The 122972-nt window shown below is 56.8% G+C and overlaps 2 protein-coding genes across 2 annotated transcripts; one reads left to right on the top strand and one right to left on the bottom strand.

The window, feature by feature from the left end:
* Positions 1 to 45204: 45204 nt before the first annotated feature.
* YIPF6 (Yip1 domain family member 6) lies at positions 45205 to 52077 on the bottom strand. The gene is made up of 7 exons (XM_086619577.1): positions 52031 to 52077; positions 51009 to 51137; positions 50410 to 50488; positions 49959 to 50001; positions 47332 to 47457; positions 47074 to 47231; positions 45205 to 46513 (listed from the first exon to the last, which is right to left on the bottom strand). The coding sequence occupies exons 1-7, from the start codon at positions 52067 to 52069 to the stop codon at positions 46395 to 46397; spliced, it is 693 nt and encodes a 230-aa protein (XP_086475703.1). The 5' UTR covers positions 52070 to 52077; the 3' UTR covers positions 45205 to 46394.
* A 707-nt stretch (positions 52078 to 52784) lies between these two features.
* On the top strand, positions 52785 to 111445 carry OPHN1 (oligophrenin 1). Its single transcript, XM_086619958.1, has 24 exons — positions 52785 to 52939; positions 72415 to 72510; positions 76628 to 76689; positions 78235 to 78306; positions 83932 to 84033; positions 85019 to 85129; positions 85879 to 85983; positions 86942 to 87071; positions 88382 to 88482; positions 90567 to 90658; positions 90783 to 90861; positions 91989 to 92022; positions 93711 to 93773; positions 94424 to 94498; positions 96837 to 96921; positions 97231 to 97289; positions 98754 to 98859; positions 100581 to 100740; positions 104868 to 105015; positions 106316 to 106615; positions 109059 to 109224; positions 110276 to 110326; positions 110785 to 110835; positions 111209 to 111445. Exons 1-23 carry the CDS (start codon positions 52786 to 52788, stop codon positions 110825 to 110827), a joined length of 2394 nt encoding a protein of 797 aa, XP_086476084.1. The 5' UTR covers position 52785; the 3' UTR covers positions 110828 to 110835; positions 111209 to 111445.
* The last annotated feature ends 11527 nt before the right edge of the window (positions 111446 to 122972 follow it).

Raw genomic sequence — 122972 nt, 5'->3', positions numbered from 1 at the left:
TGGCACTGCCATCGGCACCGCCGCGCTCACGGGGCTCCCAGCCAAGGAACCCTGTTACACCTGGGACCCCTTCCCTCGCCCCGCAGCATAAAGCCAAAGCAAACTGACTCACTACAAAGGAATCTCTGACAAGAAAAAAGGTCATTTTCCAGCCTTTCCCATCTCCCCCCAGAGCGTTTGCTGGCTGAATCCTTCCACGGGGTGAGCACCCAACGCTGGGACACGAGCGGCCTCACCATGCCACGGCAGAAGCTGGTAATCCCGGCTGCGTACGGTGGAAACCGCGGATTAAACGCAGAGAAAAGCATCTGCACGACCACCGGCCTCCGCGAGCCCCCACCCCGGCACCGCGCACCCGAGGCCAGAGGGCTCCCGGCCAAAGCCCTTCCCCGGCAGTCAGCTGGAGAGCTCCGATTTTTCCATGCAGCCGACTGCATCGAGCTAACACAATCCACCCTCCTTGATGGAGCCACCCAGTTTCTCCTTAGAAGCAAAACAGCGGGGCTGGGAGCAGCAGGGAGCCGAGAAAGCCAGAGCAGCACGCACGGGATGCCCGCTCCAGCCAGGTGGGTTGCAGCTTTCAATTGCAACTGGAAAAATTAGGCACTGAGAGGATGCTCAAACACGAAACTTCCGGCAGCGTTGCATTTTGACGGCACCAGGCTCTGGAAGCGAGATCAACTGGGAGTGCACGGCACTGCCCTGCGGCAAGCCGGGAGAGAGGATAGCAATGGAGACCCCCAAAAGCCCCTTTCCCATCCCATCAGCCGTTGACGAGTCAAACCGCCGATCTCAAAGCTCAGCCGAGGGCTTCTCTTGGCCGGCTGGCTGCCAGCCGCCGGAGCTGCAGCCAGGGACCGCCAGTGTGTGCCAACGCAGCCGTTCCCGCTGCAGGAGACAGGCGGGCTGGGCAAACTGAAAGCAAAGACTGATCCATCATAAATTTCCCATTCCCACAAGGTACCAAAGAGGACTAAAAGCTTTGGAAGAAGACAGTTCAGGGACAAGACCAGGAGCACCCGCTCTCCAAATACACACACTTACTTGCCTAATTTGCTACAGGTTGACGGTCTGTGCCGAACCCGCGGGAGCTCCCCCTTGCCCTGGCACCGCTCCTTCCCTCCATGCAGGCAGGACTCGCCCAGGCTCTTCAGGCACACTGAAGCCGAGGGAAACAGCACGGTCCAAGTGAGAAGCTCTGCTTGACACGGGATTAGTCTCCGTAATGAAAAGCACATTCTCTGCAACGGCACTTCCTCGAGTCGGTGCTTTTGGCACCGACAGTTACAGAACGAGCTGTGAGATCCCCTCGCCAGGCAGGACCTGGCAGGGCAGATCCTCGGTGCAAAGCATGGAAGGGGACAGCGGAGAGGAGCCGGCTGGTAAACACATCCGTGAGCAAACCTTGGGAAGCAGCGGGACAAAACCACCGCACGCGTGACGGCGAGGGCGCCCAGCTGACGACGGCGATCGCCTCGCCGACGCGGAGCGGCTCCATGGCCCATCCGAGTCACCAGCGACCATGTGTAAAATTTCCACCACGGCAGGAGGAGTCAAAAGCCGCTTCCAAATGTGATCTCACACCCCAGCGATGCGGGGAAGCACCGGGCCTCCGAGACAGCCGCGCCGCTGCCCTTCGGCGCGCGCTCACGCGCGGTGCCGTGGCTGCTGCCCCGTCCGGCTCATGGCACGCGCTCCGCTCCAGCTGTGCAGGGACCCCACGGAGCTATTCCCACATGGTTCATGAAATCCCTGAGCCGAGAGGTCTCCATCCTCTTGGGACTGAAGGCGAGCGCTCCCCTTGCAAAGAGAGGAGCACTAAAAGCCAGCAGTGGATTTAGCCAACCGATAACAAATAATAACCGTGTTTTGCAGCAAAAAAGACCTTTCCGTGCACACCTGTCCGCAGGCACCAAGCCCGGCCGACACTGCAGGCATGTGCTGGCCGTGGAGGATGGCGGTGGCCGAGGTCGGCTCTCCGCAGGGGACATGCCGCCCACACCCATGCCAGCACTGGGACCAGCTCCCAGCTGGGGCGAGGTGTGCGGGAGGCACAGGCGGGTGCCACGCGGGTGTCCTGCTCACCATGACGCCCTCCCCCTCAGCACAGGGACTTGGGCCCAGTGCTCCTCCTCTTCCAGCACTATCCCCGTCCGGACCTTCCTGTCGCTAACGCTACCACAGCGCCGCAGAAGGAAACCAGACTGCAATTCCCAGCTGCAGTGAAAGAGCAGCAGCTGCCTCCCGTGTTCCCAGCCAGCCCACGGGTGGAGGTGGGAGAGGAGAGCTAGCTTTGCTGGCTCCAAAGCCACGGGAGAGGCAGCCAGGCATCCCCTCGGCCAGAGCCAACTGAAACGCTGCCCAGAAGAGGGTCCCTGAACCACCAGCTCCTTCTGGGGCACAGAGAAGGTCTCAGTGCCACTGTCCCCTTCGCCCATGGGAAAAAGGGGGAGCTGGCACAGCCCATCCCAGGGCTCCCTGTGTGCCCGGGGTCCCTCTGAAGCCCGGCTGCAGGGTGACCAGAGGAGGGCTGAGTGTTTGCCAGACACACCCCGATGCCGCTGATAACACGCTGGTTTGATCCAAGTCAAACTCTCCATGAGGTCACGCCGTGGGCTTCAACACCAGGTCATTTCTCACCTTGTGGCTGATTCCCAGAGGGAACCACGACAGGGGTCCCATCCCCTTCCGAGGGACACCGCACTGCAGAACATCCCACCCACCCGCAGCCGCTTCCTTACACCTGGTAGGAAAGACAGAAGGGGCCAGCACGGAGGCAGGGCACCCACCCGCGGACCGGCAGCGACACGAGCACAGCTAACGAGCCCGTAATCATCACAAAAACGTGGAGGTCAGAGGGAAACCTTAGGGCAAGGGTGGAACCAGGTAACATGGACCTGAGGTTTATAGAGGTCACCTGAGCCAAACAGGCGCCCACGACCCTTCCTCTCTCTTTTTTCCGCTCTCTCCCCCCAGAAGGGGATGGTGTTGGGGCTGAAGTCCGAGCTCAAGGCTGCCTTCTCCTTACGAAGCTAACGGGAGCCATGGAGAGAGCCGGCCAAGGGGCTTTTTGTGAGAAGTAGCTTTAAAGGATGTCACAGTTTTGCAAAGAGACAAAGGAACATTTCAAAAAAATATAGAAGTCTCCTTGCCAGGAATGTGGGGAATGTCAGGGAATATTACAAAACAGGATGCAAAAGCTGGCCTCAAGCGATGTTATAGACTCATATGCCGGCCTGGCAGTCAAGACGCCGGATCCCGATGGAAGACGAACCACGGAATGGCATACTTGGCTTTACTTGCCCCGGTGCCATCCGCCCGCCTCCCACCAGAGAAGCCTGCACAGCCCCCTGTGCCGCTCAGCCCCGCGCCCCCTTCCCCGAGGCACCCCTACCCACACCCCCACATAGTCCAAGACTCCTTACGTGTAACAAAGGATTTTCTGGGGAGCTGAAGGAAGCAAATCCTTGTGGGACACGGCCAAGGAGCCTGTTCATGCTACGGCAGATGGAGGACCCGAGGATGCATAGAGGGAACTGGACTGGTCCGTATCCAAACGACAGTCCTGAACGCCAGACCTTTGCCGTGAGCAATAGGAAACGCTTCCCAGGGATGGTTAAAACGACTCTCTTCAGTTCTGGTAACTCACCCAGCACCTCCCGGCCTGCCAGGGGTTTACTGGCGCATGTGCTCCCACCCCCCGGCACAGCCGTGACGCCGAGCGCGCCGGAGCTGGTGCTGGGGCTGCGGACAGCGAGGTCAGAAGCAGAGGAAGAGCTGCCCGGGGTCAGGCCAAGGAGGAGCCCGCGGGGGAGCACAGCAGGAAGCCCCAACTCAACACACCGACCCTTTGCAGCAGCAGCATTAGCAAACAGACCAGTTCCTGGCAAAGCAGCGCCGTTTGGCAGGAACGGGCATGTTTTTCCCAGCTTCCCTTCCATGTGAAAGCCCCTGTGTAAGTAAAAGATTTGTCACAGCCAGACCCGCTCCGGGTTTCCTTGCCTGGCTGAGCGTTGCCCCGACAGCACAACGGTCCGGCTTGTGCTCGCGGCCAGGCGCAGCGAGGAGGGGTTTGCTGCTACTGCGAGACCAAATCAAGGCTGTCCGGGTCTCCTTGGCTTGCTTCCAAGCAGGAAGAGCCCTCGCAGGGCTGGAAGCCCATATGGCCGTGGGATGCAGGTGAGGGACCTCGGCAGCATCGTCCCCCTCCCCGTGCCCCAGAGGGTCTGCCCACCCTCGGACCCCCCAGGCCACCTCAGTCCCGTACGCAGGTGCTTTGCACGGCGGTATTTTGCAGGTGTAAACGTGCCTGGCAGCCACCCTTGCATCCCTCAGAACAGCTTTAAAGCCTTGGTACCTTCTCAGAGCACTTCTCAGCCTCACCAGTGCGCAGTCATTCTCCGGTTGGCATTTCCGAGGAAACCTTTATCTCTGAAAACTTCTACCTTGGAGCTGCAGGCTGACGTCATTTGTGGTAAATCGATCAGCCCGCATCCTTCCAAACCTCAGCCGTGTCTATTTTTGTGAGTCGCTAAGTTTTGACTCGCACGCCCTTGTTTTCTGCAGGGACCCAACACCCTTCCCTAACACTCAGCTTTCGAAGTGGTGAGAAAATCAAGCGCTGAGCCGCCTCGGAACGCCAGGCTGGGAAAACCTCTGTTCCCGTCCCTTCGGGAAGGGCTGGCCCGGCACGCCAGCCGTCCTGCTCAACCTCGGTATCTTCGGGGCCACGCAGCTCCAGCCACCGCGGCCACTCGCTATCCGGCCCCGTCCGACACAGCCTCTATCTTGCTTCTGTCCGACAAAACACAAGCTGCAGTGCGCGGCTGCTCGCCTGATGCTCGGCTGAGCAAGCTACAGCCGCACGCACCAACGGGCACACTCCAAGGCCCTGCCAGGCTCGCAGGCTGGCACACATGCAGTGATGCTGGCCCATGAGCGCTGCACTGAGTGCGCCCTTCCTACCTGCGCTCCTGGAGAGAGGTGTGGGATACGGCATCTCATCCCACTTCCACTGCAAAACCCACCTGTGCCCATCCCCACGCTGGGACCCGCGGCTGGCACTGCAGAGGGATGCCCAGGACCACTCAGCGCGGTGGCACTGGGCTCCCTCTGCAGCCCCTGGCCACGCTCCCAGAAAGTGGCACACACCATTCCTCGCTCCAGCGGAGGCGGCTGGGGCTGAGCAGAACCCCCTCCTGTCCTTTCCTTTTCCTCCACGCAGCCTACAACCTTCCCCCCTCACTGTTTTTGCCCTGAGCAAGGACTGACACACACGAATACCGGCTCAGACTGCCCACCAAAACAGCCCCGCTGAAAGGTGATGTTGCTCCAGGTCTCAGCACAGCCACCAGCCCACCCTGCCAGAGGACCCCATCCCAAAGGAGGTAGGACCAGTGCAGGGTCTCCTGCCCTCTGACACAACCCTGATGCTGATTTACTCCACCAGCACCATCAGACAGGTCGAGCTGGAATTACCTGCGCTCATCTTCCCTTACTCGCCCTCCTTTCCAAGCCCTGCCTGCCGTTACTGTCTTCCCCTCCGGACAATGAGTTGCTACTGGATAAATTACAGGTGCCAACCAGCTGGGCCAGAGGGATAACAAGGCAGTACCCAGGAGGCGCTGGCAGCCGCCCTGCGGCAGGCAGGGCATCCCCCACCGGCTGCCCAGCAGCTCTGCACAGGGGCAGGTCCGTGGCACCGATCCACCAACCCAGCTGGGCAGGGGAGCTCTGGCAGCGGCCGTGCATGCAGGAGCCGACTGGCAGCCCGCAGTTCCTCCTGCCCGCAGTCAGCACAGCCCTACCCACCACCAGCCCCAGGCAAAGCTGGAGATGGGCAGAGGGGAGCAGCTTGCCTTAGAAAACGGGGAAAGCTGTGCCAAAGCCCCCAGTGGATCACTCGATACCCCGATGGGCTCAGGAGTCCGGCCGAGACTCACGAGTGCCCCAATAACCCGCGAAGCACGGACTTGCACAAGGCTGAGCTATATTTATCCGCGCTATCTCCGTGCTGCCAGGAGCCACCCGCACACGCAGTGGCTGTTCAAGGAGCGGCACGTACCAGCGGGCAGCAGGGAACTTCCCCAGGCGAAGCACGTGGGCAGGCGGCCGGCTCTGCCAGCGCAGCCAGCCAGAAGCCCAGGGATGCCCGAGATCTCCGTGTTCATTCGCAGCACGGAGATCGGGATCGCAGAGGCGTCGGGTCCCACGAGGCAGAACCCCATGCCGACCCGGAGCCGGGTGCTCGGGGAGGGCTGGCCCTGCCAAGACAGATGTTCCGAATTCACCGTGTTTTCCTCCTCTTTATGGAGACAAAAGATAAAATGTCAGTGAACCTTATCAATTACTAATCTTTGAGACTTCTGACCTCATCACCCTCTGCCTTCTCTGACGGCTGCGGCCAAAGAAACAGAGACGTGGGCTCCTTTCCCAGGACCTCAGCCCACCCCCCCGGAAGGAGAGGTGCCAGCCCAAAGCACGGCTCTGCGGGTGGGCAGCGGCCGGGGCTGCCGCGGCCGCGCGAAGCGCTCGCTCGGGGTTTGCAGGAAGGAAAAACGTCAAACCTTCCGGCAGCGCTTCTGCAGAACCTAATTAATGAGCAAACATCTGCGGCTTCCCATCCCGTAAAGAACATTCACAAAAACACGCTCCATTCATGCAAAAAAGGAAAAGAAATTATTAATTTTAAAAACCCCTCATTTCTCCAGCAGGTGGGAAAGCTGCGGAGGACGAGTGCCGGGGAGGCAGGCACCGCCGGCGCGCGCCGCGGCGGCAGCAGGACGGCGGTGCCCGAGCTCCAGCGACAGCGTGACCCCCACCACGGCTTCCTGCGCCGGAGGAAGAGGTCTGGGGCGCACCCAGCTCCTCTCGGAACAGGCGCTGCCCACAGAGACAGGCGATCCACCGAAACCCGCTGCCAGCCAGGTCCCCGCCTGCGCCCCCCTCCCCGCTGCCCAGCGCCCTCCGGCCGCAGCAGCCTGCCAGAGCTGCAGCCCACGGGCTGCTCTCTTGCAAGTCCAAGGTCACGGGCAACAGCAGCCACGTGCCCAGGGAACGGAGCACAAGGCACCAAAGCTTTGCCTTATCAGCAAGCCCGGACTTTCCTCTTTCTTGACCACTTCTTCAATCCCACGCCACGCGTCCTGCCACCACCACAGGGACCTTGCCAGCTGTCTGGGGACCGATCAGGGAGGACAGGACGGGGACCGATGCAGGCACCTCACCCATCTCTTTGAACCTGCATGCCAGAGCAGGAGTGTGCCTTCCACTGGGCATGAACACACCCTCACCCAAGCCCTTCAGCTGCAAGAGGACCCCTCCCCAGTAACTTCCCAGCTTCATCTCAGCATCACCCATGGCGGTGAGGCACCCAGAGGGGAGCAGCAGAAGAGCAGAGGACCATGCCGACCAGGATTCTCTTGCACCGGTGGCCAAGAGTAGACAGCCAAGGAAGAGCACCAGACCAGGACCTGCAGCTCTTCCTCCCCAGAAGCTCTGCCAGGGCTCTGTGGCGTGGAGCTCCCGGGGCCCTGGCACCCACGGAGGGACCAGATGGTCTGGGGAGACACGTCGGCCACCCAGCACGGCCACCACTGGCCACTCCACAACCAGGGAGCCCAAAATGGGCAGGATGAAAAGGCACGCGCCCCTCTGATGGCAGGCGTCCTCGCTCAGGACGTCCTCTCTGTGCTGTCTCGTCTCCATTTCAACAGCGGGCATCAGTCACAGCCCCACAGTCTGAACCCCGTGCAAATCTTCGGGGTCCCACCAGCAAATATCAGCAAGGTGGATGTTTGGAGCACCTTGGCTTGGGGTGTGTTGAAGCAGAAGCAGCACCAACTGGCCCCTCCAGACAAGTCTTGTTGGAAGAGTGGACGTGTGCTGGAAAATCCGAGCATCCCTTGCTGGAGCAGTGGCTGGCAGGGCCAGCACACACTGCGGGCACACTTCCTCGTTAACCCCTGCACAGAGGCGGCCTCCAGCAAGCCTCCCAAACGTTCTTGGCGGATGTCTACAGAACACCAGTGTTTCCAGTTCAGCCTTTTCACGTTGTGTCACAGCCAGTAGCTTTTCATGGCTGAGACCACCGCTCCCGAGGTTGCCAGAGCTGAGCGACGCTACCAGTGGCCCCATGTCTACCGGGCCAGGAGCCAACGCCAAACAATGAAAACCATTTACAGAGCAGGAAGCTGCATCTGCTGGATGAAACGCTATCTTCAAACAAGACGTGTTTGGATAACTCCAGTTTCATAACTCGCCTCTTCCGATGTTAGGAAATCACAGTAATAAAAAGAAAACAAAATGGGGGAGCAGAAACTTGGCATGGGGAACAATGGGAGAATTGCGTGAAGCACAGCGCTGCCATGGAGGGGAGCCCAGCCTGCTGCGTTTCAGCCGCGGGCAGCGGGGTGCGGGTGCCAAGGACCGTGCACAAGAGTAAACGTCTGATCAAACATCAAGGGGAAAAGAGTTAACTCTGCGCTACAGACATCACGAGTGCAGTAAATTTTGATGATCTTACGTATTACTGTGCTTACTTGCTCCATTATTTTTTGTAATGGAAATCAAAGCCATCTCAGGGAAGGAACAGAATTAGAAGTGGTCAACAACGAGCCTCAGAATTTGGGGTCCAGCAGGACTTATCTTCATCATCTGAAAGGCGATGGAAGGGATGGCCTTAAAGGGTGGAAGAGGATGACAGGTCACCTTTCCTTGGCATTGATCGCTCCTCGGGCAGAGACAGCTATTTTCTGGTGTTGGCAGTGGTGAATTATGGTGAAGACAAACCTGCCTGCTCCACAAATTCCTAACGCTAACCTAAAAACCCTACAGATATCAGAGAAGGACTTAACGGTGCCTCAGCAGGTCACTCCTCAGCAGGGAGAAGCAATGAGAGGGAAGACAAACACGGCAGCTCCTCAGCTCCAGGCCCACGGCAGCTGCTCTGACCCAGTTCAACAAGCAGCGGGGCTGGCACCGGTCGCTTCCCCAGATCACGCTCCCCGGCCGGGGGCAGCTTCATTTCCCGTGCACGCGGCTCCTCTCGGAGGGCTTTTGCAGCCGAAGGAAGAAACAGCCCTCACTCTGCGTCACGCTGCAAGCTGCGGGGGAGCAGCCAGCCCGTGCCAGGCAGATCACCCTGCATGGTGTGGCATGGCACAGCATGGCGTGGCACCCATGAGGACAGCTGGAGCAGATGGCATGGCATGGCATGGCACCCATGAGGACAGTCGGAGCAGATGGCATGGCATGGCACGGCATGGCACCCATGAGGACAGCCAGAGCAGATAATCCCGCTGCACTGTAGTGCACCCACTCGGCCACCTGCTCTGTGCAGCCCCCTGGGCTGGGTGCTGGCCCCCAGCTCCAAAACGTGCCGGGGGGGGGATTCCAACGGCAGGGCTTGGTAACGGGATTTTGCTGCTATTTTTAAACACGAAGCTTTAATGTAAACCAGGCCTGGCTGCTCCGACAGCTCCACGCCGCCCTGTTTGCTCCGACCCACGGGTGCAGGCGGGTGTTCCGGGTCCCCAGCGCCCCGCGCACACCGGCTTGGCAGCGCTGCCGGGGGCCGGGACACGCAGGACCCCGCTGCCCACCCGGCTGCGACAGCCGTGGGGCCGCGGCTGCTGCTCCTGCGCTGCCGCCTCCAACAATTTAGGACGAGGGGCCAAAAGCTGAGGTCACCCGCCGGGGCCGCCGGACCCCTCCCCAGCACCCACCTCCTCTCCCCACCCTCCCCAGTCCAAATATAAACGTGCGCGCAGGAAATGCCTTAAAGAAAAGGCACCTCCCTGAGCCCTGAAGAATGCCCAGAAAATAAACTGTCTCTGGACATGAAGGAAATGGCTTTTTTTTTTTTTTAAAAATCACACTGCAAAGCAGCTTTAACCCTTTCAGTCCCTGCTGCAAACAGTCACCCACACGCCTCACTGTTTCGAGGCGTCTGCGCTCCGGAGGAGCGACGCCAGAGGAGTCTCCTGCCAGAGGTCCCTGTGTCCCTGCACCATCACCGGGTCTTGCGCAAAAGGGGTCCAAAACCCGTAATCCACATGCAAACTCTCTTCCTGCCAAGGAGAGCACCGGACCCTCAGAGCGGGCTCACAGCCCGGGACCACCCTGAGCTGCAGGTAAACGCGGGCTCTGCTCCCAAAGCCGCCGGGCGGAGGAGGAACCCGCATTACTCGAGGTCCCGCATCGCCCCACGCAGCTGGGGAGGATGAGGATGGGGGGCTGCACCTGTGCCTCCCCCTCGCACCCCGAGCCTCTCTCCAAGAGCCCCCCCGTGGGGCGCGGTGGTCCCGTCTCACCCACGAGGCTCGCTGAGGAGCTGAGCAGTGCCATTCTGCAGCTGGAAATGCTGCTCCAGAGGGCAGGGACCGGGTTCCTCCGTGGAAATGGCCATTGGAAAGCAGCAGCGAGAAAGGCAAAGCGGCGCGTGCCAGGCCAGCTCTCCCCCGGCAGTGCCAGCCCCCAGACCCAGCCGCTCCCGGGCACGGCACCACATCTGCGACATATGCAGGCTTAGGAAGTACAAGTGCTCTTCTCATACCAACATCCCTACACAAAACACAAGACAGAAAAAATAGAGAAGCAGGAGGAATCCAGGAGATCCGGTAGGCAGAGGGGCAGCTGTCCCAAAGCTGTCGGTCAAGGAGGCTCCAAGCACGGGGAGAAGAGAGCTCGCCCTCCCTGGGCCCTCCCGGGGACCCGAGGCAGCACCGCAGCAGACAGAGCATCTGGCATCCCGGGAGAGCCCTCTGACCAACACATTGGCACAGGCACCGCTGAGGGCACCGGGCTCTGCCAAGGCAGCTGGAGAGGAACGGTAACGGGGCAGGACCAACTCGGTGGCAGGATTTGGGAGCATCCCCCTGCGCTCACAGGTCACAAACTGTTTCCAGAGGAGGCAACTCTCTGTTATCCCTCTTCTGCAGAGGGGAAGCAGAGGCAAAGCCCTCCCGAAGCGGAGCGAGGAGCAAAGCCCAGAGCACAGCCCAGCTCCCGGCATCCGCAAAATCGCTTCCCTCGTCACCGGACCGCAACGCCTCCCTAAACGCGCCCCTTAAAAAATGTATACTCAGGGCTTTATGTCTCAGATGCACAAAGTAGTTTGATACAATTCAGCTGCTGCTGCAAAATGCCTAAAATACTTGTTGCTTTTTTTTTTTTTTTTTGAACAGCGGCAGCACTGGAAAAGTCGTGCTGCAGAGGTGTGTGCGGGCCCTGGGCGTGGGAAAGGGAAGCAGCGGGGTCAGCTTCCACTTGGCTGGAAAGCGACTGCCCATCCGCAGCACAAGCCAAGGGTTCAGCAGGAGATCCCACCCGTCTCCCGAGAAGGGACTCTTCCTGCTCAGCCCGTGTTTTGCCTCGTCTGTGGAGGATCCTGGCGTGAACAGCCCCGGTCCCTGCAGGAGAGCCCCACTGCAACGTCCTACAGCAGCACTTGTAAGTCATTTGTTTGGACTTCAGCTTCATTGCTGCAGCCACTTGTCACACCACCAGTCCCATTACCCACCGAGCCAGCGCTCAGTCCCCCATATGCTGGGGAGGCTCCCTGGGCTGGAGGGGATGGGAGAGGGCTGAGGGGAGCCAGGCACAGCAATTGGCACCCTGGCACATAGCAGGTGCTGATGACCTGTCTTCTCATGTACACAATCTCAGGTGCCTCTAAGTCCTTCAAACCTTTTTTTTCTTTAGAAGCTCATTTTTAACTGGGGGAGAACTACTCCTTCCTAAATTCTTGTTGCTCCAGAGACACCACCAGAGCTCCCAGGACTTCTTCCCAGGAGAAATCACATCGATGCAGCTCGTGCCCATCCCCAGCCACGAAGGCCGGTGCTGGCCTGTGCCCGGGAGGGTCCCACCGGTGGCTCTCACCAGGGAACAGCCTCCGCGGGAGGTTTGCTGGGGATGGCACATGGCAGCTGTGGGGCAACACTCCACCTGGGAAAACAGCGCTGGAACACCGGCCTCGAGTGCCCAGTGCCCAGCTCTTGCCCAGCACCACTGATGAAAGGTCAAGCACGCCCTGAGTCACGGCTGAGCATCACCATCGCGAAGTGCGTGATGCCACTGCTGCCCGTGGCCATCCCCGGTTTTGCTGGGAGTGCCCCCCAGCCGCCCCTCACCAGCCTCCCCGAGCAAACCTCCGCCTGCAGCCCAGTTTCCAGCGGGCAGCCTGCTGGGGGGGGTCTTCATTTGACCTCATCCCCCCAAAACAGGAGGTAGCCAGTGGCTGGAGCACCCGGTGAGCGTTTTGTTGCCGTTCCTAGAAGGAACAGGGAGAGAGCGGGACTCCTGCGTGCCGCAGCAGACAGAAGGGCATCCAGAGACCGAACGTGTGCCCTTGACAGCAGCAAAAACATTCTTGTAAAACTCATGGGGGGAAAGAGAGGGAGAACAGGAACGCCATCAAGTACCTTTGCAAATAAATTGTACTTGAGCAGCGCATCCCCTCCCGCTGCCACCCACACGGGCAGCGCTGGCCGCAGAGCCCAGCACACGTTCCCGCCACGTTCCTTAGACGGGGCGATAACGGCGGTGCCCCTGCCAGCTCTGCGCCCTGGCGTCGCGGCTGGCTCCCCACGGCACCGGGAGCCCGCGAGCAGCCCAGAAGGCGCAGGCTCCCTGCGGGCCCCGTGCACACATGTTGCAGTCAGATGCTTTTCGCTCCCGGATAAGGGGCAGGAAATCCCCCGGCACACCCGGGCTCTGGCGCTGGGCCCCTCGGGTTCAGTGGCGTGCCGTCCCGGGAGGGGCCGCCGAGCTCCTGCTCCCAATTAAGCAACGGGAGGCCCCAGCCTTGGCTGCGGGGTCCATGGAAATCCAGATGTTCACCCTGTGACCACGCTGCCCTCCAGCCCATGCTGGCAGCCGGCTGTCCCAGGAGTTACCCTGACCACCTCGTCAGCCTGGGCACTCTCGTCACATTGGATAGTTGGGGGGCAAAGAAACAGCAGAGCACCAGCACACCCCACCGCAGGCTTGCCCGCCCCTGCAGCACCCCGGGCTGTGACACCGCACGCCTCCCGCCCGGGTCCCCCCGAGGCAGGCAATCGGTGCTGGACGAGGCTGAGCAGGGACCCCCCAACTCTGCTGCTGTGGGGCTCAGCCCCCACTGCTGCCCCCCCTCCTGCTCTCGCCCCACACTGCGGTCAGCGGAGCCGAGGCTGACGTTACACCCATCCCGATGGCCCCCCCGAGCTCCCGCTGCCTTCCCTGCGCCGAGCGCAGCAATCGCAGCAGCAGCAGCGCGTGTTTTCCCGCTGGCGGAGCTCCCAAACCCGCACAACCCCCCCGACCCAGCTCAGAGAGACTCTGCCAGGGCCCAGCCTGCACCTCGGCGGCTGCATCTCGCAACCACGAGGTGTGACACCAAACAGCGGGTTTTGGAACCGCCGAGCTCCCCCTGACCGGCGGCACCAATCTGTGATGCAGACTAGGATGTCCCAGTGGGACCTGGGAGATGGGCACTGGGGAAGCCACTGGAGGGGACGGCGGAGCTCGGCCACGGGACAGCACAAGGAACTCAAGCTGCCAACGCGCCTCTGCGCAGCGGGATGCCAAACGGCTGAGCCGCCCCGGGGAAGGTGCCCCGAGCCGCTGCGCCGGTTAATGCCCGTTCCCAGGGTTAACGTTTACTCTGCCTGTAACTGGCACTGGGTGACAAGTGCCCTTTTCTGATAAGGGATCCCTCAACCGGCTCGACAAACAGCTCTGCCACTGCGTAAGCATGCCCACGTGGCACGGGGACCCTGTCGATTATTAACTGGGCAGCGGAGAGAAGAGCAGCGGGCTGGCGAGACAGCCACCCACCGGCGTCACGGCCGAGCAACCAGAGACGGGGCTGGACACCCGGGACCCAGCGGGAGCCGCATCCCACGGGTTCAGGGTTGGCATCCAGGGTGACCCCTGGGGGAGCACGGGGCAGAGGAGGGACAAGCAGGGAGTGGGGCAGCGCGAGGCTGGCACGGCTCCCGCTGCCAGCAGCCCCTCGTGCAGAACCGTGCGAATAACGCGCCGAATCGAGCAGAAAGCAAACGGACGATGAAAACCCGTGAGCCATCATTTCCTTCAAAAATGAATTTCTTGCTGGAAATGTAGGAGAAGACCCTGTCCCTTTAAATTTCTGCGCCCAGCCCCGGTGGCCTGGAACAGTTAATATAATTATCCGGAGGTGACTTTCCGAAGGGCTCGCACAAGAAGGGTTATTGTGGCTCAATCATTAACCGGGCGGGAGACCCCCGGCCTTGCTGGAATGCAGCTGCGCGCGGCCGCCACCGCTGCCGGTGCTCTCCGGAGCGCGCGGGAGCTTGGCACGGAGGTTAACGGATGGCATCTCCACGCCAGCCCTGGCCGCCAGCCCCAAGGAGGCTCCGGTCGCTTTCCAGCACGGCCTTTCTTCCAGCACTAAACCCAAGGGAACACCTCCTTCAGGCTTCCCCGCGGGGCTGGCAGAGCGTGCGGAGGAGGCCAAGCTGAGAAAGAAGAAGACCCGACTCCATGCAGATGTCCCTGCTGCCTCGTGAGCCTCAGCTCCCACCTCTGCTTGCCCCGACAGCCCCCACAGTTTGGGGGGCTGCTGTTCCAGGCAGCTCATCTCCCATGGGAGTGCCGCTGCTGCAGCAGGACTGGCAGGGGCATGGCGTGGGACGGGAAGCTTGGCAAGAGCAATGGCACCCCAGCCTTTGCAGCCCCTAAAAGCCTTTTACACCCCCAACACCCAGCTCAGCTTCCGTCCCTGGGCTCTGGCAACACGTTTTACCAAATCTGGTGGGCAGAGGGATGGAGCAACCAGTCTTTTATCAGGCTGGCGGAGATGGGAGGAGATACCTGTGTTACGGGATGCATCCATGAGCCCCGGAGCAGGGCAGAGGTCCCGCTGTCCCGCAGGACCCTCCCCAGCTCCCCACGCAGCCGGGAGGCATTTCCTGCCTCTGCATCCCCGCTGCCGGCACGCTGCCTGTAGTCGAAGGAATAAACTCTCACATACCTCTGAATGCAAAAGCCCTTCTGAAAGCACACAAAGTGCAAACACGAGCCTGCCAACCCCTGCAACGGGCAAACTGTTTCGGGCTGCTCAAGGAATGAACAGTTCTAAGGACAGAGACCGGTTTCTCCTCTCTACTGGGTGATGATTTAGCTGGTTCCCCAGGAGAACAGCAACCTCCGCTACGCCCTCAGGGGAAGGGCAACCTTTCTTTCCCCTACTTGACTTCAATTGACTTTGAGAACGTCCAAACCTTTTTGAAATTAGTACAGAAACCAAGGGGAAGTACTGAAGTGCCCTTAGGCAGAACCCTATTTTGTTCACTTACGAAACTGAACTGCTGGCAGCCTGTCCCGTGCATACGCTCAGGTTTGGACATTTGAGGCAACGCAGACAAGGAATGCTCAACGAAGCACGACTGGATTTATTCAGCCAGTCTTTCATTAGAAAAGTATTCCTCAGAGAAAGCACAAGTACACGATGTGAACGTGTGCACCTCCTCAGAAGCCAGGTTTGATACCTGTACTGGGACTTGATGTTTTGTCGCACAAGGAAATTACTGACGAGCTTTCGGCGTAAGGGTGGGAGGTAATTTTTTTCCCAATGAGAACAGAGAGAGGCTGACGGGGTTTGAGCTGTGCCACGCTCTCTGCAGGGAGCAGGCCCCCTGGCACAAGCGTGCAGAGAGTGGCGTGGGGCTGCTGCGCCTGCTCCTGCAGCATGGCTACCCCTCTTAACCGTGTTTCAGTTAAAATGTAAACAGAAAAAAGCGTATTCATTGATAAGAATTCAAGTATGCACATGGAAAAGAATGCAGACCTCTGCCAACGGCATCACGATACGCGCTCTGACATCCTGCAACTGCACGAGGGGCTTTAAGAGGGTCCTCCGCCCTCTGCACCGAGGAGCCGTTCCAAAACACGAACCACCAAACCACCGCACAAAGGGCTGGGGTTTGTCAGCCGCGATCAAACCGCCGCCCACCGCGGCAGCACGCTCCCACCGATTACTGCCCGCGCGCAACGTGACAGACGACGCACGCGCAGCAAACCCACCCGTTTCCACCAAACACAAAGGTCTCAGAAGAGACGATCGACTGGAAACACGTGCCCACAGCACCGAAAGGCGGAACAGGGAGTCCAGCCTGCTCCCACCACAGCGCAAGGGCCTGATCTGAAGCCTCGTGACGTCAACCCAGTTCTTCCATGAACTCACTGGCTCCCTGGATCAGATGGCAAACCTGTGCTTTTCCAGCCAGCAGTTTAATCATCAGCAATCCCAGATAGACGAGGGGTGAAGAGGAGCCTCAAGGAACTCCGGGCAGCCCAAAATCCGCAGCCAGCGCATTCGCATCCCCCCGTTAGTTCAGCGAAGGCTCTGCTGGCAGCGACCCGGCTGGCAGAAGGAGCCTGGCAGCCTCCTGCGCCAAACCCGGTGACTGCCATGGAAGCAGCGTGCCCACCCTCGCCCCACGCTGCTGTGACTCAGCCCGGGAACGACAGGGATCCAGTAACAGCTCCAGTGTGGCAGGAAACGCGCACCAGCGCCAACTTCTCCTCCTCCCGGCTCCAGCAACGGCCGCCTCGTACCGGCACCGCGTCCGTCCACCCGCCCGCACCCGAACAACCGGGAACCCACCCGAGAGCACAGCGTGGCTGCTGCTGGAAGCTGCTCCATCGGGTCCCGGGGCTGAGCACCGGCCCCGGGGCCGCGCGGAGCAGATTACCGGACGCCGCCTCCCGAAATCCGCCTCCCCCCCCGCAGGCGCGGAGCCCGGGGAACCGCGGGTTTCTGATTTACCTTCAGCCTGTGCTGCGCCCCGTCCAACCGCGCTTCCCGCGGACGGGAACTGCCGGCGAGCGGAGAGGAAGAGGAGGAGGACGGAGGGATTGGGGGGTGGGTCCCTCGGCCCCGCCGCGGGCAGCGGGCGGGCACGGGCTGGTGCCAGCCGCGGCTCCGGCTGTTGTCGGTGTGAGCGCGGCCGCGGCAGGTGCGAGGCTGCGGCGAGGGGCCCCGCCGGCTCCGCCCGCCGCCCCCGGGGCCCGCCCGCCGCCCGCCCCGCTCCCCCGGCACCGCCGCCCGCCCAGCGCCCCGGGCTCGCCCCGTCCCTGCCCTGCGCTGCCCCCGGCCCCCTCGCCGGTCAGCCGTCTCCCTCCCTCCGCTTCCAGACCGGCGGCAGCAACTGCAGGCCCGTCCTGGCCCCGGCTGCGCTGGCAGCGTGCGGGGCTGGGGGCTGGTGGTCCCGGGACAGGGACACCAAACAGCTGCGACCTCCCCGCCGGGCTGAGCACCCGTGAGGGTCCCTCAGGCTGCTCCGTCCCAAAGACGAGCCCCAGGACAGCTTCTGGATGGACGCCCGGCTGTCCACAGCTCTCCCTGCCCATCAAACCAAGCAAGAGGGCAAAAGAAGGGATGCTCCGGAGGGACTTGTTCCCCCAAAACCCCCCCCCTCACGCTGCAGGGGATGTTCTTGCTCAGTAGTGACTCCTCCGACAGCACAAGGTGAGGAAGATCCCTCCCCCAGCACACACGTGTCACCCCAGACCCATGTCATGTGTGATGGGACCAGCCTCAGACTATTTGCAAGAGGGTGAAGAAGAAAATGGGGGATAGGGTGTGGAACAGAGGGCTAGGAGGAAAAAAACAGTGTTTAAGGTAGACTCGAAAGAGCAATTTGTTCCTGGGAAAGGGGAAACAAAAGGGCTGGAAGTCAAGAAGCACCAGCCTGAGCGTGGAAGGAGAAGAGAGGAGGCAGGGTGAGACACAGATGCCGGGACAATGGGCAAGAGGCTTGACTGTGAACAAGGGGCACAGATGAGCACACAAGGAGAGACAGGTGGTGATGCAAGTTGTGTGGGATGGCCAGAAAAGCAGGAGAGACCAGGTACATTGTAGGGATGCCACAAACATGCTTTTCTCTTGAATTTAGTGGTGGGAGTTGGAGGGTTGCTCAAGCACTCTAACACGTGAGGATCAGGGGAAAAAAACAACAGTTTTTTTCCATTGTTTTCATAGTCTGAGAGGCTTTTGATGCACATCTCCTTCCTTCCTTCCTTCCTTCCCCAGCCCCAAGCTCCTGACCCTCCTCCCACCAGCCTCCTGACTGCCTCTGCTCCCCCGCTGCAGCCCCTTGCCCAGCTGCGCGTGCACCGCAGCCCTCGCCCCTGGAGGGAAGGGGCTCTCAGCAACACGCTGCTCAATGAGGCCCTTGTTGACTTGAAAGTCTTCATACAGCTTTGTGTGAGGGAGCCTCCCACCACCCGGGAACTGGAGGGTGGGCAGGGGGTCCAAATGCTGCTGCTGCTGGAGGGCACGCAGCCGGTGCCATCCCTGCCGTCAGCCACCACGAAGGGGACGGCGGTTGATCTGCACTGGGGGAGATCAGTGGAAGGTAACTAAAACACGGAGTGATGGAGGCTGCGAGCACCCCGCTACAGAGCCGCAGGCAGAGGAGGGGTGAGAAGGGGAGTCGGGGTATCAGGAACCCAGCCAAGCCTTGACCCCCAGAGGTACCAACATCCACAAGGCACCGCTCCGCAGGAGCTGGGGAGGGCGACAGAAAGGGATGGAGGGGGAGCAGAACCTCTGGAAACAGACAATAGGTGCAAAGCCTCAGGGTGCTGACCACCAGGCCAGCACCTCGAGGTGCAGCCAGGATGGATATTTCCCTCTGGCCATGTAAGTGGATAAATGATGGAGGCAGAAGGACATGGCACCATTCCCAGCACAGGGAGCACGGCCGGGGAAGGGCAGAGCTCAGAACGCTTTGTGCGCCATGGGCTCACCTGGGGCTCGGCTCTCACCTGGCGCTGCAGTGGGCCAGAGCCAGGCACCAGCACCCAGGCAGCCCCAGTGGCACAGTGACAGCCAGAGCGCTCGGCTCGGAGGATTTCAAGCATTTTCCACTCATTTCCTCATGCAAAGTGGGATCAGGGAGGGTGTGGGGGCAGAGGCAGGAAATCTCCCGGAGACGCTGAGCTACAAACAGGCGGCAGAGAAGGCAGGACCAAAGCAGCGGGTGCCACGCGGACCCCGCGGGCACGCAACTGACTCGCTCGCGCCGGGAAGCCGAGGCCGCTCTGCCGGGGCGGCTGCTGGGAGGAGCAGAAATCGCGCATACCGCGCGCTCCCCCCGCGCCGCCCCATGAATGGGCCGCATTCACGCCCCGCGATATTAATAGTTCCCAGCGTATTGCCGAGGAATGACGGAGCGCCGCGGGCTCGCCTCCGGGCCGCCCTGCCGCCAGCACAAGGCACCCAGTGTGCACACGCGTGTGCTCGCACCGAGCACCCAGCAAAGGGGTTGGCACTGCCCGCAGAGGAGCTGCCAAGCAGAGGGACAAGGGACAGAACAGCCTGGAGCACGCTGCCCTCCCAGGCAGGGCAGGGAAGAACTGAGGCTGCTGGCCATGGCACACCCGGGGGGGCTGGAGGTGCCCAGCCCAGCTCCCAGATAACCCCCACCAGCACGGGAGGAAGGACTGGGCAGGGTGGCCCAAAGGGCATTGCTGAGAAGGGATAGGAAAAAATCCAACAAAGGCCCTTTTGGGCTAGCTGAATACTAGGAAAAAACGTCCGGAAGGGTGAACAGGCTGAGGAGCTGTCTCCTCCTCCTCCTCCCAGCAGGGAACGTGGGGGCCACCCACTCGCTTGGACACCCAGACCTAAACCCTTGAGAGCTCCAGTAACAGGGTCAAAGGAATAACCTTGGCCAGGCCCTTAGAGGAGACCGTAAGGGGGACCTCAGAATTGCTGTGTGTACCCGTACCCCAACGCACCCCGAGCTCGGCCAGCGAACGGGGCTGCGCCTGCGGAGCCGCCTCAGCCGCACGCACCCAGGGGCGGCCGGGCTGAGTCCGGACCCCACCTGGAACACGCAGCACGCAGGTGCCCAGCACATGCCACAGACCTGGGGTCAAGCCGGTTTTGGGTGAGCCATTTGTGCTGCCCACGCTCAAATCCCTTCCTCGCTCTGGGCAAGGTCCAGCGGGATAATTGGCCAGGCCACAGCGCAGCTACAGATGAAGACTCGTTTTGCGGGACAGATTACACCGAGACGCACGCTGAACGCTGCTGCCGGGGCCGGGAAGCTCAGACAACACCAGTGTGGAAAAAGATCCATTATTTGGCGTTGGGCTGGATCCACATATCCCCTGATCAAACACTCCCCAGCGCCGTGAGGACAGAGCACCTCCAGATGCCGAGGGCACCCCACGCTCGTGCCTTATCCTGCCCAGCCGGGGGGAAAAGGGGGGCTTCCACCCCGGGGTGCTTCCCCAGGCTCCATCAGGAAACTCAGGAAGAGCTGACAAGAACCAGCGAGGGCCCCCGGAGCCCCTCTCCGCTCCGCTCCAGCATCTGAGCGGGTGGCACCAGACGTGCAGCCCTGCGAGGGATCAGCCCCGGGGCGGGGGGCACAGGCGGGTCCGTTACCGGTAACCAGCCGTTGTCACCGGAGCACTCAGAGCCCCCGCACCGGGCACCGGCGGCGCCTCCACGCGGGACCCCCGACGGCAGCAGCGCAGGAAGCGGCGCCCTCTGCTGGCCACAGCACGCCACACCCCCCGCCAAGCGAAAGCATCCCGAAAAAAAAAAAACCTCAAACCAAGCAAATGACCTAAAGAAGGGAAAAACCCCGACACGAATCCATGGGAAAAGCACCTTTGCTCCAGCTGAGCACCCGTCGGGAAAGGCAAGCCCACCCTCCCACAGGGAACACGCCCCGCGCAGCCCCGACTCGGCCATCACCTGCTTCTCCCAACAGCCAAAGCAAACAGGAAAATAAAAAGTTAAAATTTTCTTTCAGGTGTATAAATACAAACCAACCACAGAAATGAACAAACCAGGAGCGGGTGTCCTGGGGTGAATTTATTCCCGAGCAAATGCTCGAGGGACTCTTGCTCTGCAATGCCACTATTGTCCATGTTTCATAATTTTCTGTGGCTGCAGATGGAGAGCAGAAGCCCACGACCTTTTCACATGAACCGGCTTAATCCGGATGTAACCCCAGGGCAGAGCTGGGCCCAGCCTGCACTGGCCGCCCTCTCCCACCTTGGGGTGCCCGATTTATTCCTCTGTCCAGCCACCCAACGCAGACGTCGCTTTTCTCAGTCCCCAGCTATAAAAGCAGCCACCAAACCACCGCCACCACGGCCCTTCAGACCATGGGTCCCAGTGAAACGCCCCCCAGGAGCCCCAGACCCAGCAGAGCAGCCCCCCCACACAGGTCAGTGCCAGGGGTCTTGCCACGGCAGCGCGGGTGGCTTTGTGCCCTCGCAGAGCACATGGATCCATGCGGATCTAGGGGGGGGTACCAGGGTGGTATTCATAAATGGCCATAAACCCCACTTAGCATCAAGGCCCCAGTACCAGCAAGCGGGACCCAGAAACCGCCTTCGTCCCGTCCACCTTGGCCCCGCTCAGCCCCGCTGCATCCCTCCTGCCAGGGGTCAGACTCAACCGCAGCGGGCCAAGGAGGAGGAAGAGGAGGCACGTGCCAAGAGTCAGCCCTGGTCGCTCGCCAGATGGCTTCCAGGGCCACGGGGATGCTCCAGCACCGCTCCCGGCACAGGGTCGGCACCAGTGTGAAGCAAGCAAGCTGGCTCCAGCCAAGAGCAGGAGGAGGATGGCTTCAATATCCTTGTTTACGAGAGGAAAATCAGGGGAAAGAAGTTAACTGGGACACACAAAATGGCAGATGGAGCCGGTGCCGCCAGCTGCACAAGTACAGCAGGCAGGATTGCACCGACACTGAATTCCCCAGCTTGCATGGGAGGAGGGCAAGAGGGAGGAAAAGAGAAACCCGGAGACGCACACACAACAGCATCATTCATGGGAGCCGATTTTGTGCAACAAGGGTCCTGTGTCTGGCCCAGAGCTCTAGGCAATTAAAACAGCAGCCACGGATCTCAGAGAAACAGCAGGAATTTATCTGAGGAATCCGGATTACGTGGCCACTGCTGGACCAGAGCATACAGCCTCCAGCTCCTGGAAGGCAAACACGTTGGCGAGCAACGAGAAGCAGCAACCAGCTCAATTACCCCAACTGTTCCTGCTTCGCCCACTCACGCCGGAGCCTCCTCCGGTTACATCGAGGGGGGATTGCTGCTGCTGGTTCTCCCTCCCTGCAAACCGTACCACCGAGGGGATGGTGAAGAACCAGGTCCCCCCATCCACACGTGGGCTCTGCCATGGCAGGCAGAGAGGAGCAGCCTGGCAGAGGAGACGGCGTTGTGTTTGCGATCGGGGGTCACGGGCGATGCCAACCACTGCACGTCTGCTACAGGGGGTGCTACAAACCGGAACGGTTTGTTGTTCCAGAGATAACGGGGGTGGTTTGCAAGGCTAAGAAAGTGGTTTTCCATCCTGGTCCAGCCTCGGGAAGCAGGTACAGGGTTTACCAAGACAAGTGAAAAGAGACAAGACACTGATTAATCTCTTGGAAATCTTACCAGCACATCCGGCTTCTGGGAGCAGCGATGGACCCTCTGGGAGGCCCTCGGAGAGGATTTGCAGCTGTGCTCCCAGCTCCTGTGCGCATCATCCCAAAACAACCTCCTGCCCGCTCTGTCCTCTGCCCCATTGGGCCAACAGCCCCAGCCACAACCCACCCCAGCGTGCCACATCACCAGCACGGGGTCCGGCAGCAGGAGCTCTTTAGAAAACCGCATTTTCTCCTCACCTACGACAAACTAAGCTGACCTCCCCATCCTTGAGGGATAATCCGTGTCCACCCAACGTGTTTTAGGCCACTCCCAAAGGGATCATTTAACAGCAGGAGGAACGAGTCTCCAACAAAGTCTCAGGGCAGGTACAAGATTTAATTCTTCACTGAGCAACGCAGCTGACTGAGAAACCGAGCCACAGCAGTTCCTCTTTCACACAACCCAAAATAAATTGCTTTCAAGATTGTTATCCACATGCCCTTATCACAGTCATCTTTAAAAGCCACATCAAACCAGTTTTTGCAATAGAGTTTCAAACAAAGAAAAATTCTGTAAGCAACTTAACAGCCTTAATAAAAAGACTGATACAAGCATCATTATCACATACAAAAGAATGCCTTTTTTTTTTGATGAAAAGCGCAGGGTTCTTTTCTCCTGACAGCCCCTCGGGCAAGTGATCTGCTTTACCAGTCAGCTCAGAACAGGCACCCCTCGCCTTGGGGACCCCTGGCTCCTCACCCACCAGGAGAGGGGCTCAGAGCAAAGTCCCCCCACGGCTCCCAGTGTCTTCATCCTGCCCCACGTTTTCAGTAGAGATGACAGAGAGCGAGGGCCACCGCGACACCGAGACATGCCCGCTCTGGCACCCTGAGCACACAGAAATACAGCTCCCAGCAGGGGCTGGCAAACAGAGCAGGGTTAGTACCTGTGACACCGAAGTGACAAGGCTCAAGGCTCTACCTTGTACAAACATCCTTACGAGCCACTATAAGCACAACAAACCTCACCAGCACTGCCATTTTCCTCGGGGACATCGGCAGACACGACCTGTCCCTTCTGCCGTTCCAGGAACATCCATATGAGCCCGCTCAGATACAGTGGGCAGCACAGACGCCAGGCCAGAACATCACCAAATTTGCACCATTTTAGATGGGAAGGAAAGCAGAACCCCAGACCCCCTCAGCCCACGTTTTCAGGCTGCGCTCTGCCCTTCGCATCCCACCTGTGCTGACTCTCACGAAGCCCACCTCCCACCGGCGGCCTCGTCCCAGCGCCCCCAGCCCTTCCCATCATCTAGATGCATCCACTGCTATTTCCTCAGGACCCCCCCCAGCCCTGCACCCCCGGCCCGGGCTGAACCCCCCCCAGCAGACAGCGAGGCTGCTCTCCCCCGCCCCTTCCCGCACGCTGAGATGTGGAGCGAGGGAGAGGAGCCGGGGGGGCTGCGGCGGCGCTGGGGCTGTTTTCCCTACGGAAGCCCCGACTCCAGCGGCTCCGCAGCCCCGGGGCTCCCGGGGCTCCCGCGGCTCCCGCTGCCCGTCCTCACCCGCCCGCCGCTCACCTGCTCGCCCGCGTCGGCCCCACCAGCACGGAGCCGCGGGCCCAGAGACCGCCGGGAGCCCCGGTGCGGCGGCGACCCGGCCCGGGGTCTGCCCATCGCTGCGCTCCGCGGCGCAAAGGGCGAGCGGCGGCGGCTCCTCCCCCGCCGGCGGCCGGGATGCCCCGGGCCGGGGCCGGACCCCGCCGCTCCCGCGCCGCCCGCTCCCCTTCCGCTTATTCCCCCCGCCCCCGACGGCGACTCACCAGCAGTCTCTCCGGCAGAGGAAGCCGCTCGCCCCGGGGAGGGCTCCGGTTCTCTTCGCGCCTCCCGGCGCTGCGCGGCGGCCGCTCCCCCGCTGCCCCCCGGGGCCCGCGGCCCTTGGCCGGGAGGGAGCGCGAACCTGCTCCGCTCCTGCCGGCATCACGCCCGGTGTCAAGGTCACTGTCAGGATGACTCACGTGTTGCCACGTTTCATCTGCATCCACCTAAAACTGCGTCATCAACGGCGCGGTCCCGCACAGCATCCCTGGTCCTGGGAACGCTCGCACTCCTGCCTCTGCTCCCGAGGGAGCCGGGAGGCAAAGCACGGCGGGCGTTTCAGGCGGGATTCAGAGCCTCTTCATTAAGAAGAGAAGAAATTAACCTGATGGGACTGGCCTGCAAACACTTCACACCTTTTTTTTTCTCCCCATCTGACCTCTCGGGCTTTGAAAAGAAAACCACGCAGCGTTTCACAACGCGCCCACGAAGGCCGAGTTCGCTGGCACAGCCCGGAGCCGCCTCCCTTTACAGCCAAGTCCCTCCAGGAGCACGGACGGGTCATTTCCGACACAGGAAATGTCACCTTTCGTTGCATTTTTAACACAGCTTACATGCCCAAGCTGTTACCAAAGAAAAAAACTCTGTACAGCCAAACTTTTCAGTTTTCAATTTATTTTCTCATTTTAATTTCAGGGAAGTAACCAGACTCAAAACTTCCCTCTTGATCCTTTTGGGCTCATGCAAACCACCCAGAGGACGCAGAGCTAACTGTACTTTTCTTGCCCACAATTTCTTTCCAGTCTGTCTCAATCGCTCCTTAACTGCCATGGGAAAAACTTGGTGACATTCTGGGCACAAGGCAGCTAAAGGGGCCTTTTCCCAGCTCATCCGCTGCCCTTCCCCAGCGCCCGCAGCCCAGCCCGCCCGAGGAAATACCCTCTCTCTATCCAAGGCTCTTCCTTTCTGGCCTTCAAAGGAAATCACCCAATCCGTGATAGGATCCTGCTGTTTGGAGGGGGGAATCTGCATTTTGTTAGCTACAGGAAACAGAAAAACTTCCAGACCCTGAAACTAAAGCCGCAGAAGAACGGAGGGGATGAGCTGGGGGATGGGAATCAGTTACTGCAGCAGTCGCTGGGTTTCAGAGTTACAGAAATTTTTATAGGCAGAAGGGGAACAGGGACAAGAAATGGCTTCATTTCACGGGCTGGAGGGGCCTCCTGCCTCTGACAAATAGTTTCCCCACGACCAGTTATTGGAAAAACTGAAGCATGGCCAAGTTGGGTTTGATTTTCTTTTAAAGTATTTTTTCTCATTTCACGTTTTCGGCTCGTTTCCCAGGAGCCAGTCACGGCAGCACAAGCGCTCAGCAGCCTGCCCGTCGTCTGGGGGTGCAGGGGGTGGAAGTGGGGGGCTGACCCAGCAGCCTTTGTGGTTTTGCCCAAAAAGCAAAAAGGTGACAGGAGAACAAACCAAAAGCATTTAAAATTTCTGTAGGTCAAGATATTAACAGGAGTCCTTCGCACGCCCACACCACAAAGCATTTTACACTACCCAGGGATCATCTCCCAGTGACAGCAGAGCACCCACGAGCGAGGTCATGGAGGCCATAACAGAGGGAAAATGAGAATATTTCAGAAACAACTCTCCTCCTTCATGAAAAACAACCAAAAGAGCAGCAGAGCCCATCCGAGCGGGGCTGGGCAGTGCTGCTCCCAGGCCAGCACCAGCGGCTCCCACCTGGGCTCCCAGGGGCTACGCAGCTCTGGGGAGGGACCTGGAGTTGCTCGGGGACTGCGGTGGGTGTTTCAGCATGATTCAGCAGCCGAGCCTGAGGATGACCCCGGGGGCGGGCAGGGAAGAGGAAGGAGCAACGCAGATGCCCTTTCATCACATGTCATGCCAAACCCTCTAATAATCACATTCAGTTCAGCTTTTCTACTTCCCACCTCTTCATCAGGATCCTGACCCCTGACCACATTCTCCACCATGTAACAGGCAGCAATTTCACAAGGAGTTTCAGAAATCCCCAGAAACATCCAGCATCCCACCCCACCCCACCCCACCCCACGCCTTCAAGCCTCGAGTCTCCTCCACTCTCCCCCATTGCATTGATGCTGCAGCCAGAGCGCGGCCCCGGCGCCGGTCCCAGTGTGCCTGCGTGTCCCGGCACGGCCACGCATCCGTCCTGCCAGCACCCCCCGGTCTCCCTCCCTTTCAACCCGTCCAGGCAATGACAGAAACCCAGATCCTGGTCCCCATCTTCTCCCAAAAAAACAGGGCACCGAACGTGCGGGCACACGCCAGGCGAGAAACGAAGGGCTCGTGCTCAGGCTACACACCGACAGAACCAGCGCAAGAGATTTTGGTGTGAAGAGAGAAGAAGAATAACTCAGCTGTGACAACATATCAACAACAGCTAAATTTAGCGGGTTATTTCTGGAGATCCAGATGCTGGGTAAATACAACCTTATTATTTCATGCAGGGGCAAAAGTTCAGCAGAGTCCCTCGTGCTCCTTTTCTCTGTTATTCCGCCACATCCAGGTGCTGCAGCCCGCTCCTGAAGCACGGCACTGCCGCCAGCGCCGGGCTGTGCCAGGGGAAGCCGCCAGCCAGGCCCCGTCCCCTGGCACTCAGACGAGGCCACTGCCCAATGCCCAATGCTCCTGATCCCACTTTTGGAGAGATCCGACGCTGCTGTCGGCAGGAGCTTTTCGGGGGATGCAGATTTCGCATGCGCGGCTGCTGTGCGAGCCTTTCCTTCCTAATTGTCCAGAACAATACACGGGAAGTGGATGCCAGAAGGAAGTGGAGGGGTAGGAAATCCATGGAAACCCGGCCCCGGCTGGGACCGCTCCAGCAGGACGGCTCGGGGCCGCGCAGCCTGGGGCTGCCGCAGGAGGGGTCCCACGGGGCAGCGCGAGGTGGGGTCCTGCTGCTGGGTGGGTGGGACGGTGGGGACACGGGGCACCCGCTCACACCGCACCAACGATGGCTGGCTGCAGAGGTGGGGGAGAGGGCTCTCCCTCTGGGTAGCACACTGCACAGTTGGGCCTGTTTTATCCCAAAATTCAAAGTTTGGGGTTTTTTTCCTTTGATTAAATAGTCTGAGAGACGGGCTGTACCCCGCCCAGGGAGGCGGTTACTGGTGATGACTGTTCGCCGGCTTCCTCAGCGCTCGCTGCCGGTGTCGGGGACACCCCGCGGGGTCCCGTGTGCTCCTGCTGAACTGTCACCTCCAAGCAGGCAGATGAAATCCAAGTTGTTTTCCACCATCACTGCTGGGGGAGCTGAGCGCGGCGCATCCGGCTCTTTCAGTGGCAGTGGGAAGCAGCAGCGGCTCCGTGCAGCTGGCGTTCAGGGAAGGGGCTGCGGCAGCACGGACGGTGCCCGGAAGCTGGGCATGGGTCCAGCTGTGCCTCAGGAAGCGGCTCAGGGAGTTTGCCAGGTGTGGTGGGACAGAAGGGCGGCTGCAGGGGGAACCAGGGGCAGGCTGCGGGAAGCGATGGAAAAGCCGGGAGAGGCCTGTTCCCAACAGCTACCGGGATAAATGCGGAACCAATTCCATCCACCCTGCCTCATGCTGTTGTCTCAAGAGCCGAGGTCCTCTCGGCGCCCACCCCGAAGAGATCAAAAAAGCATCAGAGAAGGGGATGGTGTCTCCTGGGACCGCATCTCAACGTTTCCTTAAGTGACCCCCGTTTGTCAGAGCAGCTTCTGGGACAACCAGCCAAGAGCACAGCAAGTGACTGCACCGGCCTCTTCTCAGAGCTTCAAATATCCCAGCGAAGGGTATGATCCCATGTGGGCTCACTCCACATCCAGCGTCGTTCATGGAAGGGAGACAAACCCTTTAGTGTAAAACCACACGGCTGCTCACGTCCGCGAGGGCTCCTGCTCCTCCTGCCCCAGAGCCCTACGTGCGCCTGGCACCGTGGCGGCCGAGCATCCCTCCCGCACCGGGAGCTCGTCAGGCTGGGACACGGACACGTGGCTGGGAAGGTGGGAACTGGGACTGTCGCGAACGCAGCTGAGCCTTCACCAGGAGAGACTTGGATTTTACAGGCAGTTTTAACCAAGGGGGAAGAACCCCTATAAACACTCTTCGCCCCCAAATCCTCGCCATGGATGTGATCTGTAGGAGTCTTCTCTGCCCCTTCCCTTGCACAGGGATCTCCATCCCTGTTTAACAAGCTCTTGATATTCCCGTTGTTAATCTATCTCGTGAAAGGGCGAGAGAGACCACCCAGGATTACCCCCGGAGCTCCGATCACAAAGCCCCTTTTGTTGCGCAGAGCTTTCCTGTGCTCCTGGGCTCTCGTGCCGGCCGGGCTCAGAGCCCACCTAACCCTTACGTGGATGAAAACCAAGAGGCCGGGTCCTTGCCCTCCAGTTAGGGGAACCGCTCGGAGACCCCCGGGTACATCCCACAGGCTCCCTGCAAGGCAGCAATTCCCTTCCCACAGTGCCAGGGGCTCCGGCCGGCAGCGCGGGCAGCACTGCTTCTCCCACCTTTGCTGCCGAGAGCCGGCGTCTGGGGGGCACCTGTTTTGGGCTCCGTGCCCAAAGCGGAGGAGCCCACGCTGGGCAGAGGAGCACCTCAGGGTGCCTCCGCTTCCAGAGCTACAGACCACGAGCTGGCTGTGGGAGCAGGCCAGGGTTACCTCTGGAGGTGTCGCAGAGCAAAGAGCCTCCGTTAGACCAACTAATGAAATTATAAAGTGCAGGACCTCCACCCATCTCCACCTCCACAGCCCGCAAGCCCTGTCCCCATTCCTGGTCCCCATCCCCACAGGTGCACACCTCCTCCTCCTGCAGACCACCACCAGTATCCGGCCTTCCCAGCACCCGTGAGACCCCCATGGCAGGGTGGTCCTGACCCCCAGCCTCCCCCCTGCCTTTGCAGAGGGACAGTTGAGGCAGAAGAAGCCCATGGACACGTGCACAGTGACCACAGATCAGCCCGGAGCTGCACCACGATTCCCTCCCACCGCCCGTCGCTGGTGAGGCACCGCAATGGCACAAAGCAGAGGAGGGGCTGGGCACATCATGGGGGTTCCCTCCTGCACTGCTGGGGCTCGGCGGTACCCTGGCTGGCACTGCCTCACGCCGGTTGCCTTTGCTATCCCTTTGAAAAATAACAGTTTGGGGGGAGAATCATACTGCTGGCAGAAGAAACCAGAAGCCCAGCAAGAGGACGGTCCTCTTCTTGTAACCCCTGCCCACTGCACAACAAGGGCATTCCCACCCCGAAAAAACATTGTCACAGCTTACCTGCATCTTTTTTATCTTCTAGCAATGTGAAACTCTGCAAAAAGAAAGAAAAAAAGAACATAAATTGTTTTATCTTTCCGATTTTCATGTTCACGGACTCCCCCCACTCGCCTTTAGGCTTGGTCCCCACTCCAGCCTCCTCTCTGCCAGGACTGCAGCTGGGAGCAGCAGCGCCTGCTCTGGCTCTGAGGACAAGCAGAGCTCTAGCCAAAGGCTTGTCCCGAGGGCATCAGCCTCATGGCTTCAAAACACCAAACGCAGCCCAGAGCACTGGGCAAAGGCGTTGTGCCCAGCATGTGCCCATCACCATGGCTCCAGGCCTGCTGGAAGCCATCAGAGGAGGAGCAGCAGCTGGGATCAGGAGCTCTGCATCCATGCAGAGCTCTGAGCGTGCAGACCTTTGAAGGTCCCTTCCAGCCCTAACCATTCTATGATTCTATGACTCTGTGCCGCAGTGACACCTGTGTGCCACCCACACACCGTGCACCGCGCGCCGCATCCGGGTCCGCTCCCATGCTGGGGCTGGGTCTGGCTCTGCATGGCACTGGGGAAGCCTCGGCGGGACAGAGCCTCGCTCCAGTGAAGGAGGCACCGGGCTGGGGTCCCCCGAGCGCGTCGCGCGGTTCCTGGGCAGCTGCACAGGTGGCAGAGGAGATGTCTGTGTTTTAATCGCATCAGCAGGTCTGGGAGCAGAGCGCACAGTGGTGTCTGCAGGCACAGGACGCCAACGATAAAGAAAAGGGGAAAAAAATAAAAATCCAAAGCTGAAAGCAGGTTGGGCTTTCATTCCCTGAGCCACAGGCACAGCACCCGGGGTGGGGAAGGGGCCACCAGTACCCCAGCACCACGCACAGGGGCTGCCACTTGCCTGGAGCTAGACTGCTGCAAGAAGGAAGCCAAGGGAGATGGGATTTACAGATGGCAGAGCCTCACCAGCATGTGGATGACAGCGATTTGCACAGAGGTGGAGGAGCAGGAGGGTCCTGGTGCTGCCCAGGACCCCAGGACCCTCCCCAGGCCCCTCTCCGGGTGCAGACGTGCCCCTCCAGCACAGCTGCAGCCTCGCGGAGCGGGGCGGAGGTGGCGGCAGGGATCGCTGCAGGAATGCAGCGCGCTGCTGAGCCGGCCTTTCCCACGGGCCACCCGGGACCCCTCTTCCTGCCGGGGCAGCACGGCTGGGGCTGACCGGGGGTGATGGTCTTAACCATCGCCCCGCTGCCGGGCTTCCAAGTGTAAAGGGCAGCTATCCCACGTCAAATATCTTCTGCAGCCTGCAGTTGCCTGGAGTTTCCCTTGTCGCAGGCCCCCGCGCAGGTCCCTGGCCATGACACCGCAGCGCCGGTGGTGGCAGTGGGAGGAAGAGCCCCGGGACCGAAGGACAAACTCACTCCCAGACCCATGAACGACTCTCGCCCGCGCTCAGTCCCCGCGCTGCTGCGGGCATCCTGCAAAGGCGCTTTCTAAGCAAGAAGCAGGTACAAATATCAGCTTAATCAGTAAAACCAGAGGGTTCAGATGGGGAAGTATCCTCAGACAGGGAGGGGGACTAGGAATGTGTCAGGGTGGGGAGAAGCCACACATGGTGCCCAGGGCCACAGCCAGAGGAGCAGCTGCAGCTGAGGGGGCAGGGAGAGCAAGGGCAGGAGCCATCCCACGGCTCCCAGCAGCTCGCCACCTCCTCCCAGCCACTCACACCACTGGGGCCACTGGACCCTTCGTCAAGCTCAGGGTGACAGGCTGAAGCCAGCAGTTTTCTGACTGTTTTCCACTTTGCTGAAGTCCGCGGGCACCAGGAGCCCAGCGCCGCCAGGCTGGGGCTCTTTGGGAGCTGGAGCTCTGCGAGGGGGGATGCAGGACCCGGTCCCCATCTCTGCGCTGCCACGAGCACGATGGCCATGACAACACGCAGCTCGCAGGGATGAGGAGGGTTAACCAGGGCTCGCTAAGCTCTCTGGAGACAGCAGGGACAAGACAGCTACTAATAGTATTAATGAATTTCACAAATGTCGTTTTTAGACTCAACTATTTTAAGCTTTGCACTGGAACCCCGGGGGAGCAGCGTGCATTCCACAGCCAGCGCACCACGGCAGATCCACTCACTTGTCACAGCCCGGCGTACAGCGCCAGCTGGAAAGGGATTTTAGTGCTTTTTCCAATCTGAAGCTCCTGAAATCCACACTAACAGTACCTCCAAAACCTACCCGGCACCTACCTCTGCGCTGCACAGGCTGTGATACGATAAATCCAACGGAACAAACCGGGGCAGTCAGAGGGAGGGAGCTGCACGTAATTAAGGTGACATATGAGGAATTAAACCCAAAAGAAAAATTCCAGATGCCACGAGAACCACTGCTGCAGGAAATTAAAAACTCAGGGCCTCTGGTCTCAGTGTTCCTTTGTCACCCCGCTCGCAGCTGCCCCGTCCCTCCAGGTCGGCAAAGCCGGGCACGGTCTCGCTGCTGCGCCGGGAGCCCGTTTGCAGGGGTACCCCCAGCCCCCCGCCGGCCACACCGCCTGAGCTGTGCCCAGCAGGACCCAGCTCAGTGTGCGCAGACCGTGCCCGGGGGGTTGGCAGCGTGGGCACACACGGAGCCCCGCAACGACTGCGCTGTAACCCCCGGTGCTGCACCCGCACGCCCGCAGCACCCTGCCTGCCCCGGGGCTGCCAGCTCTGGGTACCGTCGCTGACGGGGCGCACTGACCAGCACAGCCGCATACGGCCCATCCCTTCCGCGTGCATGTGGGGTGCGGGCACGACGTGCCCCCCGAGCAGACAGCAGGCACCGTGCACAAGCCCCAGCCTCACTACCGCCGCTCCCCGCCACCCCTTCGGCAGCTTCTCCTGAAATTCGGGTGGTGTCAGGAAGACGGACACGGTTACACCGACGCTTCCTTACCTTGGCTCTTCTGAAGCAAGCCCAGAAAAAATCCAGCAGTGGCATGATGGGCTGGGCGGGTGGGGGGAAGGCACAGAGCCCCCTTAGACCGTGGCTCTGCCCCCGGCCCCAGGGGGGGCCCAGCCTGGCACCCCCATGGCCGCGGAGCCCGGGTGCAGGCAGGAGCTGGCGCAGGCAGGCGGGCAGGGAGGAGGCAGCGCTGCCCGCGGGGGCGGGCCAGCGATTCAAACCCTGCACCGTTACTCCGTTGGTTGCGAACGGGCTTGGACGGCGATCGGAATTCCCTGAAGATTGCGAGTTTTAAACAGCTCCAGGCTTCGCTTCCTGCCTCGGACGCGCCGAGCAGCGCTCTGCTCCGGGGCAGCAGGAAGGAGCGAGGGGAAAGAACCACCCCCCGAGCAGAAAAAAATGGGAGTTTCGCTGTCAAAGGCACATGTAGGACGTTGGAAACCCAAACCCCAGGAGGTTTTGGTTTTCACTCCAGCCCCTGCTCCAGCTCCCCAGCAGCGGTCACAGGCGCGCTCCAAAGGGCTCCCGGTGCCGTCCGCGCCGTACCCACACACTCATGTTGTCGTCCCCGGATGCCCCCACTGCCATCTCCAGCCTCCACGCACAGCGGTGCAGCCAGGCTCACTGCGGGCAGGGCGGGCAGCGGGCACCGCTGGGCATGCGGGCAGGGAGGAAAACGCCAGGAAAACACCCGCTGGTCATCAGAGGTGGCGCAGCTGTTCTCCTCGACTCTATTCCCAGCTCCTTATCTTCCTTCTGCAAACGTTTGTGCAAGCTTAGCCTTTGTCCACGAGAAGGACTGTAACAAAAGGCAACCTGCAAATGTTGATGCCAGCCATGCGGTGCCCAGGCCTCCAGGAGAGAAGCCTTCTTGCAGGCACATAAAAATACCCCACCAACCCGTGATTTATGCAATTATTTCAGAATAAGCAACAGCGAGTTGATGGGCAGCAGCGTCTGGGCTGAGCCACGCTCCCACAGGACACAGGCTGGATGCCCAGCGAGCCAGTGGCACCGCTCCTGCCTGCCCACTGCCCACCCAGGCTGGCGTCGGGCTCCACGTGCCCCAGGGAATGATCCTGCCCACGCACAGCCCCAGGGCCCACGCGCTGACGCGTGCTGGTGCGCGGGAGCGCGGCTGTGCTCCCCCAGGACAAGGCGCCGTTTGTAGCGCAGTGGCCAAATGGCAACCAAGGCGGACAAGGACACGGCGCTGGGGCCCCTCGAAGCAGGACTGGCACCTCGGCACACCCCCTGCCTGTCCTGGGGCCACCTTCCCCGCTTTGCCCTGCCTGTCACCAGTGCCCTTCAGACAGCGTGGATGCGGGTACTGGCACAGCCTCGGGATGGGGAAGAGCGTCAAGGAGAGGAAGAGAGGAGCGAGTAAAGCAGTAGCAGGCCATGGCTGGCAGGAGCCAGGTCGGTGGGAGCGCAAGCACAGGACATCCCATAGTGTGTGGCAGCTCCTCCCGGTCATGGCCACCACTGCTGCCAAGCCAAAGGGGCTCAGATCCCAAATCTCCGTTACAGCAGGATCAGTGCCAACCTCACTGGTGCTGTCCACAGCACGGCAGAGGGAGCAGTGCCAGCTGGGGGAAGCAGGAGCAGGGGGTGAGGCAAGGAGAGGAGCACGGAAGACTGTGACGCAGCAGAAATAGAGAAGCTGCACGTGCCTGGAGAAGATGGCGTTGGCACAGCCACCCCTGTAGCATCCCGCAGCCCTGACTCATACCCAGGCCCCCGGATCTGCAGCGCTGCCCCGGCAGCACCCGCATGGTTCCAGTGGCACCGGCACGATTCCAGTGGCACCAGCATGGCCCCAGCAGTAGCACGCGGGTGGCGACAGTCCCGGCGCCGGCTCCAGCTGCCTCCTTCCATCTCCCCCTCGCTCATTCCTCAGTGGCATTCTGGCAGCGCTCCCAGGCTTGGCACCAGCCGTGCCTCCTCCACCATGTCCCCTGCGTTACTGGGCCAGCGCAGCGGGGCTGGGGGCACCGAGGCACAGCGTAAGCTTTGTGTATCGGCCTCTTTCCTCCTCCTTTAAGCACCCGGGGCTGGGAGGACAGCCTCACCTCTGTGGGACGCTTCCCGGGGTCACCATTCCGAGCCAGCGTTTTGCCCGTAGGAGGGTGCACGCAGAAGTCAAAGCTGGATGCTGCTGCCTGAGAGCCAGCTGCCCCCCGTAACCCACTCACTGCTGCCTCAGGGGCCAGTTTTTGTTCCAAAGACTTCCAAATACTCCCCACGGTGGATGAAGGCAACTGGGACAGGTGCCCGTTTCCAGACGTCCCCATCCCGCTGACTGGGTACTGCGGCCATAGCACTGAGGCTGCCAGGGGACCACCGCCGCGGCAGAGCCGCTGATCGGCAGCTGCCCGTTCCCGGCAGCACGTCAGGGGCGAACAGACATCTGAGAGGTGACCACGACAGACCGGCACAGGTGGCTCTGTCCTGCCAAAACCAGGAAAGTCCTTGTGGAAAGGGGGCGGCCCCACAGCTCTAACCATAACCGTACCAGCCCAGCAGAAAGGCTTTGCCAGAGAAACGACCCCGCCAGCACCTCGCTTCGCTGCTTGCTCCGGCAGCCTTAAGTCCTTCTCCCCCTTCCTCAAAAAGCCGAAAACCCAAGTTAGTGCAAACAGAAGAAAGCTGTCTCCTTCCCGCGGCCTGGGAGACAAACCACAGAGGCTTCTGCAGACTTGTGTAGCTTCTTCCTATCCAGTCATCCCAAAAGCATTCCAGTAATTTTAAATCTGGGATCCTTCTTCAGCATACCAGGGTGCCACCCTCGGTAAGAACAGGTCCTGGGGACTGGTTGCCCTCTCTGCAAAGTGGCCAAAGCCTGTACACCCCAAAGTGGGTCTTTCTGCCAAGTGATGCCAGGACACAGGCTCCACCGCTGCACTGGTCTCTTCCCCACATTTCTAACATACCTGCTCCACAGACACCTACAGGACAGGCGAAAGCCATCTCCATCGGTTCTCTCTCGATATGTATGCGTCACTGCCACCTTCCGATTCACGTGAGAGCCCAGTTCATTTTAAAAGGTTGATGCTAAGGAAAACTCCACACTGTACAGGTTCGCCGAGAGCTCTCCACGTGGTGGATGCCAGCCCTGCCCCGTCCACTGCCCACACCGCCAGAGTTGGGATGCGCACCAGGATGGGATGCTCACCGATCGGACCCTGCACTGCCACAGACATCCTGCTTTCTCTGCAAGTCATGGGACAGGGCCGGAATTTGGGAGGTCAGGTACAGCCTCTTCTCACAACAGATCATCTCCCAGAGGATCCCCTGTCGCCTCGCACAGGCCTGCGGCCAGGAGCTATTCCTGTCCCATCGAGCCATTGCTGCCACGGCTGTTGCTCAACAGACCCCAGCACAGCGTCAATAACAGCGAAAGGCTGGTGGCCCACCCGGCCACCTCCTCGCCAGCCCACCCGGCCACCTCCTTGCCGGCGAGAGAAGTCGCCATCGCCGCTGGTACCACTCCCGAGGGCTGGCCCCGCTCCTGTGGGACAACGCGGGGTGTCTGCAGAGGCGTGAGCCGGGGGCAAGCGGCAGGAGTGAGCCGTGGCCACTGGCACGCAGTGATTTTCCACTTGCTGCTGCGTGCAGGCATCTCGCCGAGGTCGGGAAGGAGCCGCTCCCGCAGAGCGGGCGGTTGGCCCATTAGCACAGCGGGAACAGTGACCCTTTTCTTTTCATAACGCCGAACTGCCAGGCGGGCGCGGACGGGGCAGGGCTGGCAGCGCCGGGCAGGGGCTGCAACAGAAGGGGTGGAGAGGGCATAAAACCCGCTGCCCGCGGGAAGCGGCACCAGGGAGGCTGCGGAGACCGCGCCGTTCCACAGACAGGGCTGAGCCCCTCCCGCGCCGGACTGGACCACCCCTCCCTGCCCCAGGTGAGGGGCTGCGGGGGCTGTGCCCGGGAAGGGCTGGCACATGGCACCCCTCGGGCTGCGGTGCCGTCCCCAGCACAGACCTCAGCGCTGGGGACCAGCCGAGAGGCCAACAGCCTCTGCTGGCCTTGGTGCCCCGCTCTTGAAGAGGCACCAGGCACCACAATGGCTGGACCACCAGAAGCCCACTGAGATACGTGAACACCAAAGAGCAGAAGACATTCCCTGGCTTCCCGCGGTCCCACGGCCGCCCCACGCCGCTGGTGAGGCAGCGAGCATCCTGCCCTGCCACTGCTGTTCCCTTAACGAGCTCCTCATTAAAAATAATCCTGATGTGGATGCTCCAGTCTCCAATGGTGCATTCAGGAACATGAGAAAACCACTAAGATCTGTAAAAGTCTAAACTCTTTGGGTTTGATTCTGAAAACAATCCATTCAAGCAGCAGTCGTGTCGTCACTCGGACCAGTACCTAATTTTGTCACTCATAACAGGGCTCCCAGCCTTTGCTGCTCAACCACACATCGCCAAACGTGCCGCTGGCGGTGGCCCCGGCTCGCACCGGACACCTGGCACCGCAGGAAAGCCTCCCCCTCTGACCCGCAATTAGGCAATTGCTTAATCCCTGCGAGCCAGATCCTGCGGCAAAAGGGGATGCTCCAGCGAGCAGAGCAGCACCCATGACCTTTCCGGGGCCGCAGGCGGACGCGGTCCGTCCCGCGGCAATGGAGCAGCCAGCTGCTCCCGCGAGCATCCATCCCCTTGGCACGTCCCTTGCCGAAGGCTGAGGGCGAGGAGTGGGACGTCACCCTCTGCCAGCGCTCATGGCACCTGCATCCTGCTGATGCCTCACCCTGCGACCCCAGGTCTGTTTTCCTGCCCTGGACACACTGAACTCCCTCGGACGACTCGAGCGAGCCGAGGGCCCCTGGCCTCATCCACGGCTGCAAGAAGCCCCCTGCCCTCCCCTGCCCCCTCCAAGGTCCTGGCAAAGGCGGAATCTGTGCGTTTCCCCACAAAGGATGGTCTGGTTTGTAAACACCGGTGAATGTATTTACAAACACCGATTTATTTAGTATACACACAGAAGCCAGACAAACTTTTCAGATGACTAGTCCTCACAGACTCACAAATCTCCCCAGTTTCCCTAAACGAGAGATGACATCACATAGTCAATGATGGGTTTGTGGAATTTCTGATGCAGAAGCTGGGGAGTGCTCCTGCCCCGTTCCCTGGGACTTCTGTGGATCTATAAGCCTCCAGCTGTCAGCCAGAAACCTTGAAGACTTCAACAGCAGGAGGTTTGCACCAGTAAAACCCATTAACATGGAAACATCAGCCTTGTTAACATTTTGAGATACTATAGATAAGTTACAGAAATTTCAAACAGACACAAGTGATACAGAAAGAAAATGGCTTTTTTTGAGACCTCTACACCTAACTGATCTTAACTCTAGTTATATTCAAGCACCTAAGAGTACGTGGCTGGGAAGAGGCTACAGAGATTCCCACACAAGGCAGAACTCCGGCAAAAACCCGCTGCTATGCCATAGTTTCCAAATAGGCATCTTGAAGATAAAAAGAAATACAATGCAGGCTGCATTTTTACTTATAAGAGTGGTGTGAGCAGAATGCTCACAAGGCAGCTTTCCCTTCCCCACGGGAATGTTACTGAGCTGCTGGAGCCTGGCTGGGACGTTAATCCTCTGCCCCCAAAGGCAGGCGCCAGGCCGGCACAAGGAATTGCGAGCATCTCTTATTCTTAGCCAGAGCGGGGAGGCTCCTCCGGCAAATGTATAGGAAAAGCAAAGGGCTGTGCTATTAACAGCCAGAGGACGGCCCGGGGCACGCCAGGCTCTGTCCCAGGGGCTGGATGGGGGGGACAGCCTGAGCACCCGTGTCCCCGCACCAGCTCAGGCCCAGAAAGGCAGCTGATTTAGCAGGGGCTGCCCAGGAGCCCTTCCCCTGCACAGGAGCCCCTCCTGCCCCCGAGCCACACGGGCAGGGCTGGCATCACGCGAGGGGCACCAGCACACACGTGTGCACACAAGCACACATGGCCAGCAGCCGGCCGGGTGCAAGGGACACGCTCCTGGCAGTGCCCGGCTACCTGCCCCAACAGCCAACGTGCCCGGCAGCTAAAAAAAAACAGTCACAGACAACAGAAATGCATCTGTCTTTCCGGCTTGCACAATTAAATGCCATTTAATAAACTAGATTCGGCTGCTCACACGTTGTCGCACATGTTTCTGGCAACAGCTGTTGTCTGGGGAAGATCCCATCCCTATTTCTGGCCAAGGTTTGGGATTGATTAACCAGGCAGGGATCTCTGTGGGTGCAGTGCTCTGCTCCCTGCAAGGAGGGCAGGTCTCTGCAAGTTTAACCCTGCGTGGCAAATTCACCCACAGCCCCCTCTCGCTCGCGTAGGGTTGGGCCATCCACGTACCAAGCTTTCCACATCCCGAATTCAGAGACAAACCCTGTCCATCCCAGCTTCTCGCGCAGAACGTGGTGCCAGGGACATGGCAGCTCCACTCACGGGATGCTGCTCCCATGACACAGCACCGTTGCTTCCACCCAGTGCAGAGCCAGGAGTGAAATTCCCCAGTGGATCCAAGCATCAACGCGCGCATCCCCGGAGCACTGCAAAGGTTTCTGCAAGGCAGCCTGTGCCCACTTTGGGCTCGCTGGGCTCTGCCATCACGCCCCAGCACTCCGGGGTCTCCGGACTGCCACCACGAGCAAAGGGCTGCCTGGCCAAGCAAGTCTCCTCACAAAAGTACCGAGGACCACAGCCCAGAGCCCGGGCACGCTCCCAGGTTACCCTCGATAGCCCAGGTTTGCTGCAGCAGCTGCAGGGGCTGAGCTGACCTTGCAGGCACCCCGAGAGCAAAACACGGAAGCTGAGAGGGGTCCCAGGGCAGAGGCGGTGGGTCCGGCGAGTGCGGAGCAGTCAGCAGCAGCGTGGGCACGTGTGGGCAGCTGCACGGTGCTCTTCCCGCTCAGGAGCATCGCAGAAGACATTTAAAACAAACCAGCAGGCAACAGCCGCAGGGACAAGGCTCGTGCGATGGCTCCGGGAGCCCCTGCGCACAGACATGGCAGCTCTGCGGGCTCTGGAGCCCGTCAGCCCTTTGCAACCGAATTTATCAGGGAGCCAGAGGCTCCCAGGGTAATGACGTTCTTCAGGGGCTTAAAAGAGGGGACAGAGATCTCACCGGGACCCTGCAGGGCCCAAGGCTGTCAGAGGGTACGGCGGCTGCGTGCACTGGCTTTGAACTGCGCTTGGCTGGCCTGAAGCAGGAGTTAAGGGTATAGGGAAGACACAGACACTCGACATCTGCCGGAGCATCCCAGCCTCAGGATCAGGCGGACACCTCAAGGGTGCAGGTAACGGGGCGCAGGTGATGGGCACCCACAGTCACCACGCTCTGAAGTGCCTCGGTTCTGGACATGAGTCTGCCTGAAAGACAGATACACTTACCAGCCAGCTGGGCTGTGTCTTCATTTCCCCAGGTGACGGGGAGAAGGCATTATCCTCATCTTCCTCCCAGTCTGGGGTGTCGTGGTCTCTCCCCAGGTCTGCCCGGAGCAGCTCGAGGTGCCGCACTGGCTGTGCTCCACTCTGCTCGAGCACGTGCCCGTGCTTGGTCTGAAGAAGTTCATCGAAGGCCAACACTCCACCGCTGCTGGAAAATTCATTCTTGCTTGTAGCACCCTCCCTGTGCCTGGCACGATCCTCCGCGAGGCTGGTAAACCTTGGGCGGTGCCCGCGGGTTCTCCTGGGGAAAGATCCACCCAGGGAGGGCGAGGAGCCGTCAGCCGTCGATGCGTAGTCAGGCTCGGCCTCGGGACTGCGCTCGCTGCTCCTCCGACAGAAGAAGCCGTAGCCACCTTCCTCCCGGCCCGAGGAGCACAAGGTCAGCAGCTCGTCCCGCCGGCCTGGAGACGCAGGTGGCTTTGCTGGGTGTTCCACGCTCCTCATCTCCACTGGCCATGGGCAGAAACCGCTGCCCGACGAAGGGAAAACTGGCAATGCAAAAACGTAACTTCTTAGCAAGAACCACCCAGAAAGGGACATTTATTTTGCTTTTCCTCATTTTCCTTTCCATTCCGTTCGACTGGAAAGGGACGTAATGGTCCTTTACTCCAGTATGTCCATGCTTTACTCACTGGAGCATGCAGACCCTGCACCAGTCCTTTCCGGTGCAGCACGCTGTGAAGCTCGGGCAGCCCAACTTGCAGCCAGGTCAGCAGGTGCTTTAAAATGCCTCCTACACTGAAGAACAGCAATTAGCAACAGCCACCTGTTCCGTAGCAGTTCCCTGCGTGTTGTCCACTACCACACCTCCTGCAAAAGATGCTGTCTGCTCAATCGTGCTGGGGCCATTGCTCAGCCTGTCCCCACCCTTTCTCGCGTTCTTCATTTCTCTCTTAAAATAGAGAACCCCTTCTACCCTGTTAGAGGGAGCCCACGTTTCACGCTCTGCTCTTCCCACTGCAGCAACGCAGCACTGGGGGCAGAGATGGGGTTTGCAGGGGGCTCGTTGAGACACGTTTCTCCCGGGAGCAGCCTGAAGGTTTGTTTCAAGCCGGTGCAGCACAGAAGGTGACGTCTCTGCTGTCCCAGGAGGAGCCAGGACCATGCCTTCTGCACGTGCAGGAGTTCAGCTGAGAGCAATGGCCATAACTCCGGCTCCTCCCGCCTGGGCACGGGCACAGCAGCAGCACTGGGAGAGCTGGTCCTGGCTGCTGCCCGCCCACACCCGCCTCGCTGTCCCCACAGCTCCTATTGGCATTCAGCTCCCTCGCTTCGGCCCATGGCACAAACAGCAGCTTATCAGACAGAGAGTGCGGCGAGAGCCCGACGTGCCGAGGTGCCAGGCACCGGGAGGCTGCGACACGCCGAACAAAACCGTCCCTGTTCGCTTTGCTGCACGAGCAAATGGCTTTGAGCTCTGAAACGCAGGCAGAGGGTGGCAAGGTTCAAGGAAAACAAGGTGGAAATAACAAAGTTATCCTTCCCACACCGTTTTTTTAATAGCATTTTATTCTCACTAGGATTGAGAACAAAATCTAGAGCAAACCCTTCTCCCATCTCTCAGGGACCTGTTCCTGGCCGCACATACGCTGAGCCCCCCAGACGAGGTGACAGCAGAGCAACGCAGTCCCCCTGATGCCCACCAACACCCGCAGCCCCATGGGTACCAGCTCCCTGCCATACTGCTCCCGTCAGCACGTTACCCGCCGGTGCCTCTTCTCAGGTACCTGCTCTGTCCAGCCCAGCGCGTCCCGTCCAGCTCCCCTCGCCGCCTGCGGAAAGGCTCATCCCGCGGCGCTCTGGGGAGTGGGCACCCCGAGGAGCAAAGCCTCCGCACGCAGCCTCGCCCCCGGGCAGAGTACAAACAACACAGAGGTTCAGCCGTCTTGGGCTTGACTTCCAGCTCCTGCAGCCGTTTCATCAGTCACCTGTCGAGAAAGGCAAAGGTCAGGAATCACGGGTTCGCCGCACAAGTTACTCCCTGATTTTACTGGGAAAGTCATTCTCTCAGCTGCTACCTGCACCATTTATCCGCCCTAACGTACCACCCAACAGACGGAGTCTTGGCCTCTCGTGCTTTTGGTCCCCCCAAGACAACAATGAATGATCTAGGTATGAACCAGATTCTATGATCTTGTGAAAAGATGTGCTCAATCATTTCCCCACTGCCATGATAAACAGGCTTTTAAAAAAAAAATGCCCCTTGTTGAATGAAAATAATCTTGCTCAAAATTGCATAGATATTACAGAAAAGGCAGACCAAGTAGACACCCTACAGCACAGGCAGGTCAGGCACAAGTCCCGTCCTGCGTCGGTGATGGCTGAGGTCATAGAATCATGGAACGGTTTGGGTTGGAAGGGACCTCAAAGATCACCCAGTTCCAACCCCCCTGCCATGAGCAGGGACACCTTCCACTACACCAGGTTGCCCAAAGCCGCATCCAACCTGGCCTTGAACACTTCCAGGGATGGGGCAGCCACAACTTCTCTGGGCAACCTGTGCCAGTGCCTCACCACCCTCATTGTAAAAAATTTCTTCCTTAGATCTCATCGAAATCTCCCCTCTTTCAGTTTAAAGCCATTGCCTTGTGTCCTGTCATTCCACACCCATGTCCAAAGCCCCTCTCCAGCTTTCTTGTAGCCCCTTTAGGTACTGGAAGGTCTCTCGGGAGCCTTCTCTTCTCCAGGCTGAACGGCCCCAACTCTCTCAGCCTGTCTCCATAGCAGAGGTGCTCCAGCCCTCAGATCATCTCCGTGGCCTCCTCTGGACCTGCTCTGACAGCTCCATGTCCTTCTTGTGTTGGGGGTCCCAGAGCTGAGCACAGGCCGGAGGTTCAGGACTCACCTCCCCGAGGCTGCCCGCGCTGTCCTCGCCGAACGGGAACCCCCATCTCCCATGGGGCAGAAAAAGCAAAGGGGAGGAAAAAAAAGAGGAAAGGCCAAGCGCGAAGGGACCGCGAGGTCCTGCCGCCCTCTTGTGACCGCCGGGACATTCGGGCCATCTCCAGCCGGAGCACCGAGGGCCCCGAGCCCGAGAGCGCCGTGCCCGCTGGCAGCGCCCGGGCTGCGGCAGGACCGTGCCCGGTCACCCTTCCTTCAGCTAGCTTTAATCAAGAAGGAAGAGACTTCTTCCCCTTGGAAAAGATGACAACTGAGTTACCAACACATTTCCATGACAAATTAGAAACGCGGTGGCTATAAGGGTTCCTTACCTGCCCGTATTTTTGGAGGAAGGTGCTAAATAACCGGCTGAACAAGACGGGGTGCCCTTCAGCGGACGCCCTCAGCGCTCTCATGCAATGCCATCGTTTTGAAGGACTATCAGCAACAGGAATTTTAGGCAGTCTGCGAATATCAAATAAGCTCCAGGTATTGCGCTTGCCTAAACCTGAAATTCTCCAGCCGTGCTTTCATGCGCCCCCATCTCGTTCACCGCGGGAACCACCTGTTTGCTGAGGGGCAAGTCGATTCCATAACAGCAGTGGCTCTGCAGAACATCAAAGTCTGGCTGAGGAACAAATTCCAGTTTGGGGTGCTTAATTATTTGAAGTCACACAAGGCAGTTAATCTCCAATCCATCAATCTGATGCTCATTCCCGCTGCTGCTCATCGCTTGCTCTCTCTGCCTTCCTAAGCAAATACATGCTTCTAATAAAAAGGGCTGTTTCTCCTTGGAGTTGGAAGGCCAAGAACACTTAGTCAAGCTCTTCCAGAGCTGTTACACGGTGGTGGGGAAATCGTTTCTGCCGAGATACACTATGTGCTCTGAAGCGACCTGGCATCGAGCACGTCTCACACAACGGAGAGCAGAGGGAAGCATGGCAAATCCAGCACTGAGCTACAGCAGCTGCCGCTCCTGACCCAGGACATGAACGTTCTCCGCTCTCTGCTAGAGGAAACAATGATGAAAAAACCCACCACACACGAGACACGTAGCTTTATTCAACTGGAGGCAGGAAAACTCAGAAAATCTAGTTTCCTACCTGCATCCTGCCAGCTAAAACCTCAGGGCAAGTTACATCTTTAGTGATAAAAATCCACTCAAAGGTTTCACAGCTGTAGAAGATGACGGGTTCCATACCAAAGGAGGATTGCCACCCGTCAAAAATCAAACAAAGCCACACCCCCACCATATAACCAGGGTATTTCTGCCTATTCTTTCAGATTAAAAGCTTCAGTAAGCAGCTGAAAAGTAAATCTAGTTAATATAAAAATAATTTTCTTCTCTTGTATAAGCCAAGAGCAATGTTACAGAACAAATCATCATGAGACTTATATCCAAGTCAAAAACAAGCAAGGAAAAAGCTGGGATGTTAATTCCTCTTAAAAATAATTTTCCTTTTCAAAAAGATACTGGATTAATTAAACGTTACTCCAATTATCTTTCAGATACAGTATCATCTTAAGTCACAAGACACTACAGAGACAACATTCCAAGGATTTCTCTAAAAGGATGGTTAAATTCTTGTGCTGCAGCAGGAAAGAGAGATTTGGCTCAAAAAATCCCACTGCAGCCATCAATAGCTTTACCGCCTGCTTCCCTTCAATATTTCTTTTCAGCTTCATAAAGCTCAAGTAACGTTTAAATCAACGGAGAACCGCGCACAGAAAAGAACAATCGCATTCCGTACCAGTAATAATTTAATGGGAGTTTGAAAACTTTGCATTTCCCTTGCACACCCCTGTACGTATCAGCTCCTGCCACAGCACCGCAGCTCAGCCGCGGCCGCTGGCGCGCGGAGGGCACCGGGAACGGCCCAGCTCCCCCGGGATCGCCGGGAACGGCTGCTCCGTGCTGCGTCCCTGCCCACAGGCACGGATTCTTCCTCCCCTCTTCTCCACGCTCCCGGAAATGCAAAAGCGTGTTTTAATCTGTGTATTCAGACATTTCCATCCCAACTGTCAAACACTTCAGAGTGTTTCTAGCAGAAACTGCACTTTTATGTATAAATATAAATAAAAATTCGGCATATTTACACCTCGGCAGGACCCAGGCACATCGCTCTCAGCTCTGTCTGCATCACTACAGGAAAAAGGAAATACAACGCTCATTTTCAGGAAAAGTGACACTTTAACAGCAGCTTTTTCGCCCCCAGATGTTTCAAAGTTCTCCTCTTGGATCGCTTTCTGAAAATACTGGACAACATAAATAATTTCCGTACAGTTTTCAAAAAGCAGTTCTCCAGGTCCCAGTCCCTGTGCCGAAATGGAAGGGACACACTTGTCCACCTGCGCGGGGGTCTCCAGGACTGGTACATCAGCGCACCTGCCGGGAACGGGAGAAGAAAGCCTCCTCTCCTTCTACAAAAAGTATTAAGCAAAAAGAAAAACCAACCTACAGAAAAGTTTCGCACATCTCATTGCAAGTACAAAGAAACGATACGCAAATTCATACACATTTATGTCGAAAAGCTGTCCACGGAAACAGCCGAAGGAAAAGACACATACAGCCAGTTAAGACTGGAATTCGCATCCTACTTCATAGCAGCCACCACCTTCACCATGACTTAAGTTTCCTTCCTCCAACTTGTTCTAAAACTTTCAGGCACAAGTCCTGGCATGGGACGTTAGCACCCAAACACCTTACACACTAAAACCTCAACTTACTTCACAAACTTATTTTTCTTTTTTTTTTTTTTTTAACATATACGTATATATACACACTTTACTCTGTGCTCTCCAGACAATTTCCATTCCCAATATGCAGAGTGATAGCTTAGTCCCTGTTGCAAACCAGTCTTGACTGTTTCTCCAGGACTTTTAACTCTCTGATCTAAGGTCACATGAAAAGATTTGCAACTATCCAGTGTTAAACACACTCCCTCTCACACACCCCACACACAGATTAGCCAGCGTAACTGTCGTGCCGAAGGGATTTGGCTGAAACGCTTTCTTGACACACAAAGGGATGAACAGAAACACACGAGAATATGAGCAAAGGTGGTTCCCTCCCGCTCAGCTCCAATTAACTGCAAAAATGGACCCAACCGATTTTTTGCTGAAATCCGATTTCAGTGTGAAAGCTCACAGTCCCACGATGCACTTTATGGGCATTTCACCACTCTGGAAGTGAACGAAAAACGAGTCCAACACATTTCCTCCCCACCCAACACAGAACAGCAATGGAGTTCTATGATTTCATAAGGCATATTCATCTTCACTGAGAATCCAAGCACGACCAAGAATCCTGCCAGGTCGTGCGATCCTGTAACTTCATCTTCATCTATCCAACATCTGGAAATTCCAGGATCTCCCGTGCCATTCCTCAGGCGGAGCAATCCCTGTCACAGTAGGCATTTTTTATTTAACACAACAGCAGGGCTAAATAACAAACCCCTCGGCAGCTGGACCTCTGTCTTTCAAAAAGAGGGACACACAAACGACCAGTTTTTGCAGTTCTCTGGCTTTATCCCATAACCTGCCTTTTTACAATATCTCTATATATAAATTAGGAAGAGATAAAGCCAACGACTAACTGCAGCGTTCATGAAAAAACGTCAGTCCGTATCAGAGAGTCTCTTCTGCTCGGGGATCACTGAGGTGTGAAGGTGAGAATCATCCAGCTGATGACGAAGTAGAAGAGGAAGATGGGGTACACAACAAGCGCCTTGCGGTTCGGGGGCTGACTGTCTGCCAGGAAAGCTGTAGATGCTGGTGGAAAAGAAAAACACTTGGGCACAAAGCTAAAAGTTTAAGATCCACTGCAGGTGTTAGCAAGTTTTAACTGGGATCTGCGTTACAGTTATGTTGAAAACAGAGTAATCCGTTGCTCAATACCAACGGTCTGTAATCACCAATTAAAACTTTCTTTAATCAGCATTTATCTTTCTGTATGATAATGTTCTGTAACAAGAGCCAGACTCACAGGCTAAGAACAAGACAAATAAAGCAAATGCATCTGTACGAAATCAGCACTTTCTAACAGCATTTCTAACCGATCACACAAGGAAATACTCCGTAGCCTCACACGGGGTTCGATATTAAATCATCGTCCCTCTGCCAAGGGCAATTTGCACATGACCACGAAAATCAACAGAGGCAGAGGCTGAAGCTCTGCCAGCACAAGCACTGGAAGGACTGTATCTACAACACCTCAGCCGCCCAGGAAACACCTTCAGCCACAGTGTCTATTGGCTTGACCCAACGGAACGCGGGCAGATCCGTGGTCTCGAGCATCCTGCTACTCGGTGCACGCACCAAAAGGTACTCACCTAGGGTTGACCAACCAAACATAGCTACGACCACGACGAGACGTATAATGAAGCTGACGGTCCCAGAACCCGCCAGCAGCACCAGCCTGCACACCAGCATCGCGACTGTCAGGGGCAGGACACAGTAACCCAGCACGCACAGGCTCTGAAAGAAGGATCTGGAGAGGCAGAAGCGGGCAAAAGGCAGTCAAACCGAAGCGCTGCCGAAACGCCACGCGTGGCAGCGTTCGAACGGCTGCTAAAAGAACCAGCACTCACATCGTTCCTCCGAGAAGCTTGGAGTTTAGCGTGATGACAACGGCACCAAACCAGATGATGACAAAGACCTCGGCAAACTGAGGTCCTCCATCGTCTTTACTGTCTGCTGATCCACCCTGGAGCATCCTGTTGTGGGGAACAGACAAACGGAGTCATTAGCAATCGATGACTTGGAGTAGATGACAGAATAGGAGCCCAAAACATTGATCCCCAGTTAGGCTGCACACCGATCATCTTTCATCTGTTTTCTTATTTTCAGTAGTATCCTCCATTTTGTATAGGAAAGAAAAACAATTGTGGCTCAACTGGGGGCGTTTCGGTCCCTTTGTTTACTTGTTTTGAGGGCTGTGTAAGCATTTAGAGGAGAATAAAACCACAGACAACAGGCTAAAAGACAAAAATTGAAGTATCAGAAGTTTGGTAACCTATCAAAGCAGGCAGTGTAGAGCATGATAAACCACATAAGCCTTAACGAAAGCTCCTAATACCTACAGGATACAAACAGCACAAAGCCTGGGAAAGCGAGCAGGCATTGATTTGAATATTTAGATGACACTGTCTACTTCTGCCAAAGCTTTACCAACACTTTACCGAATGGTTTCTGTACACTGAGCACACAGAACCACAGAACGGTTTGGGTTGGAAGGGACCTCAAGGATTATCTCGTTCCAACCCCCCTGCCATGGGCAGGGACACCCTCCACTACACCAGGTTGCTCAAAGCCCCATCCTACCTGGCCTTGAACACTTCCAGGGATGGGGCAGCCACAACTTCTCTGGGCAACCTGTGCCAGTGCCTCACCACCCTCTGAGTGAAGAATTTCCTTCTTATCTCTAATCTAAATGTCCCCTCTTTCAGTTTAAATCCATTGCCCCTTGTCCTATCACTACATGCCCTTGTAAAAAGTCCCTCTCCAGCTTTCCTGTAGGCCCCTTTTAGGTACTGGAAGGCTACTGGAAGGTCTCTTGGGAGCCTTCTCTTCTCCAGGCTGAACAGCCCCAACTCTCTCAGCCTGTCTCCACAGCAGAAGTGCTCCAGCCCTTGGATAATCTTCGTGGCCTCCTCTGGACCCGCTCCAGCAGCTCCATGTCCTTCTTGTGTTGGGGACTCCAGAGCTGAACACAGTATTCCAGGTGGGGTCTCACGACAGCAGAGGAGAAGGGCAGAATCCCCTCCCTCGCCCTGCTGCCCACGCTGCTCTGGATGCAGCCCAGGACACGGTTGGCTTTCTGGGCTGCCAGCGCACATTGCCGGCTCATGTTGAGCTTCTCACCCACCAGCACTCCCAAGTCCTTTTCCTCAGGGCTGCTCTCGATCCATTCTCTGCCCAGCCTGTACTTGTGCTTGGGATTGCCCCAATCCAAGTGCAGGACCTTGCACTTGGCCTTGTTGAACTTCATGAGGTTCTCGCAGGCCCACCTCTCCAGCCTGTCAAGGTCCCTCTGGATGGCATCCCTTCCCTCCAGCGTATCCACAACACCAGACAACTTGGTGTCATCTGCAAACTTGCTGAGGGTGCACTCGATCCCACTGTCCATGTCACCAACAAAGATGTTAAACAGCACTGGCTCCAGTACTGACCCCTGAGGAACACCACTCGTCACTGGCCTCCACTTGGACATTGAACCGTTGACCACAACCCTTTGAGTGCGACCATCCAGCCAATTCCTTATCCACCGAGTGGTCCATCCATCAAAAACACGTCTCTCCAGTTTAGAGACAAGGATGTGGTGTGGGACAGTATCAGACGCTTTGGACAAGTCCAGGTAGATGATGTCAGTTGCTCCTCCCCTATCCACCAATGCTGTGACCTCATCACAGAAGGCCATCAAATTAGTCAGGCAGGATTTGCCCTTAGTGAAGCCATGTTGTCTGTCACCAATCACCTCCTTATTTTCCATGTGCCTTAGCACAGTTGCCAGGAGGATCTACTCCATGATCTTGCTGGGCATAGAGGTCAGACTGGCCTGTAGTTCCCCAGATCTTCTTTTTTTTTCTTTTTAAAGATGGGGGCTGTGTTTCCACTTTTCCAGTCGGTGGGAACTTCAGCAGACTGCCACGACTTCTGAAATACGATGGAGAGTGGCTTAGCAACTTCATCCGCCAGTTCATAGCTCCACCTCGATTAGCTGACAGATGTCACCAACATTTCCATGCTGTCCCCGGCAGATCTGCACACACACGCTCCAGCAGAGCTGCGGAAGCTCCTGGGAGCCACCACCATCTCCCACCTATGAGCTACTACAGCAGCCCCTCTTTTTCCATTGCTTCTCCAGGACACGTAGCACGTACACTGCAGCTCTTAGAGGTTTTGGCTGCAGGTTAGGGCCAGAGTCGGCCGAACACATTAGAATCAAGGACAATGTGAACCAGGATACCTTCCAGTAAAATCCTTCCTCAGATCGGGGACTAGGAAGAGTTCACCCCTAAATCTAAAGACGAGAGGCCCTCATGGGCTTGAAGTGTCACAAACACATTTGATAAGGAAACCCAAACAGGCAGTGTTTGCAGAAGACCAGAGAAGGATCAGAGGAACCTGATCTCAACACACGTATTCAGAAATTTTTAATTCCTCTTTTCTCCAATGTAAAGATAAAAATGCAAATCCGCCCACTCTGAGTACTTACAGTGCGAGCGAGACACAAAGCACCAAAGGGCCCCAAAGATCCCCTGCAGGTAAAGGAAAAATAAATCATAAATATCACAGAATGATGCTCAGTTCCATTTCCTGGCAGTAATAAAGCACTTCTTCCTACTCCCGAAGGATCATTTTCCATATCACACATCCTTATAATTTTCTTATTTAGCATCTTACGCCATGTTCCATAATACAATTCATTCCAAAACAGCCAACTGCTATGACTATTTGTTCTACATATTCTGGCATGTGTTCCCCTTGTCAAGAGCTCTGGTAACGCTCTGATATTTCGTCCTGGCTGCTCAGCACTCTACAACGACAGAAGAAACGCGGAACAGACACTTCCGAATCCCTGTTCCACTGAACTCTTCCTTTTCCCATGCAGGCAAAGTCTGTTGGTAAACAGCCTTTGAAGATTTTGAAAATCTTCTCATACGTACAGTCTCTGAGAAGCGTGCTGCTCTTCTTCGGATACATCACATGGACAAATTTCTTCCCAACGGCCTTCAGGTCCCTCATCTGAAACAACGGAGTAAAACTAACTCACTCCTCCACAAAAATTGCAGATCACAACCAAAAGCAGAGACAGAAGCAAAGAAGTATCGATGGTAAATCCAGACAGGATCCAACCAAAAACTTCTGTAGCCTCCTCTGCAACAAGCAATGCCTACTTTTTCTATATTCCTAAACCACCACAATATTATATCCTTTAATAACACCCAACTAAGAAAAATAACTTGTTTGCTCCTCTCGGAAAAGAAAAATTAATGGGAAATCCTATTAGTCAGGGAGCTTTATCCCACGCTCCATCTGAGGCCTCTGCCCTCGCAAAGACTTTGAGATTACAGAGAAACTTTGGGGCCATGATTCAGGTATTTTTTGACCTGCGAGGATTCACGTTACATGGCTAGTTCTGAAAAAGTACCCCAAACCTACGCCGAAGTACAAGTCAAGTAGAGCTATGCAAAAATAGAGTTTTCACACAACAGTCGGCCAAAGGTATCAGCAAAACACACGTTTTACACAGGCACAGACTCACAATAGTATCCTTAACGGGCTCATCCAGTGTGGAGTAGTCTTCATCAGGAGAGCGAGAGCCAACGGGAACAGTAATCTCCCCTTCCACTGGAATATCTTCAGATATGGACACATCTGCAAGACCTGCAAACTAAATGTTTTTTAAAACTTTCAGAAAAGAAGAACCACCAACCAGCTCATACTCACTCCAGGTGTTTTTCAGCCGGGTTTAGGAAGAGAACAACTGCTCAGGACTCAAAGACACAACACTTGAAGAACACAGCCAACAAGAGAGCCCAGCCCTCACCTGCCTGCTTCCCACAGCTCGCGGTCTAACGAGCTGAGCACACGTGCACGAGCACTCCTGTTTCCTGCAGGAATTCCCACTGACCTGCTTCCAGTCCCCTATTCAGCCAGCCAGAGCTGAGAGAGGCAAAAGCCTTGTTTGTGGTTTGTGGAGTGCCCGACGGCCCCAGCCCGCTGTCTCTCACGGACTCACCAGGAACCAACTCCTGAGAAACCACCGACACCGCCGCCCCAGTGCCGAACGTCAACAAAACGGATCTTCTCCGGCACACGGAGGGTTAAAGGGCTGGAGTTACCCGAGACGGGAGCAAACAGAGAACAGCCCGACCAGTCCCACCAGCCCCACGGTAACCTCCAAGGGCAGACCGGGCAGGCAGCTCGGGGGGAGCGGCAGGAGCCCGGCGGCTCCCGGCCCCCATCCCTGCCCCTGCGCCCCGTGCGAGCAGCGGCCGCCGCGGCCCCCAGCCCCGCTCCCGCCCCTCTCCTGCTTCGGAGACGGAGCGCCGAGCGGCCGCGCACCCCCGCACTCGAGCGCCGGCGGCACCGGCAGCCCAGAGCGCCCGCAGGTCCCGCGGCGCCGCCGGGCGCTCTCCGAACCGGCACAGGCCGGGGCGGGCCGCGCCCCCCGCCGCAGCCGCAGCCCCCGTCCCGCGGCCGAGCGCCGCCGCCCCGCCTGCGCGCTCCGCGACCCGCCGGGACGGACCGGAGACGCCCGCCCGCTGCCGCCGCCCCGCTCACCAGCGGCCCCCCGGCGCCGCTCCCCTCCGCCGCCGCCATCTTGGCTGCCTGGGCGACGTGGAGACCGTGCGCGCGTCATCACTGCGCGCGGCGCCCGTCGCGCGTCACGTGCCGCCGGCGCGTCCGTGGCAACGCCCGGGGCCGCCTCCCCGCCCCGCCCCGCCCCGCCGGCAGGGGGCGCCCTCGCCGCGCAGGGCCCGTCTGGCCCCGCCCGCCGCTCCCGGTCCCTCTCCCGGTCCCGGTCCCGCTCCCGGTCCCGGTCCCGCTCCGCTGCGGGCTCCCCCGCAGCCGCGGGGCGTTCTCGGCGTCTGCCGTGTTACACGGAGAGGCGGGCCCCGGTACTGAGCGCTGAATGGACCCTCTCCGTTAGCGACCGCCGCGGGGGTCCGCGCCCGCCCCGCAGGGGACACCGCTCCGCCCCGGGGGCTGCCCGCGCCCGGCGCCGCAGAACTACAAGTCCCGGCAGCGACGGAGCGGCCGGAAGCGGGGGTCGGGCGGGGCGGGGGTCTCCGCCAGCCGAGCGCTCGGCGCAGCCCGCCCCACAGCAGCGCGGCCCGGCGCTCCCGGGGCCGGTGGAGGCTCCGCTCGCCCGAGTCCTCCCGGGGCAGGGCCGGGGGCGGTGCCCGCCGGGGCGGCGGCATGGTCGCGGAGCGGGGCGCCCAGGGCGGAGGGAGGGCGCCGTAGCCGCGCGCGCCCGCCCGCCCGCCCCGCAGCGCGGCGGTGCCGGCAGCGGGAGGAGCGGCCGCCGCGGAGCCATGGGGCACCCGCCGCTGGAGTTCAGCGACTGCTACCTGGACAGCCCCGACTTCCGAGAGCGGCTCAAGTGCTACGAGCAGGAGCTGGAAAGGACCAACAAGTTCATCAAGGAGGTGATCAAGGACGGCAACGCGCTCATCGCCGCCATACGGGGTGAGCGGGGCGGCGGCGGCGGCCGCGGGCAGCGGGAAGGGACGGGAAGGGCCCGGGCTCCGCGTCCTGCCCTGCCCTTCAGCGGCGGTGCCAGCCGTGTGCCGTTCGGTGCCGGTGCCGGAGGTGGGACGGGGCTGCTCTGGGGCTGCCCCGGGAGCAGCGGGGCGCCGGTGCCTCTCCGCGCGGGCTCGGGGGGATTTCTCCGTCGACGCGCCCTGCAGACGTGTTTCTGGGAGCCACCTTCGGCTTGGCTCCCGCACAGCCGCCTGGCAGCTGCCGTCATGGCCGGGGGGGGCTGGCAGCCCCCGGGCAGCCCGCTCTGCCCCCGCCGCGCCCGGGGGTCCGTCCGGAGCTGCCCCAGCGCGGGGGCGGCTCAGACTCCACCGTCCGGGCGAGCCGGGCTGGCACCGCCGGCTGGCAGGGCACCGGCTGCGCAGGGCACCGGTGGGTGCTGGACGCTGCGCAGGAGCTCGCCCAGGCACCGCCGTCGTTTAACGAGAATAATCTCGTGTTTGGGGCCGCCGCCTGGTTATTTTGCTTCACCGAAGCGCGGGCGGAGGATGGCCGGGGCAGCACAGGTCACCTCGTCACCCAGCCCTGCTCCCTGGGGTGGCCCGCTGCGAGAGCGAGAGGGCTCCATCCAGAAATAGTCTTTATTCTTCCTTTTGTTGTGGTTTAATGTGGTTTGGGTTTTTTTTAACAACGATGAGAATTTTTTACAATGAAATGTACGTTTCAGTGTTGACTTTAAGGGAGTTGCTTGCTCAGAATTACGGAGTGGGACCATCAGAGGTACCTGGAGCAGGTTGTGTCACCAGAAACCACACAGTGCTGCGTGTGTAACGCTTCACCGACTTTTTTTTTCCTCCAAGAGCTGTAGATGTGCTTTCCCTGTGTTTTCTGTCACATCTTCTCCGCTTTTTAAAATGTACATTAAAATACAGCCAGAGCGTATGACAGCACAGCAGCTATGCACGCCGCGCTTCCGCCGGGCCAAGTGAAGACAAATAAAAAAATCCGCGGGGCAGACCCTGATCATACGCTGTTTTTCTTGCCAGCTGGTTGGTTTTTAGCTGGTATTAATGGGTTTAGCTGCTGCCCTTTTGTTAAGAATCATTCAGAGCTTCCTTGTTAGCAAGGCCATGGCTGCAATAGCCCGTGTTTGCCCATCTGGAAAACAGTGAAGACAAAGCTAATACGACTGAAACAGCAGACGTCACAGGGCTGTAAGGCACTCAAATGTACTACAGAAAAATCCCAAATCTCTGCTCAGTCCAGGGAAAAACAAACAAACGAACAAAACACCAAACACCAGAGGGATTTTAACAAGCCTGCTTGTTAAGGTAAATACTTGTCTCTTTCTTCATCGCTTCAATCAAAACCATTTCCCTTTTTAGTGTTTGTAAACTGCAGTGCTGCACTCGGGGTGGCAAAGTAAGGGGTTTTGCTGGGTCAGCAGACCCGTCCCAGCCAGACTGGCGAAGGAGGAAGGCGAGAAGTAGAAGGAAACTGAACACACCCAGGCAGCATGGATAACCCCCCAGAACCTAGAGAACCTCAAATTTCTTGCCTGAAATACTGTGGGGGTGGTTTTGTGCTTGGAAAGTGCAGCTGAGCCAGGAGGCAGGGGCGTGGGCTGGGGCCGATACCCCCCTGGGCTTCCATCAGCTCCTCGGGATTCACCCCCTCCCCTTTAGTTAACAGATAATTTTAGAAAAAAATGTGAATCCTGTCCATGTGGGACCGTGGAATTTGGGGCTGCTCACTGTCCGTTGCCCAAACACCTTGGGCTGCTGGCTGGTAAGTGCCACTGCCCCGTCGGTGTCAGCGGCGGGTGGCGATCTGTTTCTGCCCCTGGGCTGTGCTGTGGGATGGATGTGTCCCTCTGCAGTGGGGAAGCAAAGGTGATGGTAGTCACACCAGGAGAGAGAGCGAGATCTCTTCGTCAAGGGTAAAGGCTTAATTATTGTGATAGTTCCGACTGGACCTGTTATCTGTCCAGGGGTCCTGTCGCTTTTAATGGGTGAGGGACCCTCTTGGTTAAACCTTTGGCCAAACCGTTCCCAGGTATCGACTCGCTGCACCGAGTCCAGCCCTCTGGTGACTTTGCAGATGTATATTGTGTCTGCGTGTTTGCTGATTAATTAATGAATAAATGCTACTGTGAGATTTAAAGCAAATCGATCCCGCGTTTTGCTGGGGCTTGTCGAAACGTCCGACACCTGCTGTCTCCAGCTGGCGGGCGCTCCAGCTGACGCGGTGATGGAAACCGCCGAACAAAAGACTCGGGCGCAGCGCGGTCTGGATGCGAACGCGCGCGGCCGCGCGAATGGTGCGAGCGCAGCAGCGCTCGTGCAGGCTGCAAGAAAAGAAACGCCGTTCCCCATCGCAGGAAGATAGAGTCTGCTGGGCTTTACGTGATCTGCCATAAACACAGTCCGTGCTGAGACTAAAAAAAGCTGAGGCTGCCTCAAGTCGTCTTTTATTTTCCACTTGCCAAGTAATAGGGAAAAAAAGTGAGCGTGACTTACGTGGAGCTCTGCAGGACCTTCGGTTCCTGTGCGGGATGGAGCCGAGCGGTTTGAGTTGTCTGGGATATGAGGAGCACGTCTGTTGTTCTTTTCTTGGTTGCTGGTAGTGTTCTCATGGAAAGTGTCCGGCCCGTTAAGCTTGTCTCAGCCTCCCTCCTGCGTGGTAAAATGTTAGGAGTGTTCTAGCAGAGTCTCTAGAAGCTAAAAACCAAGAAACCCACTTGGTATTGCTTTATTATGTCAGCAGCACAAGTAGGCGTTCAACGTCTAGTAAGTGCTACTTCAGTGACTTCTATTTGGAGATTTTTTGGATGTCTTTTGACTTTTTTGTAGCCCTTTTACTGGTAGATTAATTCACCATAATCATATTATGGTGAATTAATAATCGTCGCAAATTAATATGTGAACTCAAGTGCAAATTTTTTAAACAAGTCCTTCAAGTACCGTGAAATTGTAAATGCGGAATACTAAATGCCTCCAGTGGTGTACGTCTAGCTGGTAGGTGCAGTGTTGTAATTAAATGGATTGCTTGTTTTACACATGCACGTACCCCCTTCTGTCTCCCAGTTTTAAGCCCGTCCGTGTCGATGGTGGGTGGTGCAGAGCGGTGAATCGCTGTGAGTGTGACCTGGCTGCGGTGTGCTGTGGGGAGCAGCTTTAAGGCAGCCGTGTCTTTACTCCGGACTGACTTACTGGTGTTTATGCCCAGTGGTCTTGAGGCTCACTGTGACCTGGGCCCATCCTCAGAGGAGAAATCCTGTTGATCTGGATGAAGTGTCGTTTAATCCCCTTCCCTAAGTGATTCCCATGTGTGGCACACATGGATGGTGCGGGTGCCTGCCGCTTTCTTAAGGAGATGAGTGAAGGCTCGTGGGGACCCTGCTTGTGGGTGCCCACCAGCTGTCCTGGAGAGGAGGAGAGGTGGGTCCCCGCTTCCCACAAGAGATGCCGTGGCATGGAGATCTGCCGGGGATTGTCCCTGCTGGGGAGTCCGTCTGTCGACACAGGTCAGGAGCGTTGCTCCCGCTGGCTGCCAAGCTGAAACTGCCGCTCTGGATCTCCCAGAGGGAGACCATGGCAGAGGGATGTGGGCCTTGGTGAAGTACTTCATCCACTTCCAAGCTGCCGCTCCTCTGCAGGAGTCAGCCAACTTCGGCTCCTCTTCACGTTTCTAATGAGAAGCTGAACTTCCCTTCCGCTCCCTTTCCTTCCCCAACCTGGGGAGAGGCTGGAAGCGCAGCCAGGGCTGTGGGATAAGTGCTTTCCCAGGCAGCAGGGCTTCCCGCCTCCGTTCCTCTGCAGGGAGAAGCAGGAGGGAGTGCTCTGCCCGGCGCGGCTTGGGCCAGCACTGGGAACCGTCCCTGGAAAGCCCCATTTCTGTGGGTTTGTGGTGGGGCAAAGCCAGAGCAGCTCCGGCGTGGGGCGCAGGCTGAAGGAGGGCTCCAGCAGCAGCCGTGCCTCGTGCTGCCCCACAGCACGTGCGTCGGAGGAGGCTTGCCCGGGGGCTGCAGAAAGCCCTTCCCCGGCTGCCCCAGCCCACGCGAGCGGGAAGGCGTGTGCTCGGGGTGGTAGTCGTGCTGCGGAGGGGGCACCTCCAGCTGCCCTCGGCCCGCTGCGTGCCTCGGCTTCCCCTTCTGCAGGGCACATGGTGCTTCAGGGCTCTGTCTGGAGTGGGGCTGGTACCCGAATGAGGGCTGCGCTTCACTGCCTTAAACTCCTCTTGCCTTTCGAGGGATTAAGGGAAGCTGGTTCCATCCCACCCGCCCAGCTCTGATAATGTGACTAGAACACCGCAGCTGAAGCCCTCCCGAGAGCCGTGCAGGTCCTCGTGCGGTTGCAGTCGTGCTGCCGCCTCCGTGCGCCGCCGAAGCGGGCTCAAAAGCCCCCGGCAGTTGACTGTACGTAGGACACCGTAAGGCAACTAAGTATAAGGTTGTACCAAATGAGAAATGAAACTGCCTAAAGCAGAGAAAAATATCGTTCCCTTGTAATAATCTTGGGTGTGAAAGTCAGTGATAGCAAATAAATTGCTTTGAGACAGAAATATGAGTTATTTTTGTTGTAAAGTTGGCTGCATCCCTTCTTTTCCGTGCCAGGAGTGTGCAGAGTCGCTGGCAGTGCCACGTGACGGTGCTGGTCCTGCACGTCGCACGTCGCGCTGGCTGTGCTGAAGCTGACCCATGGCTGGGAGATTAGCCTTCCTCCCCAGGGCTGCAGTGGCCAGCTGGTGTCTTCCTCAGCACTCCATGGGCCAGCACTGCTCTGGGACTGCTTCGCTCGCCCCCAAAAGCCGAGCTCGGCACTCCTCGCTGGCCCCTACGGAAGCTGCAAAGTCCATCTTGCTTGGAGCATGCTGGGCTGGTGCCCGTCGGTCCCCTCGGGCCGGCCAGAGCCCGGCATGGGCACTGGAGATCCAGCACTGGCAGCAGCTTGCTCGCGTCCCGGAGCTCGCAGCCCCACGCCGTGGTGGCCGGCGCTGGCATCGCAGACGGGCCTCGGAGCAGGCTGCGTGCTCGAGGCCACCAGCAGGGATGTCGGAAGCGGGGGCCTGTGTAGTGTCACAGTTGTTGTAAAAGTGGCTTCTCTACGTCATTTTCTTTCTGTGGCTCAATACGTTGGGTTTTTTGGAATCTCTCCTACTTGCCGTGCCCTGCTATGTGTGTGGTAATGCAAAACCATCCATTTCCCCCCGGTCTTTGATCTTCTTTTGCAATTATATATCAAATGGAGTTTGAGAAATGTCAAGTTGAGGCTCTTTTTATTAATGTATGAGTGCTGCAATGGTGTAAATTGGCCTTTGAAGCTGGGAGAGCTTTGAGTTCTCATGCAAATGTTGCATAGGTGGTTTTGAACTTGACTTCTGTACTGCATAAAGCTTTGCAGATTGCCTCTCACTTTGCATGTCAGTTAACCAGCCTCCCCAGGCAGTGCGAGTGTTTTATCCTGGAGGGATAACATTGCGAAGGAATGCGTAGAGGCATTGATGCCTGTGAAGCACACGACAGTCTCTAACGACAGGGACTGGGTGGACCTTTCCCCTAGAATGGGGGAGAGCGGGGGACCCAGGGAAGGTCCCACCATCATCCTCTTCCCCGCAGGTCCGACACCGCGGGGCCGTGTACGAGAACTCGCTTGTTGGCTTGGGGCACTCAGGTCCTCAGCGTGGCAGACCTGGTCTCAGCAAGTTTCTGTGCTGCTGTTAGAGGCAGTGCTCGGGGGTTTGGTGCTCTGGAGTGTAGAAAGCAGAGTGTTGACAGAACACGGTGTTTTAATGAGACCGAAGCAGCCCTGGCGTGGCCCGTCTGCCCGGTTCCTGCAGAAACCTCGTGGGCTGGTTCGTGTGAAGCCTGTAGAAACAAAGGCTTGAATCTGTTACTACAGTGCGTTAGAGCCAGATACTGGGTTTTGCCTGTGTCCAAACCAGCCTGAAGCTCCTCTGGAAAAAGGGGAAGAGGAACAAGCCTCCCCCACGCATGCCCTTCTGCTGGCACAGGAAAAGCTGCAGCTCTCCAGGCAAACATTAGCTCTGCGCTCCGGGCAGGGCTTGGCATCCAGGCGCCTGCATTCAAAATATCCTCTTCCACAAAGACAGCTTAGTTGTGAGCCAGCATATGGCACGTTAATGAAGATGTGCACAGAAATCGTCCGTGTGGATGCACAGAAGCCTTCTGTCTCGTGGAAACTGCCCAGTGTACCCCAGGGAATCTGGAGTCCAAACAAGACTCGTATAAGCAGTTTCTCTGATGCCACTGGCCAGGCAAGTGTGAAGAGGCTGCTCGTGAGCCCGGGTCAGTAATGCAGCTGCTGCTGAGCGGATCCGACTTCTTAAAAATTGGCCTGTCCTCTTCTTTCTCCTCCGGTTGTATCCTTGCACTCTCCCGATGGTGCCCCGCAGCAACAGTCAGTACCTGAGCCTTGACTTGAACGGATGCAGGATCAGACCCTGTACCAGCGGGCATGGCTCTCGAAACAAAGAATTGGCCCTGGCCGAGTATAATCCGCTGAACAAGGTCTCGGTGGCTCCAGTAGCTTGGCCAGTCTGCCGTCCCCGTGTTTGGAGCTGGCGTTCGGCGTTACAGCAGCGGAGGGGCAGCCCGAGCCCGGAGCTGTGGCCTCGGCGGCTGCGCGCTCCTGCGCCGAGCGGGGCCGATCCGGCCGGGCGGCAGCCCCGCTGCACCCTCAGTCACCCTGCGAGTGAGAGAGGCCGGGGAGGCGTCGCGGAGGAGAGGCGCAGGCACAGCTCCGTGCTTGTCCCCCGGCACTTTCCCGCTGACGCATCACTGAAGCCTCTTGTTTCGCTGCCGACCTGGTTTTCACCCATGCTGGTGGCCCCGGGAGGACTCTGGAAGGGGGTGGCTCCCTGCTGCAGGGACACCTTCCCTCTTTCCCCTGGAGCACATTACGCCATAGCAGCTAGTGTTAAGCTGTTTCTGGACTTTAGCAGGGGAAAAATGACTTGCTGGAAAATACATCACTCCTCTTTAGCAATAATGTATTCTCCTTGTACTTGTCCACTCCTTGCTGGTCTTCTCTGTCCTTGCAGGGGATTTCATCCAGTAAGGGCTCCAGTTGCTGCTGATAACTTTAAAAATTTTCTCCTAACTTCTCAGCTCTAGTTGCCTGAGGAGTCATCAGAGCTGTATCCAGCTTAAAACCAATCACTTATTTTAGGGTGATATTGTGTGGACTCAGACACGTCATAGACCTGAACCAGTTACACTCGGTAAGTTAACCAGGATCCTCTGCAAAAGAGAAGCATGCAGTGATAGAATGAAAATGTCTTCTTGAGGATTTGGAGACCTACGTGCTCCTGAGTATCACTGTGCTACAGCACTGCAGGCTGTGGTTTGCACCAGCCTGTGGCAGAGATGATCATGGGAAGACCTGGAAGCTGTTCACACAGAGTCCTTGGGAGGCACAGAGTTAGCAGATAAAGTCTGTTTGTGCTTATCTGAATGTGGGAGAGACCACAGTGTTCTGCTGTACTGGTAACACACAGTACTGTTCTTGGAAGTGGTACTGGAAATACTCTGGTGTTGTTGACTTGATAGGATGTGCATAACGATATCCACCAAATGGGATTCCTTCCACTTAGAAAAGTCACATCACCTTTTTTTTCCCTATGGGCCTGTGTCTCTGCCTTTGATTGGAACGTGAGTTCAGATTCCTCATCCCCTGCAGCAGCTCTGAAGCGATGCTCAACTTGCCAAAAAAGTTTCAATGTCCGTCTGTCAATGCCATGGGCTTCAGCTCACGTGCCGCCGGCACTGCTCTCCCTGGCAAGCATCCGTGCGCTGCGGGGCGTCCTCAGGATGGGTAGGAAGAGGGCAGTCTCTTTGCAGCTGGCAAACGATGAAGCAGCTCGTTTTCCTGGGCTGCAGGCACTGAGCACAGAATCTGGGGCCCCAGGTTGGTGCAAATCTAAACCAGACGTGGCCTAACCGGAAACTAAAAAACAATAGTAAAAAAAAAGGACAAAAAACCCTCTAAATATCCAGCCCTCCCTCAGCCGCCAACGCCGTATCTTCAGATGCAGGCAGGAAAGACGAGGAGCAGGCACGGTATCTGCACGCTCCGGGTGCCAGGCGCATCTTCCCCCTTGCACTGGGGCTCGGTGTGTGTGTCAGGCCAGAGCAGTTTGCCCACCCTGCATGTTGGTGCTCTTGTGTTTGCCCTGCCATGTGGCTGCCGCGCTGGGCTCAGTGGCGGCGGCTCCCGTGGGAGCTGCGTGGTGCCAGGCTCCGTGGGCACGGGGAGTCCCGAGGTGGCATCACTCCTCTCCCTGTCCCTGCTCTGCCCCCTGAGCAGAATCGGTGTGGATCCCAGCCTCCTCCCTGGCAACTGCTGCCTTCTGCCAGTTACACGTCCCTGTTGGCTGCACAAGGAGTGCCCAGGGTTGGGTTTGCTGATAGGAAGCCCAGGGCAGGAATATGGGCTGGGGTCACTTCCCACCCCTCCGCAGCCCCTGCCGCGGCAGCACCACGCGCCCGCCCTCTCCCTGCCAGCTCAGAGGCTGGTGAATGGGCTGGGACCAGCCCTGGTCCAGCTTAGAACAGCCTGATGTCCAGTACTTTGCGATGGCTTTTTCCAGCCCCATCAGCGCCCTGACACGCTGCCCGGGAACTCGCCTGCGTGCGTCGGCACAAAGGGCCAGGGCAAGAGGTTAAGGCGTTTTCATGTGTTTAAGTATATTTTTTCTTCAGCCACACGAGACGCGCAGAGAGCTTCTCATCCATCCTCTTGCCTTTCCTGGCTCCTTCCCTGGGAGGATGTGGGTGTTATCCATGTTTTGTAACGTGTCTGACAGCCCACGGGCTCGCAGCAGCGCTGCTGCTGACCAAAGAGTTTCCTCTTGAGTCACCGTACGAAGGCTCAGCTTTTCTGGCTTTTTTTCTTGAGAAATTTTTGGAATGTCTTATTTATTAATTCTGTTGGTAGCACACTGGTAGCTACAGGTGTGGCATCCCGCGTTCGCTCTCAAGCTTTTCGTGGGTGGCTTCTGCCCTGCTGTGTGCCAGCCCGGCTTCATGGAGTGCCAACAGCAGCCCTGCTGGTTCCGCAGCCGGAAACCTCCCCGTGGCACCATCCTGGCCACGCTGCGCCTCGTCCCTGTGCCGCGTTGTACCAGCCTGGAGAACACGGCTCCGGCACCAATCTCTGGCTGCGTGGCTGCAGTTCCGGTCTGCGAGGAGCAGCTGGAGTGCCAACGTGGCTTGTGCCCCAAACGGGAAAAGGACACCAGCCACAAAGCAGTTTTTGAATGTGCCCCCCCAAAAAAAAAGCCAGCATGACCTGGGAATCGCCGCTCCCAGCGGAGAAGCTCGGCTGCCAGCGGTGTGCAGTCTGCAAGGCAAAACAAAAGCCAATGTGGAAAAGTCCACCATCACCAAAACAAAACCGAGAAGTTCCTGAAAGCTTGAGAGAGGCATGAGAAGTGTGCCGTGGGTGCCAGGCTGCGGCGTGGTGCTGCCGACGTGGTGCCCACGCTGCCAGGAGTGCCGCCCATCAGCACGGGCTGTCAGAGGTACAAAGTTTCTGCACAGTTTGAGGAACTGTGAAATTTATAGAAAAAGAGCAGAAACTTCTTCCCTGCGAGCACGCGGTGCTGTTTCGCAGGCGTTGAGCGCACCAGGAGGAAGGTCCTTTGAAACGGCCGGTGAAATTCCGCAGGTGGCAGTTACTGCTCGTACCGAGCACTGAACAAACGTTTCGAACTGTGCAAACCTTCTGTTTGAGTTGCTGTTTGAGGAGGAAAAACGCTTTCGGGAGCTTCTCGGTTTTGTTTTGGTGATGGTGGGCTTTTCCACATTGGCTTTTGTTTTGCCTTGCAGACTGCACACCGCTGGCGGCCGAGCTTCTCCGCTGGGAGCGGCGATCCCCGGGTCGTGCTGGCTCTTTTTTTGGGGGCACGTTCAAAAACTGCTTTGTGGCTGGTGTCCTTTTTGCCACCGAGTTCTCCACACAGGTGAACGTGCGGTCACGAGTTGTTCAAATGACAGTAAGAGCAGCTGAACAGCCTGAGATAAAGTTTATAAGTAAAGCCCAGAATTTGGGTTGTTCTTTGTAGTCTGTTCTCTCTCCTTTTTTTTTTTTTTTCAATCCTATTCTTCCAGCCAAGACTGATTCTGAAGTGCTGAGCTAGATATTTTTAAAACAAGCATAATTTTATTAGTCTTACTAAACCTCATAGCTGTGAAAATGGAGAAGGGCCGTGAGACCTGTTCCTGTGCCATCAAATGATGAACTGGGGACCTGCGGGGTGCTGGGGACGCTGTGGTGGTGGCACAGAGCCGGACCCCGAGTCCTTGTGGGATGTGGGACTCGCAGAGGTGCCGGAGGTGGGGTGGCTCTTGGTGAAGCCCACCTAACGGTGCTCTGCAGGGCAGGTCGGGTGAAGGTGCCGGGTGGGATGGGTCGTGTCCGTACTGGCAGCAGCTCCCGGCCCTGGAGCAGGAAGGGTTCTTCCCCGCGCTGAACTGCTTCGATCGCTCGTAGTCTGTCCCTTGTGCCGCGTGTGACTCATCTGGCCGCCTGCCCGGCCTCCTCTGCGCCCGCATCGACGGAAACTCTGCGGCCGTCACGTGCCGGAGCGAGCCGCTGGCTCCGCTCGCTCGCCGAAGCCGCCTGCAGAAGCGCTTGGTTCCCCCTCGCCGTGCCGTGCCGGGGAAGGGTGGCTGCTGCAGGGCGGCGAGGAGGTGCGTCCGATGGCTCTGCAGGTCATGAGATATCTCTGTGGGGATTGCTGATGCTCTGCCCCGGATAAGAGTCTGTTGTTTTCGTGTTTGTTTTCCCTGTGTTCGTACTGCTTGTACAGCGGGGAGCCGTGGCTCTTGGAGCACACCCTCTCCTGCTGCTTACGCCAAGGCAGCCGTGCCAAAAGCTTGCTCGGCTGCTCTCGGAGCCGGGGAGCTCCGGGCGGCTGAAGCGCCGCAAGGATTGGTGCAGCTCTGCCCTGTCCTTACTGACCAGCCGCTTTGCAGGAGGTTCTCCTGATGCCCCGGGGAGGTGGGCTGCTCAGCCCCTCCTTGACAGCTCACTCCTCCTGAGGGAGAAGAAAACTCATTTGCTTTCCATGGCTCAGCTTTCTGGTTTTGTTTTTTTTTTTCATTTTTCCAAGAGTCTGTCCTTTATTCAGCATCCTTGAGCTCTGTCCTCAGGATTGGGGGATGCTGTTAGAAAAGGCGTCTGGCCTCCATGGGATGGTGACAGAAATGGGGATATAAATAGCCCAGCAGACAGAGGCACTGCAAGCCTCACCCTCCTTCCATCTGCCCGCCTGCTTGAGTTACCGCTCCAGTCCCTGCAGCGATGCCCACCTGCCGCAGCCATGGCTCACCTGGCACTGCCATCCCTGCGCCGTTGGCAGCCTCAGCATGCTCCGCTGCAGCAGGCAGGTAGTTGGCAGCCTCTGTTTTGCAGTTTCGGAGGAAAGCAGCCGTGTTCTTCGCCCCTTGGAGCCCTCCTGTAACGGCTTTGGGAGCTGCTGACCGCCCCAGCACAGGAACACTGGCACCACCTTCCTGTGCGGCGCTGGTGCCTGCGGAGCCGGGGTGCCGGGCAGCGTTCCCCCCGTGCTGCGGCTCTCGGCGGCTCTCCTTCGCCCGCTCGAGCGTGGGGCGCACCAGGGCGGTGCTGAGCCGTTCACTGCTGTAGTGATGGCTGGGTTCGGACACCAAGCGGGCTGAGATTCAGGCGGGTGTAGCAGCAGCCAGCCGCCGCGGCTGGGACTTGGTCCATGGTGGGCCATAAGGCTGCGGCGGCGTTTCCCCCTCGGTGAAGTTGTCTCTGCATCTGCGACCCCTTGAGCATTTGCTGAAGACATAGTTATTGCTGTCGGAGCTCATCTGAGCGATCAAACTGCGCGTTACGTTGGAAACGTGCAGTGCAGCACCCATTGGTGTCAGCGAGGAGCTCGACCACGGGCCGTGGAGCTGTGCCGAGCCCGGTGCTCACAGGCGTCGCTTCCTGGCACCCTTGGGTGCTGTGGTCAGGTGGCCTTCACGAAACGTGTTTTCCTCTGCATCACCTTAACTCAACTGGAATACAAAAAATAGTAATTTCCTAAATGGGCAGGCTTTGCTGGGAGCTGAATTGCACACAAAGGAGTTCCTTTTGAGAATGAGAGTGGGAGTTTGGGGTGAAATAACGTATAGGATGGACTGACCGCAGCCGTGCTGTCGGCCAAGGGGTGTTTGCCAGCCCCTTTGGTCTTCAGGGGCGGTGGGAGGTCTGCTTGAAGGCACCAGGTCTGTAAACCTGGGGTTCAGATTGATGGAGAAAACTTGGTCGTTTCCCCTCTGGCATACTGGGTGGAAGTCATGACATATGATCAAGATAAATTATAGTTGTAGTATTTCTTAATGCACATTTCAACAATTTTGCTGATTTCTAAGGCCACTAATCTTTTTTTAACTTCCATTTCAGTTAGCCACGTGTCCTGGGCTGTCTGCCTTGTGTCTTTTTCCAGTTTCGCTGAAGGAGCTCCTCCAGCTTTGCAGGGCTGAGACATCGGTCTGAAAGGCCAGAAAAATGCCAGAGCTGAAAAATTGTCCTTTTAGGCGTTGAAGGTGGTGTTTTACCTCTTGCTCGTCATGAGGAGCATCGAGCAAAGTGCCGGTGCCCGCGGTAGTTTTGTCGTGCTGCCGTTGGTGGGAGAGCGCGCGGGTGTCCGTGTGTGCCATCCCTGCCTGGCTGGGCCAGGGAGGAGGCTGTGCTGAAGGGTCCTCTGCTTCCCAGGAACTTAACATTGTGGCTGTCCTGGTATTTCAGAAGCGAAAAACATAGAAAATGAACCTGTGCACTGTCCTTTATGAACACATTGAAAGCACAGCCTCAAGGGCTGCTCCCTGGGAAGCCACTGCAAGCATCTGCTCTTTGTCTTTGCTTCAAATGGCCTTTGCTCATGCTTGTCTCCCTGACCAACAGTGTCTGTCACCATGAAGGTCTAGGGAAGAGAAGTTACGCTGGCTAATTAGTGCTCACTTAACCAGAGGCAGAGTGCAGCACGCAGCATCGCTCTCCCCAGAAGCTGTAACCCACATCACTCGCTTCCAGTATTCTCTAAAACAGACCAATACACCCCAAAACCTTTTTGTCCTTCCAACCTTGCTGGCTTGCTTTTTGTTTTGTTTTATGAGCTGACAGGTTGCCTGACTCCTGAGCTGCTGATGAGGAGACCCACCGTCTCCTGCTGCTCGGGACAGCCAGAAGAGCCTCTCTGTGCGTGTGACTTCCTTGCGCGTCGATGCAGCGTGGTAAGGCTTGCCAGCTCGCCTGGACTGGGACCGGTGCGGTGTTGCAGGTTTCCGTCAGTCGATGAGGGAGATAAGGCAAGCAGAAGCAATATATGATAAATGTGAAGAATTGCTGTGCTGGTCTTTTTTTTTTAATTAAGCAGTCAATAAAGAAAACAAGCCTGTTGAGCAAGTTTGTGCACTTACCACAAAGTCGCCTGGGTAAGGAGGAGAATTTATGAAAATGGAAAATTAAGGTTAGGACAGGAAAGGGAACTAGGCGGGGGAAAAGTTGGGAGGGTGATTGGGTTGTAAGTTTAGGAAATGGTTTAGAGGGCAGATAACCAGCTTGCCAAGCAAAAGGCCCCTAGGTAGGGAGAGTTAGTGAAAAATGTATTTGTACTTGAACCACAGCCCTGCCCTTCTCCCTGGAGCCTGTGCTGGATCAGCTGCAGTAGTGAAGTGGCAGTTTATAAAAGCCTCTGTCAATAAAGGGCTGATTGGAAAAGATAAATATACAACAGTATTAGACATTCAGTAAATTCCTTTGCAAGAGATTTGTAAAGTACAGCTAAATATAGCACATTATTTTTAGAAGTTCATGCTGGCCATTTACTTCTGGCAAGTGGAAAACCTGTGTCAGTGTGAAAAATGGCCTTTGTAAAACGCATCAGTATTTCTGAACCCCCACGGCACCCAGAAGGCCTCCAGGGACCCTCGGGAGCAGCTTGCCGTGGGTCGTGCGGAGCGCTGCCAGCACGTATTAGGTGATTTTAGTTACCTGATGGCAAACCCCTCTCGTTTGTGCAGCAGCAGGAGGGCTGGTTTCCTCACAAGATGCTTGCGTAGGTTTGAGCCTACCTAGGAGGCTGACCGGAAGATTATTTTTCTCCCCCTCATCTGAAAAAATCAACATGTTTTTGTGTTTAGGCAGCTGTAGAGCGTTTCGGAGTGTGCTGTGAGTCAGGATGCATTACTCACGTTCCCAATGGCACATCTGGGCTCTCGGGTAACTTCACTGGTTCGGAGTTGGGGTGTTTTGGTGGGACGGTGCTTGGGGACGTCGTGCAGTTAGTACACGCTGCGTAAACACAACGGCTCGGAGCAGAATCTGGCCCCTTGGCCAAACTCCTTGTGTGTAGGGAAGTTTTGCCACAAGTACGGAGAATCCCATGGCAGTGGTGGGTCCAGTACCACATCCGGAATCTCATCTCTGGAGCGGCAGCGTGGATGGACTCTGTTTCCTCCATGATGCAACTCCCTGGGAAATTCTTCAGTGGGAGTCGGTAACAATGGGCGCATTCTTTTCCCTTCGGGGATCACAGCCCTGTCTTTTGCACGCTGGAGCAAAAATGATATTTCTCGTGTTCTGCATGTCCTGGTGCTCAGCTCTCCGTGAGGAAGCAGAAAATGTCCCGTAGTGACCAAGCATTGGGAAGAAACGTAGGTGCATCCTCAGCTGCTGTGCATCAAGGTCTGGCAATGTTCCCCTGGAAAACTGGATTTCCAGAGTTCAGTTCCTAATCCTAAAATTTGTCCTTGGCTTAAAACGCTCTTATTTAAGTACAGAATGAACTTTTATTGTCTTTTGTTTGTTTGCTTATTTGAAAGAAAAAGAAGTGTGTGGCTGGTTTTGATATTTCTGTTTTCAAGTTGGAGAAGAGGAAAGCAAAATACCAAAATGGAGCTCCTCCTTACATTTGATCTGTTCATTTGCGTTGCCACGGCTCAAAATCATTTTGAGTTTTCTTTATTTTTCCAACTTTAAGATTTTGACAGTTACAAGTAGTGGTGAGGATGGATTGTTGAAGCTGTTGTGTCCCTGGGGTGTTAGATGAGGCAGTCCGAGCACAGCCCTCCCTTTTCTAGGGCACAGAGATCCTGGTGGTCCCCATAGCTGTCACCAGCAGGCTGGCATTGGCACTTCCATGGCCACGTACACAGGGACACGTTTTCCTTGGAAAACCCTCCCTCCCTTCTCGCTCCTGTGGCACAGCATGGCCGGGGCAGAGAGGTGGGACTTGAAGAGTAAGTGATTGCGGCGGCGAGTTGTGAGTGTTGCCATCGCCTACCGAATGCTGTAAGGAAGAGGAGTCCCAGAGGATTCCTGATCAAATTCGTTTTGGTGCGTTTCCATGGAAACGGGCTGAGCGGTACCAGGAGCAGGCAGGGTCCTGCGGGGCGGCGGTGGGACCGTGTGCTGTCTGCAGGGATGGCCCTGGCTTGGAACCACCCCGTTATCCCGCAGCGACGGTCCAGCTCTCCATGCGCGTTCCTGGTGCCGTGGGAGCAGGGCAGACCTGGCAGCCGCCTCTCTCCAGCCTGTGCCCTCTCCCTGCTGCCAGGCTTTGGGAGTGCAGAGCTGTGTGTTTGTACCGGGGGGAAGAGATGTCTGAGTGTCTGTTAAAACGAGGGCGAATATGGGCTTTTCTCTCCCAGTGCAGAGATGTGGCCCCGTTTTTCCAGCAGCTCGCTTCCTGCCCGGCTCCAGCTGCCGACCGCGGTGGCCCCTTCCTGCTGTCGAGCCGCTTTCCTGTGGCCGCGGCTCATCCCTTTCCCCCCGTCCCCTGGTGTCACCACACCACCCTCCGGGTGCCACCCGGGGAAGGGGACATTTCTCGCCGAGTGGCTCTGAGCGGCGCGTGGCGATGCTCTGCGTCGGGCACTGGGGCTGTCCTGGCTGCGGGGCCCCGCGGGGACACAGCCCCCGGGCTGAGCACCGTCTGTGCCCTGGGGGGCTGCAGGGAGTGCTGCGGCAGGGCCAGCTGCCAGAGTCAGCCCTGTGTTACTTTGCCGATAAACCCCCCGTCGTTATGCCGACACCCGTAATGCCGTGGCGGTACCCGATGCCGTGGCGGTACCCGATGCCATGGCGGTACCCGATGCGGTCTGTGCTGCACGTGTAGGGTTTGTCAGGAACCGGTGTTCAGCCAAGGCTCTGTACGTGTACGAGGATGAGTCACGCTGGTCTGTCGGAGTCTGGTTTCCATTAAAAGCTCCTCAGGAGCCACGCCAGGCGTTCGCAGCGCTGGCTCTCCCTCCAGCTGGTCCACTCCGTTCCCAACCCTGCATCTTCCACTGTTGTTTGTCTGTGGTGGGGTGTGCACACACGTCCCCGGCCACCCCAGGGATGTCCTTGGCGCGGGACAGTGGCGATGGCCGGCACAGCGGGGTGAATGCACAAGGTCCCTGCTCACAGCTGGGGACCCAACGTTGCTGAAGGTGAGGATGAGGATGGCTCCCCAAGATGAAAAAATGTCTTGTTCCGAGCGAAACCAAACAGCACTGGAGTAATTAAGGGTCTCTCTTTTTTTGTTTTTTCACTGTTAAGCTAATGTGAGAGTTGGTTTATAGCACGTCCACCTGGATTTCCTTCAGCTAGACAATGGCAAATAAACTTTCAGGCCAAAAAACATTTTGGAAGGAAAATGTAGCTTAAATCAGCTAAACTGTTTACTTTTTTCTGGTTAAAATATATTCCGTTTGGCTTTTTCAAATCCTTCTCTGCTATTGCCCTACCCTGTTTCCATGAAAACCAAAAGGCGAGCAGCTCGCCAAGGACCGTTGCTCCGCTGCCGGGGCTGAACGCCACGCGGACACACGCGATGGAAAACCCGGTGTGTGCAAACCCTCCATCCCCGCCGGCGCTGTGAGCGGGGTCTGTGCGCGCAGCCGTGCCCTGGTGCACGGGGCCGCACGCCCGGAGCTGCCCGTGCCTCGTGCCCAGCGCACGTGGAGGGGGGCGGACGGGTAACAGACAGAGGGGCAGACTCCGACCGGGGCAGGCAGGGACGGTGATGGATCCAGTGCCGTACGGGGGATGTGGGAGGGTGGGATGCAAGGAGGTGCCGCTGGCTCTCGGGGGGCTGCTCAGGGACCCGGCACTGGGTCAGGGTGGGCTGATTGAAGGGCACTCACTAATTAATGTGGTCGAGGCGGGAGGATAGGTGGGGGGGGCCGTCCGCAGCACCCAGGGAAGGCGTCGGGGGTTCGCAGGGGGACGAACAAAGGTTCCCCTGAGCGGCAGCGGAACGAGAGCCTCCGGCCCCAGCCTGCCGCGGGCACTGAGCGGGGATTATTCGCTGAGGTTTTCCACCAGATCAATGACATCATTCTGTGCCGGAGTTCACCCGTTTACGGGCGCTCTCGGCCCCCTGGCAGCTGTGCTTAAATAGCCACATTCAGCCCTGAATCCGCCCATTGAGGAGCCGAGGTCCGACCCGCCGGAGGAACCTGCCGAACGAGGCTTTGGGGGGACCGCGGGGACCGTCTGCGCTTCGGGGCCGCGCTCCTCCCCGGGCCAGCGACCTGCCCGTCCCCGTGCGCCGCGGCTGCTCGGGGCTCCAGGCGGGCCCTGGGGGTGCCAGGGCACTCCTGGCGCAGGGACGGGGGCAGCGGAGCTGTCTGGGGACCTGCCGCGATCCCACGTCATCACTTGATTTCTTTTCCCAATGTCCAGTTCGGTGTTGTCCCATTTTTCTCTCCCCTTCGTAGCAGTGTTCCAGAAAACCCCATGTTTGCCACCGTGGTGGTAAGTCCTTTTGTCACTGAGTTTTTAATGGAAAAGCACGAACAGAAATGCACCCGGATCACCGCTTTCCTCGGGCTGGAGGTGCGGGGGGTGAGCTACACTGTGCAGACACAGCCCCTCACTAATTCTCATCTCCCTTTTGGCTGCCGTTTCCCCGTAGATTTTAACAGTTGATGCCAAAAGCAATTGTGCACGTCTTATTTTTTCAAACAAACAGACAAACCGAAAAAAAAACCCCAAACCATGCATGTACCCAGAGTTGCTCTGCTGCAGCATCTTTCCCCGGGTTTGGCAAAGCCGGGCTGTGGGAGCTGGTCGCACGTGAGCGTCTGTGCCATCACGTCTTCCTCACTTGCAGCTTCCTGAATTTCAGAAAATGCCATTTCTGGTGCACCCCCGCAGAGGAATCCAGCCTGAGCCTGTGCCTGTAGTTGGAGTCAAAAATTAGGGAAAATAGCGACATATAAATCAAAGTACAGAATCATTCCTTTGCTTTTGTGTTACTGTCTACATCCTGTTCCCTGAAGTCAGCTGAGTTCAGCCTCCTTCTGTTTGTATCTCGGGTATTTGCTGTTGGAGAAAGACTAAACCCCCCCCAAAAAAGCGTGTAACTTTGTGCAGGAAGATGTGGTTGATGTGAGACTGTCAAATCCATCACACCTCCGTCCTGGGCTCTGCCAGTGGGAGGAAGACTTGGGTTCTCCTGCGGTGAAGTGTTACCCGTGGCTGTCACAGCCGTGGCTGGGTGGGTGACGCTGGCACTGGGGTCTGTGGGTGGCACTGGGGTCTGTGGGTGGCACTGGGGTCTGTGAGTGGCACTGGGGTCTGTGGGCAATGCTGGCGCTGGAGTCTGCTGGTTGTTGCTGCTCCGTCCTGGCTGCAGCTCCTCTGCCAACGTCAGCAGACGCCTTCTCACCAACGGAGCCTCGGACAAAGCTGTGAAGCAGCCGCGCAGGATGCAAAGACACAAAGGATCCTTTTGGCTAGAAACTTCTCTGTAAAGTCCAAAAATAATTTGGGCTGAGCTACCAACCACCCTCAGGAAGTGCCTTTGCCTCGAGACTGAGCGTGCCTTCACCAGCGGGCCAGGATCGGGCCCCGGGATCTGCTGACGCTCGGATGAGCACAGCTATTTTGAGTCCTGTCTTTTTCCCCGCGTTTGTTTTCCGACTCTACAGACTTTTCTTCCATGCAATGGAAAAATTACGTTGAACAGCGACGAGCCTGTCCGACACCCCTGTGCTCCGAGGAGCAGTGCCGGTGCCCGCGTGGCACCGGCGACATCCGCTGCTCTGCAAACGTTCCTGCGGCGGTGGGGAACGCTGCGGTCGACGCTGCGTGCTGTTTTCCTGCAGGGGAAACGTGTCCGTGTCTTTCCCTGCACGTAGCAGCACACGGGGCTGTTGATCGGCTCTTCCTACGGTTCGGTGCATCCATTGGTGATGCAGAAGCATTTTTGGGAACACTGAGGAGGCAGAAGGAAACGAACCGAGTGCTCCCTGCAGCCTGACGGTTATTAACCCTGCAACGTTTCCCAGTGTGCTTTGAAGTCCTGGTGACTGTGGGTTTGTCGAACCACCTCGCTACCGTTTTGTGCCGTTCAGGCTAAATTTCAAACTCTCGCCACTTCTGTGTAGCAATTCCCAAAACGCACAGCCCTGTTGCTCTCTCCTTTTCCAGGTTACTCGTCGGCGGTACAGAAGTTCTCCCAGACTCTGCAGTCCTTTCAGTTCGATTTCATTGGTGACACGCTGACGGACGATGAGATTAATATCGGTAAGTTTTCTTCTTTTTGGTGCAAGCTTTCAGCTACTGAGAGAGTCTCTCCTGTAGGAATTTGCCTGTACTGCTGGTTTTTAAACAGCATCAGGAGCCGTGTTCCTCAGATGCCAGTCACTATTCCATAGCGTATTTTACCAAGTTGAACTTTCACGGATAGAATTTCACATTCCCAATTCAGCAGATAATTTGCGGAGGTTTTCCACGGCTCCAGCTCTGCTCCGTGCTGCCGGGCGCTGGGGAGGATGGTGGCGTGGCACTGGCCTCCCAGCAAGTCCCGCTTCCCAGTGCCTCGGGTAGACTGGGAGCACACGTGACACTGAGCATCAGCCACATCTCCCGATCCAGGTGGGTGCTGCTCCTAAAGCCGCCTTTGCTCTGCTGGAAGGCCTTGCCAAAACAAAGCCGCCCCGCGCTGCCCTGCAGCAGGGACCAGGCGGCAAACGGCTGGGAAAAATGAATTGCGGGATGTGTCGTATGGAAAATAATCGCCGGCCTCTGCCTTCGCGGCGGCGGAGTGTCACACTACTCCCCGCACATCTCTTTGGGGATTAGCAATCCTGAACCCGTTTTATGTCCCTGCCAGCCTGGTGCAACTGTGCAGGTTACACAGCTGCCAGCTGCGCCCGGGGAGATAAACCGGATGGCCTAAATGCCCTAAACCCAGCACTTTGCAAGTTAATCCTGCTTTGGCTTAGCTGGCGCTGTAGAACGGCCAGTGCGGGGTGGTGGGTGCTGGGGGGGTGGCGCAGTGGGCAGGAGGGACGGCAGGAGATCCTTCAGCCCCCGAGGGTCTGGCCCCAGCTGATGGGCCAGATCCCTGGGGCTGCCTGCTTGGGCTGAGGGCATGGGGCTGCCCGTGGTGGGGGCACGGGGCGTTCGCCAGGCTGCTCCTGGGGACTGGACAGAGGGAAAAAGAACAAAAAAACAGCTTTTGCAGGCTGTTGTTGAAGAGCGGCTGCAAGCGTGACGCTGCTGGTGTCAGGTCTCTCGGCCATCGCTGAAAGGGGAAGGAAGGAAAGCCTGTTCTCTGCCTTGGTTTATTTAAAGCCATTTAAAGCCCTTCAAAATCTGATTTCCTCTGTGGAAAGTCTCTAGGTGAAACCCACTGGAAATGAGTCAGCCTCCAAACCTAATGCAGTGGAGGTGCTGAATCTTCAAAGACGTCTGAATAAGGAAAGCGCTGCCTTAAAAATGCCCCTCCTGGGAGCAGACAGCCGCCCGAGGACAGGAGCGTCCCTCCTCTCGGCTGGAAGGGGCAAAGCTCCGACGTCGCGTGCCAGGGGCTGCGGTGAGCCGGTGCGGAGGGGCCGTGGCACTTGGCAGGCGGGGAAGACTGCTGGAAATGGCAGAGGCTGAATGGGGAGGTGGTGGGAGGAGAAGAGCAAGAGATCACAGCAAATGTGGAACGCTCTGTGGTGAAATGAGTGCGTTTCCCTACTTCTGTTTTTGTTGGGGAATATTTGTTTTGCTTTTTGAAGAAGAGGACCCTGGTTTTCCCTGTGAAAAAGCCTGTTCTGTGTTCCACCTCCTCCACCAAACCCAGGGTGCCTTCGCCAGGCTCCCCGGTCCCTGAGCCAGCAGCAGGGCGTTGACATCTCCGTAGCAGCTTTCACCTCCTGCAAGGGTGCCAGGGATCTGCGTGGGAGCTCATTTGATGTGGAGGATATGGGAATGAAGGAAAACATTCACAAGCGCTTCTTATCCTACTTCAGGGAACGTGTTTGATCTGTAACTACAACTAGTGATGTGCTGCTCTCTTTTCCCGTGGGCAGGAGCGGGCTGGCAGCCCTGCGCGTCGAGTGGTGGCTCTGAACGCTGCGGGTGTGCGTCAGGACGCGGAGGTTGGGTTGGTGGTGTCTGTCACGAGCAGCACTTTGCCCCTTCAGAGATGAAGGGAGCGATGAAATCAGGTGGTGTGTTCCTCCCTGCCAGGCACGGAGACCTGAAATCCTCCATCTTGTAGCAGCTGACGTTCCTGGCAGGCTCCTGGCCGCGGCCAGCTGAGTCAGTGCCAGGCAGTCCCCAGGTGTGGCATGGCTGGCAGCGGTGGCCAGCAGCCTCCCTGCTCTCTCTGTTCTGCAAAGGTTTGCAGCCGTTGACCCGGGCTGCAGGTCCACTCCGGTGCTCCCGGGCACCGCTGGTCTGGCAGCGCGGTGCAGCCTGAGCCACGTGTTTGTGGTGCGAGGGCCAGCTCGGTGGGTTGCTCTGTGACTGCAGCCAGGAAACGTGTGCCTGGACTCTTCCTTTAGAGCAGGAGAAAAAAGCATCTAGTGAAGATTTTAGGCACCTATAAGTTCAGGGCTGGATTCTCTGTCTCCCCATGGTAGCTCCTTTCCTGGCTGGTGCTCCCGGTGTCTGTGCACACTTCAGGTTTCACATCGTCCTGCGTAACCGCAGCGAAAGTCGGTGTGTCGGCCCCGGCTCGAGCACGGTGAACCACGAGGAGATGGCATGTGCCAGGCGCCGGAGCCCTCGCTCTGGAAGAGAACTCAGAAGTTACTGACTCATTAAGAAGATTGCGTTTCGATGATGCCAGCTGAGGGACTGTCACGAGGCTGTGGTTTTTCCTTTTTGTGTCTGTCTCAGCAACTGCAGAGTGAATCCTCTGACACTGGAGCCGTGTGCTCGCTGCTGCGCGGCCGCAGTTGGTAGCAGAAGGACAGGTACTTGTCCTAAGGTGCCACCCGTGGAGAAGGGGAGAGGGCCCTCGGCTTGGAAACAGCACAAATACATCCCCTCCCCTTATTGTGGGATGAGCCATTGCTGCACGTGCCCCGCTGTACACCTGGTTTGTCCCCTCGTGTGTTACTGCTGCCAAGCCCGGCGTGCCAGAGCTCCGGATGCCACCCTGCTCCAGAGCTCCGGTGTCAGCCAGGCGCTTCCGAGGTTCTTTGGTTCGTTCTCAGACAGTGTTTAAACTGCTCAGCAGCGGTGCAGTGCCACCGCGCGCTTTGCAGCGAGTGCAAGGACCCATCCTGTGCCCAGCGCCGCGCCGGGCAGGGCCAGCTGGCAGCGCGCAGGGTGCTGCTCCCGCGCCTGGAAGGCGATGAGTGGCACCGTGGGAACCTTTCCCAGCCAACTCCCAGGTGGTTCCCAGGTGCGCCGGGGCGATGGGATCGTTCCCCGCGGGCGTTCAGCGTGCAGCCACGCTGTGTGCGTGGGCAGATGTTTGCCCAGCCGTGCCTTACAGCCTCCCGGGGAACCGAGACTTCTGCAGTGCTTCTGGTTTCAGTGCTGCGTGGGCTCTTCTGGTGGTCAGAGAGGTTTTCTGCCCTGCTACAAATTCAGCCCCGTCCCGTGTTCTCCTTCGGAGGGCAGAGACGGGCACGGTGTTCCCTCTGGGTGGTGACCCTGTCCGTGTGGAGAGTCAGCTGCTCCTGCCTCGTCTCTTCTTCCCCGTGCTAAATAAACCTTGTTGTTTCAGTTTCTTGAAGGAAAGGTTTTGTATTATTTTTGTTGTAGTCGGACTCCAAGAAAAGTGCTGCTCAATGAGATCTTTTTGTTTAATTTTTAACGTTTTGGGGAGCAGTGTCAATATCTGTGACCTTTTCTACACCTGCTGCCTTTCCTTCGTAGGTACACGGACTTTGTGCTTCTTGTTGCTGAACATAATCTTTGTCATTCTGGGCTGTTTTCAATGTGCAGACTTGTCTGGATACTGGAAAGCACCTGCAGCTCTTCCCAGCTCGGGCAGAGGTGCCGGGCCCGTTCTGGCGCTGCCGGCAGCTCTCCAGGCGGGACAGGTCGCTGTGGCAGGGCCCGTCCCACCACGGTCCCTGGTGCCAGCAGCTGCCCCTTCCCCTGTTTGCCCCTTCCCCGCTCTCTGCCTTACCGGCTGTGCAGTGCAATGCCTAATGAAAGCTAATTAGCACCATCTTCCCTTCCCAGGGCGTTATCTCTCTTTGCTCCAGGCAGGATGCCCTCCTCTCCAGCCTTTGCTGATGACCTCGCCTCGCTCGGTTTCTGCCAAAAGGGGCCACCTCTTCTCCGTTCTTTGGCAAGCCTTTAGACGTGGTGCTGGGGGTGCAGCCAGGTTCGGGTACCTCGGCGCGTGTCCCATGCTCCAGTGCCACATCCCAGCTCCACTGACCAGCCTCTTCTTTTCTTACAGCCGAGTCCTTCAAGGAGTTTGCAGAGCTGCTGCACGAGGTAGAGCTGGAGAGGTCCATGATGGTAAGATGATCTGAACTGTGCTCTGGCAGTTACTGTTTAAATGCTAAATCACGGCCAAACGGCACCATGTACCTCGGTGTGAAGCTTCCCATCAGAGGGAAGCTGGGAGCACTGGGAGCGTTGTGCTTTTTACCACGTCTGGTCCACGGTGCCGTCGCCAAGTGCCCTGAGCAGCAAAGAGAAGGTGCCGGAGAGGGATGGGGAGAGGTTGTCCCACGCAGTGTCCGAAACCTCTCTGTCGTGCCCGGCACTGGTGGAGTGCCAGGACCCTGCCGTCTGCAGCAGGTTTGCTCTGCAGAGCCAGGTGTGTCTGAGCTGGTAACAAGCTGGTTTTGTGGCGAAACAAGGTGTTACAGAATAAGCAGCGAGATGTTCTATTAGCTGTGGTTTTGCTGGGTGTGAGTGCACGGGTCCCCCCGTGCCCCTGCCCTCGCGGGCACAGCTCCCGCAGAGCCGTGCGCTGCCTCCGCTCTCCCGCTGCGTTGTGCCCTCTGCCTCTCCGGAGCTCCTCCGGAGCCAGCGTTGGCTTCCCGTTCCCCTCCTGGTTCCAGGAAAAACACGAAGGGTAGGCTCGGCAGAGAGCTTTTGCAGCGCGCCAGGAATGTGCTGCTTGGCTCTGCGTTCCTCTGCCTCGTGCAGCAGCAGGAGCTCGTGCCAGGCTGCCGGCTGGGCCAGCGCCGCAGGGGTGGCTGCGCCGGTGGGACGTCACCATCCGCGCTGCGGGTCCGCAGGCAGGCAGGGAGCGGGAGGAAACCAGTGAGAGGCTGGAGGAAAGCAGTAGGATATTTCTTTACTAATTACATCCCAGGTGCAGTGGCTCCTTTTGCAGTGGCTAAAGGGTGGAAGGGATGGTTTCAGGGATCATGGATGCTTTCAGGCATGCTGTCCAACTTTTCTAAAGTTTGAGGGGGTTTTTCCCCTCCACTTGTGGGACCAGTACGTTACGGTAGCTCACTCAGAAGGTTTCACGCTCTCACCGCGTTCATCAGCTTTAAATTACCCGAGAGCGCTGTGGCAGTGTCGTGTCGTACCCCCTTCTCTTCCCCTCTCCTTTCTCGGGAGCTCCGGAGAGCCTGTTGCAGTGGAAGTGGGGACGGGAAGAGATGGCAGGTCGTGTGCCAGTGCCAGGGTGGAGCTGGAGCCAGTGATACAAACTGGGATGAGTTTGCCTGTGGATTCCTGGAGAGGAAGTGCAGAGCATCCCCCAGGAAAGCATCTTTCAGACATCTGATGGGACTGGAAGAGGCACAGGCAGGCTTTCCTTTTCCCCAGCTGTTACTGTTATTCTCTGGCTGTGACGGATAACCTGCTGTCGTTCCTCTTCTGGCTGGATCTCAGGAGAAGGAAAGTCCATCATTTATTTGAGAGCCATGTTATCAGAACCATCAATAAGTGATTAAGTGACTTCACCTACAGACAGAGAACAAGTTTGCAGTCAGAGACATTAAAACTGAGAGTTCTTGGCTTCCAGCCCTGTTCAGCCTCTATTCAGGAGAAAATTCATCTGTCCCCTGTAATTAAACTGTTTCTCTCTTTGCACTGTAGGTACAGAACGCTAGTGATTTGCTGATCAAGCCTTTGGAAAACTTTCGGAAGGAACAAATAGGGTTCACCAAGGTAAGGCTTGTTTGTTTATTTTAAATTTAAACAGGTTTTCTATTACTATGTTTGAATTTAATTTTTTCTCCTGTTTTTCTTCATTGTTTGTAAAAAGTAGACAATTCTTATACCACGTTTCAACTTCATGCTTTCAGAAACTTCCCCGTTTAGCGCTGGCTTTCAGCTGCTGGCACGAGAGAGTCCGTGCTGTGACTTTTAGTCTGATTTTTCAATCATAAGAGGCTCCAAAACCTTTTCCTGAATTCTTTGGGTTCTCTTCTGGCCTAATTCCAGCACTGGCTCCATCCTGAGCAAGGAGTGCTTGTTTCGGCCGGTGGTCAGGAGATACTCTTTGCTGCTTTCTCTCTGCCCCCTTTGTTCATCCAGTGCTGTTGAGAATAGAATACTTTCTCTGGATAAGCGTGTGTTAGAGCAGGAGGGAGAGAGAGCAGCAGAGGCTGGCGGTCAGAACTCGATCGTAGGGCTTTTGTTATGAAATACTTAAATAAAGTATCCAATGAGTCTTTCAGATGGACCAAACTTTTAAAGAAACAAACCGTAGAAAGCAAATCCTGCACATGTTGAGCAGGAGAGATTGTTTTCCCCTTGTCTGCTATCAAGAAGTCCAGGTTCCACATTACTCAGCGGCAGCTTGAAATGGGGCTGGCTCTGAACCAGCTCCGAAATGGAGATGTTTTGGAGAACGCTTAGGGCTTGGATTCAGCCCAGTCCATCTGGAGTCTTTGACATTTAATAAATACAGGATTTGAGAAACGATACATGGTCGCCCTCCTGCCCTTCAGAGCCCCCCGTACGACTGTGGGTGCAGGAGGCCTCTCTGGGAAGCCGCAGCAGCGTGGGCACGGTGAAGGCGGCAGCCGCGGCCATCGGTTTGGTGCCAGCGGAGCTGGGCGCAGCGGAAGCCTCTGCGCCGGCGGGTTTCGCAGCAGGTCCCAGTGGTACCAGCGTGTGGATGCACCCAGGGCTGAGAGAAAACTCCCTCCTGATGGATCTGTCTGCGTTAACAATGGGGCCAGCACAGATTTAGGAGAGAGTCATGGGGAAGGAGCCGTGGGGACAAGGTCAAGCTTATTGTCCCCTCTGTGTTTATGGAACACTTAAGTCAAGAGGGCAATGGCCTGCAAACGTTAAGATGACAGCATTAAAGCATCCTTCAGGCTGTCTCCCTCTCAAGCAGCCCTTCAGGTGTGTAAGGATTGCTTCGTCTACAGCCTGGAGCGCACTCTGCTCCAGAGCTGGCCGGTGCCAGGCTGGTGGGCACCTGTTTGGCACGGCTGATGCCGTAGCCCTGGCAGCAGGAGGCTCCGAGTGCTGACACGGATTCACCCGGCAGCATCCAGCCCTGGTCCCCGCTGCTGGGGCAGGGTACGGCGGGCGCAGGCGGCGGGCAGCGGCCGTGGCGGGACGCCGTGCAGAGGCAGGTGGAGGAGGGAACGGATTCATTGCAGGTGGCTTGGAGGTCTTTGTGGTTTGGCTTTGGTTTTTGCTTCGGATAAGGAACACGAGCTGCGGTGTGGGGCGCACCTCGGTGGGAAGGGGGCTCTGCGGAAGCGCTGGCACGCGGGGAGGAGCTTCGCACCCCGCGGTGCCTGCAGCTGCGCCCGCGCTGGCGGGATGCGCAGGGAGGTGCCGCTTTCTCCGATGCTGCCCTGCAGCCTTGAGCGGGTGGGAGTCTCAGAACGAGCCCCAGCCCACTCCAGACCCTTGCCCCCACCTCCAGTGCTTTCCTGAGCAGAGCCCGCGCTGTGCCACTGGCCCGGGTCCCGCTGGGCTGCATCCTGCGGGTATGGCCCGGGCACAAAGCCCTCCTTCACTTGCCGGCCCGCAGAGCTCCTCGGGTCGTTCACGTCCCGCAGCAGAAGGCGTGAAATACAAATGAGGGCTCCTCACAATGGCGCTCTGTCAGCAAGGGGTCCCGCTCCGTGTCTGCTGTGCCTCCTGATGCTGACTGGCATCGCCTGGGTAGATCCTTCCTGATTTACACCAGGGGGAGAGAGGCCGGGGCCAGGCTGTGGAGCAGACCGGAGACATGACACAGAGAGTTTGTGCCCTCTGCTTCGTTTCCCATATTTTGGCAGAGTCGCCTTCTGTGAGCTGTTTTCTGTTCTCTGCGCGATGCTGAAGCCGGATAGGAAGAGCCTTTGAATCGGGTCTTTGTGATGACTCTGGCTGGAGAGCAGCCAGTTGGTCTGACTGAGACATCTGAGTCTGCATTAACCCGTTTTCCCGGGGATGAATGGAGCCTCCTCGCTCCGACGGCGTGCTCCCACGCCGGGGAGCCCCGGGGTGTCACTAGGACCCGCCGCAGCCGCCCCCCTCCCGCCGCCTTCCCCTGCCGGCCACGGACCCGCGGGATCGGTGCTCTTCCCATGACTCGGTAAACGTTTGTATCCGTGGACATCAAGAACAAAAGCGGAGGATCCGGGATCCCCTGAGCTGACCCGTTTCTCAGCCCTGGCACCTTACCCTGCTCGAAAGCTAAAGAGCCATGAGAGCTCGTGGCTGGGGTGCAGCACTGGTTCGGTGAGCGTGTAACGGAGCCTGCAGCGAGCGCCAGGAGGAGCACAGGGCGTATCGGGCAGGCACGGGCATCGCTCGGGCAGGAGAGCGCGTGGGGTGGTCCGTTTTCCGTCTCACGTTAGCTCACGCTCACGGAGGCTGGGCTGCACGCGGTCCACGCAGGCTGTGAACCCGGTGGATTTGGGCCACGGGCCACGTCTGTTGGGCAGGAGCTGTCTGGGACCCGGGTGTGCCCAGGGAAGCTGAGCCTGGCCAGGAGGTTTGGAAACCAGCAGAGTGGCACATGTGGCCCTGATGGCTGGGGTGGTGGAACACTCGTTAGCAGGGGAAGGAGGGGTAATTAGAGGGATGTGCTCCCTGCAGATGGGAACGCAAAGCAGGATGGTGGGAGCAGTTGTGGCGTGAAGCCCTGGCTGAGCACAGTGGTACTTAGTGCACGTTCTTGATCTGCAGAGCAGCAGCAGCCCCAGGAAAGTCCATCCTCACCTTCTCGCAGGACACAGTCCCGTGGGGCTGGGGCTGAGCTCGGGGTGCTGCTGCAGCAGGCTCGCACGCTGTGGGCGAGCTCTATTCTGGAGTCGGGGTGCTTTTGCGAAGAGCCTCGCTGCAGTCATTGAGTTTAGGGGGATTTGAATAGAAAAAGTTTCATTCTAATTCCTCTTGGAAGGAGGCAGCTTTTTTCTTAAAAAACAAACCAAAACAAAAAAGAAAACACAAAGCAAAACAGAAGTCAGAGGGGAAAAACTTGTTTGGACTCATTGTAAGCTGCTGGAGGAACGTTTACTACGCTCTGGGATGCTGAACAAATGCAGTATTTTTCAAAAAGTTCTTACACAGGAGATAACACGTATTCCTAAAAGCACTTAGTTAATTCTGTTATTAATATTTCATTAATAATACTTTTAAAAGACAGGGAGGACAGTAACTTCTACTTGCATTCACCTCTGCGGGAGCGCGATCCAAGCAGTGTTTGAAAGAACGCAGCGGCTGAGGGAAAAGATCAGGTTAAATGGAGTGGGGTTTTACAGAAATGCTCCACAGCGTTTTACTTCTTGCAGCTATCTTTTTGTATTAACTGCTGACGCATCATAAAAATCAGTTAAACAAAGGCATGAAGTATTTTTTCCCATCTTCTCCCCCGTCCTCAGCTGCTCCATCTCTCGCTCAGGTTGGCTGGCGAGGGGCTCCGGCTGCACTCCGCTCCCGGCAGCAGCTGCTGGGCAGAGCAGGACCCACAGATGCGGAATTTGCTGAAGCTGCTGATGGATCTGGGCAGCTGGTGCTCTTCCAAGGACTCTGCTTGTTTCTGGTCAAAGCAGCATCTGCTGAAGCTCAGAGGGCGAAGATTTTGAAGGGCACCCTCCTTCCCCGGTGCGCGACTCTGCTGCGTCCGGGTGAAATCGCCCTCGGGTTTCTCTTGGTGGGAAAATAAATGAGAGTTGGGTGGCTTCTTGGACTTTGCAAATCTTAATGGGAAGGTAACGCTGTCCTTTGCTGAATATTCATGAGGAACTAATTTGTGCTCATGTTTCCTGGGATGGTGGGATCCGCTGCCGGCATAGCCATCGCCCTGAGGTGCCAGGAGCCGGCAGCAGGAGAGGTGCGATGGGCAGCGCTGCGGTGGCGCCGCTGCTCTCGGTGCAGCCGTGTTTCACTGCGCCCCTGTGGCCTCGGGGTTGGTGACTCCTTTGCAGAAACGAAAACAAGCCCAGGGTGCTCTGTGCCAGACGTGGCATCCAATGGCACAGACAGCCCGGAGTGGGACCTTACAGATGCGGCAATTCTGCTTCCCGAACACTTTTGCTTCTCTGGGTTCAAATTTACTTATCAGGGCTGTTAGTCACGAGGGTGGCGTTTTGTTTTGACAGCCCTTCCTGGCTCCGCTCTCAGCTGCAGTGCTGCTGAAATCAGGTTTCACCCTCGGAGGACTCTCCGCTGCTCTGGATTTGATGTGAATCTCTGTATTCTGAGGCACGGATTGGCTGGCGCAGTTACAGCATCCCTGGTGTTGCAGAGGATGATAACACAAAATACACGTCCCTTCAAAGATCTCATCATCACAGGGTCTCTGGAGGGCACTGGGTGTGATTACTGGGTAGAGGTTTGCTGGTCTCAGCCTGCCCTGCTGCAGACAGGGGTGTTCGAGCTGGCGCCGCGGTGTTTTTCCGTAGGAATTGTGCTTTTGCAATAGCGATGTGCACGGAGGAGGGAAGCAGGGCTCCCTGCGGGGTGGGAAATCCCTTTCGTAGGAAGGCAGCTGGCAGCGGTGCGTGTCCGCCCGTCATCTGAGGTGCCCCTCAGAAGCCAGGGCCATGCTGATGACGAGTTGCTCCTCCTGCAAAGGCTGAGATGGCTCCTGCCGGGAACGTGGGTGCCTTTGCCCCTCTCTGACAGAGGGCACCCACGATGGGTGACCTGGGGAGCTGCGCAAGTTTTGTGTGCTCCAGTAAACAACCTACAAGTGTCTCCCTGTCCGTGCCCACCAAAAAATAACCTTGCTTCTTCCAGAGGCAGTACGGCCGCCAAGAAGAAAGCAGAGGGTTGGGCAGGGGCTGGCTGTGCGGAGCTGCAGTACCAGGGTGGGAGCTTGTGCTTTCGTTCTAAGACTTCTTAGAAACATGTGATAAAAGCTTCAGAACAGCAAACTGCCAAACTCCTGACAAATCTGTTCTTATCCTGGACATGTGTTTGACGTGGAAGTATTTGCCCAGTTGTTTTGAACCGTGTGAACAGCACGATAGCAAGTGGGGGACGGATTTTTGGTGCATTAGTGTGTCTCGAGTTTACGCGACATCGAAGAGATCGAGAGGGGAGCAGTGCCCCGTCGGTGGGGCGTTTGCCACAATGCTGACACGACACGATGCTTCAGGTGCCTCTGCCACGCAGTATTGCCAGAGCTTGGTCTTGAGGTGTGACTAAATCCGGTGTAGGCAACGGACCGTGGAATGGAAAGCGCAAATGGAAAGTGGCCTCCTGTTCTGGTTGGGTCGACCAGAATTTTTCCATGGGAATACTGAATTGCGCAAAAGATCTTGACATTGTTGCGTGTTCTTATCTGGAAAACACCAGTAACTGGTTCTACTTCAACTCTTGCATCTACAGGAAAGAAAGAAAAAGTTTGAGAAGGATGGTGAGAAGTTTTATTCTATGCTGGATCGCCATTTGCATTTATCCTCCAAAAAGAAGGAATCCCAATTACAGGAGGTGCGTATGGGGTTTTCTTCAGTTGGGTCCAGACCCAATGCCACCAGCTGCTCTAGGCCTTAAAAAAGGGGGAGAAATTGTCCCTTTCAGTAACCAGCTGAAATTGATAAGCAGTTGAAGCTGCCTAAAGCGTACTCACAGGGATGAGACCAGGGATGTCGAGGTGGTCGTTCACCATGAAGTGTCAAGCAGCAATAATGGCTTTATGCATTGTCATTGCTTGTTCTCACCCCTCTAGTATCAGGCAGTGACCAGTTGTACTGGCACAGCTGGGGACTGGCCACCCTTTGAACTGGCTTGGGGAACTGATCTGGCTGATAAATAACTGGTGATGATTATTTTTGCCAGCCTGGTTTCTTGCCCAGCTCCGGGTGTTCGCAGGGGTGGCTGTGGCAGCAGGCCCCCAGTGCAGTGAGCAGGAGGCAGAGGAGGGATGGTGCTCCGTTGAGCTGATGCTGCCACCAAACGTGTTGCAACAAGAAAAGAGAACCCCAGCTGTTCCAGCCCACATCAGAGCAGTCAGATCAAATCAGATCTGTCAAACCAGTTGTCAGATCAACCTAAAAGCATCTTTGCAAGGCAAAGTTTGTGTAAGCTGTGGTACATGGCATGCCACGTTGTCCTACCTGGTGCTGCAGCTCTGGAATTGCTGGTTTTGGGTCACAGCAGGAGTCAGGCGAGAGGATCATTGTCCTCACTGGTGCAGGGCTGTGAGTGGAGGAGGATCTTGTGTTAAAATAACAAATACGCTTCAGGAAAGCCTTGTCCTGCAGAGGGGAGTGAGGTTCTGGATCCATAAATAAAGGGAGCAGACCCAAGAAGAAGGTTCTGTGCACAGTGTTCCAGACCTGGGCGGGACACCTTTGGCAGGCTGCTTCTTACGTGAGGACAGAACTATTTGCGGGCTGACAGGCAAATGCTAGTCAGATGTTATCAATCTAGATGTGATGTGTGTTCCTTTCTCACCTCTTCCTCTTTCTTCCAGGCGGACCTTCAGGTTGACAGAGAGAGACACAATTTCTTCGAGTCCTCCCTCGAGTATGTGTACCAGATCCAGGAAGTACAAGAAAGCAAGAAATTCAGTATTGTTGAACCGGTAGGAGCTTCCTTTCCTTCCAGGCCCTGTTGTTTGATGCTCAGCTCTGCTGACAGTCACGGGAAGGGATGAGTTACCAGGCTGGATTCGGTCCTGGGAAGTCTGGTGATGGAGCAGGAGTTAACCTGGCACACTTGGAATGCTGCAGCTTAACAGCCTTAGTGGTGTTTGCTGGAGCACCGTGAAGCCACAGACTTGTTTCTCCTGTCTGTGAGTCGATCCTGAGGAACAGGCTGGGTGCTGTGGGTAGACAGAGGTCTTGTTACGAATTATCTTGGACACCTTGTGTTTGGTAAGCGTTAGCTGTCTTCAGAGGGAGGGAGCTGTTATCTGGTCCGCTTACCCGTCGTGGCACAGGCTGCAGTGGCAGCAGCTCGTGGCTGTGGACAGGGACCCTGCCCTGGGTGGGTGGCCCTGCCCTGGGTGGGTGGCTCTGCCCTGGCGCCGGACGCGGTGGAGCGTGGGATCGTGCAGGTCTCATGGATGAGTGATCTGCAGATCCGCTCTTGTTCTCCCAGAAGGGTCTTTCGTTTCGGGTGTGTTTTATTAAGATAGGTGTGTGGGTGGTAGACCTGGGCTTTAGGGACAGCGTGGTGGATAAGTCATACTAAAACTTGCATCGCTCCAAAATTGTAAGGAAAAGGATACATTTTTGTGTGTAATTCCTGAAGCTCTCTTTCCTGACTATCTTTCCTCTGATTAGAAACATAGAAGAGAGGTTTAATCTGTGTCCTCTCCCTCCTTTGCAGGTGCTGGCTTTTCTCCACAGCCTCTTCACTTACAACAACCTGACAGTTGAGCTCACGCAGGATTTCCTCCCGTACAAACAGCAGCTTCAGCTCAGCCTGCAGAATGTGAGTTCCTGCCCAGCTGAAGTATTTTTTGCATGTGACTTCTATTCTCTTTTGTATTTAAACGCCTCTGGTGGCAAGACTTTTCCATGCAAAACAGACTGTCCATGTTTACATTGTGGGAGGTGTAGATAAAGTTATTTCCTTCTCATGTATGTTTTCTCCTCTCCTGCACCGGAGAGCCTGCAGGTGCTGTTACAGTGTTTTTCTCTGTCTGGAAGGGGCTATTGCAATTGTGCCATTTAACCTTGTGCATAAACAAACCTGAGAACTTCTGATTTCATGAGATCAAAACTGTACACGTCTTCTAAAAAGGCCTCCAATCTTGACCCTAACGGTATGGGCTTGCTACGTGCTTTGGTGAGCTCCTCTGCTGGCTAAGTGTGCTCAGGGGTGAAATACCCGTGTCCTGTGTCTTTTATCCTCAGTCTTTCATGGCTGGCCCTCGTTCCCGTGCAACAACAGCCGTAAATCTGTGCCAAGCTGAGTTTGCTGCTGACTCATTAGTTGGTCTAAGAGGTGTTCCACAGAAATGCCTTGATTTTGTACCTGTGCTGGCGTGCCTCGTTAAGAATGATTTCACGCCAAGCAGCGTGGCATGAGGAATCAACACCCATGTCTGTAGAATACACCTGTTACCTGAACAATGGTGCAAAGAGAAGTTCAGGTGCTTCCTTCTGCTCCACCTAGCCTTAACGTGCTTTTACTGAAAACAAGTGTCCTCCCAGCCATGACTGCTCAACCCCGTTTCCGTTCACGTTGTGTTAAGCCTTGTCTCTTCAGTCATTTCTTAAGAGCCCCGCGTAGCCGGAGTTTTCACCTGAATTTGTGGAGTGGCTTACACGTTTTGTACATGGGGGACAGATTCGTTTCTGCCAGAGCACCTCAAACTTGACCAGGGATACCCGAGCTTGCTCTTCGCTCATGTTCAAATGTGCATCTTTTTGTTTTCTCTTCCCAGACAAGGAATCATTTTTCCAGCACGCGGGAGGAGCTGGAGGACCTGAAGAAGAGGATGAAGGAAGCCCCCCTAACCTGCAAGCTACCCGGGCAGCCGACCATTGAGGGCTATCTGTACACTCAGGAGAAATGTAATGGCTTTTACGTGCACCTGAATGCGTTAAGGAACGTGTGAGCCCGGGCTGCCCGGCTCCCAGCCCCACCGCGTGGGCTGCGCTGGGCTCCCGTGCCCAGGCCAGCATTAGCCGCAGCGCTGCTGCGGGCTGTGCCACCACGTGCCCAGGGAATCACTGCAGCTTTAGCTGCCAGCTTTCTCAGCAGTGGCACGGAGCTTTCTCCGGGTTCCATGAGCCATGTAAGCAAGGAACTAATTGCCCTGCACTCAAATTAGCTGAGATTTATTGCTCGTTGTGGCGCTGGAGAGACCGGAGTTCTGGCAGGTCGCACCTTGGCTGCGTTTTATCAGAACAAATCTGGTGTCCTGCCCAACTTCCCTCTCGCAGCCTCTCTGAGGGCATCTGAGCACAGCTGAAGTGTTACCCAGCAGTGAGGGTTAAGCTGCTGGGAGCTTGTTGTGAGTCTGTGCGGAGCCAAATCAAACCAAATTCAGCCTTTTACAAACGCTCGCTGTAGCTGTGCGGGGCCAGGCAGGCGTGAGCACTCAGGGGACAGAAGCCTCTGTGCAGAGCTGCGGCCTCTGAGCCTACAGGCAGCTTACTTTGAGCGCAGTTAATTTTTGGATTATATAGGCAAATGTATTTATACATCTATTTGTATGTGCGTTTTTCCTGCTTTTAAAAGAAAACACATAGACAGTAATTTTAGACCACAAACAAAATCTGCCTGTTCCTGCATGCCAGTGACTGTTTACTGCCTCAATTTATGTTTGCCCCATAAATTGAGTGTGAAGAGAGTTGCTCCTCCTGACACTGCAACTTAAAAAAAAATCACAGAAAAAATATCAGTTGAAATATTTCATGTGAAGGGGTTCAGGTAAGGCAGAAAAGTGACAATAAATCTAGCGTGATATAAATGGGAACTTTAGAGTGTTTTAAAGATGCTGTTGTCTTTACTGCCAAGTTCTCATCAACAGGAAAAAATAGTAGAGTCTGTATGAAACAAGCGTTCCAGGCACGTAGGGTCCTGCCAGTATAGGTCTTGGCCAGCCCAGCTTGGCTCGTGACCAGAGACCCACAAACACCCTTTCACCAGCAGCGTTTCGGGAGGGGACTAGAGGTGGCTGCCACCCTGTGCTCCTCTCATCTCCTCCTGCTCCTCCTGGCTCTTGCCAGCAGAGATGCTGGTGAGGGAGGTGTCCTCACGGGGCCAGTGGTGTCCGTCTCCAGAGACTGTGGACACGTGGGCAATGCTGGCCGTGCCCCACTGGCTGCGACCAGCCAAGGTGCCCCCTCTGACCCCAGCTTCCCATGTGTTTCTGCAGGGGCACTGGGCATCTCCTGGGTGAAGTATTATTGCCAGTACGAAAAAGAGGCAAAAACCTTACGGATGACGCCCATGGACCAAAAGCCTGGAGCTAAGCAAGTGAGTTGGTTTCTTGGAGGGATGTCTGCAAACATTGACTCAGCCATCAGGTCTCACCTTCCATCTGTCTGCGTCATCTCTTTCCGTAAGCAAACAGACATACAAGTGCCACGTCCAGGGCCGCAGAGGCCGCCCCGCGCAGTCATCCGGCAGCACCGCTCCTCAGGCACACGGGCAGCGGGCTGGTCCCAGCGCTGCGGCTGCGGAAGGGCTCCTGGCCATGGGGCGGAGGGGTGGGCTTCGTGTCCCCCCTGCCCGGCCGCACGGGTGGGGGGTTCGGTGTGACCTGGAGGAAGCACGTCCGAAGGGAAGGCTCACCCCCGAAGCCCTGCGGGGTTTGGCCGTGGAGACGTGGGTTCGCGTCCCGTGAGCGTTATTGGGGCAGCGGTGACCTGCGGGTTTGGTCCAGTGTGAAACTTCTGCCTTTCAGACAAGCTGGTTTTCATCTTCACCCGTGCGAACGGGCAGCGAACCCGTGGGCAGCTTTGCTCTGCCTCCGGCAGCGACTGCCGGAGCTCGAATTGCTCCAGTTCTTAGATGAGCCATTCCAAGCGCAGCCATTCCCAGCGCAGCGTTTCTCTGCCTTTGCCCGTTCGCACAGTCACTGGTTTCTGATTTTGATTTCTCTTCTCAGAACTGGTTACGTATGAGTGGGACTGGTGTTAGGAGAGGGCAGCGGCTGCAGCTCTGAACCGCGATAAGGCAACGATTTGTGGAACTGCTGCTTTTACCAAACGCTTTGGTTTTTCCCAGTGTCTGGGAGTTCCCTGCCGTTCCTGCGTGGCAGAGGAGGGGTCGGACGCAGGCGTGGATGACGGAGTGCAGCAAGTGCGTCCAGCTGAGTCCACCCGCCCTCCTCTGCCATGAATCGCCGTCCCTGGGGACTCCCGAGGCAGGCGTGCTGTTCTCCCGGCCGTGATCTCATGGTCTGCTCTTTGGCAGCCCTCTGCACGCTGCAGCAATAAAAAAAGTGCATTTTTTGGAAGCCCATGACAGAGAGCTTGGCAAAGAAACGTCCAGAACATTGACTGGAGACATCTATTGTCATCTCTGCCATAAACACGTCTAGTAAGGGCGATTAGTGCAGGTAGGGGCTTGTAAAAACATACACGAGTCTGCTTCCCAAACTCTTGCAGTCTGGTAATCTGCATCTTCGGGTCACAGCTGGCCACGCAGCTTCAAATGCCACCATTACAAGGAGTGCTTTTAAAAGCCCCAACCAACCAGCACACGCACGAAACACAGCCAGGAGATGATCATCACGGCATGTAAGCTGGGCCTGATCTCGGAGGAGGCTGTCCTTGCTGCCAGGCTGTCCTGGATCTGCTCGATCCGTGTCTGCCAGAGGTCTTGCAGAGGCAGCGCGGGGACGGTCGGGGCGATGAACGTGTTCCAGGTGTGCAGACTCAGCCCTAGGGTCGGGTCGGTTGTGATGTCTCCTGGGTGTCTCTTCAAAGGTTCTGCAAAGTCGTGGAGATCTCATGGTCACATCATGGATCGGCTCTGCTGTAGAGTCAGTTAATGCCCCTTGTTAGGGGGCACGAAGGCAAAGGGCCAGAGCTCAGCCCCGCAGTGCCAGCCTTTCATCAGAGGGCATCTACTCTAGAGTTGGGCAGTTAACATTCTTTTTCTACAAGGTATTTTGTGTAAAGCTGTTTGGACCATGAATGCTATGGATAATTGGTAGCGCTGATAAAAATGAGGCCCCAGCCACGTCAGATAACAGACAAGCACGGTCCTGGCTCAAAGACCAAGCGACCACCTCGTGAGGCTTGTTCGTAGCGGCATTCCAGCTCCGCGGAGGCGTGCCGCGTGTTTAGCACTTGTTTGCAGGGTAGAGCCATGAAGTCTAGAACGGTTTGTGGCCGAGGAGGGGAAGCCTGGCTCACAAACTTTCATCTCTGCCTTTGCTGATGGTGGGAAGGACCGTCCAGGTCCTGGTACCAATGCCGACAGATTGGCAGGGCACCCACTGGGAGCCTGGTGCTCCGCGGGCAGTGCTGGGCTGCAGCCGAAGGGTGCTGAGGAACCCGAAATCTTCTGTGTTTCTTTCCTCTGACCTTGGCTTTCATTTTCTCTCCCAGGGCACCTTAGACCTGACACTGAAATCCTGCGTAAGGAGAAAGACTGACTCCATAGACAAAAGGTTTTGCTTTGACATTGAAACTAATGAAAGGTGAGATGCTCCGTGTTCACACGGCCTCCCAACCCTGTGAGCCTGCAGGAGATCGCTCTTTGCTGTTTATTAAACACACCTTTTGCTTCGTTTTCCTGCCTGGCCCTGGACGAACTCGGCGCAGGTCTGGGACCATCACGCTGCAGGCGCTCTCGGAAGCCAACCGGAGGCTGTGGATGGAGGCCATGGACGGGAAGGAGCCGGTGAGTGCCGGGGGAGCTGCCGAGCGGTGTCCGCTGCCGAGCAGTGTCCTCTGCTGGACGCTCCGGCTGCTGGTGCTGGCACCTCGCTGCTGTTGCTTCCCCGTGATTGGGGCACACCCGAGACGGGGCTTCGTGCTGTTTGCTGGGCACAGCTGGCAATGGGCCCTTTGGTGTTCCCCCTTTAAAGCTCTGGTGCGTCCCCCCCTCGTGCCAGCCTGCCCGGGGACCGTGGCCGTGCTGAGGCTGCGACGCTCCGTGTTTCTGCTGCTCACCCCTCGCTCGCCAACCTGCCCCAGGTGGCTTTTTGTCTGTCCCCACTCTGAGCAGCGTTTGGGAAGTCTGGCCCATGGGAGCAGCCCCCCTGCACTGGTGTTTGCCTGCCTTTGTGTGCCTGCTGGGCTTCCCTTCTTCCCTCTGAGCAAAGCCCAGTCCCCTGCGCTCTACCAAAGTCCTCCTAAACGAACAGCACGGTGTGCAGTGCGGGAAAACCCGTCTGTGGGAGCTCCCCTGGCCTTTGGAGAGCTGCCCTTCCCTCGCTGGGCTCATGGGCACCTTCCACAGCGCTTTTCTCTTCCTCGTTTAAAGAGGAAAGGGCATGGGGTGGTGCGGAGGGTCAGTGCGTGTGCTGGAGTCACTTAGGGGATGTCTGGGGCTCACTGGGTTTGCGTGACTTGTTATTGTGTATGAAGGATTTTTGATTTTCCATCAAGAATGGCACCCGCCGTTTGTTATTAATAAAAAAAATATAAAATGTATTTTTGTATGAGGTGGAGTGTCTTGGCACTTGAATTTTTAAAAGCAAACAAACAAACAAACAACTGCAACCCCAGTGTGCCAGACTGTCCAGCTGCTGGTTTTACAGAGCACCTACCTGTTTGTTTTTGGGGAGACCTCTTTCCTAGAAATAAGTACTCCAGTGAAATGCAGGAAGTCAGCAAGAACTCATTTATTGTTTAGATAATGGTATCTTGCTTAATTGTAAAACGCATTTCTTCAGGAGATTGTCGTACTGTTTGTGATTGGCTTTGGGTGATGACGGGGTGCTGCATGTTCTTCCGAAAATAAATGTCGAATCACATTGCATTATGTTTTTGTTTCTTCCTCCTCCATTCCCTCTCCTTTTTCAGATCTACCACAGTCCCATCACGAAACAGGAAGAGAGTGAGTCGTTTCTGTTGCTGTTCTTCTGAGCTATCGAAGCTGTCGGGAGGTCAGGCAGTGTTTTTCCTTGCGGATACACTCATCCTCAATTTCTGCTGAATAGGCTGTGGATTCTCTCCGTGGCAGCAGTGTAACTTCTTTCCTTTCCGTCCCAGTGTTTGACACTGAGGCCAGATAAGAATGAGTTGCAAACAGTAGGAGTTATCGTTGCAATGTGCAGTTTTATTTAGCTAGAACGAGTGGGATGCAGAGTTCAGTTTGCGCTTCTAAACCCCAGTAACAGGAGAAAAAAGATCAGTGGGAGATTTTGAGGACATTTCCTTTAGCAAAGATTATTACAGAAAAATAGAGGTGGCATTTATTTCCCTGGAGCTGCCCTCCCACCACCTCGTCCTGTGTCCCCCCTTTCCCAAGCGGAGTGTACCCCACCCACAGCCCCGGGACAGGCTGAGCTGCCGTGGAAAACCCTGGGGCTCATTAGCATTCTGTGTCTCAGAGCTTACTTTGATCAGCACTTTAATTAGCTGGCTTTAATGAGCATGGAAGCAGTGTTACCAGAGGCGTAAGCGTGAAACCTGTTGTTTGGCTGGGTTTGCATTACACGCTTGCGAAGAGCGTGACTGTTTCACAAAAGTAAATACGCTCTGGTTGTGATAGATGAGCTAAAAAGGCTGCGAGTGGCATCACACCTCTCGGGATCGAGTACCGAGGGGATCCGTGCTGAAACGTCCCACACCGTTCCTGTGGGACAGCAACAATGCGGCCGAGCTTCTCATCACTGGTGCTCGGAGAAGAGGGAGCCCTTACAGACGGCTCCCTGCAAACACAGCGATTCCATAGGATTCGCCAGCACGGCCTGTGCTGTGAATGGAGTCGGTCCAGATGTGTCCCGTGGCTGTTTGTCCCAGGAAAATGTTCTTTTACATGAAAAAGATAAACAAAAACCCCTACTCCCCCCGAATAACCCACACTAACAACAACATGGTCATTTAGGAGAAATTCGGTATAAACGTTTGCACTGACCAGAAAGATATTTCACGTTATAACTCGGACAATCCTTCCAGATATCCTGGAAAAATTAACAGAAGTAGTAGTGTGGTTACAGAAGTTGAAATACGTGTATAAAAAAAAATCCTGACTTTCTACCCGCTTCATGACGCCTGCGAGGCGGGCACGAAGGACGGCCGTGGTTCCTCGGCTGGAAGGAAACCCGGGGCTCTGCTCCGCTCGGCTGATCAAGCTGTATTGTCTTTGCTTTTTAATTTAGTGAGGTGGGTAAGCAGGAATTACATGATCCTCTGGTGTGGAAGAGCTTCAACTGCAGATTTTGCAGTGCTCTGGAAATGGTTAATCATCTCCTTATCAGACACAAACTCACGTGTGGCAGGACCCTGATTTACACTTTTCTTATTAAAGACAGAAGGAGGGTAGAGGGCAGTGCTGTGACTCAAAATAGACTCAAGGGAAAATGGAGAACATATGGAACTAGTAGCTCCTTGCCAGGATTTAAAGAATGCCAGTGTTTTCGTGGAAGGACATACCCGATGCAGATGCCCGTGTGAACCCGGCTGTGCGCGGGGGCTCTGCAGCTGTGGGTGCTGAGCGGGGTCTGGGGCTGGAGCCTCCCCAGGAGTTTTCCACGGGCAGCCCTGTGCTGGTGCTAACGCTGCTTCCCTTGTTTTTAACAGTGGAGCTGAACGAGGTCGGCTTCAAGTTTGTACGGAAGTGCATCAACGCAGTGGAAACGAAAGGTGAGGAGCTCGCCCTGGCATCGGGAAGGGGCGCCGTCCTGGCGTGGCTTCCCGTGGCCTTGGATTATGTTGTATTTTCTGCAGTACAGTGTCTCAATGAAACGAGACTTTGACTTTTAACAGAAGAACCACTCAGAGGAGTAGAAATCCTGCGCTGTTTGCGATGTCATTGTACCGAATTCTGTTAGGATTGAATTTCCACCTTTTATGCTGTTTTCATTCATCAGTTTCTCACCTTGGCTCTGAGAAAACTTGTTGTTAGGCAGAAGGAGAACGAACAGCTCTGGAAGTCTCCCTGTACTGGAGGGACAGGCAAGGGGTTAACTGGGGTACCGTGTTGTTCAGACCCCTGTTGTTAAAAGGAAGGACAGAAGCAGGCTGGGGGTGACAGCCCACCCTCTGGTCTCTCACGAAACGCCCAGCCCGTACCCGCGTGTGTCGCTGCCGCAGGCTGTAGACGCAGGAAAATCACTCCGGAAAATCACTGCCCCCCGCCAGCAGAGCCGGCTGCGGGGCACAGAGCGGGGCGGTTTGTGGGGCAGCAGCGTTTCTGGGGAGCAGCTCCCGGCAGCAGTTCCACTAGATGGGGCTTTGGGACTGCCACCGCTGGGAGGCCCGTGGCTGACGCTCTTTGGCTTTCTCCTGCGCAGGGATTACCACGGAGGGCGTCTACCGGACTGTCGGCAGCAATATTCAGGTGCAGAAGTTGCTGAATGCCTTTTTTGGTAAGAATTAATTACCCTGTGCAACTTGATTGTCCTGGGTTTGTCTTGTTTAAGAGGGATGGAGAGGGCTGGGTTTCACAGTGAGGGACGTCCAGCGTGGCCGTCGGTCCCCGTGCCCCTCCGAGGCACATCTTCCCTTTCTCCCTTTCTTTTCTGGGCTTTTCTCTGCAACCCCCTCTGTCGCCTCCCCCTTCAAACCGCAGTTCTGTGCTTGTGCCGCAGCCTGTGGAGCGAAGGGAGCAGCAGCGAGACGAAGCGAGGCAGCGACCCTGGCGTGGTGGGGGCAAACCTCCTCCCATCGCGGGCTGAAAATACTCAGGCATTTTGGAGTCATGTGCTGGGCACACGCTCCTGCCGCAGGCCCAGGATGCGGGACACTGGCCATGGAGAGGTGACCCCTCTCCCTCCTCTCCTCCACTGCCTGCGCCGTCGGCAGCTCCCGGCTGCCGTGGTCGGGCCGCGGAAGTAGCGGAGGGGCGGTGGGCAGCGGGGCTGCTGGCACGGTCGGGCGCACGTGGCGCGGGTTTGCCGGCATCGCCCGGCGGTCGAGCAGCGGCGAGAATCATTGCTCACCCGTCACGACTCCCTGCCCTTGGTACCAGCCAGTGGCCCATCCCTGCTCAGACAGCGCCAATGAGAAGCAGACGGGAGGGCCAGCGCTCGTCAGTTAGTGTGCGGGATCCTGGGGGTCTCGGGTTCGGGCAGCCCCTCCTGCCTTGTCCCACGGGTCCAGCACGGCCACCTCCTAAAGCAGCCCCCGCGGACGAGCGCAAGGGGACCCTTTGCCCCAGTGGGGTATCGCGCAGAGCCGTGCTGGGAAGGTGGCATCCGCAGAGAGGCCGTTGCCCTGGTTCAAGGTTTTCAGCGGGAAGGACTGGGATACCTCCCCGTAAGCAGTGTGTACGTTAATAAGTCACTTTGTGCGTTTCTGCTGTGATGTGCACTAAATCTGGTATTTCATACAAGCGTGTGAACTGGTGGGTGGTCTTCATACGAGAAACGGTGAAACTCCCTGCAGCAGGTTGTAGGGCTCAGCAGTGTTGCTCCGTGCCGTGCCAGGACAGGCTCTCCGGGGCAGGGACCTGGCTGAGGCCGTCGTGCCCCTGCCCTGTGGTACCCATGGGCCAGGGCAGGCTGCCAGCCCCCAGGTGAGCCCTGAGGTTTGGTCTCCTGCGTGCCCAAAGGCTGAGCCATTCTCACTGTCCCTGCCCGAGGGGCTGGAGCACAGGGCAGAAAGTAGTTTTACATCGATACCGGTGATACCGGTGTGCCTCGGGCTCGCACCAGCTCCATGCACAGGCATCTGATATGAATGTAGTATTCAAAGGCTTTTACTATTTTTTACTATTACTTTTACTGTTGTTGTTGTTGTTTTTTAAACGGCTGGTTTGTGCTGACACGGAGCCGTACCCGATTCCCATGGAGCCGTGACTTCAGCTATCCGGTTACACTTGCCTGATGACTAATTACTTAGCCTAAGTTTTTATTGCTTCTTGATTCTCACCCTCCCTGTGAGTAGCTCTGTGGTTTTCTCCTCTGAACACCACCAGCGAGTGGCTTTTCGCTCTATTTTTATGCATTGGTCTGGTTGACCACTTGCCACCCCACTGTGTACAAACTCACAATGGGAAGTCCAACAGCACAGAAATAGCTGCTGCAGAAGGCTTTCATCCTGAACTTCAGTAAGGAGATTGATTGGTTTTGGAGCTTTTTTTGTCTTTAGTCTATTTTATTTTTTAAAAATAAATCATGCAGTTTCTTTCTCTGGTCCAGCTGCCCCTCATCCTCCAACCATGTCCTTTACTTCATCGTACCACAGAAATGATGTGGTTGTTCAGTGGGGGGAGGCAGGAGCAAAGTGTACTTCCACGCTGCTGGGGTGCCTCCTCTGAGCTCCCTCCTCTCCCTGCAGCAAGAAGGAATGTGTCCAGAGCAGCCTTCCAGGGAGCAGCTGCGATGGAGGGGTTGGAGCTGGGCACTTAGATTACTTTGGATATCAGAAAGCTTGTCTTGGATCTGTTGAAATTTATCGTTTCTGCCAGTCTTGGCTGTGCTGGTGAAAAACAAACTGTAGAGAATATGCCCTCGCTGACTTTTCACCACTGCTTAAATGTTACCTTCTGCTTCTTCCTTTGTCCTTGGTTAGCACTGCTCCTCAGCCCTCTTGAAATATTGGTGCTGATACTGTTGTTCTGCTTTTCCCAACTGTGAGCATCACCAGCTTTCTTTGTGCTGCTGTAGCTTCGTTTGTCTCGAGAGCATACTCTCCTGGGAGCGTGCTGTTCATCAACAGCCTCAAAACAGACCTTATTTCAAAGCCATTTTGCTCTTCTTCCAGATCCAAAATGTCCAGGGGACGTGGATCTCCAAAGCGGCGACTGGGACATCAAGACAATTACCAGCTCACTGAAGTTTTATCTCAGGTAGCACTGCAGGTCACACCTGCCCCGAGTGGGCAAAGGAGCTTGGGGCTGAACTGCCAGATGTTAACATCTGGCTGTTGGAAAGGGCAAAGAAGTGACAAAGGCTTTGGGAAAAGAATGGATTTTGTGGGGTTTTTTTTTGAGAAATATGCCGGGGAAAGCTGTTTAAATAATACTGGCTGGGGGGGCAGGTGCCACCGGAACTGGTGATGCTGGAGGGTGAGCAGGTTTGCCCTCGGTCCTTCGAGCTCAGTCGCGAGCGGGTCACGCTGCCCTGCCAGAGCTCAGTTGTCTTTCTGGTTGTTGCAGGAACCTGTCTGAACCCGTCATGACATACAAGCTCCACAAAGAGTTGGTCCTGGCTGCCAGTAAGTCCCAGAGCTGCCGCACCGGTGCTCCCCAGCCCTGCACTCCCCAGCCCGTGTGCATCCAAATCACTTGACCGAGCTCTGCCAGCCCGACACCGGGGTGTCCGGCCGCTTCCCCCTGTAGGAAGAGGAGTGACCCTCTCTTCTGAGTGCTGAATGGTGCACGGGAGGTGGTGGTATTTCTTCCCTTCTTTCCTTTGCTGTTGCAGTGCTCTTCCCTGTAACAGGGTTTCATGCTCTCCGAGGGTCTGGAGAGAAGGGGATGTCAACTAACCTGAAATCTGCACAAGTGTCCCAGAAGAATTGTTTCTCAATGGTGTTAATATAAATCTGTGAGGGAATGGGATGTGCTGTTGCCACGCAGATAGATAGGTGCTCCCTTTAGGTTGTGAAATCCAAAGTGTCCACCAGTACATGAGAGTTTTTTCTGCTGCAGCTCTTGGGACTGAGCCACAGCTGATATTAAGGGAGATTATCCAGGTAACACGGGTACAGTGACAGGGATCACCTGTGCTAAACCGGCTGCTCCTCGACTGTCCGGTTGTTACGGCCGTTTCAAATAAGCCGTAATAATTCTGAGGTGGCTGCAGCCCCAGAGCGTGTGGAGAGGCAGCATGCTGAGATGGAGACCAGAGGGAGTTGGTCATCTCCCTCAGCATGAGAGTACTGGCATTTGGGAATTTGTGGCGCACTCATAAACACTTGGCATTACAGCATCCTTCACACCCCCATGCCTCTTCGAAGTCAACGAGGAGGGTGGGGGAGCACCTGCCCCTCCTCAGGTTGGACCTCTGGAATTAATAACACTTGTTCTTTCTTGGAAAGGAAAATTTTCCACTACCTACTGATTGTGCTTGAGCCCAAGATTTCTTAGTTTCAGAACTCGTTAAACCCACGATGGCTGAGTATGTGCAAAACCATAATCCCTTCCCTACCCTCCCTCAGAAACTTGCACCATTAAGCTTCCCAGCTACCAAGATCCCACACTATTCTTTTCACTCAGAGTGTTTGATTGTTTCTTGATTATTTATGCTTCTAAGGGTGACCTCTTTGGGTCAGGGACTCGATTTTTTCCCTGCAGGATGTTTTGCCATGTTGCTCGGTGTTACAGCTGTCTGGGCTGAGCCGGTGCCGGCAGCGAGGCCGTGCGTTCCCCTGGCACGTGAAGGGCAGTACCTGGCCATGCCCAGCCTGCTTCCCGGCCGTGCTCAGAGGCAGAGCACGACCCTGAGCCCCTTTTCAAGCTTCATTTCTCCCTCTTTCCACTTCGTTTTGTCTCTCACAATGATTACCCTGTTGCTGTGTATCTCGCTTTCCTTCTGCTTCCCGTCGCCGGGTTTGGCCCGTCAGCCCTGCGTTGCAGAAGGAACAGCTCCCGCAGATTTTCTTTGGCTTTTTCTTTCTCTTATGTATTTACTTTGAAAGTGGTGGGCACAAACTTTTCTTTTTGTTACTTCTTTCCAGAATCTGAGAACCTGGATTACAGGCTGGGAGCCATTCACGCGCTGGTCTATAAACTACCTGACAAGAACAGAGAGATGTTGGAGCTCCTCATACAACACCTCGTCAAGTAAGCAGACTTTTTTTCTAAAGGCAGAGCGAAGGGAATAATAAAGTCAGCAGAACAAGCCTTTTTTTGTGGCAAGCTTGCAAAATTGTGTCCACCACAATCGCCCTAGAAATCCATGTTTGGACTGCACAAGTGGTGTGGCTGTTTTGCTGCCTACTTCATTGAGTGATGCTTCTCTTTCTAATTGCCACTTTCATCCCCTTTCTGACAAGCACCAAGCAGGAAATAATTTGAAAATGACCCTCTGACAGCAGAGCTATAAATTGTCACCCCTCACTCCAGTTAACAAGAACGTTAGGTCTGGGGTTTGGGAACGGCTGTGGGACCTGTGCCCATGGGCTGAACGTGAAGCATGCTTTGATTTTATCTCCAACTCTGTGGATTCAATATCCTGAGCCCTTAGAGCAGCACAAGGGCTTGAGCGTCCCAGTCTCTGCCCTCACACAGGCATGTTGGATGCCTGGTAGCACCGAGCAGTGCTGCTTCCACGTGCTTCTGCCAGTGAGCCGCTGAAAAACTCTGTTACTGGATGACAACGGCACCAGCACTGCATTGGGAAATGGGTATTTTTTCTTCCCTCCTTGCCACATGGAATGCGAAGGCTGGGTGTGGAAGCTCTGCTCTCTCCACCCCAGGGAGGAGCAGGGGCACAGAGAGAGGCTCGTGACGAGCCCTGCTGAAGCTCGGAAGCGAGGGAGCAATGTGTGTGCAGGTCAGGAAGGACCAGGGCTTGCAGAAGCAATGGCTTTTGTGTGGCAGGGCTCGATTCGGACCTTTGGAGAAGTCGTCTTGAAGAAGGCAGCAGGGCTGATCGGGGATTGTCACCCCAACACTCAGAGGCGAGTGCCTGGCCCTCGGTGCCGTGCCCTGCGTCGAGGCGAGGAGGGCAATCCTGCCTGCCATCCCATGCCAGCCTTTCAGGCTGACGTTTGTGTGGGTTTTGGAAACCTTTCTGCATAAGTGGCAGAGCTGGGAGCGTGCCGTGCGGTCCGATGACGCTAACGCCGTACTTGGGGTCACTGTGTTTATTCCTTAAAGCATTTACACTTAAATTCTGTTCCCTCTCCCCTTCGTGCTGACAGCCTCTTCAACACCAGGGCTCCGGGGCAAACCCAGAATTCCTTACACGTCAGCATCAGAGCCCCTCTCCTCTGGTCCGCTTCCGGAGACAGGCGGTGCCCACCTCGGTGGTCAGTGCTTGGGTCAGCAATTGGTGCGGCTCCCCGCGCTCGCACGCTGCTCCGAAGGCTGCTGGGCAGGCAGAGCTCTGTTCTGTCGGGAAGAAGATGCTGTGTAGAGATTTGCTGAAAGCCTCCAAAGTGTGCTCCCTGCCTTCAGCCCTCCTCCAGAGAGAGGAAAAATCAAAGCCAAAAGTCAAATCTGGATAAATAGGATATTCCGATTTAAATTATTCCTTTTGTGTATGTGTTGCGCAGATGACTTCCGATTGCAGAGTTAAAAGGTGAGCCAGGAGTGGGAAGGGATCAAATAAAAAGACTGTCAGCATGCTGCTCTCCCAAACAGTTGTCCGGGCCCAACGTGCGTGTCGTATCTAGAGACGTGTTTTATCTCTGGTAGAGTTGGGAAACAAATTCTGCTGAAACAAAATGAAGAAAATTGAACAACTGATTCTTTCCTTGTCCTTTTTTTATTGTTTGGAGTAAGATCTGTTCAGAAAAAAACAAACCAAAACCTATTCCTGCTTTCCCTCCTCTCCGCAGCGTATGTGAGCACAGCCGAGAGAATCTGATGTCCCCGTCTAACATGGGGGTGATATTTGGACCCACCCTCATGCGAGCACAGGAGGACACTGTGGCAGCGATGATGAACATCAAGTTCCAAAACATCGTAGTTGAGATCCTCATCGAGCACTTCGGGAAGGTACAGGTGGCAGCCCGGGAGCAGCGCCACGCGGCTCCTGGCTGCTCCGTCGCGTTCGTGCCAACTGTTGCTGTGGCAACGATGTAGAGCTCTGGCTCTTTTTTCTGGAGTTTCCTTAGGGGTAGGATGGTTTTTGTATAACACACTGTTCTGAAATGCTTCAGAAGGAAACAAAAAGTGTAGCAGATATGTTCCTCACTGTTGCCTTTAGCTAGTTCCGAAAGAAACCCCAAGTCTAGGGATTTTTGCTTTTCTTTTTAAATAAGAGGAATCTTTATTGAAAAAAACCCTATTCTATGTATTCTGTGCCTGGACATTGCAGGATTTTATGCTTTCTGTTGCTGAAGGACAGAGCCAGACCAGAGCATAACTGGTTCCAACGGGCACAGCCCAAGATAAGACGCTGTACAACTGTTAATACTGGGCAGAGCCCCAGAGCAGACCAGTACTGAAAGGCTGGTGGTTCCGCTGTGTGTCCGATCTGTTCGGACTGGGATGTGGGGACGGCGTGGGCGAGTCTGGGGACGGGAGCTGCTGCCGGGGCTCGGGCTGTCGGAGAAGACCAGCACCAGGGGCCGGTGCCTGCCGTGCTGGGGCCGTGCGAGGGCTCCAGCACCGTTTGCCCTTCCTGGGATCTTTGCTGAAAGCTTTTGTCCGAGAGCGTTGCCCAAGTGCACGGCCTGGATCAGCCTGCTGTGGTGGGCGCTGAGATCCACGTGTGGACAACTGCCCTTTGCCCGGTGGCGTTTTGTCCCCTGATGGAAAGCAGAGTGTTCCACTGTCTGATGTATTAGCACTTCCTCCTCGTGGCGTCTGAAACAATGGCCTCGGGTGTTGGGGGTGGCTGGAGGGTGAGAGCACTCTGTGTTAAAACTTGGGCAGCGTTGGCGTTCAGGTCAGCGTAGCCGGGAGCAGACTGCGTTCCAAGGAGTGAGTTTGGTCCTTCAGCTTTTCGTAATTACAGAGTGTCCAGACCATCTCTTACACCTTAGAGGTGGGCAAAGGTTGGAGCCCTCCTCCGAAGGGTGTTGCTGCGGGGCGGTGGGGTGGCGCTCCCGGCAGACGGGGCAGCGCACCTGCAGAAGCGGAGCTCTCTCCAGGAAAGGAAGAGGAGGCCGAAGCTGAACGAGCAAAGTTCTTACAAGAGTAGTCGTGGAGGCAGAGCGGCCGAACGGGGACCAGACGGGTGCTGTGGGGGTCGGCTGCGGTGCTGCAGGTAGAAACCAGAGAAACGGGATGAGACAGCTCAGACAGGCTTTTGAGTACCCACACAAGCAGCTCATGAAAATGACAGCCACTTCCTTTGTGGGTCTCTGCGAACGATTTTAGTAAGTTCCCGCCGCGAAACAGCGAATCGTTTGTGTGTTGGGATCCTCAGACAACTTGCTCCGGAGCTGAGCCTCCGTCCCCGCTCCTGTACAGCCCGCGGTGCGGGATGAGGCAACACACGGCTCACGCTGCCGCCTCTAAGAGCGGGAATTAAATCTTTAATTAAGGCAGACATCTCTTTGCTTGCTTTTAATTTCTTCAGTTAAGGTTAAGTTAGTAACATTTATTAGATGGAGCTTGTAAGTTCAGCATCAGCGCTGAAAGTGTCTTCAGCTCACGCATGAGCAAACACTGTAAATGAGTCTGGAGGAAGAGGAGGGATGCAGTTTACCTGGTGCAATATGAAAGCTCTAAGGACAGAGTCACTATTCATGAAGTCTTTGGGGATAATTACTGTTCCCACAGCCTATGTTTCAGTGCCGTGGTTAAATTAAATAAGTTGATTGCTCTGGAAACGCCTTATTCACTGTACAAACCTTCTAAATATGAGGCTCTGTCAATATCTTTGTACCTTCAAGTTGTTTAACTTGGAATTTCATTTCGAAGGCAGAAGCAAAGCAGAGGCTGCACCCACATCATAATAAGAGTAGTTTGTGGTGGGTTTTAGCCTGAGTTTCAGATGTTGAAAAGCATCTCGTGAAAATGGCATTCTGTGGTACCCACATAAGCATCCATAGGGAACTTGACACTGCTTTTTCTTTAAAAAACAGTATTGGACACTTGCCAATATATAGGGATGAGACTGACATTTAAAAAAAATTGCCCTGCTGCAGGTAATCCTTTGCTATTTTACTAATACGTGAGCTGCTGCTTTTAAATCACGGCCTGTTAATGTCACAGCAAATTCCTCTGGATCCAGGCAGGGGGAACGCGCCGGACCTTGTGTTCCGGAGCGGAGAACGCATACGGCCCCCGCGGAGGGCAGAGCCCCCGTTGGCACTGAGCAGCCGCAGCCGCGTCACCGCGCCGGGGCAGAAAAGCAGCTGAAACACCGAGGTTGGGGTTCAGAGCTTGCCTGGGCTTTGCCCCAAACGCCCCAAGAGGGGCCGCGCGGGCGGCCGCGGAGCCCATCCTTCCTCCTCTGTCCTTCCTCCTCCTCTGTCCTTCCTCCTCCCTCCGCGCAGAGCGGGGCGGAGTAAACCAGGAGCAGAGCCCGAGTGCCAGCACGCTGTGTCCACACCGAGCAACAGCCCGGGCAGACGAGGCACAACCCTCACCATGGCACACGCTACCTGGTCTTTGGGACCATGCAGGTTAAAGCGGGGGCGGGTTTTTCTCTCTGATCCCCCATCTCGATTTCTTGGAACTGCTCTTTGGCTGGGAGAAGAAAGAACGAGCTCTTGGTTTAAGTTACAAAAATGATGCACTTAATTGAGTCAGAATGTTTGTTTCTTCATTTAAATTTATTTCTGGGAAAAAATTGTTCTTCTGTAAAGGGTGCACCGCGGGAGCGGTGACCCTGCCCGTCAGTTGGGTCTGGTGCGAGCTCCTGTCTCCGGCCGGCAGCCAGGAAGGACCAGCTCTGCGTTCTCCCGGGACGGGCAGCACAGCCGTGGGGCTCGGCGACTCGTGCCACCCTGTCGGCTGTAACTCACTCTTTAAAGCCTGAGATCAATTCAGTTAATACTTACGGGGAAAAACCACAAGAGCAGCTGGTTCGGTTGGTTTTGGTCCTTCATGTGGCGTTTCAGATCTTCGAGAGGCTGCCCGGGAGCTTGATTCTTTTTCAGCTTTTAAAAGTAACACTGACATAAATGCGAAGCTCAAAATTAAACCCAACCAAATAGGTACCGTAAGACCAGTGAGGACAGGAGATAAAGCTCCCTGGCAGCATTGGTTTTACGCCAGCATTTCATCCGGGATAATTTCCTAGTGCCGCACGCGTCGTTGTGAGCCAGGAGCCAACGGGGTTTTTAGCATTAAATCCACAACGATGTTTGTTGGGTTTGTTGGGTTCGTTCGGGTGCTTTCTGCAGATCGTGTTGCCTCGCTGCTGTGGGGACCTTCGCGTTTCCCAGAAACTGTCAGCTCCAGAGCTTCCTTCTTCTGCTCCAGGGTGGTTTGCTTCTCCACGCTCTGCCTGCATTTGTGATTTCGCTGTTCGTTAGCGCGGCGCGGCAGTGGCTGCGGCAGGGGTGCCGGTGTGCAGCCGGCAGCCCGGCTGCAGGAAAGCCCACGGCAGGACGCGTCTCCAGAGCCATCACTAACACATCAGCCCTACTCCAGCCCCTCTGGCACTGGCAGCGGGGCTTTCCTGGGTGCTGCCAACCCTCGAGAGCGATGGGTGCGCACTGGCTGCGCCTCTCCGGAGGGGCTGGAGGAGCTGGGCTCGCAGGGCTGCAGTGAATGGCCGTGAGGGCCCCGCCAGGTTCTCGGGATGGTTCGGAGCAGCCCTGGCTTTTCCAGCCCTCCTGGGTCAGTCCGAGGTGCGTTGGGCCAGGGATGGCTCCTGTGCGCTCTGGAGGGCAGAGAGGAGCCGGGCAGCCCTTGGCGAAGGCGGCGGGCGGGAGCTGGTCTGTGCTCCTGGCGTGGCTCGACTGCCACGCTCCTTCCCAGAGCCCCGGGACTCGATGGCTCCCAGCTTTGCCGCGGTGTCCTCGGAGGGCTGCCCGACGTGCCGGCACAGTGCCTGGCTGGGGCGTTCCGAGCCGCGCTGCTGGAGGCCGGGCAGGGCGGTGGGGCAGGGGTCGGTGGTGGGCACTGTCCACCTCCGTGCAGGGCGGGGGGCATCTGGCTGGAGGTGGGGCAGCGGCCCTGTGGCGCGGGGCCGGGTCACCCACGCGTGTCTGCCTTCACAGATCTACGCCGGGCCCCCCGAGGACACCGCCGCACCCCCGGTGCCACCTCCCAGGGTGGCTGCCCGGCGGCACAAGCCCATCACCATCTCCAAACGTCCTCTGAGGGAGAGACCCGTCTTCTTCGGCGCTTCCGTGGAGGAAAGCGGAGGTCAGTGCAGCGGCTCGCTGGGGCCTCTCGCCCCTCCTGCTGCTTCAAACACCCTTCCAGGAACAGCGGTGGGAACAACGGCGGGACCGCGCTTCCCGGGCGGCGAGCGCGGCAGAGCGGGCGGGCTGCTGCTCAGCGAGCGAGGGAAGCTAAGAAGGACTCACGCAGGGGTGGCATCGTCTCGCAGCTCAGCTCCATGGGGATTTTTTTTTTTTCTGTTACTTGCCACGTTCTCCCCTAGCTAAACTAAGACCGGTTCTTGCATGTGAGAGGCCCAGTGGAGAGGTCTTGTAGCCTCAGAGGGAAAAATGCAAAGTGGTGCAAATGGGATGGAGGAGCAGAGTTGGTGGGACGGGAGCGAGTGTGCCCCGGGCTGGGGGTGGGCGGTGGGCTGGGGGCTGCTGGGTCCGGTCCTGCCGGGGCACAGCGGTCCCCAGAGGCTCTGCAGGGCTGGCTCAGCCGCCGGTGGTTTCGCATCAGGAGCAGGAACACTGAAGCACTTTTCGAGGACCCAGTGATGGTATTTTCTAGACCAAGTACAGCTCTGCTGTGAACTTCACTTGATTGTGCGGAAATGATAAGGCCCTTATTACCATGTCGATCAATTTAAAATCATGTTTCTCTCTGCACCCGATTTGCTCTAATTGTCATTGCAAATTGTGCCCTGGATCACTTCCCTGCCAGAGAGATGAAAAGTCTTTTCCTCTATTACAGTTTTCAGAGCTTTGATGATGTTTTAGGCTGAACAGCCCCAGCGTGCTTTGTGGCACTGGCAAAACGCAACCGATTTAAATTGCCCTTTAGAATGACGGCACTGCTCACGGCTCACGGCGGCCGTGCGTCTCAGTGTTTCTCCAAACCGGGCGCAGAAGCGTGAGCGTCCGGCTGCCCGAGGCTGCAGGGCACAGCCGGTCCGTGGCAGCGCTCCGGCGTCCTGTGCCTGCGCCTCTGGCACAGCAGCAGTGACGAGATGAGTGATTTTTGGAGGGACAGACAGGCGTGCTGCACAGCTTCTCATGAGCAAGAGTCCTGGAAATTTAAAAGAAACCCCTAAGTATGTTCTGTGATGTTCAGTGATGTTTCAGTTTTCTCTGTTCCTCAGCGTTTCCGTGAGCCGCTCGCTGCTCGTGTTCTGCTCGGGGTGAGGGTCTGCCGGTCCCCACCGCACCGCGTCCCTGTCCCGCGGTACCGCAGGAGCTGCGCAGCGCTGGGGCAGAGCTCTGCGCTGCCGCGGGGCAGAGACCACCGCCCCTCCGCGCCGCTTCCTAACGCCATGGCTGTCTGTCCCTTGGTCCCGCAGCAGACCGGCACGGCCAGACCCCCAACGGCAGCGGCAGCGTGGAGGCGCCCAAGCCGCTGCACCGCAACCGCCTGCCCGCGCCCCGGCCAGGGGGGGACGAGCTGGGGCGTCCCCCCGCCGAGGGCCGGCCCGACCCGCGCGCCGAGGCGGAGGCAGGGAAGCTGGTGACCAGGCTGCAGGACGGAGGAGCGAAGCCACCTGGCAAGGCTGCCAATGGGGTGGTGGCCAGCCCTGCCTTGAAGACCTCCACGCTCCAGGCCAGGAGACCGGCTCCCCGGCCGGGGATCTACGGCAGAGAGGGTGAGCGTGCGCCTGGCGCCGTGGCTCGTGCCGGGGTCCCGGCCACAGCGAGGCAGAGGGAGTGCTGGTCTCCCGAGCAAACCTCCAGGTGCCCAAGCCGGCGGTGGGCTTCGTGCCTTGAGTCCCCTTGATGGAGCCCAGCAGGAGGGACTGGGAGACCAGGATAGCTTGAGGTGTGGGTTCCCGGGTTGTCCCGTTTGGTTTCAGGCAGTGGGTGTCTTCAGTCTGTTGCCTACCAGGGATGCGGCTGCTGCGGGGTTTTGGAGCAGCCTACGGAGCCCGGTGCTGGTGCTGGTGCCGGTGCTGGTGCTGTGCCACTGCTGCCCCTCTGCTGAGCCAGGCAGATGCCACCAGCGTCAGATGAAGCGGGCTTTGTGAGCAGTAGCTGAGCCTCTGCTCGTGCTGACTCAGCAGACTCATAAATTCAGACTCGAGTAGCCATATAAAGACCGTTAAACGAAGCAGTTAGACCCAGTCTAACCAGCCACAAGCACTCTGGGTTGTCAGTGCTTTCCTCAGCAGAGACAAGGAAAACGGCAAAAATCACTTATTTTAATTTCTGATGGTTTTGTCTGTCAGCCCCCTGCGTCCGGCTTGCTGAGCCTGCACTGGGAATGTTTATCTCAACAGTTCATCCACTGGTGTTAAATATAAATAATGATTATTATTTTTATTCTAATAAGCTTCGTAGAGAAATGTATTACAGGTAGAAATAATTAGTTTGGAGCCGGATCCGTTTGAGGGGAGGAAGGCAGTGGGTGTTGGTGTCGCTGCATGTCTGTAGACGTCGTGCCAGCAGTGCCAGGGAGCGGGCACCGGACGGCACGCGTCGCTGTAACGGCGGGTGTTTGGTGCTGAGTTTTAGCAAATGCTCAGGACAACGGTCGTAACAAAAGACATATCACTCTCTGCCACGCGCCGGCTTTTCCTGCGCGCTTCCCAGTGCTCTCGGACGCTGGCATACCCTGGCAGCTTCACAGTCCTGTGTTTAGAAAATCAGAACCCGGCTGCGTTCCTGCCAGACGGCTCCCGGGTGCGATGGAGAGGCAGCAGCACGGCCTGGCTGGTAGCACAGACAGCACATCCAGCTGACTGGTGCTCCTGGCTTAACGTAGGTTTGTCACATAGATGGTAGGTGGAAATCTGCTTTTGGAAGAGAAAGTCAGCTTTTAAAGTTGGCTGATGCATCAAGTGCAGTTGGTGCTTCTGAGTTTTATGGGTTTGCATTGTCACACAGAGCTGCTGACAGCGGGTCCTGCAGCCACAGCGTGACAAAGCTGGCTGTGCTGATCCTTGAACGTATCTGTAAAAGATCTGAAGTGGGAATAAAGCTGATTTACATCTGTGTCGGTACTTGCACATCAGTGCTGGAGTGCTGCATTGAGCTTCTCGTGTGCACAGCTTGGGGATAATTCGGAAAAACTGGAGAAACCCAGGAGAAGTATAGGCTGAAGGATTAGAAAACAGGCCTTTTCCTGGGAAATTCGAGTTGTACAGCTTACCAAGGAGAAAATTTAGGATCAGAATTTACAAATGCCAGTGTGGAAGAGAGCTGGTTAAGGACTGGTGTTTGAGGTAGCACACTGGGATACGATAAGGTTCAGTAACTAAGGGTCTGACAAAGCCTTGGTTAAGTAGTCACAGCAATTAATTATCTTACCAAATAGAAAATCGTCTTTGACTTCTGTCTAATCAGAAACGGGACTCTCTAGCAGTGGGAATGCCTCAATCGGAAGGGCAGGAGCCCAGCCCTTAGGGTGCTTTTGAGCCCTATAACTGGCCGGATGAGAAGATCACAGGGATCGCTGCCCTGCGGAAACGCGCCCCGGGCGTCCGGGCGCCGGAGGGAAGGTGTGGGGTCACCAGGGGTGTCGGGTAAAGTCTGACACTTACTCCTTTTACACCTGACCCTTGAAAGTGTTCAAGGGTTAAGTGAATAACGAGGTTGGCTGGATCTTGGGGAAGAAAAGCAGCGGAGGCAGGAACTCCTGGGGGCAGAGCAGAAAGCCAGGGGAGGGGACAGGTAGTGCCGCTGCCCGAGGTCAAAGCTCGGAGAAGCAGCGGCCCCGGAGCGCAGGGATCGCCAGTTTGTCCTGTTCTTCTCGCTTTTGAAGAGCAGCACTGCACAGGTTTTGTTTAAGAAAACTTGTTGTTCCCAGGCAATGCCATCTTTGCACTCAGCAACTAGATCAAGTTTGGTATCACAGGGTCCAGCATCGGCCTCTCCCAGTGCCAGGAAGGCTGTGCTGGGGGGGCAGAATGGGCACTGCTTGTTCCTGGGACTCTGCCCCTAAATTCTGACTGTTGGCAGCTGTCAAAGGGAGAATGTTGGGGTGGACAGACAGACAGAACTAAGCCCACTGACTTGCTTAATGCCTCTTCATGAACATCCAGCCCTGCACCAAAGCTTTGTACTCAGCGTTTGTAATCCTCACCCTTGCAGGCGAGTGCGACGGCGTCCCCAAGCCACGATCCCATGGCGATAAGCCCGTGATAACGCGTCCCCCCGTGAGACCTCCGGACCCACCGTGCAGGACTCCTGTCCCTCCGAGGCTGGAGCAGAGGCCGGATCTGATAGCAGGAACAGCGGAAGAGATGCCTTCATCCGTGTAAGTCCGCAGCCCTCGGCAGGCACGTGGTACCCAGGGGGGGCAGCTCGGCCCGAGGCAGCTGTTGGCACGTGGGGACTGGAGAGCGTGGCCCGTGCGCGTCCCTTCGACAGCGGTGCCAGCGCGGGTTTGAGCATCACGTTGGGAAAGCTGTGCAGAGGGCACGGCCTGGGAGGGGAGCGTGATAGCAAAAGCAAACACAGGCAGGAGGAGCAAAGCTCTGAACCTTCTCGAGTGGAGCCCTGGGCTGAGCTTTGTTCGTCACTCTCTCCGCCGTTTCTCATGCCCGTGGAGCTGGAGAGCCCCTCCTGCCACGCTCTGAGCGAGCCGCTCAAATGAGGTGCTTCCCGGGGAAGGACAAGATCCAGCTGGGATCTCTCTTGTGGAAACTGGACGGTGTTCAGCCTCATCGTCAGATCGATTTTAAAGCGACAGAAACCCTGCTGGCTTCAGCGGGAACTAGGAAAAGAAAAAAGGGTGACTGAAATACGGGGGGATCTCTGCCCAGCAGCCAGGGCTGGTTTGGTGCAGAGGCTATAAGCTGGGCACTGCCATGGAGGCTGTAAGCCAGGCACTGCCACGGAGGCAAAAACATTTGTCGTGGACTGAAGGTGCTGTGAGGTTCAGCTCTGCGTGCGCAGGGCAGGAACAGGCTTTGCCTTTGCTCTCCTGAATCACCTGTTAGAGCTTTCCTCCCTCTGGGGGTAGTTGGAAGCTAAATACGAAGCACATAAAAACTGAAGGAGAGGCCATAAAAAGTGATGGATGCAGGTTTACACACCAGCATGTGGGATTCCGAGCAAGAGCATGGGAACAGGCAGAGCAGCTAACGGCGATGTCGGGCTGCCCGGCCAGGGCGGTGTGGAGGCAGAGGGGAACGGATGGAGCTGGCAGCACGAGGAGCTCGGCTGCTGCCTCGGCAGAAAAGACACCGTTTGAAGGTGATCGTCCTCAGTGGCTGCTAATGCGTGTTTTCCCTGGCACAGATGAGCTCTAATTAGCAGATTGCCTTTTCGGATAACTGGAGCGACCCCCCTTGTTCTCTTTGCAGGGTGGCCTCTAGGACAAAGTTCTTCGAGACAGCTTCCCGAAGAACAAGCAAGTAAGCCTGGCGCTGCGGAGTCGGCGTGTAGCTAAAAGCATCCCGGCTCCCTCTGGAGCAGAGCGAGTCACGGGGAGCCCCAGCCCCACCTCCCTGGCTTCTGCTCGCGGGCAGAAGATGGGTCTTGGCGCCGACTGTGGGCTTTGCATTGCAGCGGGGCGGTTTGGGGCAGCAGATTTCTTTTGTGATAATTTCTGCTCAAACAAGCTCCAGCTCCCCGCTTTTAAAGATCACCAACCTTTAAAGATCACCAACCTCTGCCAAAAGTGTGAGCAGATTTGCGTGTAAGCGATAAATGTTGTCTGCTAGTGTTGACAGGGAGTTCACTTGCTGTATTAAAAATACATCCCTGACCCAGCTGTTACCCAGCTCTCTGTTTTGGTTTTTGAATCTGACTTTGAGCTTACTTACTGCATTTTTATTTTTTTTTCTGTTTTCTTCTGCTTCTTTGTATACAGTTCTTCATCACCACAAGGCAGGGTCCCAGGGGATGAGAGCTGAGGCTACAGGTATGTGTTTATGACAATAAACCCAATAGTAAACCAAAAGCACACACGTAACATAAATTCGGCACTTACGGGTGGTGGGAGCCCAGTGGAGGCAATGGGAATCTGAAATGAATGATCAGGAGAAGTGTCCTTCCTGTAGGAGACCCTTGCAGAAGGAAAGGCAGTGAGTAGAGGTGGGCCGTGCCCGTCGCTGGGGGTGGTACTATGGCAGGATGGGGTGAATCAGGCTGCTCTGCCGTTCCTGAGCCTCCTCGCTGCGGCGCTCGGGGAAACGTGAGCGCGGTGCTGAGATCCGGGCTTGCTCTGGCTGTGGTTTTGCCGTCGCTGGTGGGTTTACACTGCTGCACAGCACATGTTTGTTTTCTCCTTCCAGACTTTGTGACGGCCTCAGCCCAGCCAGACCCAGGAGATTTTCTGTGCTTGTGAAACGGACGTGTCACAGCTAAGACTTTTCCAGTTCCAGTGACCCTGGAGAGCAGCTATCTTTCCGGACGATAATTTCAGAGCATGCTGTCATAAGTGGCTCAAGAAATTAGAAGAGAGGGAGCTAAAGATGGAGAGAAGACCCTACCCACACATTTGTTTTGAATTGTTCCCCGTCCTTCCGGCACTCCTGGCTGCACAGGCCGTGGAGGATGCTCGTGTGTGCCCGCACGGGCGGCCGGCAGCGCTGGCAGGGCTGGGCGAGCGCCGACGGGCTGCGGAAGGGGCAGCAGAGCACGGGAGTGGCTGTTGACCTGCTCACTTCTTTGGGAAGCGCACCTTGGCAAGGGTGACCTCGGACAAATGCTGGAGCCAGAACAGAAGGGACTCACCCCCCGTGCTCGGACGCAAGGGTAGAGCGACCCGGGTTTGGGTTGGCCCCCCCGTGGCACGAGAAGCCCCTTCCTTTGCGTGACGTTTCCCTCGCTCACTAAGCTACAGCGTGTTTGTCAGTGTGCGGAGCGGTGCATGTTCCTGGGAACGCTGCCGGTGCTCAGGCAGGACAGGATCTGGGGGGACCATCCTGCTGAGCTCTGCGGGACGTCTCGTCATCTCCTCCCTGGTGTCCGCTGCCCCTGTCCTGGGAAACCACGCTGGGGACGCGGCTGTGCCGGGGGCTTTGCCTGAGCTGGGCCACATCCCGGCCTGCGGGTCGGCGTTCCGGGCAGCATCGCTCAGGTCAGCGGCCCCCAGGAGTGCGGCTGGGAGAAGGAGGCGGCAGGCACTCCTCTTCCTCCTCCTTTTCCTCCTCCTCCCCCTTGTCCTCCTCCCGTGTGAGCCGCTCTCCCACCAGATCTGCTCCCCGTGGGCTTTCCAGGAAGTCTGTGTCCGCGGAGTTGTTCTGGTGGGCCAGCAGAGGTGGCGAGGAGCTGAAACTTGCTGGCTGTGGGTCAAAGCCCACCATTTTTCTAAGAGACACCCAGTTTCTTGTTTGTTTGTTACCTTGATTTCCCGTTCAAGAGATGTCCAGTCTCTTTTCCTCCGCAGCAGCCGTGTAGGTGATGCCCTTTGGTCGGGAAGGGTTTCCCCCAGCCAGGACCACCCCTGCTAAGGGTAGGGGCTTGTTTGTGGTTCCAGCTGACACCAGGGCTCGGTCCCTGACCTGTAAATAGGCAGCGAGCAGCTTCCCTGCTCCCTCTCACCAGCCCAAAGGCAGCTTCCCTGTTTTGCATGATTTTCCTTGGGTGCTGGGAGCATTCCGACACCAGGGACCAAACGTCTCCGTTAGTGCCCCATTCCCTCAGCGCGCTCCGTGTCCCGCCTGGCACAGGTTTGCCGGCGGGATGTGCCGCCGTCCTTGCCGTGCTCCCTCCCGACGCTCGCCTTGTGTGTGCACCTCGCAGAGCCCCTCTGCTTTGCTGCGGAATGTAATTCCAGCGTGTCCTGTCGGTGCTCCCGCGCCCTCGGCTGTGCCCGGCTCTGCTCACCCCTGTGCGCTGCTTTGAACAGTGGCACGGAGAAGTGGCTTAAAAAAACCCACCACCAAACTGAGCTGTACGTCACACGCCGGCGTCTCAGGGCATTTCAGAGCTACGGTGAGCCCCTCCTGCCCGCCTTGTGCCCGCAGCCGGAGCGGTGGGCAGCCCTGACGCAGCGCAGCGTGTTTTTCTGATCGAGTGGCTCAGAGCGGGTGAGGCTGAGCCCGCGGGTCCGAAGGCAGGAGGGAGGCTCTGAGCAGCCCGGAATGGCTGCGACGGCCGGGGAAGCCATTCCGGCAGCCGGGCAGGGGAGCCGCCTGCCCACTGTGCCCTGCCCTGCTGCAGGCCAGCACCAGTGCCTGAGTCTGCCCCTTCGTCACCTCCTGGGCATCTGTCCTGGGGTGTCAGGCCAGAGGTTCCCCTGTGGAAGACCAGTGTTTCCCAGTGTTTTCCTGGACCTGTGCTGTTGGGAACGGTGGCTGGGCATCCCCGGCACTGCCCGCGTGTGGTCGGCCTCGTGCTCGCTGCCCGGCGCAGACCCCGCGGGACAGAGCTGGGTCCATGGGGAGAGAGAAATCCGAGGGAGTTTGGGTTTTAAATCTGACATTGCGAACGATGGAGGGAAGCAGCTTATTAGAAACGTGTTTCGTTGTGTCCTTTTAAAGTCATTTGTGCTCCTCCGTGCGCGCAGCTGAACGCCGGGGACCAGCACGGAGCAGTGGCGGGGGGTGGGTTGTGCTGGCGGGGAGCTGGGGGGCACCATCCCACTGCTGGTGCCACGGGAGCCATGCAGCCGGGAACGCGGGGTTCGCCCCGTGCAGCGTGCGGGGCCGGACACCAGCCCCGGAGCCGTTTTGTCGTGTAACAGCGTAGATCTTGGAGTGTTCATAAAGTTTCCATGAAGTACAAAAAGACGAGTCCAAGTGCGCTCATTTCCTTCGGTGGGCAGTGTCCCAGTGTTGCACGTGCCGCAGCAGATCCCGTTGCTCGGTCCCGTGGGCAGCACAGGACCCGTGCCAGCAGCGCAGGATCGGGACGCAGCCGACCCCCCCGCGCGGCTCGGGGCGGTGGGTTCGCAGGGGGTGGGTTGTTCTGCCTGTTACAGGGGGATGTTTGACAGTCCCTGACCTCACAGGAGAAAGCCGCTTTCAGTCCTGCAACCTGCTTTTCAGCCTGAATTTATGGAGAAGCGCCCGCCCAAGGTGCCAGGCAGGAGCTCGCAGCAGCATGCGAGGTGCCAGGGAGGGAGGGTGTTGTTGGGAGAGCAAGGGGTGGGCGAGACCCCTCTGCCCCCACCGCTCGGCTCCCTGCGCGCTTTGCGTCCCTCCCTGAAGAGGAGATGCCGCCTCTTTCCACAGGGTTTCCGAAATACGCCGCTTACTTTGTTGAGGGATTTATTGGGTTTTTTAACCTAATAACAGGTGGATGGAAAAGGCTCAGGAAGCCCAGCTCAGCTCTGGGGTCTCTGTTCAGGGGAAGGTTCTCACTGACGCCCTTTTCCAGCTGCTAACTGCTGTGCTCTCCCCAGCAGCCTCACTGCAATTATTTTGGACCATCCCAGCCGCGGTCCGAAGGCGCTGGGCTTTGCAGCGTGAGCCCCAGATTTGCAGCCTGTCCCTTGCCCTGGCTCCGGGCCCCCGAGGAAGCACCCAGCCGGGCACCGTGGCTGCCGAGCAGGGTCCTGCCTTCCCCTTCCCCGTTCGGCATCACAGCCCAGGGCCGAGACCCAGCTTGCAGCAGGAGTGGTCCCTGGCAGCAGCACGCAGCACCCTGCAGCTCCCCTGAGGGGCAGCTGGAGATGGGGTGCCCGTACCCCCAGCACCCCAAAACCGCCGCGTCTTTCTTCCAGCCTCAGGAATCACACCATCCGCTGCCGGGAGCAGGAACGGAAGAGGACTCGCCGAAGCACCTTCCCCACGGCAGGATTTACTGCGGCTCCGTGCAGCGTGGTGGCTTTGGCCTTTCTTCTTTTTCCAGCGAAGAAATCCGCCCTCCCAGCAGGGAGCACGAGGGAAAGGCAGGATTCTCCGTAGCTGCACTCTGCCGCTGGCGGTGGACAAGCGCTGGCCGTAACGTGCGGTGCTTCCTTTGCTCCCTTTTTGGTTTTGCCCCTCTCCAGCTGGAAAGACTAATCCCAGTAACACGAGCTGGCGAGAGCCCACAGTCCCAATTAAATTGCTCCGGCGCACGGCAGGCCAGGCAGCCTGGCAGCAGCGGGCACTCCCGCGGCTCCTCCAGCCTAACGAGCGCTCAGAGCGCGAGTGCTCACGGGGCTCCGACGGGGAGCTGCTCCCTTGCAGGACTCCGACCAAATCCCCAATTAGGAGAGCTCAGCATAGGCAGGTGCTAAACCAGGGCCACCAGCTCAGCCCTGGGGTGCACCCGCTGGCACAGGCAGGAGAGGGGCAGGAGCGGGCAGGTGGCTCCAGATGGTGCTGGGACATGGCCCGGAGATGCTCCATGGCCCCATGGATCCTGCCTGCCACCGGCACAGGCAGTGGCATGACTCTGAGTGTGTGTCCTTTTATAAATTAACCTAATCCCATCTTAACCACAACCAGGGTTTGATTAACGCCCCGAGCAAGAATACAGACTGCAAAATCTCATTTCTCTTGTGATTAGAAACCTTCTCCCGATTTTCATCCCAGGAGTAATTGGGGCAGTTATTGCTGAGTTACCTTCGGGGTACTGGAGAACAGAGGGAAGGTTTGTCAGCAGCAATCTGGGGAGGGAAATGCTGATAGTGAGATGGGAACGGCTTCCCAGGGCTGCAGTCACAGGGTGCTGCTGCAGCCGGGAGCAGGAGATGGAGAGCGGGGCCGTGCGCTGAGAGTGGTGCGGGATGCAGGGAAAGGCTGGACAAAGCATGCAGGGGTGGGTGGTTTGGGAGTGGCCCCCCCCGCCCTCCTGTCACCAGACAAACCACCCGTCCAGGTCTGGCTGTGACTGAGGTACCAACCTCGGTACCACTCAGGCTCCAGGGTTGCTGGTTACACACAAAATGCTTCAAACCTGGAACTTACAAAAGATCCTTGTTAAAGCTGGAAAGAACAAGTGGCAGCGTGGCGGTGCGGCGGCCGCCCCTCGGGGGACTGGCAGTGGGTGCAGCCCCATGCGTGGCATCGCCCGCCGGGCACCTGCTGGGGCGGGCACATCCCACCCTGCGCTGGTGCCCGGGAGAGTCTCCTGCCTGGGACGGACATGGGGGCTCGCTGCCCAGGTCGCAGAGCTGAAGGAGCAGCTTGAGGGTTTTTTCCTTTTTTCCCGGCTCCCTGTTTCTCTGGTTTCCCTTTGGGGCTGTCAGTTTTCCTTCAGAACAATAGTGTTTCAGGGAAAGAAACTCTTTTCTTTTTCTATCAGCCCCTGGAGTAAACGATTGCCGACTGGAAGGAGCACCGAGGCGCTATCCCAACAATTCCGGTGTCCCAACCCACAGGTGCGTGGTTTGCTTTCTTAAGGAAAACGTTTTGATTTCCTCCGAGCAAGAAAAATATTTTCCAGTGTAAGTAAAACCTTGTAAGTTTTTATACATAGAAACGGTATCAAAACAAAACTTCCAAAGCTTGAGACGGGGCCTCAGTGAGGACTTCCCAGAGGAAGACTTTGGAGAGGTTAAAGGCACACTTCAGTAGACACATCTATATGATAAATTTGGAATTGAAGTGTACTTAGTGGAGCACTGACATCTCAAATTTGTGCGCTGCACAGAGACCCGTAAAGGCGCAGGGATCCGCCCCCGCAGGACTGCTTGCAAGGTCAGAGTCTTAGTTCTGAGCCCCGCAATTCTCTCTGGCCCGACTCGCTGCACAATTAACCAGCTGAGCGCTCTGATTTAGGACCAGCTTTCTACACCAGACGTTTTCTTGGCAACTGTCAGCAGATTTCTTGGCCTATGCATCCATAAATCAAGAGTCGGGCCACCAAAAAAATCCAGCGATTGGCTTAAAAAATCAGGAGATGCTTTGAACCAGTAGAAGCTGCGATGTTTTTTATTCCTCTTATATTTTCATAAGTTTATGGAAGCAGCGCTTTCACAGCCTTTGTCAGAGTCTGTCAGAGAGCTCCTAAAAGGTGGATGTTCTGAAGATTCTTAAAACCGTATGTAAAACGTTGCCCTTCCCATGGAGCCTCAGGGAAATACACCCCTTCGCCCCCGCAGCGCGTTGCCCCCAGGACCTCCATCCCCTCGCGGGTCCGGCATCCTCTGGTCTGCGTCCCGCACACCCTCCCGGTCCCTCCCGGTCCCTGCCGGTCCCTGCCGGTCCCTCAGCCCCGCGGGCCCCCGCGGTCACTCTGCTCCGGCGGCGACGGGGCGCGCCGGGCGCTGCTCACCCTCCCCTTGGCATCCGCCCGCTGCCCGCGGTGGGAGGCGGCAGCAATTTTGGGCACGGAGCAAACCCCGGCGCTGGCCGCCGTCCCCCGTGTCGGGAGCACCGGGGTCAGCGTGACCCGCTGCGGTCTGCGGCCGCCGGAGCCGGGCACACACCGGGGGCACCGCAGCGGGACGCAGGAGGTGCCGCGTGTCGCGACACGAACTGCGACAGCAGCGAGGAACCGGCGGCCCCCGCCGTGGCACGGCGAGTGTCCGGCGGCTCTCGCGTGCCCCCGGCGCAGCAGCAGCCCTGGGGGCTCCTCGCCCGGTGCGTCCCGCACTCGTGCTCCGGACGGGATCTGCTGAGGGCTGGCATCGCGCACAGGCGGCCCCTGCCCGTCCCCCGCTGCCCCCGGGCCGGGATGGGGGGCTGTGGGGTGCTCAGGAGCTGCCCCGCAGGAAGGGCAGTGCAGGAGGGGGGCCGGGGCACAGCCCGGGTTCTGCCCCCCGGAGCAGCCGGTCTGGGGGCTGCTGTGGTCTCGCGTCTCCTCGAGGCAGCTCCGTGGGTGAACCGGGCAGCTTTGCCCCGGCTCAGCCAGGCACGCGGGTGATGCGCGCTGCCCGCCTCGTCGTTCCCATCCACGCTTCTCCTGACAGGCGGGATGGTTTCTGCGGGAAGTCGGAGGGTGCACACACGGTTTAAGAAAAAAACAACCACCACACCCCAAAAGGCTGGTACAGGAGGTTTGGCAGGACAGCGTGGCACACTGCCGCAGTCCCACACCTGGCACAGGGACCAGGGCTGGGCTGCACGATGTGCTGAGTGGGGCGAGAGGAGCCGCGGGAACCCATCGCTGCCTCGGCCGGGGCCGCGGGGGCTCCGGGGGGCTCTGCCGCAGCGCCGGGCCCAGCCTGGGTGCCAGAGGGGGTTGGTGGGGCAGCAGCACCCGGCTCCCACCCAGGCTCCAGGTGGATCCTGGAGTTTAATCGGTCTGTCCCAGAGGGACCTGTGGAAACTTTTGTTACACAAAGTGGAGAAACGCAGCTGAATGTAAAGGCCTGGCATAACACACAATTAATTTGCTCGTTGCCAGGCCCTGTGGCCTCAAGCACCCCATCCCACCAGCTGCTCCGGCCGGGCAGCCTTTCCCACCCGGGTGTCTATAAGGGCACTCTCAGGCCAGTCTCTGCACTCATGTTCTGTCCATAGTCCACAGGCAGTTTCAGACCCATGGAAAGCAACTGTCCTGGTGGCTCCTGGTCCCATTTCTGTTCTTCAACTGGGGTAAACAGGTGCTGTAAGGCCACCAGGAACGGGAGCCTGCCACTGCGGCTGGAGGAGGAGCAGGGCAGCCCCCGGCGACGCAGGGCTTCGGCAGCAGGTGGGTGTCTCATGGGGGACGCTGGCCAAGTGGCGCTGGGGGTCCCTGCAGCTGGAAGGGGTTTGGGCTGTGCTGCTGACTGAGGTCCGTCCACCTCTCCGGAACTGATCCGGCGTGTGGAGCGTCTCCCTCCACCGCCTCAGCCTGGTGCTGCCAGTGCAGCCCAAACTGGTGCGACTGGGAGGCACACAGGGAAACGGCTGCAGTGCAGCTGTGTCAGTGTGCACCGCGCTCCCGGGGCCCCGGGGACAGGAACCACTGTCGAAATGTGTGTTTAAAGGAACTCATTATCGGTTTAGGAAATGGAACAATTTTTCTGGTTTAAAAATTTCCCACTGGCTGTTCTAAGGACAAAGCCAAACAAGCTGCTTTAAAGCACAAAACCATTTTAGGGCTGCTTGACATGAGATATTTTCACCAGAAAAAAAAAAAAAAGCAAGACTGATTCCTCGCTTGGTTTCTGCTGTTGGAGCCCATCCTGCCAGGGGGATGATGGGCAGTGATGGGTGCGGTGTGGCATGGGTGGCTCTGTGACCCAGTTAGGAGACAAACGAGCCCTTGGTTTGTGTGCATTTGTTGGTGAGCAATCACAAGAACTTCCCAAAAGACAGACCAAAGTGACACTGGCAGCTTTATCTGGAGACCTTGTACATGAATTCAGAGCCAGGGCAGAGAGCTGACCAAATCTACAGTTACTAGTACCAGGAGCCGTCCTGGCCGGGCTTTCACCAGTTGTGTCGTACCTGGCCACGCTCAGCTTTTGGCAGAATAAGGACGTAAGAAGGAAGACATGGGTTGAACCTGTCCTGAGCTTGTTGCTGGACTTTCTTTGGAGAGCTTGGTGCTGTTCAGTTGGAGAGCAGAGGCTTCTCCAAGAGCTGTTCTGGAGCACTCCAGGCATGCGGCTCAGCACGAGTGCCAGCACCGTGCCGGCACAGCAGCAGTCACCAGCTCTGCCAGACTGCATGGCTCGCGCGGTCAGAAACGGGGAGGGCTATTGGCAATTTGGTGTAATTTGTAAGTCGTGGTGGATGGATGCACGATGTGCAGCAGAACTGGCTGGAGAGTAACCAGCTGAGATGAAGTGAACTTGCCCTTTGGCCAGACCCATCCTCCGCGGACACTCGGACGGATCTCCTCACGGCTCTCATGCAGGGAAATGCTGTGCAAGTCACACGAGGCTGGAGCCCATCAGGAGGATCGAGGCTGCTGTAAGACCGGGAGATGTGCAGCCACGTGAAGGACCACGTCCATCATCCCGTGGCGTGTTGGACCGGTGGCTCCTGAGCATCCCAGGGACACTGGTGGCCAAGTAAAAAGTTTGATGGGGAGACACTGGGTCTAAAAGATGTTAACAGGTATCTGAGACGGCACCGCAGCCCATGAACGGCGGTGGATCTTTCACAGTCAATTAAGGGTGAATTCTGAAAACAACACATTAGTTTTTAACTGTGACTCAAATAGAGGGACGGGACCAGATTCTCTGCAGATGACTAAACACGACACTACTCCCCATGGGCACGGCTTTTTGTACTGCCAAGTACCTTGTGCTTTCAGCTTGCGGGGTATCGGTACACGTACCGCTGCTGTGCAATTATACGCTAGACGTTGCCAGCTATTTGTGCACTGATGAGGTATTATTTTTTTCCCAAGCTCTTTGGTTTCTCTCACAGTGAACAGCATCTTGACCCTGTGCAGTATTCACATCTGTGCTTTGAATTAAAAAAGTGGGCTGATAAGCAGTCTTTTTTATTACTTGGAGAGCGTAGGTCAATTTTATAACAAAGTTCCAGCAGAATGGATTTACAACCGCTCATAAAGATACTGAAAACAACAACAAAAGGAGGAGGACACTGGCCTTTATTAGCTCCTTGCTTTGAGAAATACATTAATCAAACGAAATTCAATTTAGAAGACCCGAAGAGGCATATATGAAAGGATTAGTCAATTGATGTGTAAATGAATTAACAGTTCAGACATGTGATTAATACCGAAATCTGACTGTGAAAAACAGCCTATGAATAACCCAACATACAGCCTTGTCCACTGAAGAATGACCCACTCACTCCTGGCATCTTGAACAGGTAATACTCGTCACACCGCACAACGTTTTTCACGCACGTAACTGAAACAAAAGCCAAATACAGGCGCAGAGCAGCGTTCCAGCCAACGGGATTCTGCCTTTATGGCACTTGGAACAAGAACAGGTTTTAAGATTACGAGAAGAGCCGAACACCAAGCGCGAGGGTCTGCCCTGGGCACAGCGCCGTCTGAGTGCTGGCACGGGACCCGGGTGCGGGTACAACAGTCAAAAAGGGAACATTTGTGTTTCCCCTGGCGCAGTGTGGTTGGGTTTGTCTGTATCTCGGATGTCAGACAGGCTCCTCGCTTTGGTTACAAGACCAGACATCCCTCAGTCCCGTGCAGTCGCCTCCTGGGCATCCTCCGCCGCATCACGCCGGCCGTGGCAGCGGGCATCACGGCTCTCCAGTCTTGATGATGTCATAACATCGTAGGTCTCGATTTTCCTTATTCAGTGTATTCAGTTCCCATTAAAAAAAAGAGCAGTGGCAACAATCCAACCAATGTCCTTCTCTAGAAGCAGAATTTGGCCTCAGATGCTCTTAATTTGGGCAAAACGCTGCCGTTTCTGAAAGGTGACTGAGAAAGACCACAGCACTGCAACCGTATGGCAGCTGCAACTGCACGAAACCGGCACCGTACGAAACCGGCACCGTGTGTGCTTCGGCCTCGGTGCACGTCTTGCAGAGGATGAAGGTTTGCAACGCAGCAGCGAAGTGTCCCCCAGACCAGGCAGAAGCTTTTTCCGTGCCCCCCGCAGGAAGCTGAAGGCGTAGCCCTCGCCCTGGAGCCAGGCCCAGGGAAACAACCACAACGTTGTACCTGAAAGTCCTCCTGCCCGGTCTGGGGGCGACTTGTTCTTCGTCCACAACCCCGCGGCGTTCGCTTCACCGCCCTCCTCAGCTACGGTGAAACGAGCAATTACAGAGACATGACGCCTCGTTACTGTCGTGAACATAGCTGTGGGCTGGGCGTCCTCCCCAGGCAAGAAAGGCACCAGCAATGAGCTTTTTGGCTTATTACGAAGAAAATAAAATATATCAATATAGAGAACTCTTTTTATTACAGAGACGTGTTAACAAACAAAACCAGCATTAAATTGCCACAGAACACAAAATACCCGGCACACAGAGCAGCGTATTATAAATTTGCTGTGGTTTTATGTGTGGTGCAGATATTTACTTTTTGAATCACAAGTGCAGGTTCCCCTGCCATTTGAAAAGGGAATGAGCAAGAGTCCCTCCGTGCCGCCCGGGAGCAGGTGGGCGAGCGCAGGTGGGTGCGGGAGGGCTGCAGCCCACGCCATGCTCCTCCAGACCCACATCATTCTCCTCCGGACCCACGCCGTGCCCCTCTGACCAGGCTGCAGCACCTGCCCGCAGCGGGGCTGCCCGGCCGTGCTCACAGCCTGCGGCCGGTCTCCATCCCCGCTGCCCGGGGGCGGCGCACACGGTCCCGCCTGTCCCTGTGCCACCCGGCACGTTGTGCAGCTGCCGGTTCCCAGGATCTCCGTCATCTGACAATGGGCACCAGGATGGGATGGTGCAGAGTCGTTATGGTACAAGAAAGGATTTCCGTGCCTCTAAAAGTCTACTTTGGAACAGTTAGAAAATGGCTACCGCTTTAGAATTCCAGGATTCTGCCCAAAAGTGCAAGGACACTCTGTGCAGTCAAAGAGGGCAGAAATACTGGACACTCCATCATCCCCCAAGTGCAAATACTATCCCTTTCTAACCAGAATCAGCTGTAAGAAAGCTGAAGAAGCAGATACCAACAGCAGACTGTGCCAGTGGATGCTCCGTTCATGCCATGAAAGGATGGACCTTTGAAAACTGGGCAGTACCTAACCAGAAAAAAACAGTTAAATTAAAAGTTTCCATTAATACTGGCACATACGGACTCATCTCTGGCACTGGACCAGGTTGCCCATAGAAGCTGTGGATGCCCCATCCCTGGAAGTGTTCCAGGCCAGGTTGGATGAGGCTTTGAGCAACCTGATCTAGTGGAAGGTGTCCCTGCTTATGGCAGGGGGGTTGGAACTGGATGATCTTGAAGGTCACTTCCAACCCAAAGCATTCTGTGATCTCCTGAAGAATATTTCGTTGCAATCAGTGTGCAATCAGAACATAAAGTCTCTTAGAGCATCAAACAGATATTTTTAGCAATATAAAACGGGGCATGCTTTTTCTTTTTTTTTTTTATACATATATACATATATTTAACACACGTTACTGAAACACCTAGGGAGAGGGATGAGCAGGAGGAGCGACAGCCGCACGCAGCAGGGAGCTGCAGGGACAGCCCGTGTGGGCAGGTGACTCTGCAGGGGATAGCTCTGCCCGGTGGCACTGCTGGCCCCGTGGGCTGGGGTGGCAGGGGACACCTCGGGTACCACCTCAGCATCTCTACGGACCCCGGCAACGACCACCGGCACCGCGTGGGCCAGAGTGACATGCGTGA

The sequence above is a fragment of the Tauraco erythrolophus genome, chromosome 13, assembly GCF_009769465.1.
Source record: "Tauraco erythrolophus isolate bTauEry1 chromosome 13, bTauEry1.pri, whole genome shotgun sequence".
NCBI lineage: Eukaryota > Metazoa > Chordata > Aves > Musophagiformes > Musophagidae > Tauraco > Tauraco erythrolophus.
Note: the sequence above shows the minus strand (reverse complement) of the source record. Positions and strands in the feature narration are given on the sequence as shown.

What these genes read in the sequence shown, in the direction of transcription:
- YIPF6 (XM_086619577.1), bottom strand. Translation starts at nt 52,069, where the DNA reads ATGGCGGCGGCGGAGGGGAGCGGCGCCGGGGGGCCGCTG. An exon ending in CAGCACGCTTCTCAGAGACT is followed by an intron (nt 50,002 to 50,409) that starts GTACGTATGAGA and finishes CTTTACCTGCAG; the next exon opens with GGGATCTTTGGGGCCCTTTG. An exon ending in GTTTGGTTGGTCAACCCTAG is followed by an intron (nt 46,514 to 47,073) that starts GTGAGTACCTTT and finishes CTTTTCCACCAG; the next exon opens with CATCTACAGCTTTCCTGGCA.
- OPHN1 (XM_086619958.1), top strand. Translation starts at nt 52,786, where the DNA reads ATGGGGCACCCGCCGCTGGAGTTCAGCGACTGCTACCTGGACAGCCCC. An exon ending in TCACTGAAGTTTTATCTCAG is followed by an intron (nt 96,922 to 97,230) that starts GTAGCACTGCAG and finishes TGGTTGTTGCAG; the next exon opens with GAACCTGTCTGAACCCGTCA. An exon ending in GAAGAGATGCCTTCATCCGT is followed by an intron (nt 109,225 to 110,275) that starts GTAAGTCCGCAG and finishes TTCTCTTTGCAG; the next exon opens with GGTGGCCTCTAGGACAAAGT.